The sequence below is a fragment of the Lepisma saccharinum genome, chromosome 10, assembly GCF_977018435.1.
Source record: "Lepisma saccharinum chromosome 10, izLepSacc3.1, whole genome shotgun sequence".
In the NCBI taxonomy this organism is placed as follows: domain Eukaryota; kingdom Metazoa; phylum Arthropoda; class Insecta; order Zygentoma; family Lepismatidae; genus Lepisma; species Lepisma saccharinum.
In genome coordinates, this window is record NC_139238.1 from 20,734,735 (window position 1) to 20,878,913 (window position 144,179).

Sequence of the window (144,179 nt, forward strand, 5' to 3'; positions counted from 1 at the left end):
TTCATTCTTATGTTCACGTGTGTTTTTTTTTAAGCGTACATATAGCACCGTGCCATGAAGGCACATTTAGAGGATGCGAGGGTAGGGTCCACACATTCTTGATCTCGGGACATTTTGGATGTGATGTGAACAGCACCGTGCTCCGGACGCTTCCCTGGGTTGCCAACAGATACCCATTTGAGGTTCGATGAGCCCCGGAGCCGCTTTATGCGGGGACAATGCTGGAATAATTCCGACCTTAGTTCACCCACCCCCGGAAATCGAACTAGGGTCTCCGCATGGCAGTCAGACGCCTTACCGACTAGACCACCGCGTCGTCTTGAATTTTTTCCACCTTCAACTTTTTACCTAGAAGGCTCAAGCTCCAACTGCCTCTCTGGTTCGGAGTCCTTGCATCCGTGCAATGTAGTTGCAGAAGAGATTTAAAATTAAGCTGTTCTCTTCCTCCCTCCTCCCTTCCCATCGGGGTACCCTGTGTTTATTGTTTCACACCGACCACACCTGACGTACAAAACCTGGTAGATTCAAAGGAAAACTGGAAAACGAAGAGGCCAATTCCTAAAGGGATAATTCTACCTTACACTTGATTTGCGGAGACGTGGATGTGGTTCTTATCGGCACGTACTTCTTGCTGGTAGCGAAAACTGAGTCCACATTCGTTTAACTAGTGCAAAAATATCCCCCCCCCCCGCCCGGTTCCGACGTCCCTGCTACTTTGTGTGTGTTTTCGATATTGTCCTTAGAAGAGTATATTTGAAGTCAAAACTAATTCCTTATATTTTGTTTTAACAAAAACTCTCTCCTGCAGAAATTTTTGGTGGCGGGATTTTTGAGACCAAGATTGTTGGTGGGGGGAAATATCCCCTGTCCCGCCCAGGATTTTGCACCCTGGTACTATATTCCTTTCCCGGAATGTCTGGAGTAGCGACGCGCAGAGGCGAAAGCTTGTGGGCGGGGCCAGACTAGGTGGGGAAGGGTGCACAATGCAGAATTCCCCTAGTAGGCTTGCGAGCTGTCATGTTTCCTACAGAACTACTAGACCAGTCGAGTGGCCCCCTCCCGCGCGGTCCCCTCCCCCCCGCCCTTTCATTGGACGAAGCACACAGCCGCAACGTGCGCCCAGGACGCTTTCGCGTTCCCTTACTCCAGACATTCCGGAAAAGGAATATAGACCCGCCTGGATTAAACCCATTTCCGGCATTGCTAAGGCGAAACCCTTGGGGTACAAGATGCCTCAATGGGGGTACCTTCAGACCCAGTGGCGTCCCCACGATTTTCTAAAGGGGGTGGGGGGTGGTACGTACACTTTTCTTTTTTAGTAGTCTGTCATTTTGCCATCTTCTGCCTTTGACGTTCCTTTTTTAGGAACACTGGGCACATCGCACAGCCGCCATATGTTTGTGGCCAAATTTGTTTGTCGTGTGCAAGGAAATATCGTGAAATAAATAGAGTTTCTGTTGGAACAACCGAATATTGCACAACGTACCATCGTAAACAAGGTTGAAATCTCCCTCCCGCGAGTTTGGATTCCGTATGTTTACAAGAACCGGCTTCCATCATGGCTGCCCGAAGCCACAATTCAAGTTTGTAACGTAGGTTAAACACACCTATAGGAATATTGAACTAAGGTGATCAGACGTATTAGTCGGCATAACTTATTGCATATCAGAGTTTATTTTAATTTTTTATTTTAATTAAAAAAGCTTAAAATTGCTTGCATAGTTTTTGGCACCATGCACATAGATATATGTTTTTATAGGAAGGCTTTTTCTAGTAAACGGCCCTGCAAAATATTTGAACACTTTGATTAAAGCAAATAAAAAAATATACATTGTTCTGTTTCTGATACTGTAACTATTACTATGGAAATGTTTGTTGAGTTTGTTAATGAAACTAATAATAATTTCAGTAACTTTTCTTCCAGTGAAACTAAAACATTCTGAATGTACTCTATAATTGTAACATAAAATATTAACTTAAATATTTTTATAGTTTTTGTACATGAAATTTGGAGTTTTCTTTAATGATAGTTTGAAAAATATCAGCTGCCATGTTTATATACAGTTTAATGATATTAACACTATTTATGGTTTAACATCATTAGTATTTTCAATTTTGTATTTTTCTACACAAAATGTTTGCTATTATTGAATTTTAAATCAAGAGAAAACCTGTGTTTACATTTCCTTCCGTATGAGCTTCACATCTTCAGTACATATATATTTATTTCCTTTATTTTCCTATCTTAGAACCTAATAATCACCATTAAATGGTTACGAGAGTAATGTACTTTCACTAAAAGCGTTTCTGATATCAAAAAAATCCTTATGTACATTATTCTATAAATTATTTACTTAGAGTGAGTGATTTAAATCAACCTATCCTGTTGCATATAGTATCTTCTCTACTATTATTCTAAACTACGGCATTGTTGGGTAGAAATTATTTCACATTCCAATGTCAACAATGTGCCATGTTCAAATTTTCTTAAAATATTGTAGTTTCCTATCTGTTTACCATGAACAAATGCCCAACTGAACGAGTGTTTTCGCACATTTGGACAAGTGAGAAAAACTCTCTTTCAGTACAAACTTCGAAAGCTATCTAGATTAATAAGGTGAATTTTAATCACACGTGTGTAAACTTTTACAAAATGTTATTTGAAAAGAAGATCCATTCATCGGTAAAATATCAATGAACGACTTCTAATTCTAAAGAACTGCTTACTTGAAATGCAATGCATATTACCATATTATACAGGGTGTACCAAAAGTCCCATTACCCCCCCCCCTTGAATTGTAGACAAACCTGCAAGATGTTATTTTAACAGCATGCGTATGATGTGAGGATGGTATACCATTAAATCAGACCAATGACCACCATTTACTCCAAAGGATCTGTGTGCACACCGCCATTTTCATGGCACAGTAATATTCGCCTCCAAGTGCGATGTGAAATCCTCTGTAACATAAGATGTCAGATCTGGATTTCAGGTGGCCATTTTAAGAGAATACCTCAATTATGTGTCCAGAGACAAATGGATTGGACGAGGATCGCCAAATTTACCAGCACCACTAAAATGGCCACCCCAAAGTCCAAATCGGACATCTTGTGATAATGCGCTATGGGGACACATCAAACAGAAAGTCACCCATAATCGTTATCAGACAACTGAGGCACTTCAAGAAGCTGTTCGCAGAGCGTTTGCTTTCCTCACGCCAGCCATGTTACGGAGGATTTCACATCGCACCTGGAGGAGAATAATACTGTGCCATGAAAATGGCGGTGTACACACAGATCCTCTGGAGTAAATAGTGGTCATTGGTCTGATTTAATGGTATACCATCCTCTCATCATACGCATGCTGTTAAAATAACATTTTGCAGGTTTGTCTACAATTCAAAAGGGGGGGGGGGTAAATGGGACTTTTGGTACACCCTGTATAAGTTGTTTACACAGTACTTATTTATTTAATTCATTAGTTTTCAAACATGCCAAGCCGAAGATAACTCTGAGATGGAACTAAAGGAAATCGGCATGGATGGAAAAGGTTGGATTGATCTTGCCCAGGATAGGGACAGATGGAAGGCTTGTGTTGTTGCAGCCTTCGGGTTTAGAAGGCTAGATAGTTAGTTAGTTTTCAAACATAAGTATTTATGATAAAACAGTTTTTATATTAAAATGTGTACATTTTGCACTCCCGTTTTCCCTTCATGAAAATATGAAAAATGTCCCGTTTTGTTGTTTTAATAATCTGCTCACCTTCTACTGAACACAAAATTGTATTCAAACCGGATATATTCATCTTTGACCTAATTAATATCCATTTTTATCTAAGTATCTAATCTCTTCCAACCCATTCCCTGAGGTACATCATTTATATATTATACTGTAATCAGTTTATTGTTTTCAATACTACCATCGTATCAAGTGCTTAATGGAGAGTTCGTACAAAACTGCAAGCCACTCGATTATTGATAAGAATATGCACTCCTGTACAGGATCAACGAAGTTAGTAATAAGTTGTGTTTTACACAGTGTATATTGATACACTTGTATTTTGAATTGTATCTTCTGCAAATATGCTGTATAAAGAAATGAAATGCCGGAGTACTGATTGAGGCGAGTGTACATCAGGTTCCAACTCACACGGAGTTGCTCAATATATATTCAGTAATTCACAAATTACCGACAGGTGCATGTAACTGCATGTCTCCACAATTACTGACTTATGCAGGGGAGGGGGCTGATGGTGTTACCTACAGTCCTCCCCGAAATTTTGAGAAAATAAACATTTTGAAAAGAAAAACAGTGAAGAACTCGAGATAAAACCAGAGTGGTAAATGCAAGATTATCACTTTTATACGAAATATCATATTTTGTCTACCGCCCCACCCCAAGAAAGTAGCTAGGTGCTATACCTACCTATACAATTCCAGCTCCTCCCGAAGAAAAAAATTCAGCGTACCCGCCATCACGGCATTTTGCAATAGCTTTACCTTTACTTTTTATATGCTTATACAACATATTATTTATGTAAAAATGTTTTAATAAAATATCCTTAAATAGTACACGTTGCATCTGAAAACGGTTTATTTTCTAAGGCTGCGTAGACTGTAGCCTGATTTACGGGGGAGGGGGGATTATAAAATTTGGGTGCCTAGTCTATTCTTTGTTTTAGACTCTGCGGACATTATTATTAACAGTTTTGTTATCATGGTATTTCACTTCCAGTAAGTGCATGCTCTGTATTAATAACACTTGTAAACTTTAAAATATACACACACATCTGATTAAAAATTAATCATTAAACTGATAAAACGATACACTTAGATTTAACAAGAGATACATTCAGCTAAAACTGTTTCCACACTTGCTGAACATAGGGTTATGATGTAAGAAGTTATTTAAAACGCTAGAAACTCCTTCCTTTCATGAAATAAGCAAGTAAAGCCCCTATCACACGGAACTGGATTTCTAGTAGGAATGCCCTAGTTGGCGCTGAACTAACTTTCTACGTAGCAATCATGGCCGCCTGGCTGACTGCTTGACTGGTTTGGAGGAATACGACATGTTCTAATTGCTACTTGCTTTCCTCGACTGGATTCTGTGGAACAGCCAATCAAAGCAAAGTTTCGCCATGTGAAGATAATCTGTGAGTGTGCAAATGAGCGCTTTTGCCTGTGGTTTCCGAGTGTTACTCCAGCAATGTATAACGTATACAGCATGAAAGGCGCGTTGAGTGCACGATGTTTACATTTGAAACAACTAAAATATTATTCCATACCTGTACAGTAAACGTTGTAAAGCATGTATTTGAGCAGCGCCATTGTTTTGTACCTAATAACGTTTTATACGAAACGTTATTCCTCTCGGTTGAAAAGTTATCGGCTTTTAAAAATGTGAAGTGATACATTGTTTACATCTCACGCGGCCGCCATTGCAACTTCCCTCGTATGGGAACAAAAGTCTATCGACAAGTACGCTGATAAGTATCGTGAGGCGAAAACTAGCAAATTGGTAGCCAGTCCAGCGCCAACTAGGGCATACCTACTGGAAATCCAGTTCCGTGTGATGCGGGCTTAAAAGGACTTGACATGTTGTTTTATTTTGCTATTATCACAATATTAAGGAATTTTAGTAATTAATCGATGGTGTCTCTTCAGCGTCTCATTTTTGTGCGTTCCCTAGACTATAGCCTAATAGCAAATCCCCCTCTGCGTGATTTAACATTCACGGTGAAGGATGAATGGCAGTTGCAATTGTCAGGCTTTACATCCTCTTGACGTTTCGAAACATTTGCGCTATCTTAGATGTGTGTAAGTTTGGTGCCGTGCAGCTCATTTGTATGCATGGCCCCTCTCAATCCAGGGAGACATCAACGAATTCCACATTTAAATAAACAAACCCTCATCTGTATGCGTAGCCAAATTTCTCGTGATGAAGGGGACAGGCTAAGCGTTGCATGGGAAACAAAAGTAACAGTGAATAAAATGTCTAGACAACGGGCTGTGTCTTTTTGTGTCAGTGGCGTGTCCGTAGGGTGATTCATGGAGTTTATATTGAATTGAATTGACTTTATTGCTGGGCGATGTTAACCTGTTGGTCTAAGCTGATGTCTTTGGGGGAGCCAAATTTGGGTATCTATCTATATCCCTCTATAAATAAAACTTATGACTTACAAATTTGTTACATAATTTACACATATATTAATAATATTAATTACGTGATATATTAAACATAGTGAAGGGGAAACCCCCTGAAGAAGCCCGCCTCCACCCGCATACATTCAGGGGTATGCGCTTATGTCCTGGTGCCTTTAAACTATAAACCAGGACGACGTCATTTCTTCAGAATTTCGGTTCTCCCGTTTATTGAGTACTATTTTATTTAACTTCTTTTTTTACAATTTACATCTTTCATAACGTTTTCATTGGTATTTAAGATTACACGCATTTTGATTCACAGCTATAACTACCCTGGTTGTTCTGGTCAAGGTTTACATGTTATAAACTGTTAGAGATAAAGGGTGAGCAATGTTAGTAAAATTAGTATACAGGGTGATTCAGAAGTCTATGGGTTGTAGAGGGGACTTAGTAGATCAAGTTTTGATAAGGAACTTATGTCCGGAAACGTACCGTTTTGGTACTACACAGATGACAAGATCAGATAATTTCACATCTTCCGCTTGACGGTAGGCAACCTACATTGACGGAGGGCGACGTCTTCTCTCACCTGATGTCATGTATGTTGCTTCCAACGTCTTCTGTTTACGATCTGGTTACGCAGCACATGTGATTCCAACATGATGGTGCACTAGCACACTTTTCCCATGACGTCCGACAACATCTCAAACAAACATACGGGGACAGGTGGATAGGTCGCGGTGGACCAACTCCTTGACCACCACGATCGCCGGATCTAACTCCTCTTGACTTTTTCGTATGGGGCCACATGAAGAGTCTTGTTTCTGAGACTCCTGTAGTGTCAGAGGAAGACCTGGTTGCATGAGTTCTGGCTGCAGCAGACACGATTCAGCACACCAGGTGTTTTTGAGCAACCTTCGGAGGTACACTGTTTGCAACGAACATCGCCCGATCGAGCATCTCTTGTAGTGACGCAGGTAAAGCGGGAGATGTGAAATTATGTGATCTTGTCATCTGTGTAGTACCAAAACGGTACGTTTTCGGATATTGGTTCCTTATCAAAACTTGATATATTAAGTTCCCTCTACAACCCCTAGAAGTGTGTAATAGGAATTCTGAATCACCCTGTATACTTAGATTATATGTTAACCAATAATTGATTCGATTGACGAGATCAATGATTGGTTTACAATTTATCATCTTTTTTATTAGAGCGTAAAATATTAGTCAACGACTCGGAACAGATATTAAACACACACATAATTTGTGGAAGAGTTTTCAATACACACACAAACACACACAATCAGAGGTATCTCAATGATTTCAACAAGATATAACATGAGCCGACCTCCATGAAGTAGTAGTTAACACAGCACACTAGAAACCACGCTAAGGGGACAAAACGACTCTATCACAACGAGGGCAATGCTTTATTCTGAATTATTAAAAAATGGAAAAATATTTTTCTTTCCAAGTAAAAAGCAATGAACAGAATGACATTTCTCACCATTCGTTTTCGAGCGGGCCAAGCGCACCCCGTGCCACGCTGTATGCGCCAATTTATAACACTGTAAATTAGAGTACTGCATTGGACCATTTTTGCTCGAAAATACTCGATCGAATCTCCCACGCTCGAGCGTGACTCGCTCGAATATATAGAATTTGAAATATAATTTCAATGGGACAATAATCGTACAAATAATATGTGTAAATATCCGTCCTGGTAGTTTGAACCCATAATCATGTATTCATTTTCATATATTGCTATGTATTGCAAGATAGACTAAATTACGTACATTTTTACACGGAGATGATGACTATGTTCACTTTAGTTTCAAATTCACTGTTTCTATCTCTTCACAATACATATTTCACGGTCCACTACTACAGACAAACTGCGGTTATACGTGAACTACTGGGCTTCGAGCGTTTACCGGTCGTTAATGTTCGAGCGTTTTTCGCTCGAGCGAAGAAACTCTCCATTCAGTAAGCCATCTAGTGTCATCCGTGCAAACTATTAGACGATCGAGCAAAAATGCCTCGATGCAGCACTCTACTGTAAATACTATATTTAAAGTTAAATAAACACAATGTAAAGTAACAGTATAATTCTCAGGTACATAAAGTTTTGGTCTTAGGCAAAACTCGTTGTTGGTTCTTCTTTCAACCTGTATCTTCCCAAACGCTTAATAAGAACATATGATTCTGTACCACACGAAACAAAATGCTTATCATTTGATCTTGATAGACTCCCACAGACTGTCCCTGAAACATTTCTTTATCAGCACTCCAAAGTTCCAAGTCACACACTCCAAGACGCGAAACAGATTTCTGTAAACAAATCATCACGTGACCTGCCCATTAATTCTTCCTTTCAGCATCAATGTTGCCAAGCTGAAAAATAAGGTTCACCTTGGGATTTTTTTCTTCCTAACAGAGCGTAATTTCCACCTTGCGCATCCTAGAAGCACAATCACGAACCAACGAGAGACAATATTGCAAACCGCGGTACCTTTTCTTGTAACATGCAACACAAAAATGTGAGTTTGAATTATACTTAAAACACTACCCGGGATGGCTAGCGCCAATATTTGTTACACGATGACTCGTGAGTAAGCTAACGAAATATTTGAATTCTGCAAATCTTACAAGAAAGAACTAAAGAAATCCTTGCTGCAACACTGCTCATACTCGATTGATGAATATCTGATCTTGCAAAAATAGAATCAGTAGTAATAACTCGTTACACAACCTTCAGTAAGTAGAGAAATACAACAGTGCTACCCCAATACACCATATTATTGTTACAGTAATAGGTTAACCAGTCAAAATGCAAGGATATTAACATATAGATACAAAATATCAATCGGATTCATATATCACTGTACGGAAATCAATAGTTGCTTTCATAAAAATTGCAGAACTACCTTTGGATTATGTATTATATAGCCTTCAGGAAACCATTCCTAATTTGACAAGACCAAGCTTACATAGATGTTTACAGCGTCATGGCTGCTCTGTTTTGCCTAAAAAGCAAGCTGTCGCATATGCAGTAAAAATGTTTTTCATGGAAAATTATTGAAAATAGATGTGAATATATAGCAATAAATATATTGTTTGAACTTTGAATTGATTTAAGGAAATATACGCACATTATCGCTTGCGCTTTCGTATTGAAAAACATATCCTGTCATGTGTGGCTTGCTCGTACAAAAGCCATCAACGTATTTCTTCAGTCAAAAATTGTAGAATAGGTTAAGGTTTAATCTTCATTGCTTTTTGTATTCCACAGCATGTATCTACAAATATGTGATTCATGAATAAAAATAAAGCTAATCTATATATTTAACATACAGCACTGTTGGATAATCAGAGCTATGTTTGTAAAGAAGTTAAAACATAAATGGAATATTTTCATGTTCTCTTTCAGGTTTTATTAATCGAATATTGCACTTAAGAGCCTCGACAAAGTTAGGTTCTAAACAGCTTTGGGGTTAAAGTTACACATCGTGTTTTTCGTGATATTCTAGCTCATTTTCATGTCACATGCCCACTTTCCCATTAAAAAAAAAACTGAAGTTGAATCAAATGTTTTACACTCAAATTTTTGTAGCTAACTCGTTTTCTTTATTATTATTTGGCTATTCTGCTAGAATACTAATTAAATTAACCTTATTGCTGTAATGGACTTTCTCCCCTCTAATCTGAAATGAACGTCAGTTTCCACGGAAGAGGAGGAGGGTGGGCGAGTCAACTAACCGGTTCGACCTCCCTCCCGAATCGTCAGGTATGTTCTGTAGAATTTGATAAAACTTTCTTCGGTGTAGGTCAAATCTGGTTCCTTTCTTTCCGTTTGGGGAGGGGGCTGGAGGCCTTAAACGACAATCACGCTGGTTTCGAAGTGTAAGCAAAAAACTAATCAAGCGCCAACTTGGCTCCAGTCCCACAAGCAGAACTCTGAAAATACTTCGTGTTTGCTCGTTGCGACCCCAAGTGTTTCACAGACTCAACTTTATTGAACTCTTGTCTTTACACCAACGTGCGGAAACAACCTTTATATCTCATTCCGGAACAACAGTCCATTTTCTGCACAGATTTGTTTTGTTCCGCAGTATTACTTCATTCGCTCCTGTTTCATCTATCTATTTGTTTTCGGTGTAAGATACAATACTAACAAACAAGGATCGACAACGAGCAACTGAATACACAGATTTGACACATACGTCGTTATAAAGCGATCTCAGGTGACTCATTCGTACTTTACAAGTATACCTGGTGCACAACATTCAAGTATTCCTGGCAATAAAAGGCAAGTTTTGATATCTGTCTGAGGTAACTTTATTTCTCCCAACTCTGCTCATAATGAACCCTTACGGATTCGGATAATTGGTTCACTATATCCGAAGTTCACTAAAACCGAAATGCCTTCCCTTTATCTGAATTGAAGTTAAAGGAAATAAAAGACTTGAGACGGAAGTACAGTGGGATCCATGAGTATTACCTTGCAAATTGTCCATCACCATGTTTGTGCACTTTATTTGACCCAATAACAGCTTCAAGAATTAAAAGAAAACTCAAGACAAGCTGTTGACTACTTCTTCACCAGCATACATAAAAATCCATCGCTTAAAAACACACAGGATGTAAGAGAAAAATTAATGAAAATAGTCATGGACAATTTGCACGGTAATACTCATGGATCCCACTGTACCTTGCAGGGTCTACCAAGCGGCTTCTTCATTGGGTGACGCGTGGTCAGCACATCGTGTCCCATCGCACCTGTTTTCTGGCTTTGGAGACCGGAGCCCACTACTTCATTTCAAGTAACTCCCCAAGTGTTCTCACGAGGCTGGGTAAATGCCGAAATTTTGGGGACTCCCACTTGAAATCGATCCCGGGACCGTTCGCACAAAAGGCGAGAGCATTAACCACTTGGCTACACAGGAGCATGGACGTCCGCAGGATTTTTTCCAGGGAGGAGCAAGGAATGTATTTTTTTCCAGGGGGGCAAACGAAGGCAAATTTTCCCCAAAAATACTGTTGTTCCCTAAAAAACCATTGCTTAAATTTGAATTTATGGTGTTCATGCAATAATTAACACATATTATTGTGGCTAAAATAAAATTATATGTGTGAAATACATATTTTTTGGTTGACTTTCATTTTCCAAGGGGGGGCCACGGCCCCCCCTTCCGGACGCCCATGCACAGGAGCCCCATTTTCACCGACATAGAATCTTTAATGAAGCAAATCATCAACCACAACAGTACACTATTAAACATAAAATTATTTAGTGGACCTATTACACTCTTATTTCCGTCGACCAATCTCCTTTAGAAACTCGCCGATAATGGTCGCCTTTGTTCACCTTTCAAAACAACTGGTGAGCACAGTGCAGTCAGCCACGGATTGCTCCTCTCCTCGAATACGTTGCTCATCACTACGAATCCCCACATCCCTTCACCCGCTCTCATTTCAGTTGCTATACGTGCTACCAAAACAAAAACACGCAAGAAACCCGGTTTGTTCTGAAGTACTGTACATTCGATGCTAACAATGATACATTTTCACGGACATTTAATTTTTTAGGTTCACTAAAACCGAAGTTGAGGGTTCACTATTTTCCTACCCAGCGCCTGAAGTGGAAAATGTTACCTCTGGCCGACCCTGGGTTACTAAACCACTCACTACTGCAGAAGTTCCTAAGACAAGCCGCGTAATATGAGTGACGGACGTGTTATGCTTTAGTAAATAGGTAGGCCTAAATAATAAACAAATAAATACACTAATAAATAAATTATGTTGGCCATTGCGTAGCTACTTGTACAGTGGGATCCACTAGTTTTGCTCGGCAAATTGTCCATGACTATTTTCATTAATTTTACTCAGACATCCTATGCGTTTTTAAGCTATGGATTTTTATGTATGCTGATGCAGAAGTTGTCGACACCTTGTTTAGAGTTTTATTTCTAATTATTGAAGCTTTTATTGGGTCAAATAAAGTGCACGAACATGGTGATGGACAATTTGCACGGTAATACTCATGGATCCCACTGTGCAGTGGGATCCATGAGAATTGCTCGGCAAATTGTCCATGACTACATTCATTAATTTCTCTCTTGTAGCCTGTTAGTTTTTGAGGAGTGAATTCCTGCTTATGCTGATGCAGAGGTTGCCAGCAGCCTATTTGGCATTTTGTTCGAATTCTTGAAGCTCTCATTGCGTAGAATAAAGACGGTAAACTTGGTGATGGACAATTTGCTTGGTAATACTCACGGATCCCACTGTACCATCAGCTTCAATAAATAAGTGCCAATTTTAAAAATTTACTCCCAGTATGCTTTTTGGCATCATAATTTACTACCGGTATGCCATACCGGCCAAATTCGATCACTGCAGTAAGGCTAATCGGGACTGGACGTACAGTTTAAAGTGGGATCCGAACCACTATGTGCCTCCACCGGGTATCGAACCCGGGCCTTGCTTCTTCACATTTGGTGTAACCACGCTTGTTATCCGTGAAAAACAAGCGAGAATTTAAACTCAAGCAAATTGCACTTAAAATAATACTCTTATCCGAGTATCATACCGAAATATATTTGGCTGAGTCTGCTGCCACGCACGTGTCAGCAGTAAGAATAAGCGTCAAATTTGCTGCTGCCACGTAATTCGTCTGCTAAGAGTATGTTACAAATCTTAAGAAGTGATTAAGACGAGAGAAATGCAATTTTATGATTAATGGGAATGAATGTACAGGCAATTTAGAATATTTTTCTTTAGAAAGCATTTAGCGATATTATTTTAATGCTAACAGAACCTAACCTAACTACGAGAGCATTTAGGTTTATTATTAGAAGAATGTTGAGGGATCTAATCTTAAAACATTTTTGTGAAAGTAATCGCTACAACTTCACAGTATGTGTTACAGACGTAATTGCATTCATAGCATGATGAAATCACGATAAAACAAAGACCGAATCTACTGCCACGCGCATCTTTTTTGAGATTCCAGCAGAAAAAGAACGTGGCAGCAGACACTGCCATATTTCATTCCTTTAGTATTGTATTCTTTCAAAAACCATCAGTTCTGACTTCACTAGTTCTAGCTAGTTGATTTCTTTGATCAGTTCATTTATTGCTCACCAGCGAAAAAATATATATCAGTGTAGCCTGGGATGCTCAAAATAAAGCCCAAGATCTTACAAAGGTATGCATGGACGTCCGGGGGGGGGGGGGGGCGCACGCTCCACCTGAAAAGAATATACTTCGCATATAATTTCACTTCAGTCACAGTAATTTATGTCAATTATTATCAGGGCGTTGATGAAACATGATAATTTGAGGGGGTATCACTATCATGGGGGAAAAAATGCCTCCTTTGCTCTCCCCTGGGAAAAAAATTACTGCGGACGCCCATGAAAATATCACACATCTTTGTTCTACACTTCCTGTTTTTGCCAGTCATGGCATTTTTTTGCACTAGAAAATTCATCTTACAGGCTGTCATATACGAAATGAAGATTAAATCATTTTACAATGATTTGCAAATGTCTGAAATAAAGTTAAGATGCTAACAGGCCCGTAGCTAGGCAGGGGCCAGGGGGGGCTGAGCCCCCCCCCGGCGTTGTCGTCAGCCCCCCCTGGCGTTATCGTCAGCCCCCTGGTATTAGGTAAAACTATTGCATAATTTGTTTGCCGTGAGAAGTGAAAATGTAGAGTGTGGATATTATTTGCTCATAACTTGATAGAAGGATAAATTCACAGTACATGAAGAGCAGCTATCACATTTGTTCATCTTGTTTATAAACCGAAGTTTAAGTAACGGGAAGTATTTAGAAGGTTCTCTAAAGTTCTTCCACAGGGGATCTATGCACCTTCGCTCCCCCTCTTTCGGCTTTCCCTTGTAGCAGGTCCTTCCCATCTGCATCAAAGGTCATCGGCTCCCAAGTTTTGCGAAGGGAAGTTTTATTGCCCGGTCGGGGGTGGAATATAAGGGCTTGCCCATGCCCTGTCGGGGAAAAACATTGACAAAGACACTTTGTTGAGTTCTTCATTCGTGTAAAGAAGGTTTCGCGTTTGCGCGGGTGTTGTTGTGTTTCGTATCTTCGTAAAACTGATTCCTGTGATAGTGAGTGGTTTTAGTGACGAATAATATAACCATGTTTCGTCCTTGGTGTGTAGTATTGTGATATTTTAACGATTCCCCAGCACCATGGATAAATTCATAATTCGTAAAAAAACGTCTGAATCTTTGACCACGGCGACCACCGTACCTACTCTTTCCCCATCTACGGCTGCCTCCAATCAAGAAGAGGATTTCTTGCCTACAGAAGTAAAGGACATTTCCAAACCAGGTGAGGAAATTAAACAGCTAAAACTCAAACATTACCCCCGAAATGCTGATGGACGGTGTTTTCAAAGTGACTGGTTTAAAAGGTTCAAATGGTTAGAGTATTCGCAATTTTTAGATGCAGCATTCTGCTATGCTTGTAGACAATATCGACCTTTCGGATGCAAAGAAGTGGCCTTTACATCTAAAGGTTTTAAGAACTGGAAGGCAGCTCTCGATAAAACCAAAGCAGGGCTAGTGAAACATGATGCGACACTTACACACATAGAAGCAATGTCAAGGTGGGCAGAAAAGCAAAACCGTTCGTTGGTGGGAAAATCTATTTCTACACTAGTCAACCAGAATGTTCTTGAAAAGAATCAATATTATATCAAGAGCATTGCTGAAGTTATTCAGTTCCTTGCAATAAACGAATTGCCTCTTAGGGGAACGTACCACTTAGAAGAACATGAGGAACAAAGCCTGTTTCGAAATCTTTTCGAGTTCACGCTTCGAAAAGATGAGAAACTGGCAGACTGTTTTAAGCAGGTGCCTAAAAACGCATCTTACTTGTCCCCTGAAATTCAAAATGACATTATTGAAATAATGGCTGACATCGTACGTGAAAACATTGTTAGTGACATTAATAGTGCAGATGTTCCTTTGTATACTTTGCTTGAAGACGGTACACGAGATAAAAACAACAGAGAAAACGTAGCCATAGGAATCCGCTATGTAAAGAATGGGACAGTCATGGAATCAATTCTGTGCATAGAAACACTGTCAGCTTTTGATGCAGAGTCTTTTGCAGATCTGACACTAAATATTTTGCAGAAATATGGTTAGGATAGTGCGAAATTGCTCAGCCAGTGTTTTGACGGGGCTTCAGTTATGAGTGGGAAGAAAGGTGGTGTGCAAGCTTTAATCCAGCAACGGCTTGGGCGTCTAATTCCTTACGTTCATTGTTTTAACCATCGGTTACATCTGGTAATTGTTAAATGTGTGGATGAAATTTCTCCAATTAAACACTTTTTCGAACAGAGTTCCATGTTGCACAATTTTCTAAAAAAGGGAAAAGTTGCCATTTTATACGAGGGGAGAAGTCTTTCGCGACTTTTAGAACAACGTTGGTCAGGACATTTAAAAATGGCGAGAACAATATTTGAAAACTACAGAGATATAATTCATGTTTTGCAGTTGGTGAAAAATGGAAATTTTAACGGGGATGACGTAGCAGCAAGTGTTGGTTTGCTTGTAGTCATTAGCAAACCTCAGTTTCGGTTTTGCTTAGTGTTCATGAAAAAGATCCTTGAAATATTAAGCCCAGTTGATAAAATGCTTCAAGCACGTAATGTTCATTTGGATGCTGGTAGAAAGATGATTGAAGCTGCCACAGAAACATTAAGGAACATGCGTCAGGAAGATGTGTACGAAGGCATTCTGCAAGAAAGTAATGTACTGCTAGAAGAGGATGGAATTCATGAAGATATTGTTGAGCACCCCACAAGAAAGAGAAAACGAAATACACAGTTGCAAGACTTCGTTATCACTGACGTCCTAGGAGAGGAAAAGCTCACATCTCTCACACAAATATTCTACGAATGTTTAGATCTTGTGCTAACAGAAATAAATAGACGTTTTACCAAAACGACGACTTATTGGAGGCTATATCATCGGCTGAGTCCCTTCAATTTAGCAACATTGAATATTTATCAGCCTTTGGAATCACCATTCCGTCAAAAGAGGAACTAACTGTTGCCAATGCATATCTCAAGAAACTGGATTCCCCTGATACTTTTAAAGAACTGTACAAAACTAGAATGGCCTACGAAGACACTTATGCTCTACTTGCTGGCATAAGAACTTTTGCATGCAGTACAGCGTTGTGTGAATCCACTTTCTCTGTGTTAACCCGCATCAATAGCCCTCAGAGACTGTCAATGTGCAGCAAGCGCCTGGCAAATCTTGTTTTTCTGGCATTTGAGAAGAAACGAGCATCGAACATAGATATGTCGAGACTGCTTCACAGGTTCAACAACATGAAGAATCGCCGACTCCAACTTTTTTAAGGCAGAGGTATGTACTGTAGTCACTATTATTGAATATTGTGCATTTTTCATATGCTAACTAACTAACTCTCTAGCCTTCTTAAACCCGAAGGTTCATGGCTGCAGCAACACAGGCCTTCCATCTTTCCCTATCTTGAGCAAGATCTATATACTCTTTTCCATCCCTACCGATTTCCCTTAGGTCCATCTCAACGTTGTCCCTCCATCTTCGTCTTGGCCTTCCTACAGGTCTCTTACCATCAGGTTTCCCAACAAGAATCCCGTAAACTCCTCTTTCCTCTCCCATTCGTGCCACATGGCCTGCCCACCTAAGTCTTCTTGATTTAATCATTCTAATAATATCTGGACATGAATACAAATTATGTAGTTCTAAATTATGTAACCTTCTCCACTCACCTGTCTCCTCATCCCTTTTAGGTCCAAAGATTTTCCTAAGGATCTTATTTTCAAATACTCTCAATTTATGTTCCTCTTTCAATGTAAAGGACCAAGTTTCACATCCATATAATACTACAGGCAAAATTACTGTTTTGTATATTTTAACTTTTAGTTTCTTAGATATAAAACGAGAAGACAAAAGTTTATGAAGAGAGAAGTAACATGCATTTTTCATATGGGATACAAATATTTGTGTAATCAAAAGTGTATGAAGTGTTTAGTAAGGAATGAGGTCAGTAGCATTCAATTAACACTTCGAGAAATGACCGTGTTTTAGAAGATATTGAAAAAGAGGATATTATTTGTATTATATTTCTATTTCTTTAATGTTTTATATTAACTTAATGACCCCCTTAACACACACAAAACAGCTTACCTTTATTTAATGTGAAACTTTTTTTTTTAAAAGTCACCTGATAAACCGTGAGCCCCCCCTAGAGATCAATTCTAGCTACGGGCCTGCCTTCCCCCCTGGAAATTGGCATAGTCCATTTCAATTTTCAAAAAATCATAACCACGCGCTTCGCTTTCAGTTGTCCTCCCCTCCCTCCTGTCTTCTTCCTTGTCCTTGTCATGCTCGGAACAGGGTGGGTGAAGATACCATAGGAATGTCCCTTTTCAAAAAAAAAAAAAAAAAAAAAAAAAAACTCTATCTACGGTGATGGGTGTGCTGCCTGTACTCCGCCACATGATCTCGAATGGAATGGGATTGCAACACTGCTGTATCGTGAACACAGCACTAACAGTGCGAGTTTAGCCCATAATACCGCGATCTAGAAGAGCAAATCCCTTCTCTTTTCTTGCGTGCAGCAAACTGCGGTCAACGAGCACCAGGCGACTTGTGTTCCGAGCGAACGTATCTCAGCGGCAGGCACTGGTGATGCGAAGCTGATGGGCGATTGGGCTTCAGAACGTTTGATGTTTTGAAGGAGATAGTGTTCAGTGAATAAGTTTAATAAAAAAAAATGCATTGCAGATTTATTTGGGTGTGCACGTGCGAATAGGCAGAAGCCTATTCATAAGTCACTTCTCTAGGCAAAAATAGTGCTTGTGGGCTCAAGGAGCTCTCTCTTGGGAGTTCTAGAACTGACTGATTTTTCTGACTCGTTTCTACATGGAGTGTTGTTTCCCTGATACTTGGCGTAGCATGTTGTTCGTCTGGATTCCTATTCTCCTCTGCTACTGTCGCTTGAGGATTTCATCTGTAGTTGGCTTGGTCCTGGAAGAGGTTGTTGGCCGACTTCCAGAGGTGGCTGGCTCACTGCAGTCAGGGCATCCGGTGGATGAGCCATGGGATTGCTGCTGTTCCGATTCTTTTGACCGTGGCATTGTTGCACGTTCCAAGGCTGGCCCAAACTTTGCTGTTTCTACGGATTATTTCTTCGATGGTCTCCAGCTCAATATGTTCATGTATCTGGATGTTGGTTGTCTTATGGTCATGTCCGTTTATTATCCTGGATTACTTGGAGCTTATGTGTCGTCTTAGCAGTGTGGAATAGCATACAGCATGGCTGGTTGTATCACTGTCTGGTATAGGCAACCTCTAGTTTTGATGGACAGTTGGAATTCCTTTGTGGCTCATCTACACCAGTTTGGTGTCTAGGGCGAGTTCTAGATATCTGGCTGCATCGACATGTGGTATAGGCTGTCCAAAGAGTGCAATGTTCTGCTGCGGTTGTCTTCTGGCAAATATGACAGCTGTGCTGCCGGTGGAGCTGGTCTTAATTCTTCATTTGGTGGACCAAGCCAAGAACTCTTGGAGGTGTTTGCTGAGTATCCGGTAGCATTCATCTCGTTGTTGTCTGGATATGAAGAAGGCTGTATCTGCAAATAGTGCTGGGAAGCACATCACAGTTGGTAATTCTGCCATATACAAGGCGTACAGTATAGGTGCGAGAGTGGAGCTTTGTGAGGAAGCTTGTCAGGTGTGTGTAGGTGTCCTGGATGGGCAGGACGAAGAGTTTGCACATGCGCTCCTCAATCCACATCCTATCGAATGCACTCTCTATGTCAAGGAACACCCCCAGCACGTAACTCCGACAGTTGATTTGGTGGTGAGATGATCTACTACTAGAGTAAGCTGGGTGGTGGTGGTGTGAGCTCTTCCGACTCCAAACCAGTATTCAGAAAGGAGGTTGGCTTTTTCTACTTGACCCTGGATTATTTTCAGGATCCAGGACTAATACTGAATTAGAAGGAGGGAGGAAGGTTGGGGGCAAAAATGCATCAACAACTGGAAATTTACTGTAATGCATCAGAAAATGGTCTTCATACTCTAGAGTGAATTAGAAACTCCCAGAAACAATTCATATTCATTTAATGACAAATTTCAAGTTCATTGTTACAAAAAACAGTTACTTCTCATGAAACTATCAAAATATTTGCACAAATTCATCTAATACAACTATTTGATCATCATACAGCAACTAGAAAATAATCTAGGAAATGGTCCACATTTACATGCATTGTTAATAATGTACATGATCAATTCATTTCAAAATAAATTTTACACAATCTACACAACTCTAAAACTAATTTCACAAGATTGCATTTTTTAGGTATTGAAAGTTGTAAACAGTTAATGAGGATGATATCAACACTGTGACTCATAAAAGTTATCAATGAGCAGTTCTGATTATGTAAACACAACAATGGCAAAACAAATCTAGTCTACAGTCTACATTTACATAATTCAACTTGCAAGCAAGATGAGAATTAGCTTATGTATATTTCAGATTTCAGTGTTAGAGGCCACAACTGCATATACGTTTGTGCTATTTGTTTTCTCCATAAAAAAATCACATTCAAGGTTGAACCTCATGAGCATAATTTATGTAGAATGTAAAGAAATCACTTATAACCAGTGCCGGATCTACAACCCGCAAAACCCCGCAGTGCGGCACCGGGGGGGGGGGGGGGGGGAGACAAGTAAGCCTTTAAGGGGGGGCCCTCAGCCATTGACATAGTAGAGGGTTTGTATATGTGTATATAAAAAATAAACGTAGTTACTCAGAGGTACAGAAACGAATATACAATATCACAGGTAAAGTTAAAGTTCCCTGTGCATGTAGCACCATGCCATGAAGGCACATTTAGGATATGTGAGGGCAGGGCCCCACATATTTTCGATGCCGGACATCTTGGAGGTGATGTGATCAGCACCACACTCTGGCTGCATTTAAAAACCCCCTCCCAACAGGTACCATTTGATGCTGGGTGGACCCTGGATCAGATTTTGCTGGGACAAAGCCGGAAAAATTCCGACCTTAGATCAAATCAGGCTACAATTTCATGAGAAAATAGTGTCATATATGTATATCACATCACCACTGGTGTCGAAACCGGGAGGGAGGGGCCCGGGCCCATCCAGTTCTCGTTTGACCCTCTTATAAGGAGCCCAATGCATATCTTCCAACATATTACATAACTTTTGCACACAAACTTCACACACAATAGGTGGGAAATTATGCAGGATTCTGCTCTGAAATGGGCAGAATCAATAATGTGGGACTATCACGACAATGAATTAAGGAAAACGCATGGCATATTATGAATGAATATGTGCGAGAATAGAGGAAGAAGCATGGGAATACTGCAGTCTTCATGCTCTTGAATGAGCCAGTCCATTGCAAAATAGGCTCCTATGTTTCCCTTCGGAAATGTCAAAAATCGCTTGCCCAGATGAAAATTTTATCTTGGGCCTTCCTTTTTTATGTAAATATGTGTGAAGATATTAAACTCCTATAAAGGATTGTAAGAATACGTATTATAAACAGAATATGATAAAAAATTCTCAGTCAAAAGTTACATGTAAAGTATTATGCTGTATAATTACAGTAGTGCAGTGAATTTTTTGTCCAGCTAATCAAGTTCGATGTACCCTGATATATATGTTTTGTTGTCAAATACAGTTATTGCAATTACTATTTTTCAAAGGTTAATTCAAGTGTACCCACCTTAAGAAAAAAAAATTACCCCTCTTCCCGCAAACAGAAATAAATCAGTATTTATGCTTTACTTAGATTTACCCCCCCCCCCCAATCTCTTAACAAATCGGCGCATCACACCATTCCCATTTTTTTAAAAAAAATTGAGTTGAATTCAATATGGCGGCCACTAATATGGTGGACATCCGCTTGGAACACACCAACGTGGTTCCCCCTGAGCCTAACCTGTTTCTTTCAATTGTACCCAGCCTAACTCCTTTATTTTTATAGGGGGTGTTAACGGACTTTTGAATCTCCCTGTAGGCCCTCGTATGCGAGTTTGTCAACGTGAGATCAAGAATAATGTGTGTGTGAAGGTAGGTAGAGGGGGCCTTTGGTAATATTTTGCAGGGGGGGGGGCAAGATTTGTAGATCCGGCACTGCTTATAACATGGTGGAATCTTGAGGAAGATTTCACACCAGATTGACAAGAAACACATGAACCAAGCAGCTGCAATAATAAAACCTGTAGCAACATGATAGGTTCAGGGGTTTATAATTTCGTAAAACAAAATTCCATGACTTTTGCAGTTTTTTCAGAACAAGAACCAAAATTTTTCCAGACAAATCATTAGGTCAATTAGTGTACATGAACATGTCTGGAAGAAGGTTATTATATGCTAGCTTAACACTCACAATTATAATACCAGTTAACCGACTTTTAGAATATTCACTTCACATGTAAAGGTAAAAATGCGAAGATAAATTGAACAGTAACTGACTGCTTGGTAAGAGGAGGGAAGCAAGTTAGTGTCAGGGGTGAGTTTCTATGTAATCCTTGAAATGTACTAACCAATTACTAACAAAGAATTTTTTTTTATAAAAATTCATAACAATAGTGTAAATAATATATGAAGGGCCAGGGGGAAAAACGATGAATGTCGATTTTTCGCCCATTTTGAGATCGCAACGCCATCTGATAGTTCAGAAGCTGTACTATAAGAATGAGAACGGCCTTGGTTGGGAAACGATGAGAAGTGCCTGAAAAACGCATTATTATTTTGGCATATATTAACGTACTTATGAAAAGAAATACTTTGTTTTTCATTTCCTGGCAAATCATCTCGAATGAACATTCATCGTTTTTCCCCCTGGCCCTTCATATATATAATTATAGTAAAATTTAGTAATATATTACTCCAGATAAGTATGTATCTACCAAACATCCTTAAAAATTGTAAAAAGAAGAAAGTGGTAAATAGAAATAGCCACTTATTGTAGTCGATTTGTACACAATACAAGTTCAAAACATGAGCATTTTTCCTGTAGTATTTAATATTAAACATCTACTCTTATCACTGGTAGTACACAGTATATCAAACTGAAGTATAGGTTGTCCACAAGAAATTGAAAATTTCTTTCTTGGCTTTTTATGTTTATTGAAAAACCTACTTCTACTGCACTAATACGAAAACATCGACTTTTCCAGCAAAAGAGCAAATTTCCCTCATTTTTTTAAAAAAAAGTAAATTCCCCGACTTTTCCATTTTTTCCAGACTGGTAAACACCTTGTAGGTTGCACAAGTCTGTTATTAATTAGTGAAATCATCAAGTTCGGTGTGATTTACCTCTGTAGAATTGTCTCACAGGTAGTGATAGCAAAAAAATCAAGTAAAACATGGATGGCTCGTTGCTCAATTGGTATAGCAATGATACAGTATGCCAGAGACCAGGATTCGAGTCCTGGTCTAGCCTACATGATCTGGTGAAATTTCTACACGGTGCATCTCCCGTGTGTGCCAAATCGTAAGGAAACAAAACATAGAATCAAAAAAAATTATGGCCACAAATTCAGCTGCTAACTTCTTTGTACATGTTCTGTGATTATGACATGAAACACTTCTTATTGGCTACCATACTCTCCTTACGTAATGATCAACTAGATTACTTACAATGCATGCTATAAGTGAAATTATTACACAAAAGCTATTGTACCAAAGTTGCTTTTTTCGCTTGGTTGAAACCTACTAATTTCCAAGGCTCTTCCTGTCATTGTCTGAGGCGTGTCTTTCATCCAAGATACCTCATAATGAAGGGTCTACGTGGTTGTCACTGATATTTGAACGTCAGTTTTGTTGTTTTAGAACAGGCATTTTCAAACTGTTTGCTGTTGTAGCTCTCCTCAGCTGCCAAAATTGGCACGTGCCTCCCCTTAATAATACTATATAAATACACATGACTGAAAGACGAACACAAAATCTCTTCACGTGTTGTACTTAATACACATCAGTGGCGTGGCGTGACTTTTTCAAAATTGTTACCGGCTATCATGTCTTTGAGCTAGATATGTGTTCATTTCGTTCGTGTTTTGCAATCAGCACAGTGATTTAGCCACAAACACTCCTAGACACTCATGAGACAGTTACCACGAAAATCCAATGAATAGTGGTAGACCCTTGTCAATTCTTTATCTGTCTCTGTTTCTTTGCAATGAGGTGCGAAGGGGAAGAAGAACAACCACACTTTTCTCGGGTCAGTTTGACGTTTGTGTGGTGAGCACTGAGCAGACGACAGAACTCTGCTCCTTTGCAGAAGGGAAGCCCAGCTTACTACTGTTGTTGCCAACTTAGTATTTTGGAGCAAGGTTTGTCAAAATCTCAAATCACACCAAGGAACTATATTTTCGTCTATTACCTAACTGGTCTCAGTTGTCGTTCAATCCTCTTGGCTTTCCAGTCTACCTCTAGTTGCTTCACAGAAATGGTATTCCTATTTTAGGCGGGATTTAGCTTCTTTCTGCCAATCCGATGTGATAACACTGGCTGATTCGGTAGGTATGAGCAGCAACAGGGCCCCTTAACAGGCATATGAATAACCGCATAGCACACTATGCCCCAAAGTCCTTCCCCGCTCTTTGTTTGCATTGGCACCCTCTTCTCCCTTGTTGCCTCTTCAGGGTAGCAGAACGGCCTCCCTTTTCGCTTCTGTCGGCTTGTCCTAGGCAATATCTACTTGACGGCAACTGTGTTCATTAACGTATTTAACAATGTTGTCATTTTATTGAAAAAACTTTTTAATTCTTTACATTTTGCTGTTACCGGCCACACCTCTGATACACATACAAGTAATGAAAGTGCAATGTGTGATTAATACAGATGATGTAAAATTTTTCAATGTTCTAAACTGGTATCAACTTACTCAGTGAGGAAAAAGGCTAAATAGAGGCAGTAAGAAAAACTGGATAATAGATATTAATGAGAGGCACATTGCAATGTTTAGCAAAGTAAGTGAGATGTACGAATTTCTTGGCATTATCAGTTTATCAAATAGGGCTACATATTTGGAAATTGCAAGGTGCATCATTCTGGATATTTACTCTTGACCGCAGCCTTGTCTGAAAATCCAGTTTCACACAGATAAGAAGTCGCAAAAGGAAGCAGAATGCGCAAGGCTTTCTTACTTAACTCTGGAGTAAAGATTAATAAGCTGTGACAAAATTTGGTGGAGAGTCTGCATTGAATGGATCCCTGATCTAGTTGTGCTGTGTGTCCTGTGGAAAAGCACTTTTCCAAGTGGAGATTAACTTGTGACAATTGTTCCATTTCTTCATTTAACTGTAGTCCTTTTTTCTCTAACAATAAGCTCAACATAGGAAAGCAATCAGCAATGTTTTTATCTTTAATCTTTCTCTTCCAAAGCAGACACTTTCTTTTGAAGCCTAGCACCTTGTCTGGTAAATGCAGGATGAGGGTATTATTCTTTTATAAAGATGCACTGAGAACATTTAAGTTTGTGGAAAAAAATCAGATAGGTATACCAATTTCTGTACAAAGTCACTATTGTCAACATTGGTGTAGTTTTCTTCTACAAGGTATGAGTCCAGTTCCTCCTGTGTTAGTTCAAAAGCAGGGACAGATGACATTGCCAAGAGACAACCAACATTAAGTTGCAATAATACAGAAGATATTGATATACTTTTTATTAATACATTTTTAACTTTCAGGAAAAAATAACTTTTTGCAAGTTCTCATGCCTCCCCAAGGAAGCACGCTGTTAAGTGCATGATATGCAATGAAACAAGCTGTGATCATTCAGCACATTAGTAGACTTCAGTATTTCAGATGAAATGCTGAGAAAAAAACTTGTAGTTTTCAACCGATTAAAAAGCAGTAGTTTGAAGAAGAGGTTTCTTCAAGAGTGTAACATGCTATTGATAGATGAAGGCACTGGTGTTGAATTCAATCCTGATGTTCAAGTAAAGATGTCGAGGAAACTGATAGTGCAAGTAGGTAAAGAGTCACTTCCAGAACAAAGTCCATTGTTACTTTATACTCAAGCAAGGACTAGTTCTTTGTATACTCCATAACCAGCAAACAGGAGAAACTAAAGGCTACTTGCTGATGAGTAAAAAATCTGGTGCCACTTGTGTGTATCTAAAATAGTCAGCAATTGGTCTGACCAATATGTATGCAGATAATTTTCTTGTCGCTATACGTAGTGTGCGTGTATATATTGATGCTTATAGCTCCTATGCTTATTGTCCAAAGCACCTATAAATTTTGTGGCATGTACATTTCGATATCATCTATCCAACAAACTAGACAGCAACTGCACTTAAATTTGGGTCCCTTTCTTTGGCAAGCAATGACGGCACTGGGCCTTTGAAATTATTAGGTCACAACCAAGTGAAACAAGCAACACTGGTAGAGTGTTTTAATGTAATTCTTAACCAGGGGAGAATTTCAGTCAGTTACCTTACCTCACCAAGAATCAATTCTAACCTACACTTGAACTGTTTTATGTAAACAATATTGGATTCTGTTAGAAGGAACCGTCCAATGGTTAGCTGTTTTTTTTTTTTGGTTCAAAAATAGGGACCAGGGCTGTGATAAGTGGTTATTATTGTATGTAGTTATCATCATAATTGCTCCAATTGTTACCGAAGTAAACTGAATGAACAAAGAAACAAAAACACAATTTCTGCAGTGGTCTCGGGTTCCATTTTCTTTTGAGGCATCTTCGCAGAGTAGTTCAGATCCACATTAAACTGTAGGTCCAGTTCTGATTTGCTTATCATGATAAAAGAAAGTGGACTTACATCAATATTTATAAAATATATCCTCGAGACTTTTAAACTTTGTGAAAAAACACAGAACAAGTATTAGGCACAATAATATATAAAAAACCTGGCAGTTGGGAGGGGCGATTGCCCCTATCTCCCTCCCCGTGGATCCACGCCTGTTCTTAACCACGTTTTCCACAGAACATCATGAATATTTTTACATATCGCCATGTGAATGCCATCTTGTCGTATCTCCAATTTTGGTCTGAGATGAGTTGAAGATGTTATCATGTTCTGAACGTGTTAATGCATCACATTCTGAAGCAACGGATCTGGTTGTCAGGTGGCGCGAATTATCAAAAATAATGAAAATGTTTATGCAAATCTTGTAGTGTATTCCAAATCCACATAAATGGAACATCAATTAGCTCCCCTGTGAAATTAGTGGAGATGGACATATGACAAAATAGTATTCAGCTGGCCTTATATTCAACAAATTTAGTTCCTTACATTTCTCTCTAACAACAGTCTTCTCAGTTACAGTACAGTCTTTTTTAAATGAACAACAATTTGCATTACAGTACCACTGTCTCAGATATAATGAGGAGTAATAAGAATAAAGTTTAGTTTTACAAGAGAAACAGAAATTGCATTTCAATTATTACTTCAAATGACGCATGCATCCTTCATAGTCATGCTGAGAAAATAAATTTTAAACCACTAAAATAATAATATTTAACATCGTTTTCTGAACCAAACAAAAATATAATAAAAATAACTGACAAATGCTATACCAAACATAATATATTATGTACTGGTTTCCTGAATATGCAAATACCAAAAAAATAACTTATAGGCAAGTAATATATTTCTATGTACAGTGCTCGAAGTAGAAATTCCTAGCTGGGGGAATGCTTTATGAAAAAAATTCTAACTAGGGGGATAGCATCCCCTGCCTCCCACTCCCACTTCAAGCACTGTCTACATACTACGTATCTCTTAAAGTCAATACAGTAGCAAGATGAATAGTTTTCCTTTCAGAACATACATGTACAATATATTTTTACTGGTTAAGTATAAATTTATTTATGAATAAATAGCCAGCATCAACATCAAGTATATAATTTACTTTCATTATACATTAAACTTATTTTCGTACAGTGTCTCAATTCAGTTAAGGTTTTTTTCATGTATATATGTTTACAATTCATATGCGTTGATGACATGATATGTAGCACACATAAAAATGACAAAACAACATTAGTTTCAAGTGTCCATTGTCTTACAACTCAAATTTTAGGTAATTTGTATAATTACTAATAACACATCAAATACTCTCAAACTTCACTACAGATTGGGTATAAAACAAAGATACATGTGTTTTACCAAAATATTACTGAAACAAGCAATAGGATTTATTTTCTCCAGCAATGTTTCAGCTTATGAATTTGGTAACACACAGAACAGGGTGATTCAGAAGTCCCTTAACACCCCCTATAAAATGTAAAGGAGTTAGGCTGGGTACAAATGGTCATGATAGAAACAGAAACACCAGGAACAGGAAAGGAATGATCTTTACATACAAGCTACAATAGGTAAGTGGTTTGCAGGCGAGGTTACAATATTTTAAAAAACCTTCAATGCCAGGAAGTCGTGGCTATCCATATCCTCTTCCATTGTCGGACAGCAAAAACCGGATCTAGATGGAGCTCTAGGTCCAGTTGTTGCTGTGCCGTTTTAACCTTATGTTTACACTTGTTAATCACTTATATATTTTAGGTCATTCCTTTCCCACCCCTGACGAAGAACGTACGTGGGTTTGAAATTTGGATAAAATTTGAAGGTACAAGTAAGTTCAATAATGAATTTACCAACTAAGAATCAAGATGTTTACAAAATTTGTTAATCCATATTACAAGTATCAATGGGTACATCATAGTGGCTTAGATCGTTCTAATTTGAAACTTTAATAAGAAATAGTGTCTTCAAAATTTATTGTCAGATGGGGATGTAAGTGGAGATGAGAATTATGAAAAAGTAATACTTGGTATTTTTACAAAACACAAGTTCCTCATTATTTCATTAGCACACTTGGAAAAGTATTATTCTTAAAAAAATATTCTGCTGAAGATTACAGATTTCATTAAATGGCTTCTTAAAGTTACTTTCTGTTAATTCCATGTACTCACAAAACTGAAATTGCAAATCATTAAAATTTACAATCATTTCATGGTGTCATTACAAAACTTAAATCTACAATAAATATGTTGGAATTGAAAAGTGGAAATGCCTGGCTGGGGGATGCTTCTATGATTCAAGATATAGACAATGGAGCAGGTGGGGGGGAAGGGGATGCTTATGCAAAATATTGTAGCTGGGGGATATTTATGCAAATTTTCTTAACTGGGAGGATAACATCCCCCACACACTTTGAGCACCGATATTCACACAAGGGTACTGTAGAATGGTTTAATGTAAGTAAGGGATGCACAAAAACATCGCCTACCATAAGGGGGTTAAACATCATATTTACGTTTCTCTCTAGCTTTTGAATTTCTTGATATATTCAGTGTTGATACAGGTAGAATACCTAATGATGTATTTTACATTTCTAAATTAGCATTCTAATGAAACTTCTTTTCCCTCTAATTTCTGAAGTATTAAAGAAGTAAATTCATATTGCTTTATTACTACAAACGCTTCCCCCTCCCACCTACACATGTAATTTCTGACAGAAACAAAGACATATGAAATCACATATTATAATGCATATTTCATGAGTTCTTAAAAGCAAGAAGTAAATTTTTCTATCACTTTTTTCATGAAATAAAGTAAAATTAACTCTTAACTTCCTGAAGAAGAAAAAGAAGAAGCAGCATTATCACTTTTCACTATACTTTAAGGCACCCGGTACCCAAGGTGCCTGAAAATTTTCACTTGGTGCATGAATTTTTAAATCAAGTTGAAAAAAACAAAAAAAAAAAAAATACTTAATATTTTGAGTTTGGTTGATGAAATTTCCATTACTTTTTACAAAAAATCCATATATGGAGGGGGAGGAGGGAGGGGAGAGAGAGAGAGAGAGAGAGAGAGAGAGAGAGAGAGAGAGGGGGGGGGGAGGCAACGAGTACAGTACCAGTTTTCGGTAGAAAAGGCTACAAAGCCTTAACTTTGCCATGATAAACACGATGCAATAAATTATATCAGAATAATAAACATGCCAAAGTTTTTGCACTGTTGCTAGCAACATTTTTAAATCTGCAGCGATGTGGTAGAATCAGGCATATACCATATTAGAATGTATTGCATAGTTATTCACGCTGTTGCCTGTTCATTCTTCTTTAGAAACGCTACTCCGGTGCAAGAATTAATAACTTTTAATCCAATCTTGTATTAATTAATAAATTTAATCACATTTCATAGCATATCTTAGTTGGATTCACAGCTATCTTAGCCTGCATTTGGAAAAAAAAAAGCTCCTGAAAAAAAGGGACAGGTACCTGAATTATTTTTAGTTTTGTCTGTCACTGCATTAAGGCTTCCTTCACCTCTATTACTGCATCCCCCATACACAGGTGTTTTCAAGGCAAGGTACATTTTTGTTAAACAATAGAATGAAACCTTTATGGTCTTGTTGAATATGTTCATTGCAATGTGATTTATTTTAGTTCACTTCAATGGCTGGTTTGGTGGCCGAGTACGTTAAGTGGTCAACTTTCCACCTTGTCACTGAATTTTGCAGGTTCAAATCCAGTGTTGCCACATGAAGGGAAATTTCCCTTTTGCAGGGAAATTTGGAACAAAATTTTAGCCATAGGAGAAAAGGGAATTTCGATGAAAAATACCACAATTGCAGGGAAATGTTTACAGTTATTACAGTTTATGTTAATTTCGGATTTCATATCCACATGTTATTTATTTATTTTACTATTCCTACTGGTTACCGCGCCATTTAAGTTTATTGTACGTTGCTTTTATGCATCTTTGGATAAATAGTAACGAGGAGGTCATGAGGATTAACCATTAAATGGATTCCTGACCAGGATTCAAAATTGGGACATCTGGTCAGGAAGTGATGAAACTGAAATGTGAATTTTTTTTAAAATATTTTTTATTCAAACGAATAACAAATTCAAAGGAATACTTAACTACGTACTACTACTGCTTCCACCACCACCACTAATAATGCTGCTACTACTACTAATTATTATTATTATATAATTTACTTAGGTGAAGGGAAAAATTGATGCCTTGGAAAGGGAAATTGTGCCCTCATATTGTGGCAACACTGTTCAAATCCTGACCCAATATGGTTCACTTCTATGTGACTACCTCACATTTCAAAACTAGAGACAGCCACAAAATCCGGATAATGAATATCTGGTTAATTCAGATACACGAGTATGTTCAACCACAGGGAAGACATCTCGGATAATCTGGATATCAGAATATCTGATATTGGGATATTTGAAATCTGGATAGGAAATTATCTGAATATTCGGATAATTTGGATATCTTGATAGAACAGATTTGATGAAGGATTTGTAGCAAAAAAATCATGTACAGTGAAATACGAACATGAGGAATAAAAGAATATGTGGATAGCCTGTGAAATGGACAAACAATAAAACTATTCTGATAATTCACACATTCGGATATCTGGAACATTTTCCATTCTTGTTTCTCTTTTACGCAACAATTGTTAACTGTGACTGTGATATTACAGTTTTAAATATGGAGAGAATGAGAAAAAGAGATAATTATTGCTTTTTCTGTTCATTTTTCATTCTTTTACACAAGTATTTTTCAAAGTTTTTCAATTTCAGTGTAATTAGCAGCATTATTAAAGCTATTAAAAGTATACAAGCTTTTAATTCACAAAAGCAATACTAACAAGAAAATAAACTGCAATAACATGCTGCACATTTCATATATTTTTATTTTTAAAAATGCCTTCTGTATTATCACACGACTCTCTTGTTAAAATTACCAGTATTCTACCATGAATGACATTTTTGTAGAAGTTAAATGCTTTACAATACAAAGTTAATGTAAACATGGTCTCAATTTAACATTTCGTGAAGTATACCCTGTGAAAATTTTGGGACTACAGCACTCCATCTGTAACAAACCTTCACTAATAAATGCAATCTCTTGTACTAGAGCAACTGACATATTGCATGTGTTGCTTGTCACTTGTGTGCTGCCTACGTTAGGCCATTTTCTCAATAGCATGTATCCTATCATGTCATCTCTGTCTGTTGCCAGCAAATGTACAGTGAATACTTTTTTTTTACAGACTAGAGGAAAACAGAATATTCTGGCGCATGCAGTTCAAGAAACTACTATGGTTACAGGTGGCATAAATGGTATTTTCGAAACACAAAGCATTGTTCAAATTATCTGTCATTCTGATCGCAGTCAATGTTTTATGCTAGAATGTTCCATTGTTCGTTCATGTGGTTCATTCATTATATGATCCATCAGCACATTCAGTGCCATTCGTTGAGCTAGTGTTCCTTTACAAGTTTTTTGATCGTGATTGTGGTCATAATGCTCGTTACTTTAGTGCTACACCCAGGAATCAAAATGGACCAGAGCAAACCAGAATGGAATTCTAGTTCATGAATATGTGGAACATTCCTGTTCCGTCTCGTCAGAAATGGCAACGGACCATTCCGGTTCATCTGATTTTTTCTAGATATTTCACTACACTTTCGTTTTCGGTGTGAACTAAATTGATGATAACCTTTGATAGAGCATATTATAGCAGTCACATAAGCTTCTACTATGGATGGAAATGTGTTGGGTTCAGCAGAGTAAGACAGCGTCTATGTTGCCAAAGTTGGAAACAAGTATGGAGCAATGGGGCTGGAATTAGAATACCATCTGCGGTATTTCCTTTTTTCTTAAATTTCACCTTGTCAGTGCTTTTCTGTCGTCCCTTCTACTTAACCCAACAGTAAAATTACAAGTCAGTCAAACAGTATATCCAATCCTTGATCACACGCAAAATAACAATATGGAAATATCTTTCACTTGTACAAATTGATTTTTCAATAAGTAATATTTAAACAAAGTATCGAGGATATGTACATGTAATTCAACATTTTTTTCCCCTTTTGGGAGAGCTAACTACCATCCACGATTTCTGTCTGTTTCAATTTTGAAAAGAATCAAATTTCAGAAGCCTATTGTTCAATGTAGTTTGCATTATTTTATGTTTACATACATAATTTAATATTAACTATTTTTAATTTTAATACAGCACATCATTTCACTATTCGTTAATCTTGTCTCTGTAGTAATCAGAAACGAAAATGATAACACCATGTTAACGTAAGTAAACTTCCCATCTCATGAACATTTCTGCGTCACGTGTCACCTTGGACTGAAAGCTCTCTAAATGGAATAGATCAACACACAACATAAGGAAATTCAGCAACATTTTGACTCTTGACATACATTCTTAGCATTGATAAATCACATTTCGCCATTCATATAAAGTTCCATCAAGTTTGAGTTTGAAGTCCACTTTACGCACATATAAGCTCATCGGTACTACTGTTGGATTAAAAAATAAATAGATACTTGAGTTCGGACTCAAATTAAGAATTAACCAGTAGACCTACATAAAAACGAGTTACATCAAAATTTAGCTTATTCAATTCTGCATTAATCTATTGTAACCAAATTTTTCTTCGAGTATGCATTTAATTTTTTATTGTCATGAGAACAAATTTGTGTCCTTTTTTTGAGTTTTGCAAACTATCGCTCTCTTTGAAATTCTATAAATAAAAAATGGGTGGCTGATCATGATGAAATTTTAGTACACAATTCTTAATTTTCAGATTTTTTAAAATTTGTCAAAAAACATTCTTATCAATTTTGCAAAACAACTTTTTCTTAGTACTGGGTAGTCCTAGAAATACAATATTTGTCTTGTTTTGAAGCTCTTTGCATCTAAAGATATCAGTTTGGCGGTTACGCGCAAATAGGTAATTAACTCTGGTACACTTACTATTAATTTTTCCGCGACAGTGTTTTCCAGCAATCGATTTCGCCACTCGTCTGGTGGCGTCGTCAGGCATGATCTGTCTTGCTGCAGCTGGCGTGGTTCCTTCTTCTTCCGCTTGCACTTGTGGCGGTGCTAGTTGATGCAGCACTTTCACTTTTTGTTGTTCTTGTGCGGGTGTACAGCTTCCTTCTGTTGCAGCGCCTCGGGATTTTGGTGCTGTACAAGGCAGTTTCAGATCTTGTCGACTGCTTTCGAAGGGCGGTGTTTGCTCGCGTGCGCGGGCGTGATTTTTTGCGAACGTTTGGGGTCTGTTCTTGGTTTCTTGTCGCAGGGGAGGAGCAGGTTGGGTGAGAGCATGTTGCAGGAGAGGAGCAGGTTGGGTGGGTGCTTGTTGCTGAAGAAGAGCAGGTTGGGCAGGTGTGCATATTCCTGATGGCGGCAAGCCAGGTTTTATTGAGGGCCCCGGTATTGGTGTTGAGGTCGGTGGGCATGGTCACTATTCCATAGGTTTCTTTTGAAAACCTTTCTAGTATGTATTTTGCTTGCATGATTATTTTAGAGGAGCCTATGAGGTGGCAAGAAAGGCCTGTTCTATTCCCAAGCATGTGGTCAGCATCATGTTCTACACCCACATGAGATCAACAAAAAGTGAAAGTGCTGAGTCAACTAGAGCCACCACAAGCGCAAGCAGAAGAAGAAGGAACCACGCCAGCTGTAGCAAGACAGTTCACGCCTAACGAAGCCACCAGACGAGTGGCGAAATCGATCGCTGGAAAAAACTTTCGCAGAAAAATGAATAGTAAGTGTATCAGAGTTAATTCCATTATAATTGTGAATTCACATTGCGAAACTGATTTTATACAGATCTTTATTCAATGGAGTAAAGATGTAAGTGGATCATGGTAACACCGCATACATCCTTTGAAACATGGAAACTGCGAGCTGCCACTGCGAGTAAGTGTGTGTGATGTTGCCACATTCCACGCACATCTTTACTCCGTTGAATAAAAATCTGTATAAAATCAGTCCAAACTCGAGGATCTATAATTTTTAATCCGACAGTAAAGACCTACAGTTTCAAGTGGGATCCGAACCACTATGAGTCCCGGTACCCATATGTGAAATATACTGTGCCCTCTCAGCATTTTGGTATAGTTCCAATTTAGGTTAACAGACAGGCAATGTTGGATAGTAAGAGTAAGAGTATCAGAAATGCTTTCATATATATATATGAAGTATATAAAATTTACACCCACCAGTTTTATCCAGTTTACAACATATTTGGAGAAGCGTATCAATGTAAATTAGCATCTGCAGAAATGTGACCATGCATTTTTTTCATAGAAATATGCATTCAAGCACTACAGATTCAATTTCACTGCGAACACATTCACATTATTGTCATTAAGAAGTATCACTCTTCTCGGTTTTGTTCCCAATAACCTAAACTTCAGAGCAACTTATTAAGATATCAACCAGTGAGGTACAAATTGGTCAACTAGTTTATAAATGCTAAATTTATTTTACAATTACGCTGTGTAAATCAGCTACAATGCACAATATATTTGTGGCAACATAAGGTTTATCCTTTATGGCATTTATTTTTACATAGTATAACAATTGATAAAATTAACAAATAAAAAAAAACAGTAGGCCATATCAGACTTGAAGGAAAGCCTCAATCCTTTCCTGTGGTCACAAAATAACAAAAAGAAATGCACAATATTTACATATAAATACATAATTACATCATTTGCCGGTAACTTCAATTAACAATAACAAAGGGGCAGAAAGGAATTTACAATTTACTAAATTAGGCTAATCAATATTTAATTTCATATATATACATATATACATATATATATATATGTAAAATTCATTTATTTATCTCGCAGTCTTTCTTTGTCGACACCCCTTTAATTTTATTTCTTCAGTCATCCAGAAAACATTGCCACTAAAATTCATTGCTGAAAACACTAAGATGATCTGCTTTTGTGAACTGCAAGTCAACGTTATAAATGTTTACAAAATTGATAAATAGTACCGCAAAATTCTTGAATCTGTAAGATTTTGTACAAAACCCAATAAAATAAAATGAGACCCCTTCCCCCTTATTATGCATATTCTATTCTAACCATAAATTGAAAATAATGTATCAACTACATGATGTGTTATTTACATAGAAAGAAGATCATTCTAAAACAAAATAACAACAATGCACTTTCCGTAATCACAAATTGTTTTGTAATATTAAATTAAATTACACAAATTTTGCTCACTTCACAAAAAAATCTAAAAAACTATATGTACAATAACCGCACTGTGTAAGAAACGGCTTGAATTAATTAGTTTCTTAAATATAAAATCACAAAAAAAGACTACTTGCTGATACAAGTTATGTTGTTTCACAATAATTCTATAAGTGCTAAAAAGACTTACCCATTTTTTTTCAGTTCATGATTTTGTACTTTGAAGTTAATCCATGAATGTACCCTGATGCGGAATACAGCACAGAATCAGTGCTGGAGTAAGCACCAAATTTAAGTGCTGCTAAAAGTTGCACATGTTTTCCAGAATTTAAAGCTGTAGGTTAGGTCATCACTACCACTGAAGCTAAGTTAATTATTTTGATGCTTCACATCACTTTCATCCGCTTCTTTGTGTGGTGAACATCAGGCTCCCCCATGCATCAGCTGGTGTGGTATTTGTCGGACATTCTGTCAAAAGCATCAACAATAGCTTTCCTGAAATTTTAAACACATTAATTAACATTCTCTACATGATCATTTTTATAAGACAGATCATCATAAGTTCTTGAGTTGTCGTAAAATGTACAAAAACTAATTTTGCACGAACTCAATCACGATGTATAAATTATAACTTTTCTCGCCATTTGTAGAGAAACTGAATTGACAATTATGTTGCATAAGAGAGAGAAACTTAAAGAATGGAGTATTCTGTGTTAACTTCAGGGGAAGGTGTTTCGTAAATTGCTATATGCATGCCAAACATATCTCTTTTCGTGAGGAATTAAATTTTTGTGCATGTTTACTAACAAAATGATGAAATCACTAACTCTTTTTTTAACAAACTTCAATGAATTTGTGTAAAATGATAAAAACCGGAAAGGTAAATATCCGAGTCAGGAAGTGGTTCCCTACTGTTCTCGATCTGCAAGCAGTACAATGAGAATACAAAACGTTCATATTTACAGTGTCTGTTTGAGCTTCGTTTTAAGTCCACCTGATGCACAGATAGGCTATCGGAACTGGACATACAGTTTAAAGTGGGATCAGTCTCCACTCGGTATCAAACCCCTAGGACCCTCGATTACAAGGCAACATGGCAGTGTCAAATGTAATAGAAAAATTTCTGTCATACAAATTATATAAGACTGGAAACGTTAAAATATTTGAATTTAGGATTCAAACATATCATTGGATTTGTATCAGTCCATCCCTATAAAATTAACAATAAACTTTAATAAACAATAATGGTAATAATTACTATTCAAGCAGGCACACTTAACACTTTAGCTACTTTATGAAAATACAAGTAAAGCATGGAATTTCACATCTCTACTAGATGAGAAAAACTGAGATTCACTTAGAAAGAGAGTCAAATCTTAAGTACATACAAAATAACAAATACTTGCATCCCACTAAGAAATATATGCATTGCAGCTAACATGCACTTTCTATTTTTTACGATCACTATAGGTAAGAACATGTTCTATGATACTTGTTAAAAAAACAACACAAACAGCACAATAAAAGACACTTTTAAAGTTTGTCCAAGCTTTTAATTCCATCTCGGAATCATCATCAGGGCTGGTCGAGGGACGCGGTTGAGGTTCCGCTGACACTACTCGCTGTGTCTGCTGGAAAATGTCGTTGCAGTCTTGGTTAAATTCTTGTTTGTTGAAATTGATGGCTGAGGGAGATGAGTTTTTAAGTTTGACCGTATTGTACCGTGATAAAGATTTCCACATAAATTGTCCTTGAGATTATTGGTGTTTTTAATCATGTGTACACCTTTCTTAACATCCCATTATATTTTCCCTTTAGCTTGTGCCAAAAAGAAACACAATCCTGTGGTGATTAGTGGTAGGTTTCTATGACATGTTTGGAAAACCTGGAAGAACTTTCTCTCTTGCGAATGTATCCTAAGTGGTTTGCGAATCTCTCTTTGAATCAACAAACAAGAACTTACCAAGACTGCAAAACCGCAATGGCATCTTTCAGCAGACACATTGAGTAGCGAACCTAAACCAAGTCTCCTTCCCCGTATCTCGTCCATACTTGATGATGATTCCAAGATGGAATCGAAAGCTTGGACAAACTCTTAAAAGTGTCTTTTATCATGCTACTTGTGCATTTTGGGTTGTTTTTAACAAGTACGTTGCTGGCAAGTGATGTATTCTTTGATTCCAGAATTTTCGAGACTGGTGCTGCAATTTGGACAGTAGTAGTAGCATAATGAACTGTAAGTGGCAGTACTGGCATATCTTGGGAGTCAGTACACAAAATTTCATGTGGGTGAACATTGAGCATGCTGACCATCCACAGCCTCTTATTTAGAGTTGCATATGTGGTGTGTAGCAATTTAGCAATTGATCAGAGGCAGCTAGGAGCTTTGTCAGGGCCAGGTTTATCATTGGTGATGAGAGCTAGGTTTAATGTTATGATCCCGAGATAAAGCAACAATCCTCCAAATTCAAAAGACCAATAAATAAATTTTAAAATAGTGAGGCAGGTGAAGAGCAAAGTCAAGAACATGCTCATCACTTTCTGTGACACAAGAGGCGATTGTGCACAAAACAGTCAATTCCACCTACTACTGTTTTGTGGAGGCTGCATGAAAATATGAGATGTCACCCCGAAATTTGCCTACAAAAAGAACTGGCTCTTCCATCACAAGCTGCCCTCCATGGTAGAGTGGTTAACATAGCATGCTACTACACCAGGGGTCCCAGGTTCAAATCCAAACCTGGGCATGAGTTTTCTTTGAGTGTCCCTTCATCAATTTCATCATATCATTAGCCAAAAGTGGCAGAAAAGTGAAGTAAAATAAACCAAATCAATCAATCAATTTTGCATCAAGACAACGAACGCACTGTCTCACACTTCCTTCTTCACCAGGGACTATTTGGCCAGAAACAAGGTGATTGTCACCCCACCCCTCAACCACCCTACTCACTGACAAAAGGCCATTGCTTTGATATGACTGAGTTAATTCAAGCAGAAATATAGACAGTGCTGGACACCCTCATAAAACATGACTTCCAGCCAGCCTTCGTGACAAAGTGGTTAGCACTACACTTTAATGAGAGCATACAAGCCAGAGCACGGGAGTTCTTTATCAATTTCATGATATCATCCTCACTTCGCAATTAGCAAAAGTGGCAGAATAGCGAAGTAAAAAAAAAACAATCAATTAAGAACATGACTTCCAGGTTGTATTTACAAAATGTCAGAATTTCTGGAACCGATGCGTACGTATGTAAAGAGTGATGGCAGTCAATACCCCTAAGTTGAGTTTTTCAACAGATGGTAGCAGAGTCCTTAAAATTTTGTATACTACCTCAAATTGAATGTCACAATACAATATCACGAAGTTAGCAATAATAGGAACCAACTAAACCACGAAGTTAGCAATAATGGGAAGCAACTAAACTTACCTAAACATGCCGTGATATAATATATATGCGCTAACATGACCTCCATCCAGATATCGCACTTCGGCACCAGGCCATATGTCCCTCAGGTCAGCACATCCTTCACGTGGCACGTATCCATCATGCTTTGCAGCTACAGCTATGATAAGATTAGTGTCCACAGGCACAGAGAAATTCTTAAGGTGCGTGCACTCATCCATAATGCCTCGCATAAACTGAATGGCCTCGCGTTGGGCAACGACATGTGCTTCGGCTGCCTCTTTGTTCTCTTTAGATTTCTTCAATCCTTGGAAACTCGGAAGAATTGATGCTCGCTTCAGCTGACTGAAAGAAAATCCTTTCAATTTCTTTCCGCCGTCAGGTGATTTCTCTGCAGGTTTCGGCTCCGGCAAGGGTTGGCAGTTATTACCCACGCACTCAACGTTATCGACAACATTACTTTGAACAGAAAGTGAGGCTTCCTGAGACACGTCAGTGTTGTCAACCCTGAGGTTCTCCTGCAACGAAGTTTCCTGTGCTGCAGTTGGTAACTTTGCAGTATTTTGGTTGGATGCAATGGCAGCAGGTTGCAAGGTGGCACTTGTTTTGGCACTGGTTTCACTGACAGCTGAAGGAGGCTGATCGGGAACAGGAGGGTTCAAATTTGGTTGACTCATTCTACTTTCCTGTTTCACTGGTGAGGGGACGGATGAAACCAAATTGCTTTCGTTAACATTTTGAGCAGCTTCGTAATTTGGCTCCATATTTGTGGGCTCTTGATTGTGAACAGGAGAAACTGTGAATGGTGTAGTTGGAGGGGCTTCAGCCTCTGCTATTAACGATCCTTTTGCTTTCTCAACAGCATTTATTTCATATATCCTTTTCAGACTCTGAGGAAATGTTTTTGCAAAATGCTGTCCTGCCCTAAATGCATCCTGAAATCAAGAAAAGTATATTATCAATATCAAATACACTAAATAAAGCTTACAGTATTTTATAATAATATACATTTAGAAAATGTCTGAGAAAGAGAATGTTACAAATTATTTTCCAGCCATCGTTACTGTTCTATCATTTTCACATTTCTTTAAGCAGAAATTTACAACTTTAACAACGTCATACCTCTATATGCACATAAATAAACAAAAAAGGCAAAACTGACTTATCTTTTCAAGAAATGACATGTTCATTGCTACCATGTGGTAGTGGTTTTGTTTCAAACCAGCCACACTGAAGCACATGATTTGGGTGGTTTTGCTAAAAATTTGCTTTCAAGGTGGATGCCAGTTGACTCTCAAATTAACAAAACCAGTGTAGGCGGGAAAAAAAAAGTACATACCCCATCACTGACATCAACCATCTTCATTATTTCATCCCGATAAACTTCTTCTGAGCTATATTGATGTTCAAGGACATCCCACTGAATTGAACCACTCAGGACACCCTACAAGAAAGGTACATTTGTATAATCACAGAGTAAAAAAAAAAATTCCATGTACTTACGTTCAGTCTTGAACTTTAACTTTTACCAGTCTACCAGTTAATGTAGACCAATAATTTTATGCAGTGTAATAATTTTCATTTTGTTATTTATAAAGAATTTCTAACACAAATGTAATATAACATATAATTAGAGCTTTGAAGGGAAGTTGGATGGTCAGAACAGTCACTTTGTTTAATTGATGATTGCATCAGATTGAACCTTGAATGATTTCACTCTGATCTGGAGTCATTCATTTCCTATCTCAAAGACAGCAGACCAGGGTGGATAAAAATCATGATTTTTATTACAAAAATATTTTTGTTCATCTTTTTATTTAAATTGATTTTTTTATTTCTTTAAAAAAAACATGCTTAAAACTGCTTGCATGGACACATGGTACAGATATATGTTTTTATATAAACGCTTTTTCTAGTAAATGTCCCTGTAAAATATTTGAACACTTTGATTAAAGCAAATAAAAATTATATGCAAACATACATTTTTCTGCTTCTGATAATGTAACTACTATGAAAATAGCATTTTATAGGTTTGTCGCGTGTTACTCACAAATCCAGAATATAAAAATAGGAAAGTTAAAAATTGTACTTACGTATGTGAGTATAGTGCTCTTATTGTATAACAACGTTTCAGAGATTGACTATCTCTTTCCTCAGGTTCGTATAAAAACTAAGTACTTGGCATAGTACTGCGTCAAAAATGTAATATGAGGATTGTGGTTAAGGGTTGGTTAGGGTACATTTAAAATATTAAGTTTTTGCTATTAGAAGTACGTAAAAACCCAAGCCGTTCCCTAAAAAAACTTGTTCTGTAGACCTATTCCCAGGTAAAAAAGTTAAAAATCTAAAAAACCTGCATAAATCACAATGCAACCTGCAGGTTTGGCCTTTCCTACCCAACTGTGCTTATCTATCAACATGAAGGTCAATTCTCAACGAATATTTCCCCTCCCCTAAATTTTCTCCTTTCCCCTTATTAGCAAATAGCAAAAACTTAATATTTTAAATGTACCCTAACCAACCCTTAACCACAATCCTCATATTACATTTTTGACGCAGTACTATGCCAAGTACTTAGTTTTTATACGAACCTGAGGAAAGAGATAGTCAATCTCTGAAACGTCGTTCTACAATAAGAGCACTATACTCACATACGTAAGTACAATTTTTAACTTTCCTATTTTTATATTCTGGATTTGTGAGTAACACGCGACAAACCTATAAAATGCTATTGATCTCTGATACGGGGAGAAAAGTGCGTGCACTAGAAAATAAGAGGATTAAGTTGAATAAGGGTTTAATCAGGATTAGATTTTTAAAACAATGCAGGAAAATGGGGGTTTTACCAAACTTTTTAAAATGGGGGTATAAACCGTTAAGTGTAGGCATGATTGAACAAAAACAAGAAATACAGTTTAAAATACTAGGGAAATGTATTAGGGAAGCACATGGACAAGTCGAACGTCTTAATAAGGAATGCTATAGATTATATTTGGAAGTTAGTGGGGAACTAGACGAAGTGACGTGGAACCGCATTGAAGAGAGACACTTTAGAGCTGTGGAAAAAGCCAAATTTAGGGATAGTAATACTATAGAGAGGAAATTGATGAAATTAAAATTGAATAGGAAGGATAATCTAGAGAATAAGAAACAAAAAACAGAGGAGTGGGGAAATAATGAGAACATTTTAAATTTAACCACCCACGAACCACCTAAAGAGTTGATTAGGATTATGAACAAGGGGCAGAAATTTGCAATAGGGGTAGAGAAACTTGAAAAAGAAGAATTCATAATAGCAGCAGAAACGATCGTAACAACTATTGACGAAAGGGAGGATAAAACTGAGGTTAGACAAAGGATACGTAATATTGTAGAACAACACTTGCAAAAGGAAATTAAAAAGGAAACGAATATGAAAGGGGGAGATAGAACACGGAAAGAGAAAGTAAACGAAAACCTAAGACGCGATTTAAAAAATGTAAGAAAATGGGTGAAGGCGAATAACGTATTTCTAATTAGGTCTGATAAAGAAAACAAGATGGTTATCATGGACAGAGAGGAATATCACCAAAAATTAGAAGATAGCTTTAAAGGTAACGATTTTGAGAAAATAGAGAAAGACCCTATTAATAAGATTAGAAGAGAGATCAAAAAAGGGGTAGAGACAAGCATTACATTGGGCACAAGCGAAAAGAAAATCCTTATTAAGGAAATTAAAGTTGGCAACATACCAATTGCTTTTGGAATACCTAAGACACACAAACAAGGCATACCACTTAGGCCTATTATACCAACATACGAACATCCGGGATATGGGCTAGCAAAAATGCTGGTAAAAAGAATAAGGAAGATAAATGAAAACACCCAATATAGCGTTAGGAATGCCGTAGAAGTTAAAGAATGTATAGAAAATCTGGAAATTGATGACGAGGATACAATAAGTAGTTTTGATGTTGTTAACTTATACCCAAGTGTACCGAGGGGGCGGGCGGGAGATTGTTTACTAAGGTGGCTGTTAGAAACAGGAATAGACATCCTAACTGCTTGGGAATATGTACGATGGTATAACCTTGTAACGGAATATAACTTTTTCTATGTCAATGACAGTATTTATAGACAAAAAGAAGGCTTGGCGATGGGAAACCCCATTTCGGGTATAGTAGCGAGCATTTTTATGCACTTCATTGAGAAGGCAGCTTTGGAAAAAACAGGAATGGGTATTAAATATTATGGGAGATACGTTGATGATATCTTGATTATAGGAAAGGGGGTAGCACTGAACAAGGTTTTTGAAGAATTAGAAAAACAAGACGAAAGAATAAACTTCACTAGGGAAAACTTAAGCGATGGAAAAATCAATTTCCTGGATCTTAGTATCTTGAAAGAAGGGAATAGGATTAGAACAGGAGTACATCATAAACCCCTATCGGGGAACTTATATATTAACAAGGAATCGGCGCACCCCGAAATAACAAAGAAAAACGTATTCCTTAACTTTTTTATTAGGGCCGGTAGACTATGCAATAATGGAAAAGAAAAAGACAACGAAATTCGGTGGATAAGAAAAACAGGATTAAAAAACGGATACACAAATAGAGAAATGGATAAGATAGTGGAGAGAGCACGGAAAATTATTAGGAAAGAAGGGGATCAAAAAGAAGGGGAAAATATCGAAAATAGGAGGGTAAAGTACGTTGGCATCCCTTACCATCAATCTGTATCGGAAAAAATCGGAAAAATAACGAGAGATTTTGGAATCGTTTGCGGGATGAAAGCACCAAAGAATGTAGAAAAATACTTCACCGATTATAAGAAAGGAAAGACAACTAGGGAAATACCGGAAAAACAGAAGGGGGTTTATCGAATAGAATGCCAATGCGGGAAGGAGTACATAGGACAGACGGGCTGAAATATGGGTAAAAGATGGAGCGAGCATGAAAAGGACATAAGGGAAAAAGTTTCCAAAACGGGTCTCTCAAAACACATTTTGGAAAGTGGGCATAGAATCGCAAAAAAAGAGATAATCAGAAAAGAGGGGAGGAAATTAGGAAGAAACGTGTATGAAACAGCGAGTATTTGTAGGGGGGGGGAAGAATAATCTTAATAGGGACGAAGGAAATTTGGAAGAAGGGTGGATCAATTTCCTCAAAAAATGGGATAAAGCCTGGAAGATTGAACCCAATATCGGTTTCCACGTCACTCCGGAAGTTATGCAAGCTGCAAGAGAGGAACGTGAATTCACGTTGGATTTGTGACGTAATAAGGGGAAAGGAGAAAATTAAGGGGAGGGGAAATATTCATTGAGAATTGACCTTCATGTTGATAGATAAGCACAGTTGGGTAGGAAAGGCCAAACCTGCAGGTTGCATTGTGATTTATGCAGGTTTTTTAGATTTTTAACTTTTTTACCTGGAAATAGGTCTACAGAACAAGTTTTTTTAGGGAACGGCTTGGGTTTTTACGTACTTCTAATAGCAAAAACTTAATATTTTAAATGTACCCTAACCAACCCTTAACCACAATCCTCATATTACATTTTTGACGCAGTACTATGCCAAGTACTTAGTTTTTATACGAACCTGAGGAAAGAGATAGTCAATCTCTGAAACGTCGTTCTACAATAAGAGCACTATACTCACATACGTAAGTACAATTTTTAACTTTCCTATTTTTATACTATGAAAATGTTTGTTGAGTGTGTTAATGAAACTTATAATAATTTCAGTAACTTTTCTTCCAGTGAAACTAAAACATTCTGGACGTACTCTACAACTGTAACTTGAAATATTAACTTAAATATTTTTATAGTCTTTGTACCTGAATTTTGGAGATTTTTTTAAAAATGTTAGTTCAAAAAATATCAGATGCCATGTTTATTTACAGTTTAATGATATTGACACTATTTGTGGTTTAACATGATTAGTATTTTGTATATTTTTCTACACAAAATGTTTGCTATTATTGAATTTTAAATCAAGAGAAAACCTGTGTTTACATTTCCTTTCGTATGAGCTTTACACCTCCAGTACATATATATTTATTTCCTTTATTTTCCTATCTTAGAACCTAATAATCACCATTAAATGGTTACGAGAGTAATGTACTTTCACCAAAAGTGTTTCTGATATCTACATAATCAATAAATGATTTTAAAAAAAAATCACCTGATTTAAATTGCGATTTAAATCAATTCACCCTGCTGCAGACCAATGAGAATGCTCATAAATCTCTTATAATAGTGTATTTCAAAGTTGATTTGATTGTTTATTTAACATTACTTTTCTGCCACTTTCGACAAATCACAATGATTATTCTGAAGCGATAGTCTCCAAAAATACAAAATAGTTCAATCTCATATTATAACCCGTTTTTGCACAGTTGTAGAGACTAATAAAACTGTAGCATAATATCTAAGTCTTGAAGTTTCCTGTCGAGGAATGATGAAAACATTCTCTTGGGCTATCAACCAGGTGAGTTGTGGAAAAGTCAGTCACTTCTATCCTGAAGATGAGAGTGGCGATAGCTCTTGAAAGGAATCCTTTCCACAACTCACCTGGTCGATAGCCCGAGAGAATCTTTTCATAACATAAGATTATTTTCACCACTAGGTCTAATAGTTCACGAATCAGGATTTTGAAGATCCTTTTTTATGTTTATTAATTACTTATCATGTTTTTTGTACACTTTTTTATTGTGCTACTTGAATTCATTGATCTAAGGTGCCATGCTTTGGGCTCCGGCTACGGGACATGCACAGGTCCGAGTCCCTTGGGGGAAGCATAACAACTTTTCTCCAGAGATTTTGGCCTATGCTGGGACTGGTGGCCATCATTGTGAGGAAATTGGGGAGCTACGAATGAGTAGCGTAACCCAGTCATGGAAACCTACAAAAATGACTGGGGTTCATCATGCTGACCACATGATACCCCGTAACTGGTTAGATGATTTCTCACCTCGGGTGAGTGAGTTAGTAGGATCAGGTGGGAGTGAGGCCGGTAGTCGGTAGGTATGCCTGGGCCCTCAATGGGATGTTGCACCATGGGCTATTAAGTATTCATGGAGATCTGATCAGTGGAATTTTCTTTTGAGCAGATACTCAGGGGACTATAAAAGGGCTCAAGACACAGCTTCAGTGGAGTATTGAGAGATGAGAAGAGTGTCTTAATTTTTTCAGGGGGAGAGACTGGGATAATTTTCCTGCAACCTTTTTCGGTACAGAAAATACCATTAGTTGTAACAGTGAGCCAAAAGAGATACTAATTTCTTATTCAATCTACACAAATAAATTTCACATCATTTCAGTCAGCTAATTAACTGGGAGACACACACACATTTTTTAGCTAACTTTTTTGATATTAAAAATTACCTTATTTGTCGGCGTATAAGGTGCACGTGTTTCCTTTAAAGATAGGCTTGAAGAACAGGGTGCGTCTTATACGCCGATAGTCAGGAAGAAGAATGATGCCTAGCATTACACAAGTTTGTGAATGGGTCAAGCTTTATGGAATGCAGTGAAAACTAAGACTGAGATTAAATAATTTAAGAAGTGTGGCATCAGTAATGCACTGGATGGTAAAGAGGACAATATGTTCAAGTGACCCTTCATTTAGCTCTGGAGACGAATGTCTGGGTTTTGTCGAAGAAAAATAAAATGCATTCTTTCCTAGTTAGATTAGGTAAGTTATTTCTTGAAAGTAGACCTACATGTTACTTTATATTTGAAATACTGTAAACTAATTATAATAGTCAGTGATAAAGCTTTTCACCAAAAATGCAAAGATACACGGGAAAATACTTTTTCTTTACTTGTGAAGTCATTTGTTACATGAGTACAGTAGTGACCAGGTCTATGGTCAAATATTACTGCCTGGTACAATAGACCAGATACACTGAGATGAGTACACCTTTAGCTAGGGACCAAAATTAGTTCATTTCTGTAAATACCAGGTGGCGCAAAAGTCAGTATACCCATACACAAATTCAAGTTTATACACAAAATTCAAGTATACATACAAAATACAAGTAGATACACAAAATTCCAGTTTCAGTGGTTTTGTTCAAAGTGTTCTCCATTGTTTGCAATGCAGTGTGTGCAACGATCAACAACAGAATTGCAAATACGATGCAGTAAACTTGTATCATTGTTGATGACATGACACACATTGATAAAATTGAGTCTCCCAGTGCATCTAAATCTGCCGTTGATGATGAGTATACCACATCCTTAACAATTCCACACAAAGCAAAATCGCGTGGCATCAAATCACAAGTACGTGCAGGCCAATCAATGGTACCAATCAAATATATAATCTAACAACAAACAACCACACTACAACAAGCCAGAGACTTAACTGTCGACAAAAGAATAATGAGTGCACTGTTGCCAGTGTCACACGACAATGTTACCAACCGTATACCTAAAAATATTACTTAGCACAAGAAGCACATACACTATCGTAATACTATTATCAATGTGCCTTTTGGGTAAACTGACTTTTGCAGCAACCTGTATGTAAATATAATAAATCCGACGATATCTAAAAGTATTCAGGCACTGCATTATGATTTGAAGAAAAATCAAAATAGCTGTCCATAGAAATCTGCTGTTATTTTCCATAGCATTTCAGTTCTTTTTATGGGTTTTACTTAACCTTTGGGGGATACAAGCTTGGAGGTAGCCGGAAGTCCACAGTACAGAGATAAACTCACAAAATACACCGAAAACTAGTATAACACTAATACTTGCCTGTGTAAAAACACTGGATGCAGTGGACCATGATAAACATGGCACAAGGACTAGAGGTTTGGGCCAATTAGTTGCTGCCAAAGAAGCCATCTGTGAAAGAAAACCATATTTACTGAGTTTCTGTAAAAATCCCATCTATATACTTTTAAACTATCTGCCATCTTTGAGAACTGATACAAGTAACAAAGAAAAACAACAACATAAACACACATATGTGTGTGGAAATATGTGGTTCATTTGTGCACCCTAGACAGAATTTCTATGTAAAATATGCATATCAGTTTCATAAACGTGAACATCTTCAATGACAAAAGATAAAAAGAGGATGGACAAAAATCATGCAAATACAATTACGTAGAACTTTCAGCGAAAATTACAGAAATCTAAATTATAATTTTTTTCTTATCTTATGGAGAGAGAGACCATGAGACAAAGGTCTAAAAATTATTTCTTCTCTAGCTTATTTGACATGGAATGACCCTTGGCTTAAATGCTACAATTATTGTAACAAAATCCCTCTCTGCAACGAAACAAATCAAACAAACGAAGAAAACAAAAAAGCTTGGCTTAAAACAGCTTTTCATTTCTCAAAGTATGATATACACATAATATCCACAGTTTTGAATGGATACAAGGTTACATTTGACAAGTTTTTAAAATACTACAACAAGTTGAAACTCAAAACACAAGTAATTTAAAATAAAGTATGAAAATTTTATCCTACTAACAATATTATCACTACTTACATGTCCACCCATTGATATCCCAGTTATGCCAAGAGGTCCAAACCCCATACGCTCACACCAATGAAAAAGCACCAGTGACTCCAGAATAAGGCATCCTCCCATGACAAAGATGTCCGACACGTTGTTCAGATTAGACCGGCTAAACAACAAAACAAATGAGTTACCGGAAAAGGATGCACTAGATGGCTGAGACAGTATAAAAATAACATGAGCATACAGGAAGAAAAATAAGAAACATCAATAATGGCATTTCAGTTACATGCATCCTACTTATACAAGGGTCTTTCAAGGTTGACCAGGACTTTTATTTCTATGAAAAAATGGAAAATCCTGCAGGCACCGAACTATGCCAGCTTTTCAAAGTATCCCTCCTGAGCATCCAGGCACCACTGCCATTATTGTGTCAGTTCCGTGTCCTTTGATGTAGAAGGAAGTTGACTCTGTCATAGCCACTGCAGGACATTTTTTGTCCGAGCTTCATCTTTCTTCAATTTCTTCCCTCTCATATCATCTTTAAGGATCTCAAAGAAATCTGACAGAGGTCTAAGTCCGGAGTGTAAGGGCATGGAACAAAACCTCCTAGTGTATTTTGGTAACAGTTGTTGCTGTCAAGTAAACAGTGTGGGGCCGGGTATTGTCATGCTGAAAATAACATTTTCAGACAATATTCCTGGTTTTTCTTGCAAACGGCTTCAATGTGCAGTAACACTAGGCATCAATTCTGATCCTTTCTAAAAAGAAAACAAAAAACAAAAACAAAAACAAAAACATATGAATAACACCTTACATGCCCAAATTGTACGAACAGGTTCATATGGTTCATTCGTCACCAACTATCATTCTTCGCCAAACTGTTGACATCATTCATACACTTTTGCCCGGTACATTGTTTGTTCTCCACACTGTGCTAGCAATCTTCTAAAAATGTCAGCTGGATTAACCCCCCCCCCTTCACACGGAATTTGATTATACACCACTGTCCCACAGATACAGACATATTACTTGCCACCATTTTTGCTAACACTACTGCGCATGCACCAACTACATTGGGGCGAACGTGAAATACTCACGAAAGATGCAGGTACATTCTTTGGCAGATTTTATTGTTCTCCACTTATTCACTACTTTTCTTGTGCACAAAATGTCCAGGTCAACGCTGAACAACCTTTGCACATGTTTACGAGGGCCACTATTTATATTTTGAGCCTCGGCAACACTGATTGAAGTTAGGCACGATTTGACGTTTGCACGGAATCGTCTGGCATTATTGACCATAACGTACTTCAAATGTTTTGTCAATAGCTTCATTTGTGTTGTTTATGTTGCCTTGGAGATTGCGCGACAACAATAAAATGGAATTAACTCGTGAACATTTTCGTGCGATGATTTTTTACGATTTTCAACGTGGATTATCAAGACAAGAGTGCATCGATCAACTTACTTCCACATTTGGCGATGAAGCTCCATCCTTTGCCACTGTGAAACGCTGGTATAACGAATTTAATCGTGGCCGCCATTCGCTCACTGACGAGATTCGCGAAGGTCATCCAAAATCAGTTGTTGTTCAAGAAAACATTGATGCTGTGCAAAACCTAATACTGCAAGATCGTCATGTGACATACTGTGAGATTGAGGCAAACATAGGCATTAGTTCCACCAGCATATATAAAATATTACATGATCATTTAGCTGTGAGAAAGGTATGTTCTCGTTGGATCCCACACAATTTGACAAAAACTCAAAAAGACGCTTGCTTCAATTGGTGCAAACAAATGCTCAATAAATACAATCGTGATGCTTCAAAAGACGTATATAAGATTGTAACATTTGACGAATCATGGATATATGCAATATGCATATGAGCCGGAACGTAAACAGCAGTCGACTGTATGGGTGTTTCAAGATGAACCCAATCCAACAAAAGTTGTTCACGCTCGAAGCACATCGAAACAAATGGTCGCCTGTTTTTTTTTCGGGAAAACTGGTCATTTGGCAACTGTGCCTTTAGAGGAAAGTAGAACGGTCAACTCTGAATGGTACACAACAATTTGTTTGCCAGAAGTCTTTGGTCAAATACGGAAAACAAACAAACGCCGTCGGATCATTCTTCATCAAGACAATGCCAGCTGTCACACATCTCGTCTAACAACAGACTTTATGAACAGTCAAAAAATCGAATTGATGGGTCATCCGCTGTACAGTCCTGATTTGGCACCCAATGACTACTTCTTGTTCCCGAATGTCAAGAATAAATTGCGTGGACAACAATTTTCGTCGGCGGAAGATGCCGTTGATGCGTTCAAAAACCATATTATGGAGGTGTCTCAAGAAGATTGGAAAAAACTGCTTTGACAAATGGTTCGAACGAATGCAAAAGTGTATTGACCATAAAGGAGAATACTTCGAAAAACAATAAAGCAGTTTTCAATGCCAAATTCCTGTTTTTTCATTGTTAGGCTCAAAATATAAATAGTGACCCTCGTAGAACCAAAGGGAAATAGGTCTAATCAAAATTTTCTACATTCACTTTGAAAAACTTTAGGAATGCAGCAATTACATGAATGAGATATAGTAGTAATAAAATTCCTTTATGTATATACATTACAATTTTTCTCCCTAGAAATGGGAATTCTGGGAAGAATGCACTCTTGACTTGCAAAATTAATTAATTTCTAGAATTTCATGTATGGAGTAAATTGGCAATTAAATGTATTTCAAAATATATCACAGGATGAGACTACAATGGTGTGAATATCTCTCACAGTGTCCAGGTGATGTCAGTCACAGTTAAGGTTGCACAACTTTTGAAACCCACTGTATATTAACTATGGTAAAAAAATAATATAGGCAAAGTCATATTAACTAGTATGCAGATAATGAAAAGAGCTATGTATTAATACTCACACTTGGTCCTTTGGCTTCCGCAACCCATAAAATGGATTTTCAAGAATTATGGATCCTATACCTGCTTCTTTTAGTAGTGGCTTAGCCATAAGAGCCCTTCTCCTCCAAAAGTACTGCAAAATTAGAAACACAAATATTTGACATGTAATTGAAACATTACTCTTAGAAATGCAAAGGAGTTGTTTTCTTTCAGCACCTACTTTAGTTTTGATACAATGCACCACTATGCTACAATGTCACATTTCAATAGGGATCAGTACTCTATCAGTATTGATGAAATATTGGTTTAATGAAAAATTAGTAAAATTACTGAAAACTATAGACTTAATAAATAGCCTGCAATTTAATGCACAATTCTTCTACTTTATTGTTATGAACATGAATGTAATTCATATGATCTGGCTCTGTAATGTACACATCTAAATATGAAGTTAGTATGTCCAAGCAAATACCGTTGAGTTATCTGGTTACATAGATTAAGTAAAAGTTAAATCACCACTTAAGTCTTTCAAGGAACATTAACAAATTTTATATCAGACCGACACAATATTGGCTGTTGCTATCAGTAAACTTTACATAAGTACTTTATTGAAATCAGTTAAAATTTCATATCAGTGCATCTTTACATTACAAGAAATTTGCTATACATTAATGATGTAGCCAATTTGGAACCACGATAAATCTATTATTCAAAAACAAAATTATTAGAGCCAAGATGATCCTAATGTTGAAACAGATATGGGTCACGTCTTTCTGGGGTCCTAATCATGCTGTAACTTTGCAGAAGCCACACTGGAATCTAGGACTCCTATTAAGTGTAAATTTAAATTTGATTTTATTGAAACGAAAACTTGCATATGAGGATGCAATTTTAATTCATTTGACTTTGGCTAAAAGGTTGAAAATATGTCTTAGCCATTACGAAAACTTACTGTCGGATTAAAAATTATAGGTTCTCGAGTTTGTAACCCAATTAAAAATTTACCAGTAAACCTACATAAAAACAAGTTGCCTCAAAATTTAGCTTATTCAATTCTGCATTAATCTATGCCAACCAATATCTTTTAATTGCCTTCTACTTTTTATCACCGTAAGAACAACAAAAGTGCTGTTTTTTTTAGTTTTGCAAATGATCACTCTCTCTGAAATTCTATAAATAAAAAACGGGGGGTCCGATCATGATGAAATTTTAATGTGGTGCAGGCAGATAGGTTTTAAAAGCAATTCATTGTCAATTCACATTGCGAAACAGATATTATTCAGATTTTTATTCAACGGAGTAAAGATGTATGTGGAACGTGGCAACACTGCACACAGCAATGTCCATTGAATAGTGGAAACTGCAAGCTGTCACTTAAAAGATTTGCAATGTGTTATGACAATGATGATGGATTTTAAAAACAGATGCAAAGAGTTTCAAAACAAGACAAACATTGTATTTCTAGGACTACCCAATACTTAGGAAAAGATGTTTCACAAAATTATGTCTTTTTTTTTGGCAGATTGTTAAAATTCTGAAAATTAAGGATTGTGTTTAAAACCTTTCTGCCTGCACCCACTAAAATATCATATTGATCAAACCACCCATTTTTTATTTATAGAATTTCCAAGAGAGGGATTGTGTGCAAACTAAAAATAAATGACGCTTCTTTTGTTCTCATGATGATAAAAAAATAGAGGGTATATTAAAAAAAGTTAACATAGATTAACACAGAATTGAATAAGCTAAATTTTGATGTAACTCGTCTTTATGTAGGTCTACTGGTTAATTTTTAATTGGAGTCCAAATTCGAGTATCTATAATTTTTAATCTGACAGTAGTATAGAGGTCACTTTGTCCCGTTTCGAAACTACCCAGATCTGAGAACTAGGTAACTGGATACAGAAGTAGGTATCTGGAACCAATCCCCTTAATCTAGCCATACCTAGTACATACACCTGAATAATATTTTTTCTTGTATGTACGCGTTGTTTGCATTGTAGAATTATTTCTGTTGTAGTCTACGGTTATTACAAGCAAAAAATACACAGTTTTTCGTTGTGATGTTTCAGGAGAATGGTTTCAGGAACTATTGTTATAACTGTATCTTTAATGAAACTAAAAATAAATGTCTGATGAAGGGAGCATGTGATTTGAAACGTCACAACAAAAAACTGTGTTTTTATGCTTGCATATAACCGTAGACTACAAGAGAAATAATCATACACCTGTAGTTGTAAAATTCCTAGATTTTTATGATTTCCTCACATTATATACTTCTGGTCCTAAAAAAATGTATGAAATTTTCCTGGACTTTATATTTCTGCCCTATAAGCTTTTATAAGTCTCATTGGAAAAAAGGGAATTAAGTTCACAAACACACACACTTGAGGAACTTATATAACCCTTAACTTATATATAGGGCCCTACACATTCTTGGTCTCGATGTAATCAGCAATATAAGTTGACCTGTCATTAAAAGAATCCCTGACGAAGCCGAGTGAATTTGATGAAATATGGATCCCAACCCTTAATATTTGCCAAGGTGAGTAATCATTATCAGATTCTATATGTGCCAAATGATAATGGCACATCGGGTCTAGCTTTTATCCACATACTTCATTTAAAGCATAGCACAAAGAAATTATAACTGCTTTCTGATGGGGACTAATGTTTATTATTTAAAACTGACATATTATCACAACCACACTGACCTCAATTATTCTTCAGGAATGGGGAAAAATAGTTGTAGAAGGGTTGAAACATAGATTACTTTTTAATCATGGACAACTATTTAAACTCTATACTGATACCGATGCCGATACACTTATCGATTCCGATAGCAATACTTGAAAATTGCAATAATTAAAATTTGTTGACCAATATTGGTGTGTAAATATTCTTCTCCAATTATATGCATCAATTTGCTTCAGAATATCCAAAAATTACATTAGAATATTAAAATAGATATTATGTAATTGCAAAATATAGTTTTTTATGCAAAATTGGTGCAAAATAAATAGAAAGTTTGAATTTTGCATAATTTCCAGAATAATTAGACTTAGCAAAAGAGTCGCACTGCATTTTTATGGACCCTGTGAAAAACCAATATGCTGGAAAAGTATCGGCTGGAATCGGTAGATGAATTCCAACCGATACTTTCCGATCGGCATCAGTATCGGTTCAGCCCTAATTTAAACCATTTTTAACCCATCCACTATTTACTATTTTTCTTCTACCCCTGAAAAAAGACTGAGGTCAGTCCGAAAATTCAGAGGTTATACCAAAGTACATGTTTTAATATGTTGACAACATGTGGCATGAAATACCACTTTTTTAATAATGTTTATTAGTTACACGTAGCCCATGGAAAGTGAGTTTGTAAAATACACAACCGTAAGGTATATTGGAAATTATTTTATTACAAGGAGATAAGTGCTAACTAGAGCCCGGATGTTCAGGCACTGGAAAGTATTAAAAATGGCAGGCAAAAAGGCAACGAAAAATTGAAAAAAAAAGCAGTGTAAATTGAAGAAGAGGCATTAAAAATTGAAGACAAGGAAAAATTCTTCTTAAATCTTTAAAAATGTATTTACAAATAATAATTAGAATAACAAGGGTTATTGAAAAACGAAATCAAATAGAAGAGAAATATAATTTTAAAAAATGTCTTGTCGGAATGACAAGAGACAAGAAAAGGCAACGTAAGGTGAAATAGGCAAAAAAGGCAACATAATGCCTTGTCGGAATGACAAAAGAGGCAAAAATGTTTGAAAAAGGAAGCGTAAGGTGAAATAGGCAAAAAAAGGCAACATAAAGTATTGTTCAGAATGTTAAGAACCTTCGGATCGGTGTACTTTTGTGTTCAATTTTTGTCTACCAGTCGGAAATGAATAGGCATTTTGCCTAAAATCCGGGCTCTAGTGATAACCTTCTGGTTAAGTCAAATTCACTTTCACGTAGTACACCCTGGTAACTGCAGTCTTGCAGATCAACAAGACTCTGGTATCTGGACCTGTGGCCAGTATAATTATCCTCTGTAGGGTTCTGTGTTGTCTTGTGTTTTGTCCATTGACATGGATACAGAGGTTGATCAGGTTATATCCGACCGATATGTAAAGTGTACTTACCATATGAAAAGCCGTGCCGCCACCACCGGTTGCTTTCTATGGGAGCATCAGCATTATGGACTATCGCCCGACAACGAAATTTCCACTGCAACAAACCATGATGGAACACATGCATAGGAATTCCATCCCATTCCATCTTACAGGCTTTCCATAGGCCAGTGATGATGTGGGGGAGGCAATATTGTAGATGTCGTTTTAACAGTCCAAATGTGAAGAAATCCATTGGACTGGCATCAGGGCTTTTGACAGGAATGTCATGAAAGGAAATAACACAGATTCCTGTTTCCTGCTCCATATCCTGCTAAAACCAGAGGTATGATCTAGCGCTGTGGTTGGATGCTTTGTCCATGTAGATCCACACCTGGTTCTTGTTGGCTCTGTACAAACGAGGGATGTCTGTCCGATAGATTGGGGCCATAATGGATTTCTGGATGCAGCATTCACCTTGATGTTTTTCTGCACCTTACGTATCTCCAACTTCGCCTCGTAACTGTATCTGGCGACAATCATGATTCCCTGCAGGAAACTTTCTCGGGACTTGCAGTAAAACTCGGTACGTTCCTTGCCAGAGGTGTCACGGTACGCAATTGCCTACCATTTCTAGTGAGATAAATGTAGGCCTCATCAAACGTGATGACTGTCTTCCATTTTGACCCTGCCAAGTGTCTTTCATACAGTTTGCGGCACTTGGTCTTCCATTCTGCAATGTGGCATGGGCAGAGGTTGTGAACCCGGTCCTTATGTACGCACCGCAGGCCAAGACGGCAACGAATGACATCGCTGACAGTGGACTATGCCACGTTGCGGTGGTGGATTCTCCTGGAGTGCAATTACCCAATTTCTACAAAGCACAACTGGCGACACTTTCACTGGCAACCTTGAATGGGTCCCTTTTGTTGGTGAATGTTTCTGCATGAACACCATTTGTGTTTGCCTGGCCACTCACTATATCTTCAGCTGTGGTCACTCCGATGGTTAAACCATTTTCCCGAAACTGTTTCACTAATCGGTTGCACAAAAAATGTGCATGGAAAAGAGGCATGATGCACCTTTCCCAATAATAGTTAATTTTTGGCGGCATTTCACTAGAACGAACATGATGCTCCGGCAACTGCAAGCTCAGACACAACACTGGTTTCAAGGTTCTGGTGCAATTACACATGTGGCAGGAACTTTGCCAAATCGGTCGGATTTAGCTCGATCAGCCTTCTGTATACAGTATATGCCGAATGACTCTTTACATTTGAATGACATTATGGGTAAGGAGATTATATTCCTCAAAGATATAGTACCGGTATGTTGGTTTTATTTAGGTACGGGACTTGGCCCCACGTAATGTAACATATGCAAATAACCTAACTGCTGACTCACAGCCACAATTTTAATATCAACCAATTATCTGCTATAAATAAGCAAAACTAATCTGCTCTGAACTAACCTCATGCAGGAAAATCTAGATTTTCACATACAATTCCTCATTAAAAAAATGAAATTTTATGGAGGTAAAATTACACTACTAGCTACTTTATATAACCAGTACAAGGCAATTGAGATGAAAAAATCTAAGAAAGTTCATTATAAAGACTAACCCTCAGTACCTTACGGAAATCCAAAAATTAATCTCTTACATGATCTCCTGTTCCAGCCAGATGTATGATCATGGGACGAAGTTTCGAGCGCCATTCATCGGGAAGCAACACTTGAAAGTGAGCAGTCTCTGATTCTGCAGGCAACAGCCCTGGTAGGTGAGTAGCGAAAGGAGACAAGAATTCACCTTCCATTAACCGTGCATCCGAGAGCTTCCCTTCCTGAAACAAATCCCTCATCACGTGACATTGTTAACACAAATCTAGTGGCATATTCTCCATGTTACCATTTTTACCGGCAGTAAACAAACTTTTCTTTATACAGGGTGTACACAACGTGTCTGAAACATTTTAATTATTAAAAAATCAGAAACTAATTAAGATACAAATAAACTGGTGGCAATGATAGATAGATAAACTCAAAAAGTTTCATGTGCTGTATCAGTACATTTCTATGTGTGCTCCTTTTGTCGCACGGAGAATGTCAAGACGATAACAGATTTTTTCCACGTTCAGGTCAGCATGTCGATATCCACAGTATCTATTGTGTTGTTTATTCTGGCTTTATTTTCATCACTTTTGTAAGTTTCGTCAACATTGTTTGTTGTGTTTTGAATGAACTTGACGTGGTGGTCTGATTCCTTGGCTCACAAGGTTACCTGACAAAAACCCATTGGACTTTTTTTCTTTGGGGATATGAGGCAGACATTTTTATATGTCAAAAGCAACGAACATATGAACTGAAAGACAAAAATAAACAACGCCATAGCATCTGTGGATGTCGACATGCTGACCTGAACGTAGGAAAAAAATCGATTATCGTCTTGACATTCTCCGTGCGCAAAACTAACATACATAGAAGTGTACTGATACAGGACATGAAACTTTTTTGAGTCTATCTATCATTGCCACCAGTTCATTTGTATCTTCATTAGTTTCTGATTTATTAATAATTAAAATGTGTCAGACACTTTGTGTACTCCTCGTATATTACATAAGAGTACTGCGTGGGACTATTTTCACTTGGTTGAGTCTTCCACCCTGGAGCATGCAACACTTGAGGGTTTACAATGGAATATAATTTTAATGTAACAATATCCACCTTGGTGGTTTCAGCCCACAATCTTCTATTTCATGTTCATCTATCACTGTGTATTGGTAAGATAGGCTAAACTACATTTTAACATGGAGATGATGACTATGTTCATTTAAGTTTCTCTTTCACTGCATCTTTCGCTTCGCTATTCAAATTACTACAAATTACAGGTATACATGAATTACTGAGCTTCGAGTGTACCGCTTGTTTTACCTGTTTGAGCGTTATTCTCGCTCGAGCGAAGCAGCTCTAAATTTCATACACTATCTAGGGTCAACTGTGCAAACTATTTGGTGCTCCAGCGTAATTCTCTCCCTGCATCACTCCAATATCATGCATTTAGCTTTAATACGAGGTGTGGCTAAAAAAAAAAAACACGGATTGATGTTGCTGTCGACAAACGGCAAGTGCGTCATGGTCAAGCGGTGCATGAGTGCATAACGTGAAATCCTGCCTTTCGACTGTGTGATTGCACGGTGCTCAGTTCCGCTGTAGCTTGTGGACAAAGTGAACCGTACGTCTGTGCTCCGTTGGAAAAATGTTCAATATGAAAGTGGAAGAGCATATCAATGTGAAGTTTCTTATGAAACTCGGAAAATCTGCCACAGAAACTTATGGTTTGTTGAAGGAAGTATACGGAGATGAGTATTTATCACGCACGCAAGTGTTTGAGTGGTTTCAAAGGTTTCAAGAGGGACGAGAAGTGATCGCGGAGGACTCGCGTCCTGGACAGCCTTGCACGTCTAAAACGGAATGAAACATTGCAAATGTCGGTGAATTGATTTGACATCAGTGGGATTGTGTACGTTAATTGGATACCCGAAGGTCAAACGGTCAACCAATGTTATTATATTATGGTGCTGACGACCCTTCGTGAGCAAGTAAGAAGACGACGACCTGATTTGTGCAAAAGCAAGTCATGGATTCTTCATCAGGACAATGTTCCTGCCATACGGCATTGTCAGTCAAGGCTTTTTTTGGCCAAGAATGGGATCCAAGTGTTAGAACATGCACCCTATTTGCCAGATCTCGCTCCATTTTATTTCCAAAGGTCAACCAGCACTGAAAGGAACCAGATTTACGACCATAGAATATATGAAAACAAAAGCGGCGGAGGTCATGAACATGGTTTCAGAAAATGATTTCCAGCACTGCTACCAGCAATGGAAGATCCGTATGGAGCGGTGTATCGATAGTGCAGGGGAGTACTTTGAAGGGGATAATGTTCGTATTGTACAAAATAACCAATAAAAGATTTTGTAGCAAGAGTCCGGTTTTTTTCTAGCCACACCTCGTATATGGAAAACTGCTTCTTATATATTATACAAGCTTTTAAACATCGTCATGTTGAAATCAAGGGGTCAAAGGGTTCAATACTCGGTGGAGGTACATTATTCAGCACTTCGGATCCCACTTTAAACTGTAGGTCCAGTCTTGACTGTGCATACAGTGGACTTTGAACAACAAGTCAAACAAACAAGCTCTTAAACCAGAATTTAAGTAAACTACTTAAAGAACTTCAAGACTGGCTTACATACACCATTGATCACTGTATAACACACCCTTCTAGCGACAGGGTTTTCTCCCCGATTGTATGTGGGGAGGCTGAGGGAGCCAAAGCGTGTAACTATTTAAAAACATGGGACCTGCATGCAGTCAGTTCACTGCTGCAAACAGCATTGCCAGGAGAAAACTGCTAGTTACTTTCTGTTTCTGTGCAGAGGCAGAATCAGTGTTGCTACATGAAGGGAAATCCATGTCCAATTTTCAGTGAAAAGGGTTTTTTTTTTTAAAAAAAATATCGAAATTGATGGAAAATTTGAAGTCTGATTCCAGTTTTTATTTTCACTTGCATGCCTACATTGGTGTTTAATTTCTATTATATCGAATTTATATAGATAGGGTGTGCATAATAAACATGTACAATGAGTAAGAATTGTTGCGGTAAACCAGATCAAATTTTCAGGATACGCCACTGCACAAATTTATCATCAACATAGTTAAATGCCACCTATTTCTTCAATTCAAACATCAAGGGAAATTTCAGACCGAAGATACAAGTGGCAGGTGACACGGGCTCCTTTAGTCCAAAGCAAAACATTCCCCATGCAGCCGGAACAATAATATGATTTGTTTATTGAGAATAATATAATGGCGGAAGATGTCATTAGGATGTTTATGAAGAAGTATGTTATGTTCAAACCGGCATGAACCAGGTTGGTTTCTATCTCCTAATATTTTAAATGTTTTAGTACGAAAGGACCGAATGTTAATATTATATATAATATAACTGACCAAAGTGACATGGTGCACAGTATTAAGATAATGGTCAAGTCTGAGCAACAAGTGAGATGTGCAGCTTGTCATGTTACTTGAGTTCAAAAGGTTGCATTTATTGCTGAGGGTTCGCTTTCAAGCAATGTCACCTGTCATGTATCGCTTTAGTCTGCAAGCTCCCTACGAGAAACATGCACAGTAAAATATAAATACTAGACTTGATTGAAAAACATTGATCCCTGAAATTTTAAGTTTTTCTTTACAACTACCATTAGCAAATTAATTTCATGTTAAAATCGAAGTTATTTTGTACTGCAAATCCTGTAAATTGTTCTAATTTGTGTGTATGTATTTAAAAAAAATACATGTTTTATGTTATTTTTAAATATAAATTCATAATTTTAATGTGAAATTCATTAACTTGCCTAGGCACATAACTGTATTCACCATGGGCCATATTAGTGTGATGTCATGCTTGAAGATTAAGTCCAAATAAACCAGACACGTGGTTTTAGCCTATTTAAAACCACCGAGTTTACCATTGCAAAGGGTAACTATAAGAATCGTGACAGCAGTTATACAACAAAATTGTGATGTGTATCATACATCAATGTAAAGATGAGATTTCGGAGAATACGTCGATATATTACATATACTTTGGGGCTCCTGCGTAGCAAAGTGGTTAGCACTCTCACCTTTGGTGCCAACGGTCCTGGGTTCGATTCCTAGAGGGTGCTCCCAAAATTCTGGCATTGACCCAGCGTCATGAGGACAATTGGGAAGCTACTTCAAGAAGTAGCAGGCTCTGCTCAAGGAAACCAGAAAATAGTGGAGATGGGATCCATTGTGCTGACCATACGTCACCCAATGAAAAGCCGCTCTGGCAGGCCCTGGACCTTCAAGGGCTGTTGCGCCACGGTTTTAGTTTAGTTTATACAGTAAAACCTGTTTATCCCGGAAGATGATGGTTCAGAGCAAAATTTTCCATCTTAACAGTTTTCCTTCTTATACAGGGTTGACTTTAAATACAGTATAGAGCGCTGCAGGAAATAATGGAAAGACAGATTTACATTTTGCATTACTTATAATGTAGAGTACTAATGCATGTACGTACATGAATAAAAATGCGATACAGTTGCAATTAGCATAGCAGAGATTACAATTATGAAACTACACAACATGTTGTACACTTTTTACAGTATTGTAAGAACGTACAGTTGTACTTACGCATCTTTTCGAACCCGGGATGCCTGGCATTGTAGCGCAATGTGCATAGAGGGAAAGAGAAAGATTGAAAGATGGAATAAGAGAGGTGAAGAAAGATTGAGATAAAAGTGAAGAAAGAAGAAAGAAACTAAGAGAGATAACAAGAAAAATAGAAAGATGAGGAAAGAACAGAGGAGAAATAGACAAAGAAAGGTGGAGAAAGAGGGTAAGAGATGAAAGAAAGAAACGGAATCGTAACAGCTGAGTAATGTAGCGCATTCTTTCATATCGACAATGTTACCGATAAGCGAGTGGCAACAGAGGCATGTTCCACTTACAGTATTGCATTGTTTTCTTGTGAGCAAAAAAAATAAAGGAAGAAATTCCCATCTTACCGAGAATAAAAACATCTCGTTGGTCTTTAAATGGTGTTCCGTTTCTGCGTTAAGGAGGTTTCCGCCTTAAGCAGGTCATTTTCAGGTATAAAATCGGTCCATTCTGGCGACTTTTTTTTTCCGTATTTACAGGTTTCCTTCTTATAGAGGTTCCGGGATATGCAGTTTTTACTGTATATACTTTACAGAGGAGAAGATAAAGAATTAATGAATCAGGGAATAAAGTAAAGAGAGTCACGTGAGGCTCCTGAACTCCCATCACCCCCAGATGCAGCGTCACTCTCGCTGGGTACAAGTCGAGCTTGGCTGCGTTCAGAAGTGGTTTGGAAGCAGAATGGCTGGAATCTTTAAAAACGAATAATTTCAATTTTCCAGTTATTTTTTAACTTATGCACTGTAAGGTATATGTAATATATCGACATATTCTCCGAAATCTCATCTCTACATGGGTATGCGATACACATCTCAATTTTGTTTCATAATGCTTTCACAATACTTAAAGCTAACTCTTCCGATGGAAAATGCTTTTGAATAGGCTAAAACCAAGTGACTACTTTGTTTTTGACTCAAATCGTGCTCAGATGTCAGGATTAATATGGCCATTATTGACACTTCACTAAAAAAATCAGAAAAAAAGTCTCACCTTCGTTATTTTGATAGGATAATCTCGGGATACTAACTTGTAGCATGTGTCCCTATTGGAAACAAACTTCCTAAACTCAAATAATCTGGAAGGAATAAGGAAATGGATAAATAAGAAAGGGCTAAAAATTTAAAAATCATGCAACATATTATACATATAGGCATATCAATACTTGTTACCAGTGTGTGTTACATACCTCAGGTACACAAATTTAATTCTTCATGACAGTCTTTTTTTCATGAAGCAAGCTCATTACATAGACAAATAGACTGAAATGGTTGCTGTTCAGGTAAAAGTAACAATGCATGTCAAATATAAGTGAAAGATGCAGGTTTGATGGGGGCTTGAATCCAAGTCTCTGGCATACTGTGCCCACTGGGTTACCAAGCAAGTCCTGATTCTGACTGAACTTTGCTGTTTTATCTGTGTGTAAACTGTCTGTCAGTGATACCGCAATAAGACACAGTGCTTAAATATTCTATGCAGAACATCTCTTATGTGTGCCTAACACAAGATACATGCAGAACCATGCTGGTGCAGCAGTCAGGTAACAGACTTAGGCAGTTTTTTCCAGAATTTTCAAACTGGCATAGTTTATGTGTAAAATAGTCATGTGAATAATTCTTGGCAGTTGCACTGTCAGCCAAAAGGGACTAGTAAATATCAAATTGAAATACAGATGCCACACCTTAAGAAATAAGTAATATACGGGGTGTTTCATAAAAAAAAGTTATTGCAAGTAAACTATTGAACTTACATTAATGGAACCAGTCCAGAATGATCAAGGAATAAACAGTTTTCTTGTTTACCTACAAACGTTCAATGTGTGCATCACAGGTAACAAACACAGCACACATTGACACAATAGTCTAGTTCCTGCCACACTCATATCCATGGTTTGGAATACATGATGATACAATCCCTTACGGCTGTGATATCATGTGGCATCGGTGGGGCGAATACCCTGTCTTTGATGAAACCCCACAAGAAGAAGTCACAGGGTGTAAGGTGCGGTAATCTTGGGGACCAAAACCTTGCACAAAACACTGCGAGTGATGTGTGTGATTAGAGTGTCATCTAGATGCAGGGATGTGAACTCTCAGCTTAACAAAACATACATGCACAAACTGTTTACGTTCCTCGATCGTTCTGTACTGGTTTCGTTAACGTAAGTTCAATATTACTTACGTGAAATTTTGAAATTTCGTGTTTCTGCGTTGCACAATTTAATGGTTAAATCCTATTAATTTTGAAGACTCTCTTCATTCATTAAGGGTACGGCACCTGTAGCGGAGCCAAGATACACACACACCAGCACCACCGAATGGGAGAAATTGCAACTACCACTGCCAGGGCACAAACAAAGCAGTGATGCAGTACCATCTCCGCTCCAGATGCCGTACCCTTAGTGAATGAAGACAGAGAGTCTTCGAAATTAATAGGATTTAATCATTAAATTGTGCAACGCGGAAATATGAAATTTCAAAATTTCACGTAAGTAATTTTAAATAAACAGGGTTTACCACATCCATCATGAATAAGTTCAACAGTTTACTTGCAATAAATTTTTGTAACCCATCAATCAGAATATGCACGACTGCAGACAATATTATAACTTTCTTATAATCTGGCAAGTGTGCGGAAATCTATCACTATTTCATACACTAGAGCTACCACGGAAAGTTCCACCATTTTTCTGCTATCGTGCATGGCAACTGTTGCTGTTGCCAAGATTTGCAGAAATTGAATTATCTCACTTTCTGTTAGTTGTTGAGACCTGGGGGATCATTCTTTCCAGTCAAGAACAGGCTACAATTTCAGTACACCATGAGTAATTTGGATTATCTTTAATGGTGAAATTTCAGGATAATTTCGCTCTTTGATTTTTATTTTTTACACTGAATTTTCAAGCAATTGTTTACAGGCATGGAGGGAGTTAAACTTTTGTGATTTGACTTTTGGAGAGACAGACGTGAACGAGTAAAGCTACAGATTTGATGAAGGGTCTCAAATTTCAATATTTTGGCCTGTACAGGCTGTTCAAGTTGACAATTCTAGAAGTCTACCCTGAAGATGAGAGTGATATTAGCTCTCAGAAGCCTTTCCAGAACTCACTTGGTTCATAGCCTGAGAGAATCTGCTGATCGGTATGTTTATGCTAATATTGCATCATAAATAATAAAAACAATGTAAATATCCTGTAAAAGCATGCTCTTACCGGTTGCAAACCATGAGAATAAAAATCACATCTTTTTCTTTTTTATCCCTCTTACTTATCTTTGGTCCTCAGTCCATTATTTGACAAGGAGGATAAATCTGCAAAAGTGTTATTGTGGGACTTTTTACTTTTCTCCTGGTTTCTAACAGGTAAGATCGTGTGGCACAAGAAGATATTTACATGAATAAGTTGTAAATGAAAATAACATTTGGTTTAAATTCACAGCACAAACATGTTTAACTTTCTACGGACGGGTGGTCGATATATCGACTGCTGCATGCATTGGGCTTATAAATAGAGGCACATATTTTTGGTAAATAAAAAAGCAAAATTTCTGTACAAAAACAGTCGATTTCGGATTCAAAAGAGGTAAATAAAATAAAATATCGCTGTTATAGAGGTGAAAAAGCAGTATATAAAATGACATTTTGGTTTTAAAAATGTCAATAAAGGCCCAAATTTGATTTAAAAACTGCACTTACTTCACACAATAAACATATCCCTTCTAATAGCACATTTAAGTTGTTACCAGACTATTAAGTTTATTCCTGTGTAAAGGGGTCCATTTTTGTTTCTCAAATATCTATAGCAGAATTAATCAATTTTCCGTGAATTGCATAACTCACAGGATAATTCTGACTTCAGGAAGTGTCACAAAGGTAAATAAATTCTAAATTTCGTGTTTAAGAGTCTTATTCGCATTTTGTAGCTCATTTCGCATCATTTTGTGACAAAACAGGGTAGGAAAATTCACCTCACACCTTTCAGAAAGTTAACATTAGAATGTGTTATTTCACATTTCGTGTTTTTGTCAAAAACAAAATATGCATGCCTCTAGCTATAAACCATTAGTCGATATATTGACCACAAACCATAGCAGCAAATAACATGTCATTCCCCCAAAACTGCACATGATATTTTAGTTCTGTCTCTTTTATGCATTTGTATACATATGAGAGTATGACATACTCAAATCACAAAACATAACAGTTTCTATTTCAGTTTTTAATAACCAGCTTTTTTTTAGAAAAATGCGCAATGTTGCAGAAAACATAGCACATGATTGGACTTTTACTTTTTTTTTTTACTGCACACAATTTTTTATGTCTCAAGAGTTGCCTATGAAACTTTCCTAAATTGTAGGTACATGCACATTATAAAGGGCGTCTCAGTAATATATTCGTTTTTGAATCTGCCCTCCGGGGCAATTCGCACATTGTGGAGAAATGAGATAGATCGCAAACGCTTGGCAACATTGTTAATATTTTGTTGGCATGGAGTTCTTTACGGGGCAGCAACGTGCTTCTTGTGCTCATGCATTTTATAAAAATAATGATTCTTATGTTGTTGTGGGTCGTTTGTAACGGCATCATTGTAACCTGGCAGGAATGAGAGACGTCCCAAGTGCAAATTTAATTAAACATTGGGTGAGGAAGTTTGAAAACACTGGAAGCACTATGACGAGTAAACAGCAGAGACGTCCAAGGTCATCAAGATTGAACAGAAACGTGGACCGTGTGCGCTAATCTGTTAGTGAGGATCCTCGCCAATCGTTTAAACTGCGTGCAGCAAGTTCAAGAATAATTGAATGTGAAAACATGAATGGTAACCATTTGTCCAATACTATTTTTCCACAAATAAAAATTTATTGTTTAAGCTTTCTTTTGGTAATAAATTTATCTTTATACAAAAAAATTAAGCATTTACTTTAATAGTTTTAAAACCGAAAATATTTCTGAGACACCCCTTACAAGAAATTAATTTTCTTTTCATGGTGTGGAAATTACTGGTCAAGTGGAGGAGATTTAGAAAATTTTCCAGAATTTACGAATCTTTTTTATAATTACTCGTCCTTTGTTTTGGCAAATTTTGTGTATTCGGCTTCCATAGGAACGACAATAAAACCAATTCCTGAAATATAGTTGTAAGATGGCTACACTGATTTCCTTATACATATTTTTTTTCCTCAGTAAGATTTAATGTTTTACAACATGACTACATGACTGAGGGAAGGTAACAGTGCTACATATATTTTTTCCCCATTCATTTTAGTTCTTTGCCATGGCCATAGTAACCTGCAGAAGAATTTTTGTGTAGAATTGCAATTTTCTTCTCTTTTTTTGGGGAGGGGGTGACGTATGAATTTCCCCTCCCTTGAAAGGCCTGTCACTGGGAAGAAAAATGATCTTACTTTTCTAAGGCAAAGAGTTCTACTACAATTTTTATGTACATGACTGCACCTTTGAAAAATGTGTACCTGGAAATTTTCTATAGACTGAGGCCTACAGGCAGAAGAGGCTACCACCCACTAAGGCAGAATTCACACCGAAGGGACAAACAAGGTGACATGTGTCCCTTGAAGATTTCACCAAGCGAACGAACCCTTGTATAGCCTGCCATGCTGCTACGGTGTGAAATGATGCTGCTGATTGGCTCGTTCACAAGCAGCATGTGTTGTGTGTTGCTTGTCTCTGCTATGAATTCTCCCTAAATATTAAAATATGCAAAAATACGATGTCATCAGAAAAACAAACCTACATTCATTCACCTATCGATTCTGGGGACTTACTGCCACCAAGTCTTCGAAATTGAAAGGTGAATAATGTTTTTTCTTCTGCAAATTACACAGAAGTATTGTCTATTTGTGTAAGAAGTGGATGTTTTGGATTATTTTGCCCATTTTGTTTGGTGCTGACTTTTCAGCTGTTAATGCCTGCTTACCTGCCTAATTAAGTTAATATAAATGTTTGCTTCAGCGGCATGTATACATGATCCATATTTCATTACAAACCTTAACTTCAGTTTCGATTATGCTAATTATGTGCAAAGTGAACATACCTTTTTAAATTTTCAGGTTTTCCCCATCCTTTTGCAAAGAATTTGGACAACAGTATACTATGGTAAACTTGATCAAGGCGGCTTGGCATTGCGATCTTGTAGAAAATCTGTAACAGAAAGATAAGGAGTTAAAGATTATGCACTCCAAACATTCAGAGAAAAAAATCCACCACAATGAATAGTTAATGATGGTGCTTGATTTTTCATCTTGATTTTTATTTGCGGTGCCTTGCTTATTAAAAGTTAGTTAATTTTACTCGTTCATATGGGGAATCACATAAAAATGGCCAAATATGTCTTAACAAAGTACTTTAATTTGGTTTCCTTAATATGAATTTATATCAAAAATCAAAAAATATATATGGTCACAGAAATCCTAACCCACTTATTACACACTGCATTCTTTGAAGTTCATGTCACAATATGAAATAGTATTAATTTTAGTTAAAATTTTTAAAACTTCACATGTACTCAAGGGCATACCATTTGTACGTGGTTTAAACTTAAAAAAAGAATAAAAATAACACCATGGAAGTGCTATGTAAAGCCCTGCACGTTAGATGGTAATATATTAGATTTCTACTAGTCCTATTTAATATATAATTATGTATAATATACAATTTGGTATAATATACAATTTGTCACAACTGCAAAGAAGAAAAGATATACATCCCTACACTACTAGGAACAACAGTCGTATTAATATACCCTATCATAGACTCTCGAAATCCTTGAACAGTTATGAAGCTCTACAATTAAGACTATAAGCTACCTCCTGAAGTGACAAATACGCCTATGAATATTTAAACATAGCTGTATGACTGGTTATTTGCTACACCATTTTACTCAATTCATGATTATTTTCAAAATTAAAAATGTATTTCAATGCAAACCTTAAAAAAAAAAAACCTAAAAAAAAAACTTTGTATTATTTTCATGTATTTCATATGTATTTTGTTTCTTGACGTCGTCTATTGCTGTGTACAAGCTTAATGACTATAAAATATTATTATTATTATACTGAGGAAGCCTGACTGATCAAGTTGGGGCAAGCCTACCTTCAGGAGAGCTAACCTGGGTTAATCATGCAATCAGGATTGGATTTTGAAATATTGCTGCTCTTAGGTAGAGTGACCAGACGTCCTCTTTTATCCGGACATGTCCTCCTTTTCAGGTGTCTGTCCGGTGTCCGGGCAGATTTTTTAAGAATCTGTAAATGTCCTCCTTTTTTTTTGGAGAAATGCTTCCACCCATAACGATCAACCAGGTGTTATTTGACATGTAAAGCATATCACTTGAGGCGCGATAAGTATTCTAGCAATGCTCATTGAGCACCTGGGAGCTCAACCACTATAATTTTGTCCAAATGAGCCTTCAACACATCCCAGACTGCAGTTCCTTTTCGAATCATACAACGTGGCACAGAAACGCGTAATGAGAAATTTGATTATTAAGTAATATTTACATTTATGAAATACCAAAGTGCCAGCCTCCGTGGCGGAGTGGTTAGCACACAGCGCTATGATGCAAAAGTTCCCTGGTTCGAATCCCGGAACTGGAAACAGTGGCGGATCCAGAAGTTACAGTTGGTAGGGGCAAATTTCAGTTTGTATCTCACCCCACAGAAAATCAATTCCAACCTACAGTTGCACTAGTCTATACAAAGGAGAACAAGTACTATAAACAGGAACAATATTGTTTTGTAAAAATGGGGATCCAGAGCTGGAATAGATTGTTATATGTTGGAAGAAGCACATTTTATATATTTATGAAATTAATGGTAATGGCAAATGTGCTGCAATTTTTTTTGCGGTGTCCTTTTTTTGTGTCTCTGTCCTCCTTTTTTGCCATGCCCTGTCCTCCTTATTGAATGTATATGTCTGGTCACCTTACTCTTAGGGCAATGTCAAGATGCCACCACCGTCAAGTATACTGTGAATTGTGTTCAATGAATTCCAGGCAAAACTTCAAGAAAGCTTTCTCCTGGTAAAGATCAGAAACTGTGGTAAGAATTTTCAATACTGGATCCCTCCCCGATTTTTGTAATATTTAGCATACTCACTAATTGAGGGCTCCTAATCACGAATTTGAAGTTAAAATTTGGGGGTCACGTATAGAAATTGCAAAATAAGCTAAATTGAGTGAGAAAATTTTGCTGTAACAGTGCTACGAAACTAACATTTTTTACCGGTCTGTGATTGCAATTGGCCCACGAAGTATTCACGGATAGGCAAACATAGTTAAAATTTGGGGTCTTAAAACCATGCACGGGTAGCCGCACAAACCATTCATGGATAGCCCCAAACCATTCACACTAAGGTTAGGTTATGGAAGCATAGATAAAATTTGGGGTCGTAGTAATATCAGGAATATATAAATTTCGTTCTAAAATGTAAAATATTGCAATAACCATTGTTTTCGTTGAGAAATCCAGGGTTTCTGTTCCTATTGCAGACCACTCAATTTCGCTTATTATGCAAATTCTACACGTGACCCCCACAATTTTAACTTCAAATTCGTGATTAGGAGGCCTCAATTAGTGAGTACGTGAAATATTACAAAAATCGGGGAGGGGTTCGGTATTGTAAATTCGCTCCGAAACTGTCAACAGTAACTCTACTTCTCCCACCAGATGGAGAGAACACAGTTTGGGGCTAGGGTTATGACATTGACATTTTTCGGTTTAGTATAAAATAAATTATATGAGTAAGTAGTATCGTATTAAAACCACACACATACAAATTACAATAATTAGACTTTCAATGGTTGGCAAAATGGCAGAGTGTTTTTTTTTTTTGTTTTTTTTGCATTTATTGCAATTCTGCCGTTAATTCGAACATATTGATAAGATTAGTTGGACGAAATATCACTGATTACCACTCTTATCATTTCAATTAACAATTTTTAAAACTATCCTACTAAAAACAGCCCAAAATAATTGTTGGGTCATATGACATTGTTTATAACATGAATGTTACATTACAAATTGAAGATAGAATAAAAAAAGGGGGGGATTAAGGATAGATTCCACATACAACAAGAAACGTGTGAGTTCCTATTGTAACATTGGTTCCAGTTGCTGTACGCACAAATGAAACTGCTTTCTTAAAACAGGTTGCATAAATATGCCTATGCACAATATTTGAAATGTCCAAACAACACGCAGATATCAACTTTTAATTTAGGATGCAACTACTGTCACCATGCAGTGAGACTAGCAGATGGAGCTGACCAGCATTTTTTTAAGTAAGTACTTAGCTATTATGTTTCACATATTGCCAATTTTTGGTAAGACTGCAGAATATGGGCTGCTTAGGAGGAACGCAGTTCCTAATTTTATGGTAATGGTTTGAAGTTAGTAATCGTGAAAAGTAACTTTCAAGGTGCGGAAATGTGTAATTTTTGATAAAAAATGAGAAATACGAGTTCAGGATGGGCACTCTTGAAATCGTGACACTGACAAAATCTAGTGAAAGCAAAAAAATGCCTACATTATTCGGTAGCTAGGTTTAGTTCTCTTAGCCTAAATAATAATTTGTCATTGTATTTATGCTAATGAAACCTAACCTAACAGGCCTAACCTAACCTTGTAGGCATTCCTCATCGAAATAATGAAAGAAACTGTGCATAAACAATATAGACGCGAACGAATGGAGAAATGCATAGCTTTTAGTAGCATGAAAAACATTTTTCATTGTAGTATAAATAATAATTTGTCATTTTATTTATGCTAATGAAACCTAACCTAACAGGCCTAACCTAACCTTATTCCTCGTCAAAATAATGAAAGAAACTGTGCGTAAACAATATGGATGCAAACCAATGGAGAAATGAGCAGAGAAATGCATTGCTTTTAGCAGCAGGAAAAACTTTTTTTCACACAAAAATATAATAATAATCAGAGAAATAAAACCGGAAAACGGAAGCAGAATGTACGTACCTTCAGGGGATAAAAATTTTGTTCGTCTATGTAGAGAAAAAAAGCAGCCCATGTTCTGAAGTGAGACCCAATTTTTTTGTAAAATTACTCACACTAATAATAAAGTGTAACTTGAAAATATAAAGATGCATATTACCATAGTGCAGTTAATCTATTTGACATTAACAGTTTCATACATCGGATATTTTGTCTTTCTCGTGGTTAGTACTTACCAATTATGTATCATGGAACATAGTGGAAGGTGCCATTATGCTTTTTGCACGAAAACAACACTTTTTCTGCTAAAATAAACCATTTTCCTTAATGCTACGGAAAGCACGTCACGGTGCGATATAACTTGCTTTGCGAATGGTAACGCTTCTTTTGTTTTCGAATATCAATGTTTCCAACTCTATTGTGCATGAAAGTTGTAAAAAACCGGGGATCACGTCTGGAAATTGTACATTTTGATGAAACATTGTTCGTTAGCCCCAAAAACCATCCACGGGTAGCCCCAAAAACCATCCACGGGTAGCCCCACAAACCATCGACGTTAGCCCCAAAAACCATCCATGGGTAGCCCCACGAACCATTCACATGAGGTTAGGTTAGGCCTGTTAGGTTAGGTTCCATTAGCATCCATTTCACCCCTAAATTCATGGAAAAACCATTTTCCTTTCTTGACAAAAAACTGCACATTTCTCGAAGAAAAAGAAAATGCACGTTTCTCGAAAAAATCTCACGTTTGGAAACCCTGATTCCACTAGCGAGATCGCGTGACTTCCGACGCTAGAGCCATCTGCAGGTACATCTTGGACACAATGGCATGATGTTGTCGATTTTCACAAAATGCGCAATATTATTACATGAAAAGTGATTATTTATTGTTCTGCTGCATTGTACGATGAAGTTTTAGGAAGAATATATATCGACGAAGATTGTAAAACTTGGAGAAACTCATTTCCGTAAGTAGTTTCTTGTGTAAAATGTGTCTCCGATGTATGAAACTGTTACCGATTTGACGTACCGGTAAAGGTTTACTATCCGTCGGATACCTATAAATTCTGAGTTTCGTCAATTTTTGACATTCATACTTACCTATCTGCTTCGCGGAACATTCCGCGAATGGTTTTTGGGGCTATCCATCCTGGAATCGGTGCAAAATTTAAAGAAAAAAATTATTTTCGTTTGAAATTTTTGACTCAAATTTCCCACCGATTCCGGGCTCCACCCCTAGGGTAATTGACTTACCGCCCCCCAACCGCTAACGTGGACCCGCCTCCGCTCCGGCTCCCCGGCTTTTTCTATAGACTCCCTGTTAAAGGCATGTTAGAAATTGGCCGGAGTCACCTGCCCCAAACTTTTAAATTTGAAGAAATCCGTTTCCAGGATATGGAAAACTTACCTGAATTTCACACAAAACACCTTCCCGATGTTAGACAATACTACAGAAACTTATTACGGTAAGTAGTTTCTTCTGTAGAAATGAAGAAATCTGTCCCACGGATAGTAAACAAGTACCGACTTACCTACATGGCTACACATGTAATTTATAATGGATTATTTTTTAGAGAGGAACACGGGACATAACTGCCAAAAGCAGCAGAGAATGAAATAAATATGTTTATAAAAGAAATCCTCATACAGTAATGAACACGGAGACCTGGTGAAAATAGCACAAAAGCTGTTTACCACCTGAAGAAGATAGTCACCCTGTTTAATTTCTTAATTGGGCAAATTTTCAAACTGTTGAAGAGCAAACTGTGTATTATACAGAGTAGTTTATTTAAATTGAAAATAATCAGAAGTCTGCAGTTTTCTACAGAAATATCACACCTAACATCCAAGGCATGCTTTGTCACTGCACTTGTACTGAACTAGAGCGCCTTGATCTGCGAGACAAATATAAAATAATTTCCTTATGTGTGGTAGAGTTTGAATTGTAAGCAACAGGATACAACCATTTAAAGCACATAATTTTACTGAAACCTTATGCAAACTTGCAAAGATTAATGGACTTAAAATTGTTACGTCCCTAATTTATTAGACCACACTTTCAAACATTTGTGTTAAATTCACTATATGCTCAGATAGACGAATTGTTACCGGACCTACAAGAGTTTAAAGTGTGCTCCAAACCGCTTCACTATCGAGACTCCGACGGGAATCAAACTTGGGACCCCTCGATTACACGGAACAAAGTTTATTCAATGAATACGGATTTTAACATCCATCACTTACTATCACGAAGACATCATATGTAAGAAGCTTAACAATTTAAGCTAATTCATACTGTACATAAGCTTGATATACGTAAATTATAAGTAAAAACATAAGTTTTCGGTATATACGTTACATAAACTATGTACTGACTTGTTGTTGGAAAAATAATTCCTTAGATGTTGATAAATTATATATAGTTGCTATGTCATATCAGTAGTTACCTATAAATTAGGCCCTACAAAAATTATCTACATTCGACACTGCAAAAATTTTTGACCTTTCTTGCTCTTTCTTCTTAATGTAAACAGCCACTTGAGACATGTGTTTCGGGTTTCCCCTTTCCTCAATTTCATTGGATCGTAAACATATGTTAGTACTTGATTGGTCTTCTGCTAATCCGAACAAGCACAGTAAGCACGTAAAAGATTGCAGCCAAGAAAAATAATTGACAGCTACACAGCGTAAATCCAGTGTAGCAAGCTAGTATGGAGGGGTCCCACTTATTGCACAACATTTGAGCAACAATGTGTTCTGACGTCACGGGAGTACACTTTTTAATTTTAGGCTAGATGCCTACGTTGTCAGATTAGGCTAGCTAGGGTTAGTTCTCTTAGCCTAAATAATAATTTTTAATTGTATTTATGCTAATGAAACCTAATCTAACAGTCCTAACCTAACCTCGTAAGCATTCCTATTCTGACGTCAGGACGAAAGGTTGCTAGAGTGTTGTTCAGTAAGGGATACTCAGTATGGAGAGGGAAAATTCACACTATAGTATGGATTTTTTTGGTGTTTGTTCGGTCGGATAAGCGAGAAATACACGTGTTTGTTATCAAATGTAATGATCAATAGTTTATCCAAGATGCTGGAACCGTTGAAACACGTTCTCGCGTCTAAGCGGATAATTCTTGCAAGCAGCTCACCGCGAAGGAATGAAATTTTACAGAATGTTGTACGTATGTTTCGTAGGTTGACTGTCAAGCAGAAGCTTAAGTGCAAGGGAATTCTTACTGCCATGCCAACTTTTTCAGGCACACCATGAAGGGTTTGCTTGGAATATGTGACTTAAGATGAGGATTTTCAAAAGATCCTTGAAAATGTATTGTTGGAGGAATGGTAATTTTGATACTTCGGTAAATTTCCGTATCGGACAAACGGCTGAAATTTTCTACTTCATTTAATTTGAATATTTGTACTTACGTATTCTGCATTGAGAAACATTGCTGAAGGTGGCATTTTGATTATTTCACGGAAATAAGCTCTATTTGCGACATATCGAGTAAGTTTTCTTCGATTCTTTTCGCCTTCGGTAACACGCAAAATGGCGGTCACAGTTTCACTATCGTACTCGGCATGCAGTGTTTCCGCCCCACTTCACCCAAAAATACCTAACTAGCCCCACGAACCATTCATACATAGCCTCACGAACCATTTCCGGGAAGGTTAGGTTAGGTAGGGTCACGTATAGGTTACAATAGTGAAAAATTGATTTAAAAAAAAATATGCGTAGCCCCACACACCATTCTTGCATAGCCCCACGGACCATTGACACATAGCCCCACAAACCATTGGCACATAGCCCCACGAACCATTGACACATAGCCCCACAAACCATTTGCGGAAACGTACCTTCTTCAGTTACAAAAACATGTGTTTGGAAACACTGACCGGGATTACGTCATCACACACAGGCTACATTCACCTGGAAGTAAATGGATGCAAGAGCTTTCGTGCATCGGTCACACATTTATATCGAAAAATAGATGATTTACCGGCCAAATTCAATTAATGATGCGAGAAAACACTTCCCTGAACTTCCACAAGTATAAACAAACTGCATTCGGTAAGTAATTTCTCCTGTAAATTTGAAGAAATCCGTTTGTCCGATACGAGAAATTTACCGATACTTCTATTTTGAATTGCTTTAATCATTCTTAAGTAAGTGAATATATTTCCTTAAGAATGATTAAATCGATTCAAATGGTAACAGTTTCATACAACGGAGACACATTTCTTCAATTTTACAGATGTAACTACTTACGGATATGAGTTTCTCCAAGGTTCGTCGAGGTATTTTCTTTCATTGTGGAATATATTTGATTGGCAAATCATGTATTTTTCAAGAGAAATATCTCACCCAAGCACAATTGCCATTGCTTTCATTTGCTTGCCCTGCGACAACCGGATGCTGCATATGTTTGATGACGTAAGCCCCTGTCAGTGTTTCAATCCCCCTTTTTTCTACTATGCAAGCCTAACGTAACCAAACCTAACCTAACCTTATCGGGAATGGTTTGTGGGGCTATCGGTCAGCTACCGTGCATAATGGTTCGTGGGGCTATCCATGTATGGTTCGTGGGGTTATCCATGTATGGTTCTTGGGGCTACCCGTCAGTTACGTGTGCATAATGTACAATTTGCACAAGTGACGAACACGATAGTAGGTATTTTTCGGTCAAGGATGTTGGAAACACTGCATGCCCACTACGGTAGTCAAGATTTTGTGCCATATTCTGTGTTATGGAAGCGAAAAAGGAGTTAAAGAAATTACTCTCTATGTGAAAAATTGTGTTTTTTTTTTCATGTAAAAAGCATAATGCCACCTTGAACTATGTTCCGCAATACACAATTGGTAAGTACGAATCATGCAAAACACAAAATATCAGATTTTAATGTGTCTCCGATCTATGAAACTGGTACCAAAATCACAAGATCATAATTGCATAATGGAACTATTAAGGCAACACATCACATCCACACTGGCAGAGTGGTTAGCACATCATGCTATGATGCTGGGGGTCCAGGGTTCGAATCACGGCCTGGGCATGGATGTTTGTGAGTGTCCATTCATCAATTTCATCACTCATCTCCATCTTCGCAAATTAGCCAAAAGTGGCACAAATAGCGAAGTAAAATATAGCAAATCAAACTACGTAAAGCAGAAAAGAAAATACTGCTCTACCTTTTGAAAATCTAGTATCGAATCTCTTTATATTAAATTTTGTGTTCAGTAAAATATGAGGTAACAGTTCGTTATATCGAAGACACATTTCTTCATGTTTACAGAAGAAACTACTTACGGAAATGAGTTTCTCCAAGCTTTCCGACGTTTGTCGTGGTATTTTCTTTCATCGTGGAATATATTTTACGTGAAAATCATGTATTTTTCAAGAGAAATATCTCACCGATGCACAATTGCCATTGCTTTCGCTACGTGAACTGTATGCTGTGTACGTTTGATGACTTAAGCCCCTGTCAGTGTTTCCAACCTCTTTTTTTTCACTATGCTTGCCTAACCTAACCTTATCGGAAATGGTTTGTGGGGCTATCCGTGAATGGTTCTTAGGGCTATCCGTCAGCTACCGTGCATAATGGTTCATGGGGCTATCTGTGAATGGTTTGTGGGGCTATCCATCAACTACCCAGGCTATCCGTCAGCTACCCGTGCATAATGTAAAATTTTCGCACGTGACGAACACGATAGTAGGTATTTTTCGGTGAAGAAGATTAGAAACACTGCATACCCACAACGTGAGTCAAAATGTGCTCGCCATATTGTGTGTTGCAGAAGCGAAGAAAGGAATCAAAAAAATCACTCTGTATGTGGAAAATTGTGTTTCTTTTCGTGTAAAAAGCATAATGACACCTTGAACTATGTTCCACAATACACAATTGGTAAGTACGAACCATGTGAAACGCAAAGTATCCGATTTTAATGTGTCTCCGATATAACAAACTTTTACCAAATATGTATATTTGTACTATGGCTTTCCAGTACATCATGTATAATTTGGTTAAATGGCTGCTAAACCTGGTCACAGAGCAACTAGGGATTTATTTTGGCTGCTTTGTGAGACCACGGCCCAGTAAATTTATTCTTACAAGTCGATACCCTGATCTCAATAATTTCACCCAAAAATACATTTCTGATCTTTAAAGTTTATATATAGAGCCTCCCCCATGGTGCAGTGGTAGCGTCTTCGCCTTGTAATCAAGGGGTTCCGGGTTCGATACCCGGTGTAGGCACAAGTGGTTCAGATCCCACTTTAAACTGTAGGTCCAGTCCCGATTAGCCTTACTGACCATAAAGTGGACTTAAAGCACCAAATCAATAAACAATTTAAAGTTTATATGGAAATTAATATGCACCTTTAATTAATATATCAACTATGGCATAATCACAGTTCAATTATGTATGGACTTGCTGTCAAATATAAAATTAGATTTAAATTGGTCATCAACCCCAGGGTGCAACAGACCTTTTGTGGCTCGGTAGTTGAAAAGCACTGGCACTAAAAATGGAGCAGAAGCAAATAAGACTTGCCGAAATCTGGATTGGACCTACCGATTGAAATGAGATCCGAAGCAATCTGACCACTGAGCATTGAACCTCAGACCCCTTCTTATTACAAGGCAACAACATTACTTTATTCATCTCCAGAGGCCCATTCATGATTTTAAAAGGAACCTTCTATCAAAAAGTCTGCCTTTTTCCAACAACAGTACTTGCAATTTGTTCTCTGTGATTTACAGGCTAAATTAAATCTTAATGTCTGATGAAGTAGCTAACAATATTGTTAAGTATAGAGAACATTCATTGACAGTGGGGGTGTCACATTGAACTGACAACTGACGTGTCCCCTTCAGTCTGCAAGCAAGCATCCACCACACATGCACAAACAAGACCGAGGTGACATGATGTGCACCATTGAAGGAGCTTTCAGACTGAAGTCACAGATGACAAGCGGCGCAGTCTCCTTCAGTATAAAGCAAACCATTCACTGTGCATGTAAGAACAACAGATTGAAGCGGCACACGATGCACGCCATTGAGAAAACAGTGTAGTCAGAGCAACATACAAGTGACATGTTTAGCTCGTTGTCACACTTCAGTTCAAAAGGTTGAATGGATTACTGGGGGTCTGCTTCAAAGTGACACGAATCACTTATTGCTTTGGTCTGAAAGTTCCCTGAGAAAATGACACAGACCAAGTGACAAGCAACACATGCAGCTTATGTTGCTTTGGTTCGAAAGGTTGCATTTACTTCTAAGGGTTGGTTTCCAAGAGCCACGTGTCCGTCACTTCCATCTCAAAGCTCCGTTAAACAGGATATACGAGGGTGAATCAAATATGAACGAGGCTTGATTGGCTAAGCATCGGAATGGGTAGCAGGGTGTGATTGGGCATGTGCGGCCAGTAGGTGGGGCTGTCGTGAGTCGGGAACCAGAACAGCCAGCGTGTCGCATGCTTTGTTTAGTAGCTCTCATGATGAGTGAGCAGAGTGTGCCAGTGTCTGTTGCGCAATGCATAATCATCAAGTTCCTCACCCAGGAAAATGTCAAACCGGCCGAAATTTACCAGAGACTGCAGGCGCAGTTTGGAAATGGTACCCTCTCATGGGCAAGAGTAAAGGTATGGTGTAAGGAATGCCAGCAAGGCCGTGAACGTGTTGCAAATGAAGTGCACCCCCGTCGTCCTTGCACCAGTGTGACGAATGACAACATGGCTCGTGTTCGTGAGCTTGTCGAACAGGATCGCCGAGTCACTGTGAAGCAAATTGCGGCAGAACTTGGTGTGAGCTATGGAAGTGTCCAATCAATTATCACAAAGCACTTGGGCTTCCGCAAAATCACAGCTCGGTGGGTTCCCAAGCTGCTGAATGTTGCTCAAAAAGATGACCGAATTTGCATTGCTCGCCAGCTTCACACTCGTTTTGACGTGGAAGGGGAAGCGTTTTTGCATTGCATCGATACCTGTGACGAGACATGGGTGCATCATTACATCTCAGCATCCAAGCGTGCCAGCATGGAGTGGAGGAGGAAAGGCGAAGGAAACCCCATGAAGGCCAAAGTTCGGTTGTCTTGCGGGGAAGGTGTTGGCCACGGTGTTTTGAGACTGGAGGGGGATCTTACTGGTGGATTTCTTACACGAACGTCGGACTATCAACGCACCCTACTACTGCGGCCTCCTGGATCAAATTAAGGTGCAGTATCGACGCAAACGACGAGGCTGTCCCATCCACCAGGTCTTGTTCCTCCACGACAACGCCAGACCCCATACAGCAGGTGTTACGTGGCAGAAAGTGGTGGAAATGCACTGGGAACCGCTTCCGCATCCACTGTACAGCCCAGACCTTTCACCTTTTTGGACCCCTCAAAGAAGCACTTGGGGGTGAGCGATTTGCGACCAACGATCAGGTGGAAACCTTTGTGCGCAACTGGTTGGCTACCCACCCAGCTTCATTCTACGAGAATGGCATCAAGAACCTACCATAACGTTGGGAAAAATGTATCACTAAGGGCGGAGACTATGTAGAAAAATAGGATGTAGCAATGTCTCTGTTTCCTTCAATAAATTTTGTTTTTCCGCACGAGGCTCGTTCATATTTGATTCACCCTTGTATACACACATTCACGTAATACGTATACTTCTGTGTATGTGTTGTGAACATTAAAGCTTTTTAATTGTCCCTTAATATCGAATTTTTTGATATTAATATTTGTTTCATATTTTATGACATTAACATTTAATTGAGACACGATCATGTAATAGCTTGTTCTAAGTCCATTTCATGGTCAGATGTGCTCATCAGGACTACACATTTGGTTTTAACCCTAGCTTATCTGTGCTATACAAGAAACTTGCTTACCGGGGGGCAGTTCACAGACCTACAATTTTTTTATCACTAGAATTCTTGAAACCATTTTATTACTCAATCACTGCTTCCTTTGCTGATTATATATGTGCAGTTATTTATTAATTATAATAATTACAACAATTACTATCATTAATAAAAAAAACAATAGCCAATTATTGCACGAGTGCCTGACATAGCTATATTTTATCATTCACTAAAACTCACAAAATCCATGGGCCTCCCCCGATGGTGCAGTGGTAGCGTTGTTGCCTTGTAATCAAGGGGTCCTGGGTTCGATTCCCGTTGGAGGCACATAGTGGTTCGGATCCCACTTTATACTGTAGGTCCAGTCCCGATTAGCCTTACTGTGCATAAAGTGGACTTAAAACACCAAATCAACCAATCACAAAATACATAATAATTTTTTACTAATGCTTTTTTGTCTGTAGAAGTGCAGTTGTTTATTAAATATAATAATTACCATCATTATCAATGAATTGTACACTGTCACTGGCATGAGTGTCTTGAATGAGATGCATTCAAAGATGGTGCCTGATATGCTCACCAACTGTATTTTGCCTCCTATTTACATTTGATTTATGTTTTCGTGAGCAAACGTAATACAGAAATATTGGGAACATCCTAGAGAACAATGTAATTTATTTTCAAACAGTTAAAATATCTAAAAAATAAGTGTGGTGGACCTGCAAGTCCTCTCCCATCGGTAAGCTAGGGTTAAAATTGGTGTCTGAACCACTATGCAATATGTGTCTACTGGGATTGGCCAATATCTGTCTTTTGACTGCTACATCATCTAAATTTTCTTAGCTAGTTGTAAAATATGTCACTACAAACCTGTAAACTTATGACAGTAACGTCGAGTGGTAAAAAGCCAAAATTTTGTTTTTTTCCCCCCAAAAAAGCCTGCTTTTTTGCAACTAGTTTTATGGGATGACAATATTGTTCTGAAATTTAGTATTTATTCATACATTACATGAAAAACAAAATATGGAAATAGATAATACTGGTTTTTAATTGTATTTTTTCTCAGGGCAGGGCATCGAGTGATGTATCACCGTGTATGATATTACAAGGAAGGGAAGGTGGGCTAAAATTGATACGTACAAAATAAATACACACTGGCCCAAATTCCTCATGTATTGCTGTTATCTTTTCACCAGTATACACACATGCTTATATGTGCTTACAGTGCTTCAATTTATATGTTTTGACTAGGTTAGGGTTGTTGAGTTTGATGTCCTTTCCACATTATCCTTCCTTTCCAACATGTCAATCCATTGTTTTCTATTCCAAGTTCCTTTTGTTTTATTGCGATTTCATCATGCTATGAATGCAATTTTAACATGGTTCGATTTTGATTTACTTCTGTTAACACATACTGCGGAGTTTTAGCAATTACTTAAGATTATGTTCAATATATGCTTTCGTAGTTAGGTTAGGCAGTCCAGGATTGGTTTTCTTAGCATTAAAATAAAGTCCCTAAATGCATTCTACTAAGGTTCCGTTTTATTTCTACATTAATTCTCACTAGTATATGATACTTGTGGTCGCTTGTCAACAGAAAATACAGTGAGTCACATAATTATTCGGACACACAGTAAATTTCTAACGTTTAAGAGCGGGAAGGGAGTGAAATCTGTGTACAGCGTTGAAGTTATTTTCGTTTAAAAAATGTCATGTTTAGCACAAAATTGGACGATAAAAAGTTAAAAAACGAACATCAGCAACAATATAACGAAGGATGAATCCCTACCGTTGCAAAAATAGTGCCACAAAATTATTCAGACACATAGTAAATGTTAACGCAAGTTTGCGATACAGTGACAATTTCGATTTACGGATTGATTGATGTATGGTTTCCTGTAGGTTTCTATAGCAATTACGATCGCATTATGTTTAACAAAGTTGTGATGTAAGAACATTTTCTATGTAGAAATGGGGCGAAGAGGAAAGGAAAGTTCATTTGAACAACGTCAGTTAGTGATATGGCACCACGCTAAGGGTAAAACTTACCGTGCAATTGCCTCAATGTTGAAAATGAAAAAAGTAAAGTTGCAGATATTATTAAGCGATTTAAAGATGAAGACAGGATCGAGTCCCACGGTCATACAGGGAGACCAAGAATTTTTTCCCCCAGAGAAGAGACAGTAATTGTGAGGAAATTTAAAAAAACAAAACAAAGATGAGTGCTCCAATGGTGTGTGCTGAGGTAGCTGAGGAGTGTGGAAAGCATAGTCATCCTGAAACTATACGAAGAGTGGTCAGAAGGGCAAACTATCATGGCCGTGTAGCCAGGAGAAAGCCATTTGTAAGTAAGCCAAACAGGACAAAAAGACTGGTGTTCGCAAAGGAACACTTAGGAAAGGATCAGACATGGTGGAATCAGGTAATTTTCACTGACTAGAGTAAATTCAATATTTGTGAGTCAGATGGGAGGGTAACAGTATGGCGTAAACCAAATGAGGAGCTCCGAGGGAAAAGTTTGCAAGCAACAGTGAAGCACGGGGGTGGTCACGTAATGGTTTGGTGCTGCATGTCGGCCCAAGGCGTTAATAAATTGGCTTTCATCGAACAGACAATGGACAGGTATCGTTACCTTCACATTCTGAAGTCAAATCTAAAGACTAGTGCTGAAATGATGGGCATTCTCTGTAACTTTATGTTTTATCAAGATAATGACCCGAAGCACACTTCCCACGTAGTACAAGAATGGTTATTGTACAACTGCCTAAAAGTGCTCCATCCTCCACCGCAGTCTCCAGACTTGAACGTCGTTGAGCACCTCTGGTGTAAGTTGGAAAAAGAAGTGAGGAAAACACCTATAACTTCGAAGGCAGACCTCAAGGAGAGACTTCAACATGAATGGGCCAACATATCGCCAGTGTACACCAGAAAATTGGTAGAAAGTATGCCAAATCGTTTATCCAAGGTGTTAAAAATGAAAGGGATGCCTACCAGATACTGACATTTCTGTTCATTGCTTTTCAAGTGTGTTTTCCTGTTTCTCCTTCCATGTGTCCAAATAATTTTGTTTAACCCACAAAAATATTTTACTAATATATTATATTAAACATAATTGAAGATAATTAACAGTGTGCTCATATTGTGTTTTGTTTGTTAAATAAATATTAAACATTTATCATCGTATTATATCACGACTACGTCAGTAAATATTCAGAAATCTTATCTGTCCGAATAATTATGTGACTCACCGTACATTGTCCATTGGAAGCGTGCATGCTTGCATAAGATAATTTTTAAGTTCTTTTTTTCAACGTTAATAACTGTTTCGAAATCCAAACCGTGCTCATTACTTTAAGGAAGCTTCAAACATCGTGTGACAATGATTTCCAAAATTCTACGCTAATTAGTCTTTCTGCTAGGAGAATTTGAAGATCATAAATAAATAGGAACTGTTACCTTTAAAGGACACAAAATAGTTTCTATCAACATAAAACTTTCTTTCACAGTCATTTCCAGTAGTGTATTCTAAATTAAAAGGGCTCACCATGTAGCTGAATAGTTAGCTTTTTGCCTTTTGTGCGAGCGGTTTCAGGTTTGATTTCCAATGGGAACACCCGAAATTCTGGTGTTTACCTAACATCATGAGGAAAATTGGAGAGATACTTGAAAACGTGCTCCGGTCTTGAAAGCCAGAAAACTATGAAAAATGGTTCTGATATGCTGATCACACATCATGCAATGGTAAGCTGCTTGGCAGAAGCTGACTCATCATGTCATCTTTCATCCTCATCTTTGCAATTAGCAAAGTGAAATAAATTAGGTCAATCAATCAATTACATTCTTGAATAATGTTAGTTCAGGTTTTGATGTATGATGTTAGAAGTAGCAGTCATGGAAAACAATGACAAATACAGCAGTTATTAGAGAGTTGTTATGCAAAGTATAAAGTTTTGTTTCTTATTTGTTAAGCTTTAAATTTATACATGCCCTTTTGTCTATTTAGTGATAAATTTTACGTTAAAAAAATCTCTTTATGTTGAAAAGTTTTAGTAAAATTTGTTTGATTCAGAATCGATCTATTTTTGGTTGACATTGTTTGTGTGTATTAAATATATATTGCATAATGTTGAAATTAATAACTTTCATTTTTCAAGGGCCTAAAATTTGAAGTAGTGGGATCTACATTTGAGGAAAACTTGAGTCCCAGTTCATACAGCAATCCTGCAGATTTTGTTATAGACACAGCATTCCACAAAGTCATGGAAGTGTCTGAAAGGCTGAAATCGGATCCTATTTACCCTGACATTGTTATTGGTGCTGACACTTCCGTTACAATGGATGGCCACATCTATGGAAAACCGAAGGACGAAGAAGATGCATATAAAATGCTTGAATCGTAAGTTATTATTTGGATTAGATAGCAGCATGGTAAAATGCATCAACTTTGTCTTTCAGTGCTGAAAATTCTGGTCACCTCGCATAGGCTCTTCTGTAATTTGCCCAATATGAGGAGGATGGTTTAACAAGTGCTACCACTCATGTTCTTGTGAGAGGATGTTGCCCCCCCTTCCCTCAGATTATATTTTGTGAATGTTTTAGAATGGGTTGGATAACTGTGGCTGATTTAATTATTAAATAACTCGTGCTGCAACAGACCTGCTATCTACCAACTGCCTTCCTCACTCCCATGTGCCTTATCAGAGGTGGATGATCATGTAACCAGTTACAGGGTGACCTGTGGTCAGCGCGACAAACCTCCAGTCGTTATTGTAGGCTTCCATGACTGGGTTACGCTACTCATTCGTAGCTCCCCAGTTTGTGGGTGGCCACCGGTTCCATACACTGACCGAAATCTCAGGAGAAAAGTTGTTTCTCTTCCTCCAGCATACACGTAGCCTGAGTCCAAAGCTTGATGCCTTAGACTGCACTGCCATGGTGCAGGACGGATTTAATCATTAACGTAACTAATTTGAATAAGGTTAACTGCATCTGAGTGAGGGAGTGATATTTTAATTGTGTACATGTCAGCACATATGTGTATATTTTTGATAGGAGAAGAAAACCAAAACTTCCTAACTCAATTTCTAAAACTACTACTGCCACGATACTCCTTACTAAAAACTAAAATAATACATTCTCCAATGACAACATATTTATACTCTAGTTAAGAGCCAAGACTGTAAAAGGGCAGTCAACACATCTAAGGACAAACTCTGGTCGACATGACCCCACACAAAAATAATGGCTGTAAACCCAGGTGCCAGAGCCTCATTAACCTGCAGCAGTTACTGGGATGTACTATGAGGAAGTGAGTTTAATTTCTGTGTTCCTTAGCAACAAGGTGAGCATAGCTCAGAAAGCAACTGAAGAGGTTTGGATTTGAACATGCATTGCCTTATTCCTTAAAAAAATGAAAGGTCACATTCTCTGGTCCACAACAGTGTTGGAAAGAAGTCTCTTCAAACATGCTGATGATTGTGCAAGCAACCACATTCCCATGTTACAATAACATGTTTGCTTCGTATTGTGATAAATATTAATTTTTGTGAATTGCACAGTACTTGCAATGCATTGTTAAATATATTTCACCTAAACTATTTGTAATTATGCCCCTCTGTGTTCAGGCATGGCAGTAATTTCCTCCAGGTGGGACCATTACTGAGTGCAGTGTTTCCAGTGTCTAAAAAGCTTTCCCGATACTGATTTCAACTGTAGTATTGCAAACATTCTCTAACATTATTCCTCATATTTAAGTTTTCCAAGGGCCACCCCGATGGCATAGTGGTAACGTCGTCGTCTTGTAATCAAGGGGTCCCAGGTTTGATACCCTGTGGAGGCACATAGTGGTTCAGATTGCACTTTAATCTGCAGGTCCAGTCCTGATTAGCCTTAATATGCATAAAGTGTACTTAAAGTACCAACTCAGTTAATCAATTAAGTTTTCCAATTTTTTCCTATTAATAGGTTCTAATGTAGTTTCTAACTTCATATTATAAGAATGTAAATCTTTCGGCACTGTGTAAAGTAAAGCCTCTGTATCAAGTAGAGAGACCTGTAGTCAAGGTGGCTACTGTCTGTTGGTGCTAAACAGCTATGTTGCTACATTAACGATTTCAGGGCAAAAATATAACTCTGGGAGAAGTGTACCAAGAAAACAGACATTTTACATAAAACTAGCAGCTTTCAATCAAGTTTTTTCCATTACAATAAGTTGCTGACAATTCGCTCTTGAACTCAATACACTTTCGATTGCAGCACTGGTGGGTAAGACTTGATACAGTTTCAGGAAATGATGAATTGCAATATAAAGCATAGATGTGCTAAATTTAGTATGCAAAGAATCCTAGTTTCCTTGTGTTAGGCAATTCCACAAAGATCCTTTCACCTTAGCATCCAGAGAAGACTATAGAAATAAATTAGGTCTTCCCCCACGTTACAATTTTTCAAGTTAACAATTTAAGTGTTGTAAAGTAATTGTTGATGATGTTACTTCTATTGCAAAAAAGCAATAGAAGTGACTAGTAGCTAGTTACTGTTACAACTCCTCAAACTGGTAATTGCGAGTTTTCAGTTCAACATAAACAAGAAATTACCATCTAAAGCATATTGTAAAGAGACCCATTAACCTCCAGACATTTCTGATAGAATTGCACAAGCTTCCGTATACCCTCTGCGTAAAAATCTGCACCTGAAAGTGCAGCCAGTCCAGAAGTGATGTCTTGAGCACGTCACTGTTGTTGAAACTCTTCGATGCAAGCCACGTTTTCAGGTGAAGAAAAGGAAAGAAATTACTGGGGGCAAGGTCGGGGCTGTAAGGGGGATGATTGAATAGTTCCCATCAAAATCTTTGAATTGTCTCAACAGTACGAGCAGCTGTGTGTGGGTGGGCGTTGTCATGGATAGGAAAAATTCCAGAGCGTAGCATTTATCTCCGCCGATTTTGGATGATACGTCGCAGATTATTCAGTGTTTTGCAATACACCTCTGCAGTAATTGTTCATCCTGGTTTCAAGAATTCCACAAAACTCACACCCTTTTGGTCTCAAAACATTGCCATGATTTTGTGAACTGATAGTGTTTGTTTGAATTTCTTCGCTTTAGGAGAACCAGAGTGCCACCATTGCATTGACTGCTGCTTTGACTACCCAGTGGCGTACGATATCCACGTTTCATCCCGTCACTATGTGCGAAAAGAGGTCATCCCTATCCTCCCCCCAGCGGGCCAAAAAATCACGTGCATCTATCCTTCTTTGCTCTTTGTGAGCGTCTGTCAGCATTTTTGGTACCCACCTTGCACACAATTTGTGATACCCCAGGTTGTCAGTTACAATTCGATGCACTGTTTTCGCAGACTCTTCTGGAAACTCTTTGGCGAGTTCAGATATTGTGAACCGGCGATTGGAACGCACTTTCTCGTTAACGCGTTCCACCAGATCGTCCATCTGAACACTAGGCCTTCCGTTACGCTCATCGTTATGGACATTTGAATGCCCTTCCCTTCACTCATCACTGTCGGTCCATAAATGGCACACAATTCCCGATGGATGTCAGCTGCATTCTGTCCTTTGGCATTCAGAAAGTGTATGACAGATCTCACTTCACATTTGGTGGGATTTTGTATTACGACAGTCATTTCACCTTACTGCTACTCGCACATACGCAACCCCACTCTGACGATTCTATCTCTGTTGCAAGCACAGAATACTAGGGCATGCTGCTGTGCATGCTCAACTTCATCAGTGTTGCCAACCCCGCTTAAAAAATTATCGGCCCTTTTTTTTGACACGCACCTCGTATCACTGACACCCTAAGAATTTGTAATTAGGCTTCAAATAACACAAAATAAATTAAAACATATCTAGAGCTGAGCCGATCCAGATGCCCATGTATCGGTATCAACTGATACCAGTGGTATTGGTATCAGAAAGTATCGATTGGAATTTATTTGCCGTTACCGGCCGATACTTTCCCAGCAGTTTGGTCTTTCACGGGCTCCACAAAAAGCTGGATGGCACTTTCACGTCCTGGATATTGTGCAAAGTTCGAAGTTTCTTTTTATTTTCCACCAGTTTTGAATGAAATTTTTTTTGATAACACAACATGTAATGTAATATTCTGGTGTAATTTTTGGATGCAAAGGAAAACTCTTGGTAAATTGATGCATGTAATTCGAGTAGAATACTTACACACAATTATTAATCAGTATTTTAAACAATTTTTAATTATGACAACTTTGATGTACCAGTATCGTTGGGAATTGGTGAGAGTATCGGCATTGGTTCAAAGTGGTATCGGCTCAGACCTAATCTTTTCATATCTTTGTAATTTTGTCATTTCCCTAGCATCATTACATAAGTGCAAGCTTGTTTCTTTGTTTCAGATTCAGTGGTCGGTCCCATATTGTTTACACTGGAGTTGTGATAAAAACACAAAAGTCACTGGTCAAGGTTCATGAAAGCACAGAGGTTTGGTTGACGAAGCTAGCTCCTGATGTTATCAAGTCATACATCAAGACAGGTGAACCCATGTAAGTAGTACTTACATTACTACTTTGATAGAATGTTCAGCAAAGCATTGTACATAATGTAATTTTTGTTTGTTTTGCAGTGTTCTTCTCCTTTTCTATGCACAATTGTTTTGTAATTTGTGATTATGAGGATGAATGGTGAATCCTTGATGAGGATTTGAAACTTGGTGCCGTGGCTTTGCAGCATCTGTCCTAACCAGTCTACCATGGGAGTTAATTGTTAATATTAACCTGTGGCACAACAGCCTTTGAGGGCCAAGGCCTACCTACCGACTACTGGCCTCGCTCCAACATGCCTCAGCAGAGGTGTTCCATTGTCCAACCAGTTACGGGGTGACATGTGGGCAGCACGACAAACACCCAGTCATTGTAGGTTTTCCGTAACAGGGTTTCGCTACTCATTCGTAGCTCCCAATTTCCTCACGATGGTGGGTAACCACCGGTTCCGTACACTGGCCGAAATCTCAGGAGAAAGTTTACGCTTTTTCCCCAGGAAACTCAAACTAATGCACATCCCATAACTCGAGCCCCGAGCCCAAAGCTTCACGCCAATATGACATAACCATTTAGTACATAAATAAGTTATTTTCGTTTTGTTATTTTGTTATAATCACTTCTTTTTATTTTATTTTAATTTATTTATTTTTCGCTTCCTTTCTTTAGCTTCTTGGCAGAAATCTGTACAAATATCTTCCCTTGTTGGATTTGTAACGAAAAAGGTATAAGAATTGTGTCTTGCTCCAAATGCAAGGCACAAATATATACCACATCCTGTAGTTTGGCCTTTGTATGGATCTAATTTATAAAAGTTAAAAAAAAAATCAATTGATGCACTATCCATCGCCCAGCTATGTTTCATGGACAATTAAAAAAAAGAAAAAAATATTTTCCCTTAAGACCATTTTTCAGTTGGAAGTGCAATTTACATGCATTAAGATAACTTTTAATTTGATTTTTTAAAAATTTATGATGCTGGTTTAACTAGCCAGAGCAATAACTTTAAGCTAAATGTATAAATTAATTTACAAGGTGTGACAGTTTAATTCCCGGAATGGAAACCCTGTAAAACATCTGCATCATATGTAAGATCAAATGAAATGTAAAGCTGATGTTGTTTTGTAGTCATTTGTCAAGATTCGAGGCACATTTCTTTGCAATTTTTTTTTTTCTATAAACTGCATACCATAGACATGTCCCACTTCTGCTTCTCAGTTAAGAATAGCTTGTGGTCTGTGGCTTATGTAAATACTAGTTGGAGCATGACCAAAAAATGTTTTCCCTTTTTAAGACCATTTTTCAGTTGGAAGTGCAATTTACATGCATTAAGATAACTTTTAATTTGATTTTTTTTAAATTTATGATGCTGGGTTAACTAGCCAGAGCAATAACTTTAGACTAAACGTAAAAATTCATTTACAAAGTGTGACAGTTTAATTCCTGGAATGGGAACCCTGTGAAACATCTGCATCATATATAAGATCAAATTAAATGTGAAGCTGATGTTGTTTTGTAGATTCGAGGCACCATCTTTGCAATTTTTTTTCCTATAAACTGCATACCATAGACATGTACCACTTCTGCTTCTCAGGAAAGAATGGCTTGTGGTCTGTGGCTCATGTAAATACTAGTTGGAGCATGTCCAAACATGAGTTTGCCTGACTTATGCAGCCATTTCAGGAATCAATTTGTTACACCTTGTTCTTAATTATGTAACTAAAGCTACATTGGTACCAAAGTGGTTGACTGACGATCTAGTGGTTTGAGCACCAGCCTGGATATGGGTGTTCTTTCATGAGTGTGCCTTCATCATCTATCATCATTCATCCTCATTGTTGTGATGATCCTAAAGACGCAGAGAAGCAATGTAAAATAATTAAAATAAATACAAAATTAAGATTTTTGGCAAGAAATTATCTTAATATTTCTCTGTAATTTATCTAAGTTTAATCCTTAAAACTCCAAGAGTGTTTTCAGTGGGAAGTTTAAAGTTGCACAAGGTTTTAAATAAAATTTTATATCTCTGTAAGTATGAATGCTAGAGTTACAAATTTTATCTCGTTTTGTTTGGTACAGTCTACGCTACAAGCCTATGGTTGAAAAAAGAATGCAATTTTCATTGAAGATGAAATTCAAACTCCATCCTGTCCCCATGTAGGCATCACTGGGACATGAGGGTTCAAAGCATTACCTGTATATTTACTGATGTGTGTTACTTTCTGCTGATATTTTCAATTCTAATGTAAAAGCCATAATTTCGTTTTTGGCAAGAAATTGAGCTTCACCCTCCAAATATAGCCAGAATCAAATTAAACATTACTAATTACTATAGGATGCCTCAAGGCTTGTGAAGCACTCAAAACATATATCTCCGAACATCATCCGAGTCACAGTATGTTAAAAATACAAAGTGACATGTATGTCACATCTCTGTGTTTATGGGTTAACACAGTTCTGTGAAGTGTGATAAATTAACATCAGTGTATTTACAACTCATCTGAAAAAAATCTTTAATGTTTCAGGGATAAGGCTGGAGGATATGGTATCCAAGGAATTGGTGGGACAATTATCGAGAAAATTGATGGCGATTATTTCAATGTGATGGGATTTCCACTTCACCATTTCTGCAGGAAGTTATCTGAAATTCTTGTCACAGATAGATAACATTCATACAAACACTACTCTGCTTAAACTTGGAAACCAAAGATATGGTTCTGCACTTTATGTTGGTCAAATTTGAAAGCTGCTTCTGCTTTACAGAGCAGAACAGGCAAAGTGTTGTAGTACCTGTAATGTTTATAGGTAGATGTTTATGTAATTTACAATTATTTTAATGTTACAAAACTGTACTTTGTTTATGTTCTGATTATATTTTGTAAGGCACATAATGATTATAAAAATAGTACTTATTTTTATTATGTTGTATATTATAGGGCTGAACTGAAACTATTTCCTTCCAGTACTTAATAATGTAAAATTGTTGACTATGTAATATAAGTGATTTTTACACTTATTTTATTGTTTTTTCTGGCACATATGCATTTTTATCACAACATTTCAACTGTTTTAGTCTTTTTATCAGCAACATCATTAAGCTTCTCAAGACAGCTGGTAGCAAATTCAACCAGGGTGCAAAATCCCTAGGGGTACAGGGGGAATTCCCCCACCAAACTTTTCTGGTGGGTGGGGAGAGTTTTTGTTCTAACAACAAAGATAACCACTTTTGAAGTCTAATATACTTTACTGGAACAATATTGAAAAAACGAACAACAAAGAGCATCATCTCTAAGGTCACTGAACACAGTAACCTTTTTCAGAGAAACATGGTTTAAAGCACCAGACACATCAGAAACCGACTCCTGCTACATCGCCCACTTTACGCTAACACAAAGCACTACCATGCGGATAAAGGATTCTCCTGCACTCGCATACATTAGATACATTGCCTGCAAGACTATCAGGACACCAACATCGACAGGGTCAAATCCCAATCAAACAATACAGAACAGACACGCTCTGAGTAGACCCTCCGACAGGGATACCAACCCACCAGTCAGCAATGTCCAACAAGCAGCTGAACCAGCGTTGTGTCACCCTCAAAACCAAGCTCCAGAAAATGGAAGAAAAGGTAGGAGCTGCCCTAGGGTCCACAAGGCAACTCAACACAGAGGCAGTATCTTTCAATAACCCATCTGCTCCAGGATCTACTTCAAGATATACATATCATGAAAGTGGAGCTAGCAGTCTTTCGTGAAGATATGGAAAGTGTCAAACGTCAAATCATTGACCAAGAAGATGCCCTGGATAAATTCCATCAATATGGCCGTAGAAATTGCCTGTTACTCCACGGAGCCCTGGAAATCCCGCAGGAAAATCCAACCGAGGTTGCCCTCAAAATATTTTCCAGTAAACTTGACGTCAACATCCTGGAAGATTTTGTGAATTGCGCCACTGTCTTGGAGCTCCACGAACGAAGAGAACGTCGGCAAACGTCGTCAGGCAGGAACACAGGCCTTTAATCATCAAGTTTGTGTCCTACAAGCACCGGGACGCTGTGAGGCGATCCAAGAGGAATCTCAAGGGAAGCCAATATCTGATCACAGAATCCCTTACACTGAAACGCCAGAAACTGCTCCAGGAAGCCAAGGCAAGACACGGGAACATCAATTGCTACACAATTGACCGAGGAAAGAAATTCATAGAAACTGAGAGGGACCTAAACGCTCTCAAATGTAGGTGGGAATGATGCGTGGAACTGGAAAACAAGAAACGAACGTGTGAAGATTTGTGCGTGTGTGTGTGTGTACTTCATGAACTCCATCCAGAAATTAACCCACGATTTATCACTCCCCAATTACTGGAAAAGTTCATATTATCTCATTTGGTATATGATTATTGTGTGCTTTTGTGTGTTTGTATTTAGTGAAGTTATATGTAAAACAGTGCTTAAAAATGTGAAGATGTCAACTGCTAACTGTGTGAGGTTTGACGAGGCTAGTTTTTACAAGGAGACAGTATGTAAGTACTCGTACTCTCTCTTCTTTCATCCCTCCAGCCTGATCTATTTTTAAAACACCAAATAGTATTCAATGCTTTTAGGTCGTAAAAAGAAAGACACACGACTCCCTTGATAAAAACCGTTACCCCTCCTGGTCCCAATCTCAACAAATGGTACCCCTGTCCGGTCCTCTCTGCAAAAATGCCTTCCATGTCAACGACATCACGTGACACAACTGCAAGAAACGGTTCCCTCCCCCCTGGTCATCGCCTTTCAGGGAAAGACCAACCACCCCTCCTCACCCTCGCCCAGGCTAACATCAGGTCCCTGTGGTGGACAAAATTAGAGGAGCTAATAACAATCACACGCGAGTGCCCTCCCGACTTCCTCCTAATCACCGAGAGCTGGTCCTGCGAAGAAGCGCCCACGTCCTCTTTCGCTATCCCTGGTTACACGGCCATCAAAAAAGACAGGACTACGAAGGGTGGAGGTGTTGTTATCTTATATCATTGCAAAGACTTAAATATCAAGGTCCTTTCAACATCCACCAATTATGAAAATAACGATGAAGTTGAAATTATGAACATAGCGATAAAGATTCGAAACACAACCCTGGGAATTATCGGGATATACAAAGCACCCAATATATCCTCCACAAAATTATCACGTTTAGAAACTGCAGTCTCTGAAGTTTTCCCGCATGTTGACAAATTGATTATTTTAGGAGTAGGAGATACAAACGTAGACTTTCTTTCGCCACACAAACCAGAGACAAAATACTTTCGATCAATTCTTATTTCTGTCGGCGTACGCAAATTATCAATAAACCAACTAGAATAATGGAAAATAGCGAATCACTCCTGGATGTCGTAATAACAGATGACCCTGCCATTGTAAGTTCATCAAATGTAACCGTACCTATCGGAAACTCAGATCACTGCATGGTAAGTGTCACCCTTGCCATTGAAAAACCGAAAAGAGAAAAACAATGTGTCACACACCGTAATTTCTCAAATTTCAATAAGGATACATTTGATGAAGATGCTGCAAAAATTGATTGGGCACAAATTAACAGCTACGACAAGGTACAGTATACCTTTACCAATATTATCCACCTTTTTGACAAACATGCACCTCTTCACACTAAAACGGGTAAGCATAAAAATGGTCCATGGATATCCGAAAACACGAAATTACTCATGAAACTCCATGACAGAGCTTTATTAAAATATAAATGCGAAAATACAAACTCCAACTGGGAACACTACAAGGAACTAAGAAACTTTACAACTACGGTGCAACGACAAGAGAAGAAAGCATTCTCTAACCATCATCTACGTTCTAATAAAAGAAACAAAGACCTGTGGAGCAAACTCAAGGCGTGGGGAGTATATAGTAAAACTATTTGGTCTAGGAATTAATTTGTGCGCCTGAACAAGAGATGGCGTAACGAGCGTATCGTCCCACAGTTCTGTGTATCCACACATGCGTTGAAAACTCCTGTCAGCGCCCATCGTTCGTAGTATAGGGCAGTTGATTGACGCGCCAACAACAGCATTTTGTAGTCAACTGAACATGGCGCAGTTCGTGCCAGACAAAGTGTTTTTGCAGGGTGTTCTGCTTCATTACTTTAACATGCAGAAAAGTGCTACCGAAAGTCATCGTATTTTGGTGGAAGTGTATGGTGACCATGTGCTAGCTGAGCGAACATGTCAGAAGTGGTTTGCACGGTTTAGAAGTGGTGATTTCGGCCTGGAAGACCAAGAGCGACCTGGACAGCCAAAAAATTTGAAGATGAAGAATTGACAGCATTGCTCGATCAGGATTCGTGTCAAATGCAGGAAGAACTTGCAGAAGCATTAGGCGTTGATCAAACAACAGTTTCCAAACACCTCAAAGCCATGGGAATGATTCAAAAGATGTCACATTCGGTTCCACATGAATTGAAAGACAGAGACGTTGAAAGACGAAAAACCATTTGTGAATTGCTGCTTCAAAGACAGAAAAGAAAGGGGTTTTTTGCATCGCATTGTTACTGGCGATGAGAAGTGGATCCATTACGAGAACCCAAAACGAAAAAGGCCTGGGTGAAGCCAGGTGAACCAGGTCCATCACAACCGAAACGAGATATTCAGTGTGCAAAGGTTATGCTGTGCATATGGTGGGATATGAAAGGTGTGGTGTACTATGAGCTGCCGCAACCGGGTGAAACTATTAATGGAGAACGTTATCGACGACAATTAATTCGTTTGAAGCAAGCTCTGGCCAGGAAACGACTAGAATGGGAGAACAGACATGATAAACTTATTTTTCAACATGATAACGCTCGCCCACATGTCGCAAAACTGGTCAAAACCTATTTAGAAAATGTCGGATAGGAAGTTTTACCCCACCCACCGTATTCACCAGATGTTGCTCCTTCGGACTACTACTTGTTCGATTGCATGAATAACGATGTGATTGGACAGCGGTTCACTTCTTCAGAAGATATCGAAAAATGGGTCTCTGACTGGATCGCTTCAAAGGATGAGGACTTCTTTCGCCAAGGAATCCGTAACTTGCCTGACAGATGGGTGAAAGTGGTGGCTCGTGATGGACAATATTTTTCTTAAGGTATTTATGTATTTTGTGTTTGAACTACAGCTTCAATGTGTGCGTAACAACCGCTAGAATTAATTCCTAGACCAAATACTAATAATGAAATACCCTCTGATATACGAGATGTAGATTAAATAAACAAACATTTTTCAAACATCTGTTGTGAGGCTGACTGCTCGAAATCAGCTATTACGAAAACCAGTAATTTGTTTAACTCCAAAATATTTAATGAAAGTTCACAACAATTTCATCTTACAGAAATCAGTGAATATGACTCAATTAAAGCAGTAAATAATATACGATCCAATGTCTCTGGCAATGATGGAATAACAATAAAAATGCTCAAACTATCACTTACGTTTATCTTAAGTCAACTGACACACACAATAAATTTCTCCTTTCGGACTGGACAATATCCAATCAGCTGGAAAACAGCACACGTGATCCCTTTACCTAAGAAAAAGTAATATCGTCCTTAAACGATCTTCGTCCTATAAGTCTACCATCCATCCTTTCCAAGATCATCAAAAAAATTGTTTACAATCGAGCTAGAAATCATGTCATCAGCCTCAATCTTCTTCCGAAATGCCAATCTGGTTTCCACCCTGCTCACAGCATGGCGACGGCGTTGCTAAAAGTCACAGATGATATATTTCGCTCAATGGACAAGAGTATGACAGTTGCTCTGGTTTCACTGGATCTGACAAAAGCTTTTGACAAAGTTCATCACGACCTGCTCTTAAGCAAGTTGAAATATTATAATTTTTCACACCCCGCACTCAAATGGTTCAGATCGTACTTGACAAACAGGCACAGGAACGTGTTCCTAAAAACTGCCACGCCCTCTCTCTCGAACACGCTTCCGCTAGAAACTGGCGTTCCACAAGGATCAATTCTAGCTCCTGTTCTATATACAATCTTCACAGCAGATTTAAAAACCAACATAAAGCATAGTACCATCCACTTTTATGCAGATGACACCCAAATTCAAATCCCATTTCCACCAAAATCACCAGATTATGCAATAGCATTACTTAACAAAGATTTGGCAGCCATCAATACCTGGTGTAATACAAATGGTCTGAAAATAAATCCACTAAAGTCTGTTTTCACCATCATCGGTTCCATGAATAGCCTCGCAATGACAAACCCGAATAATCCACACGTCAAAATAGAGACATCCGAAATTCCACATTCCAAAAGTATAAAGAATTTAGGAGTTATGTTAGATGAACACTTGAACTGGGACCTTCATGTCCAAGAGCAAACTAAGAAAGCCTATGCAGCACTAAGATCCCTGTATAAATTTAATGAATACTTAAAAACAGATATTAAAATGAAACTTGTGCAAACACCGATTCTCCCTCTTCTAGACTACTGTGATATAGTATACGGTGCAAACTTGTTTGTTCGAAATAAAGTAAAAATTCAAAAAGTTCAGAATTTGTGTTTACGCTTCGTATATAACTAACATTAAAAAATTCGATCATTTTCTCCCAACCCTGAACGAGAACAAAATGCTAAACATGAACAGATGTCGCAGGCTTCATTTCTGTTGCTTTCTACAGAATCTTTTGCATAAAAAATTCCTTGAAAATTTATTCGAGAAACTAAAAACCAGAAGGGAAATACACAACTACAAAACAAGAGGAACAGCGAAACTTGACTCTTCAAACACTCGCTGGAAATTTTCAAATCGTCTTTTACACTTTCAGCGGCAAACACATGGAATGAACTCCCGCCCTCCATTACCTCACTCCCCAGTTCTAACAAATTTAAGAATAAACTAAAGATTTTTCTGTTAGATGAGCAATATCTCTGTTCAAGCTCCCACGAGTAACACTACGCAATACAGTTTAGAATACATAAGAGCCTCGCCAATCCAATCCAATAATTGACAAATCTCCAACTATACTGTAATATTTTCATATGCGTTGTACTATCGTACCTCACAAAACTAGCATAATCATGTACATCAGTCTCAAAATCCGTGCGTGAATGTCCTGCTCAGAAATGTTTAGTGTGTGTGTTTTTTTCTCTTTCTTTTTTATGTGTTGTTTTTGTTCTTTCCTTGTAATCATTTTTTTCCTATAATTTTTTATTGTATTTTTTCTCTTTGTTATGATTTTGTTTATGTACACCAGGTAAATGTCAAACGGGGTTAGGTGGGAGAACAGCCACAGGCTGAACCTCGCCCTTTAATAAAAAAAAATTGAATTTTAATCCCCAGAACACAGAAATTAGTCCGGCTTTCTTTTTTCTCCATTCTTCTCCATTCTCATTGCCTTTCAGCTACCGCAAAGTATATAAATATGTAAATAAAATATGTAATAGCATTTAGATGTGAATTTTACATAAGAAACAATTATCTTCTTAATGTTTCCTAACATTTGTCCCTCCCCCTAGTCACGCAAATCATTGTTCATAGCATTGGTAGTATATTAATATCTTCAATGTGCAATCGAATTTTGAATGGACTGTCCACTGCCTCCCTTCCTCTCTCCTACTCCCCCCCTCTAAATCTACAGTGATTTCGCACCCTGAATTCAACCACGTATGTATTGGGCTTATGATGGTTGGCAGAAAATGGTACCACCTCTTTGTGGCAGCAAATTTCTCAAAACTTACAACTTTAAAAAATGTTGCATAATTTTTTTTTCGTCCCAAAACTGGGGGGATAGACATTAGATATCCTCAAATATTTGTCTTTTGTCGTGCTTCCCTGCAAATTTTGTCCATTCAGCATCCATAGGACCAACGCTAGAAGTGAAATTCCAGAAAGTTTTTCTGTAAGCTGACAATGTCTTGTTATTTTCTCCCGTAAGAAGTATTAGCCTATTTTCATCGAAACTTTGCATGGTTGTAGGAATGTGCAAATGCTACATACTACATCTTTTTCATACATTTTGGTCTATTGTGGTGACCACAGATACATGCCAAATACCACTTTCTTTGTTAAATTTTGACTTTCTTCTTTTTCATTTAACACTCTCTATTGGGAGGCACAATGTCTAAATTTCATCTTCGCTAAAAGCCCCGTCATTCCGGGAAAAGAAGATTATTTCATATCTCTACAGCAATTAGTTCTCAAGCTACAACACTAACAATTTAAATTTATTGACTAAGTAATATAAGTGATTTTACACTTACTTTATTGTTTTTTCTGGCACACATTCATTTTTATCAGAACATTCCAACTTTTCCAAACAGTCTTCGCCAGGAACACCATTAAAGTAAGTGTAGATATTACATAAATTACAGTATTTGCTGGCGTATAAGATGCACCCCATTTTTCGTACACATTTTTGAGGAAAGAGGTTTATCACTAAATTTATAATTAATTTACAGTATCATGTAGATCTCCTTTCAACAAATAACTTATGTAATCTAACTAGGAAAGAATATATTTCAATATTCTTCGTCATACATCGCAAGAAAGGAATTGTCTTAACTCATTACATAGAAAGGTTCCAGAAATGAATGTAATAAAAAAACTGAGTATCGGTGTATAAGACACAGCCTGTTTTTCAGACCTATTTTTAAGGGAAAAAAGTTTGTTTTATATGCCAGCAAATACTGTACTTATTCATAAACATATTGTCTCAAGGCAAATTATAAATTTATTAAAGTTGTTCCGATCATTTAAAAGTGTTAATATACTGGTATAAGTATTTAATTGCAACCATATTAACGTACGTTGTTTCAGTGCCCATGCTTTGAAAGAACTGTGCCTTACCAATGGTGTAGTGGTAACATTATCACCTTCTAATCAACAAGTCCTAGGTTTGATTTCATCAGGAACATACGGATTTGGTTCCCACTTTTAGCTGGATGTTCAGTCCCAGTTAGCCTTTCTTTGCATAACATGAACTACTAACTCAAATCCAAGACTTACAAAGAACATTCATACCTTGTCCCTGATTTTAATCCAGAACCTTTTAACCCTCCGTAACCTGCATGGCGACACTGAGTGTTTAAGAAACCTTACCAGCACAATAATGGCCAGGGAAGCACTAGGTAACCTATCTACACTGTACCCACAAAAACGGAGGCATTTGTGTCTTTTTTTTCTGGGGTACTATCATTTGCTTACACACCTCTGAAGTGACTGGTCCCCCTTAGGTGTCGCTCAGTACCGTGCACAGGAACGTTTCCTACCTTATATCATAGCACACCAAGAAAAGAAGAAGAAAATACAGCGTTGTCCGGAATGCAAATTAATTGTATGCAGAAACCATTACAGTGGTGGACTATGATAATAGTCAAGTTGGAGATGGTCAACAAAATTCACTACCACCTTTATCATCGTTTGGTTTGTAGATGATGAAGAATCTTTGCTAAATAAAGGAGTTTGAAATGTCAGACTTGTCAAAATAACAATATTGAAAATTGACAACAATCAGTTCCTTTTATTTGAGTCAGTATGTCTTTTTTTACATATATCTCATGAAATTAGGAGAAACGTGTTGAATTTTGAACATTTTAAAAATATTTTGCAAGTTTCTTTGAGTTGTGTTGTATACATTTGATTGCTTTTTCTGCGAGTCGGCAAGATTTTAAATGAGAATTTTAGAACAAATATTTCCTTTCTTATCCCATATACGTTGTACACTATCTACCAAAAAGTAATTGGGCACGTCTACAAAATGGTTGTCTGGTTGTGCGAACCCTGTTAGAACCTCGTGGAGACACCTCTTGCTGCTATAACAGCAGCCACTCTGTCAGGCATGCTTTCTACTAGTTTGTGGAGGACGTCCATTGGAATGTGTCGCCATTCCTCTTTCAAGATCTCGCTAAGGTGGACAATGGAATTTGGCCGCATCTCCCGAGACCTCACCCGCCAGTCCAATGCCTCCCAAAGGTGTTCTATGGGATTGAGATGAGGACTCTGTGCAAGCCAGACCAATCGGTGAACATTGTTGTCGGCATACCACTGCATAGTAGCCTCCGAAACATGCCACCTAACATTGTCATCCTGGAAGTAACAGGGGTCCATTCCGTAAAAATGCCACAAGGTTGGGAGCATTTCATTGTCTAGTATTGTACAGTATGCCTGTGAGTTCATTTTGCCACGAACAACCACCAGTGGTCCCACGAAATGATACTAAATGATTCAAATTAGATACTAAATTAACCACCATCATAGGTGCCCAATTACTTTTTGGTAGATAGTGTACATTTCAATTCGTTTTGAAAAATATGTTGAAAATTTCTGAAAAATGGATTGAAAATTTTTTAAAAATTATTTTAAGAATAATATTTGGTGCATTTGCTTCAAGAGTTGTAGCTTGTAATTCTATGAGATACTTTCTCTAATTTTTTTTTTAGTTTATATCCTTTAATAGCTAATAAAAAAGTCCAAAAATGGACATGTTTGCGTTGATATATATTTCGCCTGATTTCCAGTAAGTGCTAGTGTAATTCAACATCGATTTGCATCAATAATTCATGTAAATAACGTTGGTTTTGGTATGGTGGCACTGAGTACCATCCTGGGGACATTTGTGGTACTATGAGGATGTGGATGACAGAGGGTTAATGGCAAGATCTTGAGTTGACCAGTAAAATGACTTAGAATGATACAGGAACCTTGTGAAAATGGCAAAAAAAATGAGACCTCATCTTTTGAGTAAACGGAACCAGACAGATTTAAGTAAAATTGAGATGAGACCAATACTCATTGTCTGAGAGACTTCTTCCGGTTCACGACTATGATAAAAATTTACCTAAACAAATTTAATTTAATCTGCCATTTTTTTCAGACATATCAAGTGGGTATACCTGAGCATATACAGATATGTTTAGTGGCAATTGTGAACCTATGTCGCATGGTTCCATATATTCAGCTCTAAAATGCATTTTTCAGAGTTCATAGTATCACAATATGGTAATAAAAAGAGAGAGATTATGAAGAAAAGTTGTTTGCTTAATGACCAATGTATGCTGTGAAATAAATTATTTATAAAAGGTAAAAAAAAAAAAGGTAAAGTGTTCCCCTGTGCTTAGCACCACGCCATGAAGGCGTATAGGGGGTGTGGGGGTAACGCCCCACACTTTCTTGATCCGGTCGTGAGTGTGGGTGATGTGATCAGCATCACGCCCCTGACTGCCTTTACCCCCCAGGGTTTCCCCCAGGTACCCATGTTATTCGACGCTGGGTAGGCGCCGGGGCCGCTTCCACCGTTAGAAAAGTTCCCGGATTTGAACCGGCCGGGGATCGAACCCGGGACCTTTAGCATGGTAGTCAGACGCGTTACCGACTGAGCCACCGCGGCCATAAATTATTTATTGAAACACTAATATCATAGGGTATGTTTTGCATGTTATTATTGTATTTCACAATACATGTTGTTTTGATGTTGCCATTTAGCAATAAACAAATAACAAGAAATACTAATTCATTTTTTACTGGTAATTTTAAACCATGAAACAACATAATTTCAGTTAAAATCACATATGTCAAGTCACGCCAAACACACTTCCTACCACATTTGGCAAATTGCAAAGATGAGTATACGTGATATGAAGAAATTGAGAAAGGGACACTTCCGAAGAACACCCATGTCCAGGCTGCGATTCAAACACTGGAACCCTGGCATTGTAGTACTCTGTGCTAATCTAAAATTTTTAGAAATTGCAAATTTTCGAATATAACAGCAAAGAACTAAGGGGGGGAGGGGTCAAAGTTGTAAACTCCTCTTAAAATGACACTAGACTATCATTTTTGTTTTTGAACAACTTCTAAAATGAAGTTTAAAAATACTAAGTGGATCTCACTAGCCTGCTCCAAAAAAATATCCTGCATAAGCCATTAACCAAACAGGAATTGTTTAACAACAAAGTGCCTTTGCTTTTTTAGACAAATATCTGAAATATATGTAATGCACTAAGTTAATTCTTCAAAAGTAAACAATAGAATTAAAGAAAATACACTTATTAACTTCATTGCAATTTCAACTAATATAGTTATATGGTACCCCAAGGAGGAAAAAATGTAATAATTGAATCTAAAAATGAATACTTCTTGAAGTACAGTTTGTCAGCCATTTATTAGACAAACTTCTTATCGCAAAGATAATATATGATCGTTAGTTAAACATTGTCACACTTAAAGGGCCTCCCGGATGGTGCAGTGGTAGCGTCGTTGCCTTGAAGTCAAGAGGTCCTGGGTTTGATACCTGGTGGAGGCACATAGTGGTTCAGACCCCACTTTAAACTGTAGGTCCAATCCCGATTAGCCTTTCTGTGCATAAAGTGGACTTAAAACAACAATTCATTTCAATTCAATTGCCACACTTAAATTTCTTTCATTCATTCCCATCAGATATACATTGTTTTGTATGTTAGGAATTAGATTGCTGTATGGACGTGTGATGCTGACCAAGGAGAATGATGAACACGTCTCAAACTTTAACAGCTGCTCTTCTTAATTGCATAGGTTACACCCGTGAAGGTAATCAGGTGGATTAAGAATGTTCTCTCTAAGGAATGGGTGGTTTATGGCAACCCCCCCCCCCCAACTACAGCCCTCCCATGTATGTCACAAAACCACTGCCATAACTAAAATGTTGGAGGCCCAGGTGAGTGTCATAGCCATATTTTTGTGCTATGAGGACTGATAGCACCCAAGTGATGAGCTTTTCTGCAAACAGATTTCAAACACTGCCTCATAATACCATACAAAATGCAGAGAAGTTCGGTGTAAACCAAATTGAACTAAAGCTTGCACCTAAGTTAAAAAAAAACACTGTGGTATTTGAAGAGGAATATGAAGGATTGCCCCCCTTTTAATGCTGCATCATCCTAGGATCATCGGCATCCATCTCTTCCGGCGGGGAAGACATTATTTTCCCCTCAAACACTATTTCACTTTGAAGTTGTCGTGTTCCTGTAATAATCTGTGCTGGTCTTATTTGCAATTATCTGTTTTTTTAAATAAAATAACATATGAAGCTAAACATATGAGATACATAAGTTTAGGCTGACATTAATTTTCCAGGGGGGGCAACAGCCCTCTTACCTTTCCTATGCATGCCCGTGGGTGGATGTTGTATATATATATATATATTATACTCTGAAGCTTTGGAAGAAATTACTGAAATTTTACCTCATTTGAAGTTTTCAAATATAGCAGATAACCTTAAACTGCAGCCCCATTTTATCCAAGTGGAGTGATTAACACAGTGTGTAACACGCCAGGGGTCCCAGGTTCAAATCCCAGCTTGGTCATGAGTTTTCTTTGTGAGTGTCCCTTCTTCAATTTCATCATATGCAATCCTTATCTTCGCGATTTATCAAAATTGGTAGAAAAGCGAATTAATCAATCAACTGAGTAGCCAGCCCTACATCTCAGAAAAGGTGTTATCTAACTAGAGTGACCATAATATTTTCACCCAAAAACGGGACATTCCAAAGAAGATCAGCTCCCCCCCCCCTTTCCTGAAAAATCTGTTACGCCTAATGCTATTATAATTATTTTATAATTAATTATACAATTATTGTTATTATTAACATACTGTTATTATTATTTAAAGAATGGATCCCATAAATGATACATCATAAACAATAAATGAAAGATGATCTCCCGTTGTCAAAAGGTATTAATTATTTTAATCTCGGTATGATTTACATATAGCATTTCTCGTCCTTTCTGTTGAACCTTTGAAGTTAGTCCTATGCTGAAGTTAATTAATGCGAGAAGTATTTAGCACAAGAACCAATCTTCTTGAGACCAGCTTTTTTCTTCATCAAGCGTTTATAAATCTCCCTTACACTATACAAGACCAGGCCCGTACCCAAGGGGAGGGGGAAGGGGGGGGATGGCCCTTCTCGAGCCATGAATTTTTTTAATTTGAACGTATAAAAACCTACAAAAATTACGTTGATATTTTTTCAAATTTAACATGAATTTCGATTTTCTCCTTGCACAAATGAATAGGTTGTTTCTGGATAGAGGCAGGCTATATAAGTCTGCAGTCTGCAATATTGGGGTATTTTAGTTCTACAAGGTAGGGTGCGAAATCATTGAAAACTGGTTGGGGAGAAAGTTCTTCATCTACAAACTCTCTCCCCACAAACATGTGTAAATAATACGATATACATAATTGTAGTGTTATTAAAAGTAAAAATAAATTACTCAATTAAAATATATTATTACTATTATTATTATTAATTACATAAAGGAAATTTATTTTTTACTTGTATACATATCAGATATTGCAAAGCAGCTATCTAATTCCTTTACTAACTTGTAAAGATGTTAATAAGTTATGAAATAGTTCGTGGTTTTAACGTTTTATTATGTGTAAGTTTTTGTTTACTTTGTGTTTTATGTTAATATAAACCAATTACATTTCATAGTTATTATTGTTTTGCATTTTTGTTTTTCTTTTATTGTGCGCATTGATGTAGATTTGTTTATGATCCACTTCACAGCAGAATCGTTGCTAGATTTTGGGGGCAAGAAATTGCCTAAAGTACTTTTAACATATAGACGGTGTTAAAGGCGGAGCTACTGCGGAGCATGCGCACTCGTCTGGCCCCCCTCGAACATCAGGTTACGCTTACGGTGCTATGGACGTTAATATGAAAGGGCAAAGTGGAGATTCTTTTACAAGGAAATAAGGTGTCAGATGTGTAGCATATGGTTCCACAGTTCGATCGGGAACAAATTTATTGAGTCAAGTATCACTTCGTAGGTTTCTGAAGGACGTAGAGAGACGAAACCTGTTGATACAAGGAGAACGAGAAAGATTGGTACCCGGAAAGGATTTTACGACTTGCATTTTGTTACAAGCATGTTGATAGTTTATCTGCGTATTGTGTTGTGGTGAAAAGCACGCCTCTTGGTGAGGTTTCAAACCCAAGCGACACGAGACAGCAGTGGTTCGTACCGAAGTGACAAGCGACACAGACCCATTTAGTCTATAAATAAGCATTTACCGCTCATGGGAAATCAAGTCTCAGGCGGCACAATACACACCATTGGGAATCTGAGCGACATGTGCTGCTTGTCGTGTCGCTTCGGTTCGAATAATTTCATTGATCACTGAGGATTCACTTTATTTTAAGTGGCACGGAGATTACACACAACAGCCCCTTTACTCTAAAGGAAACAATTCACCTTGCATACGAGTACAACAGAGCGAGGCGACACGATGTATGGTGCTGAGAAAACAACAGTCCAGTCCAAGCGACATGTTCATTTTCTTTGGTGAATTGGTTCGAAAGGAAGCTTTCAGACTGCAGCGGTACGTCTCTCTTGGAAATCAATATTAAAAAATAAACAACACCTTCCGAACGACAAATTGTAGGTGTCGCTTGTCGTTCGGACTGGGCCGTTTTATCAATACCGTGCATTGTGTTGCCCCGGTCTGTTATTTGCGCAAGCGTGACTTGTGAATGGTTTGCTTTAGATCGAATGCTTCTGTGCGAAATCCCGATATCGCTTGTCGGTTCAATCTGAAAACTCCCTTGTTGCTTGAAGTAAATTCGTGCAAGTGAAAGTGGCATGCCATATCATAGGTTTTCCCTAAATCTCTCAGGCGGAAAGGCGACGTTGAAAGCACATATATTTACTAGCATTTGTTATGTGTCATTACTTCTGCAGATTTGTTGACAAAGATTCACTTAAGGATACTTTATAATATAATAAATATCACTTGTTTTATAGAATTATCTTTCCCTCACATTTCCATTTACAAACTAATTAAATATCGTACGTGTACATGAGATACTTGTATGTATGTAGATTCTGTGGTACGTAGTGAGCTATACATCTGGCGGCCACAAAGACACGTCATACTTTAATAATCTGCTCTGCAGTTGATCATCCGATGGATTGTAGACGTCCACCCCTTCATAGTAGAAATTTAACAAACACCTTTCTTGACTATCGTCGCATAACTGATGAAAAGAAGCGCTCATTTCTTACTTCGTATGGCAGTGAATCTGCACTGGTAACAACGGGGACTGGCCTAAACCGGAAGTTCCGGGGGGACCGGGCAAGACCTCACCAATGTTTATGTTTACATTTTTAACACGGTCTATAGTTGTACCAGAAGTCCCTTACCACCCCTTGCAAAATCCGCAGTGATGTATTTTCATGGAATTTGATATGGGCGATACATAATAGGCCTAGGAGGACATCTTTTGGAGTATGTCACGGGACGGCCGCCATCTTGGTTCCGCCATCTTGAATTCAACCTTTTTATTTAAAATGATAGGTGGGTCATGTGATAGGTTAGAATTTCGTCAGGATGTCAAATCTGAAATCAGATTTCACGTAACTTCATTTGGTGAAAAGTTACTGGCAACTGAAAGTGATGTTTACCTGTTTCCCAGATAGCACGTAAGTTAACTGTATGTGTGCACTATATTCGATTTCCTCTTGCAAGACTTACCTGACGCTTCAAGTTGGATGCAAGTTAAATCTAAGTGTGCAAGAAGCATGACTTTGCAGTTTAAGTCCACATAATTTTGCAGCAAGTGAGCACATGTCAATTTGCTTTTCAATGGTCTGTCCCACTTGCGACAACGTTGCAATGCAATTCACCGTTAGTATCCAGTCCAGATGGTGCATTTTGATTTGGTTGGTGTACCATTTTTATTAATAAGCAGTGGCAGCGATTAGTAGGGGCAAGGGGGCAGTAATCTTCCATTTTTTCAACTTTTTGTCCCACATTATGAGCTCTTAATTCCCCTCCCACTTTTCTTTTCATCCTGCACATTCTTACTAAAAACGGTATTTGCAAGGTCCTGTAAATTTGTGTAAATTATAAGTTACTTTTTAAGGGCACATTTTAAGTGATATTTGGTTATATTTTGCCATTTTTAGCAAAGTTAATCCGCTTGTACAAAAATATATTTGATTGATTGTTTGAGTTGGTATTTTAAGTCCACTTTATGGACAGTAAGGCTAATCGGGACTTGGCCTACAGTTTAAAGTGGGATCCGAACCACTATGTCTCTTCCCGGGAATCAAACCTGGAACCCGTTGATTACAAGGCGATGACACTACCTACTACTGTGCCATCAGGGAGGCTTACATACATATATTTGATTTTTTGGGTACTTTAGTATGATACGGACAACATCATTTCAGACCGTCTGTTTTCTGGGAAAGTAAAAAGAAACACTTATGGACATAATGGGAACACTGCATTTTAATGTTTACAAGATATAAATCATACCACCCTGCTGCATGTAGTGGATCTGAATTAGATGAAGGGCTAGTAGGAGAAAATGGTGTAATAGAGAAAATTATATCAATAGTTACACACACTGATTAGACACCACATTTCCTAATAAGTATGTGTACCTATTGGTTTAATTTTCTCTGATACACCATTTTTCCTACTACTTATTTACCTTATTCGGACCCACCACCTGCTGGTGTTAGTTGCCCAGCAAGATTGTGGTGAACTTGCTGCTAGTTTCATCACCTGCCTTGCAAGTTTCAGGTTAACTTCCAGCAAGCCTCAGATCTTTAACACCTACTTTGCAAGTTTCAGGTTAACTTGCAGCAAGCCTTGAGACTTATCGTGCAAGTTAGTTGCAGGTTACAGTTAGAACTTACTGCAATTTCAAATGTAGGAAATTAGTACCTTTGCTTTCAATTTGCTGCAATTTACAGACTTGCTCTGAAATTTTCCTGCAAGTTGCCGTTACTTGCATTGCAAATTTAGTGTGGATTTGAGGTAAGTCTACCTTGCTATCTGGGTTGTTGCAGGTGCTGAACCATGCCGTTAACAACTGATGAACGCACTCATCCAGATCGTCAAACTGTGGGGTGGGAGAAGTGCCCGTGCAGTGGATGCCGATTTCAACCTGCGTCATCCAGAACGTCACCATGTGTCCATTTACGTCCGCAGGATTTTTTTCCAGGGAGGGGCAAGGAAGTTATTTTTTCCAGGGGGGCATATTTTCCCCAATAATAGTGTTCATCCCTCAAAAAACATTGCTTAAATTTGAATTTATCATGTTCGTGCAATAATCAACACACGTTATTGTGGCTGAAATTAAATTATATGTGTGAAATATGTAATTTTTGGTTAACTTTCGTTTTCCAGGGGGGGCACGGCCCCCCTTCCGGACGCCCTTGCATGTGTCACATGTTGCAGTGGCATAGTCATTAACCAACTTCGAGGAGACGGGCACGGTCTTGGACAGACCGCGTAGTGGACGACCGTGGACAGTAACGGATGCAGCTAGGGCAGTGCTGGCCTCCTTCTCGACGTCACCGCAGCGAAGCACACGTCGTAAAGCAATGAATGTGCTATGAGTCACAGTTCAGTGTACAGCGTGCTACAGAGGCACAAGTGGCATCTGTATAAGATGCAAATGCAGCAACACCTCTCCGAGGACGATCCAGATCGCCGCGTGCAGTTTTGCGAGTGGGCTATCTCGCAATTACGGCTAAATACAAACGTCGCTATGCAGATACTCCATTCCGATGAAGCGAACTTCTACGTAAATGGGGAGGTGAATAGGCAAAACATGCGCTATTGGTCGCATGACAACCCCGCATGGACAGATCACTCCAAAATGACCGGCGCAGGGAAGATTATGGTGTGGGCAGGCATATGGGGAATCGGTCATTTTTTCATTCAAGGGAATTTAAATGCGGAACGATACCTGGGGATGCTACAGGAACAGATACTGCCAGCTCTGATGTCGGAAGATGGTACATTTCCCAGGTTTTTTCAACAAGATGGTGCGCCTCCCCATTATGGCATCCAGGTGCGTCAGTACCTGAATGAACAATTTCCTGGGGCATGGATTGGTCGACGTGTGCCAGTTGAATGACCTGCCCGATCACCAGACATAACTCCAATGGACTTCTACCTTTGGGGTCACGTTAAGGCTACGGTGTATGGTGTGAAAATTCGTGATCTTCGTCATCTGGAACATCGTAACATGGCTGCCTTTGAGCAAATTTCACCAGATACCTTGCTCGGTGTCCACAGACATTGGGAGAAGCGTCTGCACACGTGCATTGCCCAGCACGAACAACATGTGGAGCACATTCTGTAACAGGTGGTAGATCAGCATTTGCTGAACCTCGCCCAAGAATAAAGACCATTGAATTGAATTGAATTGAACAGGTAAACATCACTTTCAGATGCCAATAACATTTCACCAAATGAATTTACATGAAATCTGATTTCAGATTTGATATCCTGATGAAATTCTAGCCTATGGTCATGTATCACATAACCCACATATCATTTTAAATAAAAGAAAAGTTGAATTCAAGATGGCGGAACCAATATGATGGCCGTCCCCGTGACATACTCCAAAAGGTGTCCCCCTAGGCCTATTTTGTATCGTCCATATCAAATTCCATTAAAATACATCACTGCGGATTTTACAAGGGGTGGTAAGGGACTTCTGATACACCCTGTATTGTTATTTGTCCAAAATACTCAAATTAAGTACATTATTATTTACGCAATTCTGTCAATCGGAATTTGTTTTTCTGCAACTTTTCTTCTTTTCTACTTGTAATTATCTTGAACATAAATACACAGTGGTGAGACCGTATAACAGTGAACATACAACTTTCACAGTGTGCAGAAGACATCAAGGCCAAAAAAAATTATGCTACAAGCCGTTGAAAATGGCATTTTTCTATCCCATTTAATAGCTTCTTTTAATAGAATTTATTTTTACTGTCGAATAAGATACCATAAACGAAAATACACCATAGAAACAATATTACGCCAGCAGACACACTGCCAGGGTGAAGTCACTTAGCCGTTCCCTTCAGATAATTTATTTACAGAGTTCGCATTGACTCCAAAGTCCTGGGCAACTGGAGGAGTCAGGGAAACAAGGCTAGGACTGAGGTCATTGGAAACAAATGATTTTTGCTTGGCAGAATTTGTAACCGGAAACACGTTTCGTTTTAAATTAAGACTTGAAGCTTTCCTGGCGACGAATGATGAATATATTCTATCGGGCTATCGGCCAGGTGAGTTGTAGAAATGATTCTGATGGAATGGAATCATTTCCACAACTCACCTGGTCGATAGCCTGAGAGAATCTGTTCAACGTTTCGTTTTATCTTCCCAACAATCTTTTTTTTTTGGGGTAATATTGCTTATAAAAAGGTTCTTTAATTTATTTTCAAAAATGTTCAACAAACGTGAATCATTTGATTAACTTACAAAGTTGAAGTGTAACTCTTTTTTTTTTTTAGCATATTAAATCATTACACCGTTATGTAAAATACCTGGATAAGTCAGGGACTTTGGGTGTAAACCCTCATCTATCAACCCCACACACAAATACCTATGTTGCTTTTCGTAGGCTATTTGAATTGTTTGCATTATGCACATATGTAGTCTGCCCCTATCATATATTTTTTTCTCGCTCTCTGACACACAAATGTCAGTGTCAACTGCAAATATGTGTCACGTGGTTGCATACATATAGGTTAGAAAACATTTCGTAACAAAATGAGCAAATTTCTCTACCCACCCTCTCCTATACACCCCTCCCCCCCCCACACACACACATATATATATATATATATATATATATATATATAGCCTATATGAGAGATTATAACACCATTAAGCCTTGTTTCCATTATATGAAAAACTCAATATGCTGACCAAGGCAGTAATTTATTTTATTATAAAACATAAACTAATTAATATGAGAGAAAATTTATTTGAAATTCGCCTATGGGTCTGGCTCCCCCCTCAGAAAAAACCTGGGTATACGGGCCTGGTCAAGACGCAGGAACTTTAAATTCCTTTTGCAATTCCGTAAAGAAACTGCATGCTTATTTTGCCCTACAAATAACGGAACACATACAAAACAATGCAACTTTTTAGCATGAAATGTGTCTCAAATTTAGACTTGGTTTTCAAGATAAATCATAGACTTCTATAAAATGGGACAAATAGTGATTTTTTAATAATATGGACGGGACGACCGGGACACGCCTCTGAAACGGGACTGTCCCGGTCAAAATGGTCACCATATATCTAACATTCTTTGAAAATTCCATTAACAGCTGTATTGAGGTAATGAATTCAGTTGCACCACAGACTTCTCTTAATAAGCTTAAATATGATTTTGGTATACGTTATATGAGTAAATGAAAAAGGGTGCTTAGTAATGGGAAGTGAGTAACGCCAGATAAAGGAAACTACAGAAGGACTCTTACCTCCATATCCCGTAAATACCATCATGACATAATGCAACCATTTTAGGCTTTAAGAAGAGCTAATTGATTGATTTTTCCATGCGTAACATGAAAACACGAGCCAGTCAATAAAGTTTAATGTCATTTTGAAATTCCGCACTAGAAAATCTGTAAAGAACAGCTACTTTTGCTTTATGTAAGAATTTAATTCTTGAACAGAGTAATTCGGCAATTTTCAGGAAAAGGGCCCGGGCCCCATGAGCTCATAACTAGCTACGCCACTGTTAATGTTCTGGTTTGTGCCGACGTGGGCTGAACAAGCATGTAGACAACCCCGCCGCTAAAACTTGATCTGTATGCAACACAAGGCATGTCGAAAGTCAACATCGTGATGTAATTAAGTCTAGCATTGCTTTTTTCCTTTGCCGGTACGCGAAAGCGTTGGAAAAAAGAGCATAAAGTCATGAACAAAACGCTTAATTAAAAGTTTACTAATAAAATCATCTCGCCAATTAAAATGACGTCCCCGGCATGAATTGTGAACAAAGACCCAGGCACTGATAGAGGCAATAATACGATTATGAAATATGAGGCGACACCGTGGAGGTACAACGTAGGTAGGAAACGTAGCTGCCGGGAAAACGTTAAAAATAGAATTTCGTGGAGCTCGCGTCCGTGGTTTTACAATTTGTTCACAGAGGGCACTAGCGTTGCATATGAATACTACATTACAGTGCTCTGAATGAAATGTGACTGTTACATCAAGATTAAATTATTTATTTGTCCGTCATAAATCCCGCTTAAAATCGAACGACAAAGAAATATTATCTCTAAAGAATTGTATCCGGATATAATTTATAGTCAACACTCGACATAAAATTGTAACGAAATGATACCAGGTTTAACAAAGATCCGAGTTACAATGTATATATATCTCTGGTGTTGCCCTGGTGAAAAAGAAACGCGTATAATGTGAATTGCCACAACATGAGCAGAAATAGTAGTGTTAATGTTTACCTATATAGGAATGATTACTATGTCCTGTAAACGTCAAGCTGAACAAGTCAATGGAGTTGAAAAGCATACGACTGAAAAGCCCACTGACTGTTCAAGGACAATTTACTTTCCCTTGATACTTAAGGTTTAGCTGCGGGGCAAAAGTGTCAAAAAGGGGGGGAAGGGGCAAGAAACTATGGATCACAGGAAGTATGCTCGAAAAAAATGGAAGAAAGAAAAAGATGGAAAATATTAATAAACAAGAAGGAAGAAGAAAATACAAAGGAAAAATATTAATACACAAGAAGGAAGAAGAAAATACAGAGAACTCAATAACCTGATAAGAAGGGAAACATATAAGGCAAAAGAGAAATGGACGAAACAAAAATGCGAAGAAATAGAGGAATTAGAAAAAAGAGGGAGTACAGTATGACCTGATGTACCGTGAAATTCAATGCCTGGACTTTACAAAAAAGAAGTGGGGAAGCTATGTGGATGATAGAAGATGAGAACGGAAACGAAATTACGGACAAACAGGAAATATTAAGAACATGGGAATAGTATGTAAAAGATATATCGGGAAAGAAAACAGACCGAATACTCTATGCATAGAAAAAGAAGAGATATCTGAGGGCGAAAAATGGGCTACCCATCATGATGGAGGAATTTCAATTGTCACTAAAATAAATGAAGAACGGAAAAGCAACAGGAAGTGGCCAAATTCCTGTAGAACTCATAAAAAAATCTAGGCGAAGGAAAGAAAGAAATGCTACACTTTGCAATGAAATCTATGAAAAAGGTGTATGACCAGAAGATTTCGTGGAAACAATCTTAGTACCTATAAAGAAGAGAAGTAACGCCAAGAAATATACTTGATTTTTTTAATTGCAAAAAACAAGAGAGGTCGAGGCATATTTTACCCATAAAGGGAAATCTGAAGAATTTTAGTTATCGAAGAAATTCAGGCGACCTTTACTTACAAACGGGAGATTTTCGTACTCTTCGAAGGGATTTTTTTTTTTTTTTTTGCATCCATCACTGAGGTGAACTGAAATCCATTAACTTTAGAGGGAAAAGACCTAAGGCCAAGTTTAAGAGGCAGTGAAGAAGAGAAAAGGGGTTCTGAAAACAAGGGAGAGCCGGAAGAATTGGATATCGTGAAGAATGGCAAATTCAATGTTATCTGACAAGTCTCCAATAGAGGAATTTATTTCTTCCAGGAGCCATATTTCTTCTCTTTCCCTTCGTTAAAAAAAAGGGGGGATGCACTCTGTTGAAATCGCCTTGTTACTTAGCTTAACGTTTATGCGTGCAGTTTGTCACCTGGAAATATATGACACTAGCTTCTGGAGAAGGAAGATGAACAGTTTCCTTAACATATTTCAAAAAGCATGACAAGAAATTCAAGGGAAGTTCAAAAAGTTCTGGAAATGAATTTCTTCTCGCCTAATAAATTTATACTTTTCCTTTGTTTTTACACCTTGCACAGAGCGTATCATAATAGAGTAAATAACTTAAGAATTTATTTCGACTAAACTATATGGAATACAACAATAATATTTGTTGTGTATCAATCAATAAAACGTCAAGTTTCTATGAATATGTACAAATGACTACAAATGTTCAATGTGGCTTCCACCAGTTATGCGACACACATTCTAGTTCTTGCCACACTTTTCCCAAGAACTCCTCGTCCAACAATGCAAGGGTGTTTCTTATTATATCCTTTAGCTGTTACACATTCTGCGGCTTAGGTGGCACATTGACTTTGTCTTTCACAGAGCCCAAAATGCAGAAGTCTAGGGGTGTAAGCTCTACGAACTTTAAGACACAGCAGAATATATCTTTTTCAGCACCTATGAAAGTCGCCATTTTCTTTAACACCACCAGCGTCACAATGACCGTGTTTACAAAAGTCTTGCGCATGAAAACAAAACTTGAAGATTTTCTCATAGTTATACAACAAACTCCATCGTTGTGTTTCAGATAATTTTTTTTAATAATAAATCTGATAAGTTGTTTATTATGATACACGCTGTATTTCAGCAAACATGTTAAACTAATGATAGGAGTTGATAAAATATAACATATTATCGGAAACATTATTGACAAGGGCACCCGTATGATTTTTTTTTCTCGGGGGAGAGGAGGGGCAGAGTAAGATTTTATATCTTGCCTTTCAGTCATAGGAACTTATATTTTATCTTTTTAAATTAATGATTATTATTATTTTACAAATCATAATATTGAAAATGAATTGAAAATACTTTGACGTTATTGACCAGTTCAGATTTGAGTTCACTATTTAAATGGAAACTAAACTCCATACCAGCTAACTGTAGACCAGGCGAACGAGAACAAGTCTCTGCGCAAGTAGTGACGCGAGACGGCTCCACCAATGAACAGTGAGAGAAACGGGATTGTGTAATGGGCGACGGGAGTTACCCGATTTCCTCAAGCGCACTGTGAGCGTTGGAATTGGTTTAAGAATTTCTTAGGGAAATATTAGGGATGAAACTACAATAGCAAATTTTGACAAGCCGTGCATTTAGCGTACGGACTAAGGTCAGGACCGTAAGGTTGGCAACGCTGCGCTTTCACTACTCGATTTTCCTCCTCCTCCTCTGCCAATATGCGCGGTCCTGCTCTACAGTTAGCTGGGACATTGTATAGATTCGCCTTGCTTTCTTTCAGTATATATCTGTCACTTTTTTGATGAACAGTTATTTGACTTTTTGTATTTATCACGATGCACATATCAGAAATCTCTTTATCTTCTCTCCTTCATGATGCCTCTGTTTTTACGGGTCTAAGGGTACTGTAAAAAAATAAGTAATTCAGAATGACGGCGCGTGAATTGTCAAGGTAGATATTGTTGGTAGGTAAGGTAAGTTTAGGGTGACCAGACGTCCTGATTTTCGCAGAACAGTCCTTTTTTTTAGGGTTATGTCCTGCGGTCTGCGATGACACTCCAGAGAACCAAACATGTCCTTTTTGTCAACAGCGTCCTGCAAAATGTCCTGCAAAACGTCCAGAGGAATTGTTTACCTCTGTGTATTGTTAATTTGCATAGAAATACCTGTAGATCTAAAAAAAAATACGCTCGAGGCCTTCTTCTTCCTGTAAAGCTTATATTTATTCCTTGGGAGCAGATATTGCATGCAGTCTGTTCATAATATGACATGCAAGATACCGAGTGATGACTAAAAATATATACAGGGGCGCTTTGAAAATTAAAAACAGCCCAATTGTGGGATTTGCATATTTCGTTCATTGATGAGATGATTACTACAGCTGCGGCAAGAGACAAATATTTTCTCAGTATTGATTAATATTTTAATATTATTTCAAGATGTATGGATGTTTTATAGTACGAAAGTGAGGAAACACAAAACAACAGTAAGAACGTGAGAGAGATAGGACGTTAATCTGCAAAATTAAAAAGATAAGTAAAAGGAGGAACGAAAAAGAGAGAAAAGGAAAATGCACCGTGACTTAGTGGTTGAACGTTAGGACTCCTGGGGTCGAATCCCGGCCTGGGCATGGATGTTCTTTGTGAGTGTCCATTCATGAATTTAATCATATCATCACTCATATCCATTGTTGCAATTAGCCAAAAGTAACAGAAAAGCGACGTTAAGTAATAAAAATCACATCAAATCAAGAAGAAAACAGACTAAGGAGAATCGTGTTAACATTTCAGGAGACATGCAAGCAGCATGACTTTCGCTTTGCCAAGGAGGGGCGGGGGAGTGCACTTGACCCTGTGTTGTATTAGTTATATATGGGTGTCCTGCTTTTCGTTTCAAAAAATCTGATCACCCTAGGTAAGTTAGTCATTTTGTACTATAAATTTCAACTCTTTTTCTTTCATCTGGGAGTTGATATAATAACATAGCCATATGTCGCACACACTTACCTGCTCTGACACGACCAATGTTGCCAATACACCTTGTAGTTTCTAAAAAAAACATACTTTTTATGAATATGTCGTAATTAACCCCATAAATCGTCTGTAATGCATAAAATGTGTGAAAATTTATAGTTTCTTTTTCAATTCGATAAATACCCACAACGACCATCGACATAAATCGACAATTATTGCAAGCGACTCTATAGGTGTGTTTCACCTACGTCACAAACTGTTGCATTGTGGGACCGAGCAGCCATGATTGTGGCGGGTTCGGAATTCAAGCGGACGGGACGAGATTTGAACCTTGTTTACGATGGTATACTTTGTGCAATATTAGGTTGTTTAGGTCAAACAGCTACTCATGTTTATCCTAGAATTTTCCGAGAAAGAACAGAAGGTGCAATTCACAGAATTTTCCGATTGTTGACTAAAATACGCCGTCATGGCGAGAATAAATCGTGCCAACATTAATAAACAAAACAAACAGTACAGAGCGGTGGGGTGAACATTTCGTTTCAAGTAAGTTCATATATCGCATTTCTCTGTGACTTTTAGTACAAATGGATTGAACTGGTGTTTTTTATCATACTTGCAAGTAGCGTTTCCTTGTTATTGTTTTATCTGGTAGAGAGGTGCTGATAAGTTTGACGATAAAAATGATAACATTCAAAGTTAAATTCATCTTGATAATTGCACGCTTGTACTTGATTATTTATATTTCATTCATTAACATAAACTGTTGTTAATTGTTATCCTATTCATGAGAAAAGGTGTCGGTAGTAGGTTTTGCGTACTGTCAGAAAAAAAACCATGCTTGGTTAAAACATGTAAATGATATATCAAAGTATCTCAAATTGATTGATTTGTTTGGTTTATTTTACTTCGTTTTTCTGCTATATTTGGCTAGTCGTTAAGATCAGTCATGCCAAGGCCGAGATTCGAATCCGTGACCCCTAGCATCGTAGTGCGTTGTGCTAACCACTCCGTCACTGAGGCCTGCATATCCCAAAATGTTACAGCAAGGAGTAAAATTACTGTTTTTGAACAACTCAACATTTCAAATTACTGCGCTTGAACAAACGTTAAAAGGAAACATAGAAGTTAATGGCTGAGTCTTGGAATTTTCAGTGAATCTGTGCTCAAGGTCGCCGATGACCACTTTCTCCCACCCCGAGCGGGGATGTGAATATTTCAAGCAGAATCCGAACCACTAATAAATACGAACACAAACTGATTCCATGTAGCTGGTTCAAGTAAATAAACACAGGTGAACTAGAGTTGACCTTTTCATTGCATTTTTATGCTATGTTACCGACATTTTACACAGTACTAACAACAAACGTGCTCTTGGCGCAGGTGTAGCGAACGCTGCGTGGTGGGTATTTTCTTGCAGACGACAAACAGCTTTGCCACAAACATGGCGGCGGTGCGAATCCTGACGTCACATGAAACCCACCTATAGCTGTCTTTTATTCCACGTTCTTTTTGCACCTTAGTCACTTTTTCCCCATACTGTACGTTCATGTAGAAAATAATTTTCTTTAAAAAATATATCCATATAGATAAAGTTATTACCCATATAAATAAAAATCTACTTGTTTGAAAATTATATTACAAAATATTTGCACTGAGGATATTAAAACAAACACGTAATACAAATGCACTCGTATATAGAGTATATCAGGTAGAATATGCAATTTTTCATTTACTAAAAATTATTCAATTGCATTTTTGGGGAACTCACCGGCAAGTTTAGAAGAATTTAGAAAACAAAAACGTGCCAATAGGATTAAGCAGGAATAAAGCTTAGGGATTCATGCAAAACGTTGTTTAAGAAAAAAATCAACCTTACCTTCACTGTAGTACATATATGAAATTGAATCATATGTGAGAAGACATATTACACCACGAAGCTCAATAGAACACAGATATAATACCTACCCAAAATAAAGAGCTCATAAAGCCATACTTCACCAAGCTAACATTAGTTCAAGAAAGACCCGACCAGATGGCAGTTAAAGTAAGTATTCAATAACCTACCAAATGATACAAAAGCAAAAAAAATATGACAAGGTTCAAAAACAATTAAAAGAACTATTATTAAATCAGGAATATTATATTGTTAGTAAAAATGTAGATTATATAAATTTTGTAATTATATTTTTGTCAGAACTGTGCTGAACCCTCCAAGGTATATGGTTTATATGGAGTAATAAAATTCAAATTCAAATTATCCTTTTTGTACAAAGGTTACGTGCGTTCAAAGTCTCGGTTGAGTGATTTTCGGACACTGTAATATCACAATCTCCACGATCCGTTAACGGTTATTCCCAGCTGAGAGACTTTGAGAACAGAAAAACGGGGGAAAATGAAATTTGTATTCATGGCAAGCTTCTCCAGTGTAAGAAGCAAACGGTCTCCCGTTTCACGTGTCAGCTACATGGCGAAGTTAATGACGTCTAATTCAATAACGATGGGCCCCATTAACTGGCCCATTCAAGAAGCGCGGATTTTCTATATATAACTGACGTGAACATAATTGGCACATCATACCCCCATACCCCCCTTCCCCCACGCTTCTCTTTTTAGTGCTGGAGCGCTGCCGCTGCGTTGACGTCATTGAGAGAGATTAAGCGACGAACAGCTAGAAAGAGAGAGAGAGAGAGAGAGAGAGAGAGAGGGTGAATAAGAGGGATTGATCGATCGAGATTAATAGAGAGAGGTTGGTAGAGATGCGCGAACACACCTTGACCACAGAACAACCGGTTGCCATGGTAACGCAGCAAAATCTGCCAGATTTCATGTCATTCGCTGTCCTCTTCCCGTGGGCGTAGTGGAAGGAGGGGACCATGGAGCTGTGATCCCCATCATTTATTTTTTGCACAACTGAAATTTATCGGTTAAGTATAGATGACACCTCTGAAAGTTGTAACAATAAGTACAACTTTTGGAGCTTTAAACTAAGAGGCTGGTGATAATGTTTGACAAGCAATTGACAAAAATAAATCTATCTGCTTCGACTGATTGATCGATTGTTAAAAACGAACACCGTACGTCAAATAGTATTTGAACTGCGTAATGGTGAGCGTGTACCAAGCAAGCTTGTCTATAAGACAAATAGTTGCTGGCAACTTGTTGATAAATGGAATAGCTAAACTTTAATGTTTTACACGCCGAATTGTCTTTGGATTTGAAATTAATGAGTTTATGAGAATTTTTTTCTCTTTGGTGTACATTAAAGAGAATTATTGAAAGATATTTTTATTTTTTATTTTCTCTATATGTAAACTGGAGTGTTCCCAATTGGGAACATTGACGTTTCATGTGAAGTATTATTACAGAGTTTTATAATTATAATTCAACTGGACCAGCATCTTTTTCGTTTATATACAGGTAGCATAGTAAATGTACAGAAATATTACATATAAGCTTACAGAGAGTGAGACAACATTACAACCTTCAAAATACAAAATACTAATACAAATACATAATAGGATAACATAATTTTATAAAAATGAGAAAACATCATTGTGCAATTTTACTCAAGGAGAAAAGGATTTGTTTTATTGAAAATGTAGCAATACCAAATTTTAAATATATGTAGTTTACACATTGAAAATGGAAAAAAAAAATACACACACACACAGAATGTCCTAAACTAGTGCTAAGCCATGGAAAGCTGGGAAGCAGTGTAAATGCATATTTCTCGCACACTCGCGACATTGTAGGCGAGCATTTTTTTGGCAAAATGCACACCTTCCTTGTCTTGCTTCAATCAGAAAATGACCATCAGTTTCCTCATAGCCCCTGGGATTTCAAATCGTGGTTCTGGCCTCGAAGATCTTCGTGGAATTTTGCGAATGAGGACGGTAGCTACTTCTCTTCGAAAGTCCAAGTGATTCCTTGAATTCTTCCCATGAAGTTCTTGGTGAATTTTCCAGGCTGCAACAACTGCCACATTCAAAACATTGGAAAATAAATTCCACCACCATTTTTTCCCTCGCAGCTGAGGTCTGTAGCTGGGCAGCATACGGTCGAAGACATCGACGCCCCCCATTCCTTTATTGTACTAAGTGAGGTTCAGGGACATCAATCCTCTTCTTGGATTGTCGAGAGTACCGCTTTGCTGTTCCTAATGGCAAGTGCGTCTGGTAGTCGGATGCCAAGGTGACTACGAAATTATCATTCCATCTACACATGTAAATATCACCATCACATCGAAAGTCAAACTGTCCTCTTTTGTTTTTCTTCATTTCATTTGTGGGAACCAAGGGACATCTACCAGTCCTTCCTTCTCGTACTGTACCTATTGCTTTGAACCCCTTTATTTTCAGCTCTTTCAGCAATGTGTATGAGGTAAAAAAATTATCAAAGAAAACCTCAACTTCCAGAGGATTAGCGCACTTGAACTAAGAGTCCAGATTTTGAATCCGAAACGAATCGGTTTTCCCTTTATGAACATCTTGCAAAACTGATCAACCATTGATTCGTCGATGCTGAGTTGTTTATGAAAAATTCCATGTTGCTGAAGATTGTTGTTAACTCATCATATAATGGTGACATTTTTCCAAGTTTATCCCCTTGTTTCAATTGAATATTGTTCATAACGTGGAAATATTTATTTATATCCCGAAACTTCTGCCTGGGCATCGCAGTTGCGACAATTGGTACAGTCACGTCTTCTGCTGTTGATCAGTGCATATCTTCTCTTGGAACATTGTGATAGCCGCTGATTAGAAGCAAACCAAAGAAGTGAGCTATGCCATGTTTGGTGAACGACACAATTTTGTCCTTTTGAGCTGCATATAGGCACGTCATTGAAGATAGATGGTCCAGGTATGTCTCTGGTAAAATTTTATGAAACAACTCAATGGGTTCCAGTGGCAGTAATTCTGGGTGTTTGTCGGATAAGCACTGAAATGAATCATCGCAATGGAGAGAATTGTTTTCTATAACCGTAGACTTCTTCCACGAAGGATGTCCTACCTGTTTACTTGATGCCCCTTTAGCCTTTCTTGATGTGGTTGGCTGAAGAGACTCCGGAGTAGATTGTTCCACGTTAGTTGTGACAACCAATTCACCACACACATCTGAAGGAACCACTTCTTCCAAAACGTTGTCATCAATTTTTCCTCGTCGGTAAGATCTGCAGTTTCTTCTGGAGGCAACTGACAAATATCCACTACATCTCCAATGTCTTCAGTATCTTCATCTAAAATTTCATTGAAATGCTTAAAAGCTGCTTCCGATGTTACGAAACGATTCGATACCATGTTGTTCGTACAAATGTTGTTGAAAGACTGAATTTTATAACAACGAGACGGCGTGAATCAACGGAAGCAGCTAACAGAATATGGCACAAAACACGCCGGGATCTTTGTTATACAATGTAAAAACAATTATTTCAAATGTACTTGTAGCCAACAATAAGCATGATTTTATTTCCATTGTTGACTAAGTAACAAAACAATCTTGCCTCACAACTGTGAGAAAGGAAAATTTCTCTTCAGTTTTCTTGTGCGAGTTATTTGTTGTCTGTAACTATTGTTCATGCAAAACGGCAATGTTCCCATTTGGGAACATGATAATAAACTTAGGTCCAGACTAATAGAAATCAATGAAAAAACCATTATAATGCATTTCACGTAATACTAGCATTATGTTCTGCCCGATTATGTACAAAGAAGAAACAAGTAATTGATTTGGGGGTAAATAAAATATACTCTATGCGATCAGAAGTATCCGGACGCCCACCTGAAAATAATGTATAAGTTTGGGCAACTCTCCATCGGGAACACTGGCAGTCAACACGATGTTGTCCCACCCTTAGTATGATGACAGCGTTCACTCTCACAGGCATACTTTCAATCAGGTGCCGGAAGGTTTCCTGAGGAACGGCAGCCCATTCCAAGCAGGATGCCAAAATGAGAAGAGGTATTGATGTGGATCGGTGTGGTCTAGCACGAAGTCGGCATTCCAAAACATCCCAGAGATGTTTTATGGGATTCAAATCAGGACTCTGCGCAGGCCAGTCCATTAGTGGAATGTTGTTGTCGTCAAACCACTCCCCCACAAGCCCTGCAGTATGGACGGGTTCTCGGTAGTGTTGCAAGACACAATGGTCATCCCCGAAGTGGTCTTCGACGGCAGGCAGCATGAAAGCTGTTAAAATGTCAACGTAAGCTTGTGCCGTGGCACTGCCATGTAAAGCAACAAGGGGGCCAAGCCCCCTCCAGGAGAAACATGACCACACTGTAACCCCACCACCTTCGAATTTCACTGTCGGCACTATACAGGCTGGTAGATGTCGTTCACCAGGCATTCACAACACCCACACCCTACCATCGGATCGCCACATTGTGTACTATGATTCATCGCTCCACACAACGGTTTTCCACTGTTCTAACGCCCAGTTTCGACGCTCCTTGCACCACACGAGGCAGCGTTTGGCATTTGTCTGTGTGATGTTTGCCTTATGGGCAGCTGCTCGGCCATGGAAACCAAGTTGCCGCACCTTGCAACAAACAGTAATGGTGCTTGGAGTAGATCCTGATGCAGTTCGGAATTCCTGTGTGATGGTGGCGATGGATGATTGACGATAATGCTGTACGAGCCTCTTCAACACTCGATGGTCTCTGGAGGTCAACATGGGAGGTTGGCCTGCACGCTTTTGGGTTGTACACATCCCTTCACTATAACATTGGAAACAGTGGACAGAGGGATGTTTAGGAGGGTGGAAATCTCACACACAGACTTCCTACACAAGTGGCACCCAACCAATTGACCACGTTGAAAGTCTGTGAGTTCCTCAGACCATCCCATACTGCTGTCTCACACTGTCTGCAGACTACTGAGTTCGCTCACTATGTGTTCCACGCGTTAGATGGCAGTACTGTCTCGCCCTCTATGATAAACACACGTTTAGTGGTGTGTCCGGATACTTTTGATCACATAGAGTATATATATTGTGAATGCAATTTTAACCATTTTGGCGTAATTTCATATTATACTATCTAGACGATAATAATGAAAATATTAATTAAATGTTGTTAAGAGTAAATATATACCCTAAATTAATAGATCAAACAAGAAAACTATGAAAAATTTTGTTTCAATATAGTTGAAATTGAAAATTAGTTGATGTTCCCAATTGGGAACATTGGCAGGTAAAGGGTTAAAATCAATTTATAGGAGAGTTTATGTTACAGGATTTTTTAACTGATTTTAACAACGTGAAACTGCAAAGCAGTTTAATACCCAAAGGTACAATAGTCAAGGTAAAAATGGCAATAAAGCCGAGAGGATATGAATGTTGGTTTACTGGAAGCATTTATTTAAATGTAGAGTTTACTGTCATTGAAGGTCCATATGCAAAACATAAAATTTATCAAATGATTGGTATTAAAAGTGGTAAAGTGGAAGGTACAGACTGCTTCGACTGATTGATTAATTGTTAAGAAATATAATGATGTCAGCACTGAGGCTATTATTCTCCGAAAATGGTTAAATAAAGATCTCTATTAAAGTAGAACTAAAAAGAACAAATTTAAATAAACAATTATTACAAGGACTCTCTACATAGTAGAACCACAGAGAAACAGTGGTATAACCACAATAGCATCTAAAGCATTCTGAATATAACTACGTGAGTAGTGGTATTTACAATAGGATGAGCGCGAGAAAGGAAGAGCTCTTCTCAAGCAGCTTTGGCCATACTTAAAACTTGCTCAACATGTTCATATGAGCTTTTTGCTCTAGTGTGGAACTCTTCATAATCTAAGATTTTTGTAAAAATGCCCTCGGGAATTTTTCAGAAAGGAAGAGCTTTCTCAGATTGATTTGTCTATACTTAAAACTCTTATCATCTTATTGTTTATAGTATGTTTTTCTGTCAAAATCCCAGGAATCTTGAAGTGATATTTATTGAGTTCTAAGAGACAGTAGAGTGTGGTGCATGGTTTTTATTGCCTTGTAATCAGGAGGTTTTTGGGTTTGAGTCCTCATAAAATATGAAGCCTCCCCTGATGGCAAAATGTTAATATTGTTGTCTTGTAAACAAGGGGCTCTGGGTTCGAGTCCTGATAGATTGAAATATGTGTGGCAAAATAATATCTCCATACGTGAGATTTTGAGAATAATTACTGCTAGTTGATAGCTCCCAGATCTGAAAACCTGGTAAAAATGTTATACAACAGAGCAAAATTATTCTCTATTAAGAATCACCAGAGTTTTGGTATTGCTGTTATCTGGGTAAAATATCAGCTCAACAATACGGGCAAAATTGCCTGATCAATACAATAGAATGGAGGTCAAGCAAACATAATTAATTATTTCCATATTCTTTCCAATCTTTTGATCAGTCCCATGTTTCGGCCAACAATTAATCATGCTTGCCTGGGAAATTATATTTCTTGTATGCTAGCAGATATAATCTGTATTGTGTCCTTTCAGAGTTATTCATCATCAAAGAGTAATTGCCTTCTTTCTGTATGCCTGAGTGATTATATCTGTTGATATTACCTGCACTGTGCCTTTTCCGAGGGAAATTACATGTCATTTGTCATGGAACTCAAAGAGAAATTCTTATCTACACTATGCACCCTTTCAGGGACCATCCATCATATTGAGGAAATTCCTGGATATTGTCATGCAAACTGAATTGCATTTAGGCTTGGTCTTGTTGTACACAAGTCTGTAACTTACAGAATAATTATTGCAATATTTCTGTATTTAAGCTTTTGGCTGTGTTACTTGGGTAGGTAAAAGCTTTTCTGCTCGTAGCAGAGGTGGTATAAAATGGGTAGGTAATATATTTTCTGACGGTAAAGTGTTGTTTTATATCTAAAGGGCCTCTGTGTTTGAATCGGGCCTCTAGAATTGCTCTGTGACCCGCTCATTTCTTACATCATAAACATATGATTTTTCACCTATGAGAATGACACTACATATGGTGTCATCGGGTAATGCCTCGTGGAATTCACAGATAATTTTAATGTTTGTCCTGTCATTTACCACAACCTGTTTTCTTTTTGAAGTGTTAATTACAAACATGGGTCTCTGTGTCTTGAATTCATCTGGTGAGTAATACATATCAGTATTGCCAGTAGTGACCCTCTTGAAAGCCGAAAATGCCTCATATAATTTGAGGAAATCATCCTTGGAAATGTCTAAATTATAATTTTCTCTAGGAAATACCTCATTTCTGCCATTTTTAAGATATATGTTCTTGATGTTGCAGTTATCAAATTTACTTGAATTTTTTTCCTGATTATTGTGTCTCCCAGTCTGAAACAATACCACCACAAAATCAGGCATGTCGTATTGTATGCTGGAGAATGAATTTGTAGCATCAAACTCATAATAAGAACCAGATGCGGGCTTCTGTACAGATTGATATGTATAAAATTGCAGAGGAATCTGTGGATTTTTTATTATATCAGCTTTGTATTTAAGGGCATAACTGGCCTCATATTCAACAACCGGGATTCTTAGCTCCATAGTCTGAATAATGCATTTGCCTGCATCTGGTAAGGTATTAGGCAGAGCTTCCCCTGTAGAGTTTAATGTGCTGTACCTCATCAAAGCATTATTATCATTGGCAGCTCTTCTAAATGTAATTCTTAAACCACCCTTCCACATAATGTCTTTGTAATCCGAGAAGAATCCTGGCAACAGGCGCATAGGGAACAGCACTGTGTGGCTCTTGGATAATATTTTATCACCAGCCTCAAATCCACCGATTTTGTAGTAAGAAGCTTCGGTCTTGGATAATTTTAGTGTGGCCAAAGCTGTGGAGGTAATACCGGGATAATCCACTCTGTTTATAACAACACCATGTTTTCTGATCTCAATTTCAGAGAACAGATGCGGCACAAAATTGTCCACCAATCTTATATTTGAATTTGCCGGATAATCTGTTCCATCGAGCTTTACAACATCAAATTTGATGTATAGATCTGCTCTGTGAGGGTGTATAAATCCATCCCCTACATCAAGATCAACCTCAATCTCTGTGTTGGGTTGATTTAAATTTGCAAATGTCCTCCTGTTTGGGGGGAATGATTGTAGCTCATAACTCTCAATATTTTCCATTGTATGTATTTTTATTTAAATGTTAATCTCTATGATTGCAGTTGTTGTGGCTCCAGCAAAATCAACTAATTCTTCTTTTTCATTAGTGACCATCAATTCAATATAATCTATTCTATTATGGCACACAGGAAAATATAATGTTGGGGATGGATTGTAGATGATGGGCTCCATGAATTCGGAATTAGGTTTGAATGTTGCAATGATGCCAGTTTGTTTGTGAGTGCCTATGCCATTTGATTTGGTGATCATACCCTCAGCCACATTACAGTGAATATTCAGAGTCTCTATGGCTAAGAATTTAGGTATATTCATAGCAGTGTGTTTGATGGCCGGTTCAAGTTTTGTGTTGTTCTCAAATCCTAACAGCTCTCCTATAGTACCCAGATCCACTGTTTCTGTGGCAGATACAATCTCTACTCTGTGAGTGACAGAATTTTGACTTAACACTACACCTCTGGGTAATTGAGCATTTAGAGTGGATAGATTATACTGCCCTGGAGTGATGACAATTTTGATCCCCAACTGCAATTGTGTTGTTGTGGTGTGTAATATTAGGGATCAGGTACATGCCGTAAAATGCTCTGAGAGCTATTGTTTTGGGATACACTATGTCATCATGCAATTTGAGTTTCAATATTGAATTTTGGCTGGTGAGATGGAATACCCCCATGATGTTTCAGATACCACAAGGCTTTTTGAAAATTTTCAATTGATGGTTTATTTATTTGAGACATATATCTAAGAACAGATAAACACAAATGTCCGCAATTAACATCTTTGAAGTTCTGAACACGGGCATTATTGTAATAAAGATTAGCTGATTTTAGATATTTTACTAAATTTTCAGGTGGAACACCTCCAAATGAATCAAACACAAATGCCTCATTGTTTAAATATTTAAGATAACAGATCCAGTGAGTGCCCTGATTTTTGTACTTATCCAAATTAACAATGCCACACTCTTTGTTGAGTGGTTGTTCTGGTAAAGAATCAGACATGTACACACCCCTAAAATGTTTGATGCCCAGTGGCTTGATCAAAGCTTCAATATCTTGGTTTGTAAGCGGCTCTTGTTTTTTTTAAACTTATTCATGGCTCTCTTAACACCTTTGCCTTTTTTCTCCATGACCAGGTTATGGCGCCTCTGCTCATCTAATTCTGCCCTATTTTTCTTGGCATCTATTACTGTTTTTGCTATGGCAGCTGATCCCCCGGCCAAGCTCCCAACAGCCCCAAGTGCTGCTAAGATGGCCGGGATGGTAAATATGAAGCCACCCACATGTGATTTTTTTCTTGATTGCTGTAATTTTTTTAATTGGGGGGTACTAAGCAACAATTTCATACCATGTCCCTTTGCAATACAAGAGCTTTTTTTCTTGCGCTGCTTTTTGGTCAAAAGGCTATCAATAGTTTTAAGAGATTTGAGACCTGCATAAGGTATTTGATACATAACACCCTTGGCCTTCATTGTAGGTTTATTATATACATGTTCACAACCCCCACCCCAGTTTTTGTTTGGTGCTCATAGCTATGGTGGTCCCCAATGCTGATATTCTCTCACTTAAAGAAGCATCTTTGCTTACAAATCTACCAAATGCAGCCTCTTCTAATTTCCTGTCTGCAACATGTCTCTTGTCAAGATCAGTATGTGTGTTGTATGCTATGTCATGGTCTCTACAAGCAGCATCTAGGGGATTTACACCAGGATCCCCTCTGTTTAATCTATGGTCCAATTTTGTACCGGGACCACAATACTGATAGCCTGGAATATGTAGTTCAAATGGCAGCTTGTTTATAATGTCATTAACCAGCCCCCGGCCCTCAGAGATATTCCAAAATTTAGGTGGTAGAGTATTAATAATTTTTATGAGATATCCAATCCCCTTAGGGTCATTCACTATAAAATTAGACAATTTTGTGCTTATCATGTCCATAATTCCAACCTTTTCATTGTAAAAATTGTGGTTCCCAGCATTTTCCTCCCCAGCTATGACCAGCAACCTATCTACAAGTTTCCTGACATCATCAACCCACACAAATTCTTTAGGCAGGGTGTTGTATTGTTTGATTCCACTACCTGTCTTAATCTGTGACCATATGGGCTTGATTAAATTGTTGTATTTTGCCCCACTGCTCGACTTGACTCTTTTTTGTGTGGGATCATTGTTCTGGTATAGAGCATCTGATTTTATTAATATTTCTTTGTAATGTTCATAATCTTGATCTGTATAGCTGCCAGGCCTTTTCCGAGTCATCAGTTCCCACAACCCAGGTGTGCCGGGATATTTAACAAAACCACCTTTTTCTCCGAGACGAGATTCTGAATAAACAATCAGATCATCTCCCATAAATGTTACTCTGAAATTGCCAATTCTATGTATGATGCTACCATCAAGCTCTGTGTCAGCATATAAGCCAAAGACCTCATCTTTATTGTCTTTAGGTGTGGTTAAATATTTTTGAGCAAGAAGACCCAATTCAATAGGATCCTGTGTAGCTTCAATTCTTCTAGGAGCAACAGGACTAGGTGTATGAATACTGGAAAGTGGGGTGAATGGATAATCTAATATGTTTCTTGCAGCTACAGGTACAAGCTCTGTGATCAAATCTTGATTTTGCTCTGTAACAGTTTTGATATTCTTACCTAAATTATTAATAGCATCAATTACAGGCTGTTCTGTTTGTTTGTGTTTTTCATAAATTCCCCGGTTCTCTGATTTCCATCCCTTAAATCTTTTTACAAGATAATCTCTTAACTTAAGATCATCAATAATTGGCCTTTTCATGGTTATTTATATATGTTTCAACGTCTAGAAAATCGTTGATTTTATTTCTGTATTTACCAGTATTAGGTGTTCTTGTCATATCAATTGTGACAAACCCATAACTGTCCTGGTTCCAGCACCTACTGCAAAACTTAGAAAAATCATTGTAGCTCAAGTCCCCACCTACATATTCATCATGTATGTGTTTGAGGTTGGTATGATCTTGATGAAACACACATATAAAATTGCTGTTGTCTCGGATCAGCTGCTTCGGTATTTTTGAAAAAGTCTGTGCCAGGTAGAAGCAATCTATGTTTTTGTGCCGCCCCTGTGTAAAGAAATTTCTAACCTTGTTTTGATTATCCAGTGTAACGTCATCAAACACAACAACAGAATTATCGAGACATTCATCAAGTGGCTTAACATCTGGTACAAAAGTGGCAATATCCAATCCATCATATAGCTTCATCAGCTGCTGATATTTTAATTGTTCCAAGCTCTTAGAGAAAACATACAAGTGCCTGTTTTTCCAGTCTAACCAGTTGGGGGCCAATAAAAAATTATCAACCATTAGTGTAGTTTTACCACAAGCAGATGGCCCAACAATAAGACACCTAATATTTTCAGGCAGCAAGTTGCCATTTCTCTTATTCTGTTGTTCAGGTTCTGGCAGCCTCTTTATAACATCCCAGGTGCTCATATTATCACTTTGTCTGCATCGATCCAGCTGTTTTCCGGATGACCCAGCCATTTGACAAATAACTTGTTGCCTTTTCTGCGGATGATTTTTTCTATGAGATATGTGTCAGGCTGTTTAGTTTTGCTGAGCTCTTGTTCATAGAACCTGCCTTTGAGAATTTCTCCTCGGTGATCTTTTATTATATATGTGTTAAGGGTCCCGGGTTTAACTTGAACCACTGTAAATAATTCAGTACTCCAGTTTCTTGTAAAGCCTCTCTTGAATAAGTGCTTATATTTGCTGATTCTTACTTGATCACCCACCCTGTATTTGGCCCTTCTTGTTGTTGGCTGGTATTTAGGATAATAAACAGTCCTGATCAATTTTTGCTGATCAGATGAAGTTACTTCAGAGGGTTTCATGTTGATTGTGGAATGGACCGAGTTGTTACATTTATGTAAAAGTTCTGGAAGAATATTAAGCCATTTATAATTACCTTGAAGTGTAAATTGTTTATACATAAGATTTTTTAAGGTTCTGTTGAATCTCTCTACAATTGAGGCTTTGAGATCACTGTAACTCGAATAATGTTTTATTGCCTGGCTTTTAATAAATTGTTGAAACACTGAATTATAAAATTCTTTGCCATTATCTGTTTGCAAATAGCGCGGTGATCTTCCACTCTGATTGATGATTGTCCTGATGGCTTCTGTAACACATGTTCCAGTCTTGGATTTGAGTGGCACAGCCCAGGCAAATTTTGAAAATGTATCTATCACAGTGAGTAGATACTTGTAGCCCTTGTTGATTTTGTCTAAGTTTTTCAACTGTCCACTTGACAACTCAATCAAGTCGCTCTGCCATAAATCATCTATGCCCTTTGTGACTACTGGCAGTCTCTTAAAATTATGTCTGGCCTGTCTGTGTAATTCATCAACAATAATTTGTCTAGACATAATATGTAAACAAGAATATTGCAACTATGGGGTGTTCAGCAGCTGAGACTGCAGGATTTTCTAAATATAATTTGTCCCCTATTTGTATTTTAAATTCCAAAGTGCCATCATCTTCAGTATAGGCTGTTTCTAATGTATTGGGGTCTGTAAAATCCTCCAACTCTACACTGGTGATTTTTACTTTGTTCTCAGCATTTGTTATTGATAAGGTGGGGTAGTGGTGTGCCTGTGGTTGATGCCAATATTTGATCTTGATTGGTCTCAATGTGCCCCCAACAAAAAATTGATAATAAAATTGTACAGGGGACAGCATATATATTTTGCCACCTGGTGTAAATGGTGAATCATATTCTTTGTTGGGGATGCTGTACAATTCAAGAATTACTGTATGTTTTGGATTCTCGATTATGCCGGTTATTTCTTTTTCTGCTGTGAGCAATCTGCTTGTTACAGATTCAAGGTGCTCATTGATGGTCCTAACAACATCATCATGGCCTGGCTTGATTTTTATGTCCACAATAAGTTTCTTGTATTGTTGCACAATCTCTTGAAGCTGGGTGGCAAAAACAGACAGGGCATTTGCTTGATTGGATTCCATGGTCCCTAGCTGTTGCTTGATATTAGCTACAATTTGTTGCAAATTTTCAACAACTGCCAATTTTGAATTTTGAGCAGTAAGATCATGGACCTGTCTTCTGATATCCTCAAACAGGGCATGCAATTCATTAATATGTTGATTGGTTGGTAGAGTGGCCACTGTCTGAGTGAGATGTTTGATCTCTGTCTGGATATTCTTGATATCTTCTGATTTCAATATCCTATTCACTGCCCTCTTAATATTTTTAAGTTCCTGTGATGTAGGAAGATTTGATACTGTATTTTGCAAAGATTCAAGTGCCAATTTCACATTATTTAATTCAGAAGCATCAGCCACATTTTGCATAGCATTTTGGAGCAGGGCTATATCTGCCTGAGTGGGTGTTGATTGTTGTAAAATTTCAAGCTTTGTTTGAATATCATCTATCAAGTGATGAAAATGAGATAGTTCAGATTCAGTGTCGAGGTTTTCAAGCTTTGTGATTTGTTGCTGGACACTGACAAGAGTATCTACAATCCCAGGCAGGCGGGATTCTAGTACATTTGCCAAATCACTTTGCACTGCTGCTATTGTACCTTCAAGATGGGTTATGGTACTTTGAATTTTTCCAAAATCTTCATATGTTTCAAGTTGCAGCTTGATGTTTGCTACACTCCGAGTTATTGCATTCAAAGCATCAGAAGATGGCAAATTGTTCATAAAATTTTCAAGTGTCTCAATTTTTTCTTTAACCTCGGCTATGGCATTGTGCAGAGGATCCAGATTAGGTATTTGGAGTGACTGAATCTGTTCTTTTAGAGTAGAAATCACTAGATCAAAATCTTCTTGTGATTTTATGCTTTTGACAATTGTTTGGAGCTGTGTCTGGACATTATTTATTTGCTCTTCCAATTGTTGTTTCAATTGCTCAGAGTTGGTGGCCTGGGTCTTAAATTTGGCTTGAAGAGCTGCAACAGCCTCCTCTAAACTTTGAAAATTATCCAATGTTGCCAGATCAGTATATTTCTGAAGCAACAACTTGAGTTCAGAATCAATTTTAAGAAGAGGGTCCATGCATTGTGATTGCAAATTTGTAATTTCTAATTGAAGACTGGCATTGAGTGTGGTTTGTAAAGCTTGTAAATCACTTCTTAATTTCTTGACTCTGACATCAAGCATCAGAATCTCATCACTGTGATCTTCATGTCTTGTATGGCCAAATATATCATTAGGCATTTTTGTTTTAATGGTTATTTATTATAGAGTATCTGATTCTTAATTCTATAAAAAAGGGTATAAGCTTGTCATAGGATCCAGGGACCTCAATATATAAGCAGTCACCAGCAGAAACAGTATATACAGTGCCAGAAACCATGTTTGAGTGCTTAATTCTATAAATATTTCTCCCTACTGAAATCTTGACATCACCCTCAGGGGTTGTAATAAATTGCAATTGCCCACCTACAGGTAATTGGTAATGATTTAAATTATTGTTAAATATGTACAATGTTTTGCCTGTTTCTTCATCAACATCTATAAGTATGCTGTTCAGATGAATAATTAACAAGCCACTCAGTTTAGACAGCATATCAGAAGAGGGTTGTGGTGTTGGCAGGTCCATAATAGCCTGTTTTTTGAACCCAAATAAGTTCATAGGCATGTTTATTTATTTCAAATCATGCTCTGTAATTGGGCATTGTTTGCCACTTTTCAAATCACAATGCCCCCAAGGTAAAGTATGTATGCCACATGATAAAATGCATCTCTTGTCATCATGTGGGTCCAGGGCCACTTTCCTTACAATATTTGAAGTCAATAAGTGATCCTCACTCTGAATTCTATTTTCTGATGTTCTGATTGAATTCTGGGATTTGATGCAATTTTCATAATCTTCAAATTGGAGCTCTTTTTCAACAGTTACTCTGCCAATGCCCTTGGCTTTTTTGGCAACAGCACCACTACATGTTTCAAAACTGTACATCTTGGCACTTAACCCAGCAAATTTCACAATAACATCACCAAGTGTCTCATCTTTTAACTTGCCAGGCACCTTTTTGTTGTGGTGATGTTGAATCTTTGTATGTTCACTGGTATCAAAGTATTGAAACAATTCAGGCTGTGACATATCTTGATAAACATCTTCTGTTTGAATATCAAGAATAAAACTATCCGTGTCCATGTACAATAATTTTACACGATCACCATAAAAAGGTTTCAGCACATCATAATACAATATTAACATATGTAATTTGGACAAATCCAATATCGCAGCCCCTACATAAATAGGTTTATCAAATTTGATCTTTGTTTTTTTCATGTTGAAAAGAGCCATGTGCTCATCATAAATTCTTCTATAATTGAAATTAGGCTTTGCAACCAATTTTTTGCTCAGGCTGGGGTCAGTAATTATTTTAACATCGGTATGTTTTCTGACGTTTTCAATTGTTTTGCCATACACAGAATTAACCATCAATTTAAACAAGCCCTTATCAAATTGGCTCTTTGCAGATGTTCGAAGCTCTGTATTTGTATCAATGTATGGTTTCAACCATTCTGAGTGCCTGAACCTCAAAACTTTTCTAACTTTGGTTACTTGGACACCATGTTTCATCAGGAACTGGAGGTTTTTGTAATATGTGACATATCCCTGTTTCGGCTCCAGAGTCATCATGAGCTTCTTCTGTTTAGAGCCAGGTGAGCACTGAACCTCGGGAATTGGGGGCAGATCAGAAAATTTATTGTGCAAATAATCAGGAATTATCAGATCAACCTCTAAGAAGAGACCATGTTCACTGTCATCAAAATCCTTAAGATCTTCAATATTGAAATTTTCAACCCATTCAAGCCCTGCATATGGCAGTTTTTGCATCATGGCGTGACCATGGAGGCTGTTTGCATCTACATACAGTATATAATTTGATGGCCGTGCTGGATCATAATCAGGCATATATTTGTTATTTGCTCTGGCATATCTCTGGGAACATTGCACCATCCCTCCTCTTATACATTTCTCCATAAACAGATACTTATCTTGATCGTGGATCAGATCCAATTGCATTTTAGTGTTCAAAAACGTTGCGGCCCATGCTAGACCTGGGGCACTGAAAAAATACACTGGGTCCAGCTTATAATTTTGCATGGAAGATTTTCTGAATGCTTGCAATATATCAGCTAAGAGAGTGACATCAAGTTTCAAATATGCCATGTGATAATCACCAAATAAATGTCTTGCATTTTAAATTGTTCCACATCAACTGAGCATGGTGATAATCTTCATCAGTGATTCCAGATCCTCTGATTCTGCTGTAAAACTCTTCTTGTGGTGGCAGGGAACACTCATCAAATTTAGAAAAATCTGTAACATAGTCATATGGATATACACCCTTCCGCCTAATTAATTTCAGGTCCTGATTTGGAAACAATGCACGTGTGATTTTGAATTGATCATCAGATAATTGAGTGGCCAGTGTAGCCAGGCCAGCAGATAAAAATCTGTAAGAATCAAGAAATCTTATGTGAATAGGAACACCATCAACTTTAATTATTTTGCTAATAGATATATATTTCTCATCATTTTCAGCTAAAATATTTAAATTCTGCTTCTCAAACCCCTCGTACCTGATCAGATGATGGAAATCATAATTGGATGCTCCATGGCAAAATATGGGGACAAATCTTGGTCTCTTGATCTGAATATTGCAGCTATTACACAGGGCCATTAAGAATTTACCATCTGTATGAGAATGGTGTTTCACCTTGATATTTGTATCTGAAAATTCAGAATCACATACCGGGCATTTTTCTGCATTGTTGAAATCTTCAATCTGTTCCTCTGTTAAAGGCAACATAGGCTTTGATTTTAATAAGATGTTAGATGCTATGTCACGGCACACATTTTCTATTCTATGTGCAAATTCTTTGATGGCATTTGGTCCCATGTATGAATCTTTTTTAGTAACAACACCATCCTGTACAACCACATAACAAAAGCTGGAAGGTTCATGTAGCTGGTATGGTGTACTTGAAGATTCCTCGGGATCTGGATTGCAGAATTCAAGAGGTTTGACGTTCGATTCAAAATCACAGACAATATATGCTGGGTGTTCCGACAAGGCTTCAAACTTGTTGAATTTGCAATTTTCACTTGGATTGGGCATCACCATATGAACAGGTTTATGGTTCCCACAGTATTTCAGATGCTCAATTAACTTGTTTTTGGCAATTTCTGCATTCACTTCCCGAACCCCCTTCACCATTTTTTGACCATCAAATACAGTTAAACATCTTCTGCACAACTTGAATATTGTATTGGATTTGTCTATTTGCTTTCTCACTAAAGCTTCAAGATTATGTATCAGAGTATAATGGTGTGTATCATCCCCTTCAATTAAGAGCAGATCAATCGGAACAGCAGAATCATCATCAAGTGTACTGATTCTGAGAGGATCTATCAAGCAATTGCCAGTGGAACAAATAAATACATTAATAGATAATTGTTTGCCATTGATGTGTCTGGCCCTTTTTTCAAATTTATCAATATTCTGAACAGACATTGGATATTCCAAACCCTCCATTGCATCGTCAAAATCGTGCTCATGGTGTTTATAATAAGTTATTCTCTCAGGATTTCTTGAAACTGGATACAAAGCAGCTAAAATACACCACAAAAAACATTTCTGGTCGGTATTTTTTATATTAACCACGGCTCTTTTGTTTTTGATATTAGCAGGTAATGGCACATATGTAGATCCTTGTAATGAGCTAAATTCAGAAAGATTAACATATAACTTGTGTGATGAACCGCATAGGCTCCATCCGGACTCTTTTGCCGCAAATTCAGAGTGTTTGATATTCAGTTGATCTATCAAATTGCTTATTATTGTGTCTGAATTTGTATTTGAATATACAGGTACAGTTTCTGTTATGTGGGGCTGTGTAAATTTTGTACCATTTGGTTTCTTATATTGTACAAACAATTTGAGGGAGAGCTTATAAGACCCATTTTGTGCATTAAGAATTGCCTGCAGATCAGAATTTATACTGTTCAAGAAATTCTCAATGCCACATCTTGGCTCTGATACAAAACGGTGATCCCTTAATTGGCCGTTAAAACTGCTACGGATGGGTTCATAGCGTGGCTGCTTTGCTGATCTGGCATTAAGAGGTGCTTCGTGCTTTCTTTTCAGACCAGATGTTGATGGTTGTGGAGGCAATGTTGATGACTGTACAGAGCAAGTATCTTTATGTGTATATGTGAAATATTCCATGTTATATTTTCTATGGCATTTGGGGCAAATTTTTGTGGGAGTTCTGTATTTATCTGGGTTACAAATCTTTTGGTGTCTGGCCCAATTAGAGCTGGATATATTTTTATTGCACTGATTACAATATTTTTGATTTGGCATTTTTGCTGTTGTTTATTATATACAATTTCCTGGGTTTCAATTCAAAACTTTATACTGAATAAAAAATATCAGTTGGGTTCAGCTGTGTGATTTGTATGTGTGTGTATGTGTGTATGTGTGTATACACTTAATATTTTTGGCTTTGGTATTTATATAAAATTTCCTGGGTTTTAAATCTAATCTCTATGCTTATCTTATGACAAGTTGTAAAGCCAATAGCCCACAAGTGTAAAAAGAGAATAAATATTCATTCACACCAACCTTCCGCAAATACCTGCACGGACATGCATATCTTGAATGGCAATAATCTTGTTATGTATAACAAGCTGGGACAAATATAAGCTTGACTCTAAATATGAGTGGATTACAACAAATATCAGATTTTATATTGTTCAATATGAATTTAAACCAGTAAGTATGAGAAGCACTGTATCAACACGTCTGTTCTCCTCAATCATTCTCACAATACTGGCTGATGCAATATTCGGGAATTTCTGTAAATACTGGCGCTGAGGAGAACATGCAAAGCAAAAATCAATACTACCGTCTCGGGAATTGTACATACTGACACAGAGGGGGAAACATGCAAACACGGAGCAATTCTAGAGGGCATATTGCATTGTTTTAATATTAGATAAGCAAATTGAACCTGGTATCCAATTAAACTTAAACCAGAAGTAAATATGTGTGTGTATGTATGGGTTTTTGGCTTAATTTCTGGTGTGGCCAAAAATATATCAATTTTTGACAAGTTTATAGACAAAAATCTGGCTGATGCAATTTTTGTAAATGTTAGCAAATCTGCTTGAGGGGGGGTTGATACTTTCCGATTACAAAACTCTTGGGTTAGGCAGGTACTACACTTGAACAAAAAACTCATATGAACATGTTGAACAAGTTTTAAGTATGCACAAATCAATCTGAGAAAGCTCTTCCTTTCTGAAAAATTCCCGAGGGCATTTTTACAAAAATCTTAGATTATGAAGAGTTCCACACTAGAGCAAAAAGCTCATATGAACATGTTGAGCAAGTTTTAAGTATGGCCAAAGCTGCTTGAGAAGAGCTCTTCCTTTCTCGCGCTCATCCTATTGTAAATACCACTACTTACGTGGGACATTCCGGAAATAAATTTCGTGTGTCTTTTATTCACAAGATTTTTTATTCATGAGAGCAAATGCATTACCAGTACGAAGACACACACGTACTCTATTTTCCTCACATACATTCCGTAAACAATAAGACACTTATCGTAACCATGCACTTGTTTGTGAAATCCTTACAAGGAAGGTTCTGACGGCATGTTCCAAGCTCACGTCATGGTTTACTGGTATAACAAAGGTTACACAGCTCTATTTTAAAGCTGGGAACAAGTAAATGTCGTCGAGTGCAAGCAGGGGCGTATATAACACCCCCGTAACTCCCGCGGCGCGAGGAGGCGCACTAGCTTCGGGGACGCAGTAAGAATGATAAATTAAGAAGGACCGATAGTTGACAAAAGTTTTTCTTTCGGTGTTAAAATATATTTTCAACCAAACATATTATATTTTTATGCCCCTACAACTGCAAACAGAAAATGTTAATTGGTAATTCGATTCCATTTCTATTTAAACTTAAACTGTTTGTCATAAATCATGGTAACGTGAAAGAAAAATGCAGACATTTATTTATTTATTTATTTACTTAAAGTTTCAGATACAGTACTGGAAGACCATTTTATACTGAGACTGTAGCAACAAGAAGAAAATGAAAATAATAATAAAATAACAAGAACAAAACAAGACAATACAAGATGGCAGACGAAAGAAAATAAATTGTTACACGTACATTCTTAGCGATTGTCAGAAAATTCTTAGCGATTGTCAGAAACTGTGTTCTGACAAGAAAATATCGGTATTTACAGGCAGGTTGGAACAACCCCGGGGTCGTTCGAAAAATGTCACAGGAAGCGAGACTGCAGAGGATCTCCCCGCAAGAATTCTCGCTGCCTGGGTACGCCAAAACTTTGTGAGACGATGTCATGCCTGCAGCGAAGCCGGGAGACGCCACTTTGAACAACTGTTGTGAATGTAGCAGCTTGTGAAACTTGTACAGGTAATAAAAGTGTTACATCTTCATCCACCGATTTTCGCTTATAACTTTCGACTAAGTCGTTTCCGGACCAGGGTTCCTTATCTCAAATTGATACATGTGCCATTCTCCATCATCCCTGAAAGTTTGTATCTTCAACCCGGAAACACCCTGTATACTACGTATATTTGACCCTACCTGTATCTCCATCAGCTGAGGAATAGTTTTTCACACTAAAATTGATAAAAAATTACCTGAGAAACACAATGACAAAGTGAGATGGCGCTGTTAAGTATCGAAAAAGCAATCGAGTTCGAAAACTAGACTTGACCAAACTAGTACAAGAATTTGCTTCCATGTAACAATATCTTAATTTTTGTAGTAACAGTGTATTTTCGTGTATAATTATAACATATATATATTTTACAGTTTGCCTGTCGTCTTAACCTTTCGTTCCAGTTTTTACACTGATTCAAATTACATGTATGCATTTTTATATTTGTGGTGTATACCTAATATAAATGTAGGTATTAATTAATATTTTAGAAAAGAGATTTATTTTTTTATAAACGAGCCGGGGTGAAGGTTGCTGGGGGGAAGGGGGTGTCGCAGAGCGTGTTAGTTACGCTACTGAGTGCAAGGTCAGGGATGTAAGGTAGGTGGTCCATACGTTCCCAAGTGAACGTCTCCAGAAGGGCCTGCTATTGTCGTAGAACACCAGAAGTAAGTTGTGGTCGAATGGGAACTTTCAGTCTTTTCACACTTCAACTTTCGTGGCGCTGGCACACTCTGCGTGGACATTTCTCCCTTCCGCCTACTTCTGCGCATGCGTGGCATATACTCTGGACACTACATGAGGCTCGATAAGATAGACGACTGTCCCGCAATTGTACACGGTGTATTGTTCCCGTACTTACACTACGTCCCCAAATATAGTTACGAGAAACTTATTTAAGGGACCACCTTGGTGATACAAAATGGCGGTGAAAGATTTGGAGATACAGTACATTAGTGGCGCCAGACTTTTGGCGTGGGTGAACCACTGGATGATTTTTAAAGATTTGGGTGGACGGTATCTTCAAATAAAAATGCTTCTTGATGCCTGCACTATTATTACGTGATACAAACAAGGATATAATGAGAAATCTAAGAATCAGACTAAAAATTATACAATTTCAAGTGTTGCATTAAAAAGTGTTAAATTTAAGATTCAGACCCATGGACGTCCGGAAGGGGGGGCAAGGTGGGGCCACTCCCCCCTTGGAAAACGAAAGTAAACCAAAAATTATATATTTCACACATGTAATTTCATTGCAGCCACATTAATATGTGTTAATTATCGCATGAACATGATAACTTCAAATTGAAGCAATGCTCTTTGAAGGGACAAAGCTATTATCGGGGAAAATGTGCCTTGTTTGGCCCCCCCTGGGGAAAAAATACCTTGCTTGCCCCTTCCTGGAAAGAATCCTGCGGACGTCCATGTTTAGACCTCCAAAGTTCATGATTGAGCAGTGTTTTTCTAAACCAGATACCCTGTACAGTAGACGGGTGTTGAAGGTGTGACGGTCAATTACTGGGACGATCTATTGTAGTTTTCCACCATTTCTTGAAAGATCTCATTAAAAAAGTTCTCCGAAAACTGTCGCGACATGATGATGACGTATGCTGTAACAATACTCGTCCCCAAAAGCTCGGTTCTATTTCGACATTTCTTCGTACCTCTTAGAAGTGACGTCAGATGAACGACAGAGGTGAAGACGTGGAGAAAGAGAGAGAGAGAGATCAAATTACTCCTTAGTTAGACAACTTAGAACTTTGAAGTTGTAATCCTCAGCAAGGAGCTTACGCAGAATTTTTTTTTTCAGTATCAACCTACGTGTTGTGAGTGCAGTGTTGCAAACTACGTGGAATAAAAAATACATAGAAAATCATAGAAAAAGTGCGACTTCCGCCAGTGACGTATCAGAAATTACCACTGGTAAATAATCCGCATTTGGATCTATATTTTGTATTTTTTGCTATTTTACGGCGCTTTTCTGCTACTTTTCAATAATCGCGTTGATGATAGATTAATTTATTGATATGGTTTATTTTACTTCGGTTTTCTGCCAATTTGGCTAATCGCGAAGATGAGGATGAATGTTGTGATAATTGAAGGATATGAAGGGACCTTCACAAACACACATGGAGAACACACAACGAAGCCCATTAGAGGATTCATGCCCGTTTCACCCATTCCCCTATCGCCCAGTACCGAACAACTTGTTTTATTAGCCCAAGTGATAACCCGCAACAGAACGGAAGTACAGTTTCGCCCAGAGGGAAATGTGATAGTAAAAATTTCCAATCGTGTAGAGCCACGTGTCCTTTCTCTTTACACCCCACCTATATAAGCGTGGGTTTGAAATAGATCACCATCAAATGCAACATGTCCGTGTCATTCATTTTAATATTAATAAAAAATAATAATTTCACTACTGAAAACATAATAGTACATCCTGTGAAATGCATATACACCATGCTGTAGCCTTGGATTTATGGAGTTCACAGTGTATAATCAACCTAACCTAACCTCACTGGCTAATACTATTTTTGATATTGTGTTTGTACTGTGTATTCTTATGTACATGTATATGCATTTATGTTATTAATGCATAAAACAATGCGACAAGGCTCGCCTTTGGAAGCAACACCTGATTATTTGGCTTTTTACTTTCACATTTCCCTTCACATTCAAACCATCTTTTAAAATTGATTCCGTGCCATAGGCGGAGTTCTGGAGGGAGCAGAGGGGGCCTGACCCCTCAACTTATAAAATACTAAAAAAATAACACATGATTAAGTTCAGTTGCTACATTTTTGTTATGAAGCCATACCGCAAATCTTGACGTTTGGCATGATGGCATGTGCGGTAATTGCAGGACTTAGACGATTTGATTGATGTGTACAGTTTGAAGAAAGAAAAACGTAAAATGACTTTGTGTTGAGTCAACAGTTACTGCTGAGGCATCAAAAGAACTTTTCAATTTAATTTTTCGAAAATTTCTGAAGCTTACTATTGTACCGTAACTTTTTTTAAAAGTAATACGAGTATTGTATCAATAAAAAATTAATGAAATGCAAAGTGCAATAATCGTACTGTTTTGCTTCTTCTAAAACTGACAACCAATATACTAATTAATATTTGCTTACTTAAGCGAGGAAATTTAACATTTTCAAATCTAAAAGGCCCAGAACTAAGTGTTCTTAAGTTGTTGCTTTTTAATTTCCGGGGGAAGGTATCCGGACCCCTTATAATCTAGGGGATATTCAACAACCCTCAGGTACATCATATGCTTCTCCCAGAGTCTGCCCCCCAAAGCAAAAGCTCAAACTCCGCCCATGTTCCGTGCTTGTAGCGAACACACAAACTTGCCCTCTCTTTTTTGTCCTTGAAAGTGGTCAACATGCAAGTGTTGCCAGTGATAACTTATAATTATTTTGTGTTTGAAATTAGCTAAATGAAGGATCCTCAACAATTTAGGTTAACTACATGAAAGTTTTTCTTAAAATATTGATATATCATCTTCCTTAAAATCAAATTTTACATAGGAAATGTAAATGTTAATCAACCTAGGTTAATTTTTGTACAATTCCAACTTCCTAAGACATTTGTAAATGTTATCATCAATTTTCAGTTGTTCCAAAGCTGTTTTCATCAGGGTGTCGATGTTCATGTAAGTCTTTTTCCTTTTACCGCTAGAGACTCCAAGTTCTCCCTGCCTAATTTGGAACATGGCTAAATGCTTACGTTGTTAGATTAGGCTAGCAATGTTTAGTTCTCTTAGACTAAATAATAATTTTCATTGTATTTATGCTAATGGACCCTACCTTACAGGTCTAACCTAACCTCGTAGGCATTCCTCGTCTGACGTCAGAACACAAGGTAGCAAAACTGATGTGCGACAAGGAAGACCCGATTAAAGAATGATCAGGGGTGAGTCAGGTCAGGTCAAGAGGCACCAGCCACTGAGGTGTTTCTCCACGCAAGTTGGCTTATCACGGGCAACACTTGCAGGCTGACCAGATTCAAGGACAAATAAGACAGGACAAGTTTGCGTGTTCGCTAACAGCACGTGTTCGATACGAGCACGTTCGCTAGCAGCATGGCACCTTGAAAATTCCCTCTGGCCGAAAGGGGAATGGGCAAAACGGGAAGACAAGAGGATTATACTGGCCGTAAGACCAGACGCCAGAGCCTCGTTAGTCTGCAGAATGCAATACAGGGTGTACTACGTGGAAGTGAGGTTGACATTTTGTTGTCTTCGAAAAAGATATACCCTTATACACACCAATCGAGATGATGAGATGAATGATCATTCGATGAAAGAGATGAAGGGTGATTCACAAAAAATACCCATCTCCAGAGTGGGACTCGAACTCTGGAACTTCGTTGGCAAGTTCGACAGTTCGCCACTTAACGTTCTCGCCTACCGAGTTGATGTTTTTGTGTCTGTGGTTGTTTGTGACATAGACAGACGGCTGGACAGACGAACAGGTCTGTCATAGGGGAACTTTTAGCGACAAGGGATTTAACGTGACAAACGACAAGCGATGCATCTTCAGTCCGTAAAAAATAGCGTTCACGGCGCAAGCGCGACTGCCAGACCGAGGCGACACGATGCACGATGTCGAGAAAACGACCCAGTCCGAGCGATACGTAGGTTGCTTTCATTTCAGAAGGTTCGTTTCCAAGTGACACGTGCCGTTTCCAGTGATGAATTCAGTGAGCGG

At 37.8% G+C, this 144,179-nt stretch overlaps 2 protein-coding genes across 6 annotated transcripts; one reads left to right on the forward strand and one right to left on the reverse strand.

Annotated features, from left to right (window-relative positions):
* Positions 1 to 32,357: 32,357 nt before the first annotated feature.
* LOC145993811 (protein ABHD18) lies at positions 32,358 to 73,857 on the reverse strand. Of its 4 annotated transcripts, XR_014442291.1 has the most exons (11): positions 73,773 to 73,857; positions 67,410 to 67,516; positions 62,354 to 62,438; positions 56,779 to 56,958; positions 51,041 to 51,153; positions 48,137 to 48,275; positions 47,391 to 47,480; positions 39,984 to 40,088; positions 38,669 to 39,579; positions 35,428 to 35,732; positions 32,358 to 32,372 (listed from the first exon to the last, which is right to left on the reverse strand). XR_014442291.1 is itself a non-coding variant. In XM_083129635.1 (10 exons), the coding sequence occupies exons 2-10, from the start codon at positions 67,496 to 67,498 to the stop codon at positions 35,678 to 35,680; spliced, it is 1,767 nt and encodes a 588-aa protein (XP_082985761.1). In that variant the 5' UTR covers positions 67,499 to 67,516; positions 73,773 to 73,857; the 3' UTR covers positions 34,841 to 35,677. The 4 variants fall into 4 exon arrangements, 3 of the variants coding, with proteins under 3 accessions (XP_082985761.1, XP_082985762.1, XP_082985763.1); XM_083129635.1 differs by lacking the exon at positions 32,358 to 32,372 and having other exon boundaries at positions 34,841 to 35,732; XM_083129636.1 differs by lacking the exon at positions 32,358 to 32,372 and having other exon boundaries at positions 34,841 to 35,732; positions 73,702 to 73,836.
* A 433-nt stretch (positions 73,858 to 74,290) lies between these two features.
* LOC145993813 (dTTP/UTP pyrophosphatase) lies at positions 74,291 to 93,071 on the forward strand. Of its 2 annotated transcripts, none has more exons than XM_083129638.1 (4): positions 74,291 to 74,503; positions 84,329 to 84,570; positions 88,555 to 88,701; positions 91,221 to 93,066. In XM_083129638.1, exons 1-4 carry the CDS (start codon positions 74,393 to 74,395, stop codon positions 91,360 to 91,362), a joined length of 642 nt encoding a protein of 213 aa, XP_082985764.1. In that variant the 5' UTR covers positions 74,291 to 74,392; the 3' UTR covers positions 91,363 to 93,066. The 2 variants fall into 2 exon arrangements, with proteins under 2 accessions (XP_082985764.1, XP_082985765.1); XM_083129639.1 differs by lacking the exon at positions 74,291 to 74,503 and adding an exon at positions 74,525 to 74,667 and having other exon boundaries at positions 91,221 to 93,071.
* Positions 93,072 to 144,179: the final 51,108 nt, after the last annotated feature.

What these genes read in the sequence shown, in the direction of transcription:
- LOC145993811 (XM_083129635.1), bottom strand. Translation starts at nt 67,498, where the DNA reads ATGCCAAGCCGCCTTGATCAAGTTTACCATAGTATACTGTTGTCCAAA. An exon ending in AAACCTGAAAATTTAAAAAG is followed by an intron (nt 62,439 to 67,409) that starts GTATGTTCACTT and finishes TATTCCTTCCAG; the next exon opens with ATTATTTGAGTTTAGGAAGT. An exon ending in ATCCTATCAAAATAACGAAG is followed by an intron (nt 56,959 to 62,353) that starts GTGAGACTTTTT and finishes GATTTGTTTCAG; the next exon opens with GAAGGGAAGCTCTCGGATGC.
- LOC145993813 (XM_083129638.1), top strand. Translation starts at nt 74,393, where the DNA reads ATGATCAATAGTTTATCCAAGATGCTGGAACCGTTGAAACACGTTCTC. An exon ending in ATGAAATTTTACAGAATGTT is followed by an intron (nt 74,504 to 84,328) that starts GTACGTATGTTT and finishes TCATTTTTCAAG; the next exon opens with GGCCTAAAATTTGAAGTAGT. An exon ending in ATCAAGACAGGTGAACCCAT is followed by an intron (nt 88,702 to 91,220) that starts GTAAGTAGTACT and finishes TTAATGTTTCAG; the next exon opens with GGATAAGGCTGGAGGATATG.